Source organism: Cajanus cajan, chromosome 2 (genome assembly GCF_000230855.2).
Source record: "Cajanus cajan strain Asha chromosome 2, NIPB_CcT2T_4, whole genome shotgun sequence".
NCBI classification, from domain to species: domain Eukaryota; kingdom Viridiplantae; phylum Streptophyta; class Magnoliopsida; order Fabales; family Fabaceae; genus Cajanus; species Cajanus cajan.
In genome coordinates this window covers 25,273,215-25,417,393 of record NC_138518.1, presented here as the reverse complement: position 1 = coordinate 25,417,393, position 144,179 = coordinate 25,273,215, and positions in this window count along the sequence as shown.

The window sequence follows — 144,179 nt, the reverse complement described above, 5'->3', positions numbered from 1 at the left end:
TGCACCATTTTTCACCTCAGCATTTATTTTCAGTTTTTATTCTATTTTATTGTAGTTTGGGTCAGACTTGTATTGTTGGGGGCCCATTAGTCATTCTAGGTCAGACTTAACCTAGGGATTGCTGCCATGCAAGGGAGCAACCTCCAGTATTTTTGTTTTGTGTTTCAGCCTAGTTTTTCTCTGGTTTTTCTTCTTATTCCTTGTGAGACAGAATCAGACTGAGTAAACCCTATTCATCTATATAGTTTTGTTTCATCTTCATTGCTCTATTTTAATTTACGTTCTTGTTGTTGTTGTTCATGTTTGTTTTGCTGTTGTGAGTTGATTACTGTTCCATTCATTTTCTGTCTTCCATTTTTCATTTCTTTCCAGTTTTCCCATTTTGCTTCCATTTTCATTCTGCACTATTCCATTCGTTTTGATGTTTAGCATTATGTATTTGCTGGTGTGTTTTGATTTTATGGAGGGCTAAAACCCAGGGTTGGGCCCTTGGAAGATTGCAACCCTCTGATGGAGGTTCTCTGTACGTTGCATTTCTACTCCGCTTGATTCTCCCTTGTGAGGTCTCTGTTCTGAGGCGTTTAACATCTGAGTCATGCTTAATGACTCTGGGTTATTTGCGTTCAGTATCTCAGGTTGCTTAATCCTGAGGAAGGAGGTATGACAAGGTTCACGTTTGCTTAATTCGTGTAGTGAGGTCTGTAGACCCCTAAAATTGTCCAGGTCGGAAATAAAGCTCAAAGACTCTCGAAGACCAAAGGAAAGTCAGCCGGAAGGACTCCTGGAAGACCCTAGGATGATTCTTTGTAGGTCTAGAAGTCTTAGAGTAGCTTAGAATAAGGGTGTGCGAGGATTGGAGCTCAATACACCCTCCTAGAGGTTCAGTACGGCCGTACTGAGCCATTTGAACTGCAATACGGCCGTAGTGAACTCAATATGGCCGTACTGAAGTTTTTGAACTTCAGTACGACCGTACCAAATTCAATACGGCCGTACTGTAGTTCAAAAAAACTTCAGTACGGGCCGTAGTGAAATCAATACGGCCGTACTGAAGTTTTTGAACTTCAGTACGGCCGTACCAAATTCAATACGGCCGTACTGTAGTTCAAAAACCCAGTACGAGCCGTATTGACCTCCCAGGCCGTATTGCGCCTCAATCCTATAAATAGGACGTCATTTGCACGTCCTCCCAGACTTTTCCAGACTTCTGGACCCTCGTGCTGAGTATTCTTGGGTTTTTGAGCTATTCTCTGCCCTAGAAGTCTCTCCGAGAGCCAATCCGACGAAGTTCTTGAGTCATGAGCCATTAGCTTGAGACTCGAACAAGTCGAAGGGAAATCTCTTTGATTTCCATAGTAAAAATTATCTTTAGGGAAAGGAGCGAGCGAACGTGTAGTGGGAAGGAGCGCCAAAAAGCCTCCTAAACCTCGTTTTGAATATATAAAAGCACGCTTCAAAGGTTTATTCCCAAAATCCTTTCTTTTACCGCTTTTTGATTGTTGCATTACATGTTTAAAGCTTTCATCATGTAAATATTATACTTATAATCGTTTCTAATAAATGGGGGTAATTTAGTAACTTTACGCTATTATTTATGAAATAATCTGTCATAGGAAACCCGAAAGGGGCGTTGTGGGGTGCTAACACCTTCCTCACACGTAACCGACTCCCTTACCCGACTCTGGTTGTAATGGCCGAAGTTGATTTGCGAAAATCAATTGCCTTATATCTTTTTCCAATGTTTTGAGTAAAACATTGGTGGCGACTCCAAGAACCCCTTCTTTTTGCGAAAACCACTAATCAATGGAGGGTCGCGCTTGGGATTAACATGGATTGGTGAGAGTCATTTAAACAAAATTGTTAGTTCGATGAGGTCTCAGTTTGAGAATAAGTCATTCTAACAATCCATCATTTTTCAAAACTTAAAAAGAGTCCAACCATCGTCGCGAATGCCAACGTCCGTTTCGGCGGGTGGCGACAGATGGGGACTCCACTGGGGAAGCCTCGAGAGTCAGTCCCATTTAGTGATGGATTATTTCTAAAATGATAGTTTAAAATTACTTCATTACCCCTCGCTTGTACGATAATATGTTTTACCTAATTGGCTTTAATAACTGTTGGATGTTTAAATTTTTGCAATTGTTTGAAATATAAACTGCACACAAACCTTTGCACACAACAGTTCCCTCTATACCCGGGGGCATGAGTGGAAAGCCATAGGGAGTGGATGTTAGTACGGCCGGTTGTCGAATGGGTCTATAGGTGCCCGTAGACCGTTGTCGGAAAGCATCACTCAAGGTGAAAACCATGAACTCAAGTCCGACAGTGCGTTGGAGCTTTCCATCGACTTACGACGAGAGGAATTGGGTCCCTATAATGGGGGCACCTTGGGGGCCTTGGACCGGTGAGAACAGTTAGAACCTCCTTGAATATGCACTTGTCTACAGGATACCCCTACCTCGTGATTCGCTCGTGACTGTTCGTGGATGAGTGAATTGTTTGTGCATCGTTTATGTGACATTGTTTGAGCATACATTGCATTCTTTAAACATACAACATTCCCTTTTAAAATAAGAATAAATAGGAATAAGAATCTTCCATTACATGGTGTTAACATCTACCCTCATCACATTCATATAGGTAGTTTCCCTTTTCACCCAAAAAAATACAAAAAACAAAATACCCAAAAAATAAAAAAAAGGGGTTATTTATCCAAACCAAGCAATATCATGCATCATCTTAGGAACATCCTGAAAACATGATAATGCATATTTGAATAAACACAATGCATGCATATTCAACGCCATCATCTCATATCATGCATTCTTATCAAAGATCTTGGAGGGATCTAGGTTTGCATTTCATACATCCCTCCTAGTAATTCATTAATAATAGTAATAAAAAGAAAGGATTAATCGATGCGTATGTTCAGAATGGATCGCACGCCATTTGTTATTAAGTGTAAGCCAACAACCGCGCCAAGCGAACGCACATCAACTCCGTTGTTGGTAATCAAGACAAATAAAGGGGAAGGTCCGACACCGTTAAGGATCACTGCTCCAAGACCTTTTCCCTACGAATCGAATAAGGCTGTGCCAAGGATATACGACATCCATTCTTCTGCCGACAGTGATATCTCTAACATCGCTGGACTTGGGGGCATGACTGGGAGTGGCAGGATCTACACTCCCGAAGATCTTCATGACAAAGCTCCCAAGAATAAAGAAAAAAAAAGAAGAAAAAGAAAAAAACTGAGGAAAATAAGGAATCCGAGGAGGAGACTGACGAGCTGTTAAAATATATCCGACAGAGCGAGTACTCCATCGTGGATCAACTTCATAAGACGCCAGCAAAGATTACTCTGTTGTCGTTGATCCTATGCTCCGAACCGCATCGGCAAGCTTTGTTGAAAGTCTTGAACGAGGCATACGTGTCGCACACTATCTCCCAAGACAAGTTTGAGGGGATTGTTAGTCACATCACGGCTAATGATCACCTCACTTTCACCGATGAAGAAATCCCCGCTGAGGGACCGAACCACAACAAGCCCTTGCACATCTCTGTAAAGTGCAAGGAATATCACATCGCTAAAGTCTTGGTGGATAATGGATCTTCCTTGAATGTGATGCCAAAAAGAACGTTTGATCAAGTGGCAATCAAGGGAATCCAAATGCGCCCGAGCAACATGATCGTCCGAGCTTTTGACGGTTCTAAAAGAGAAGTGGTGGGAGAAATTAATCTTCCAATCCAAATTGGACCCACCATCTTTAATGTCGAATTTCAAGTGATGGACATTACTCCCGCATACAGCTGTCTCCTCGGCCGACCTTGGATTCATGATGCGAAAGCTGTTCCCTCTACGCTCCACCAGAAAGTCAAATTCATAGTGGGTGACAAGCTGGTGACCGTACAAGCCGAAGATGACATACTCATCAGCAAGCCATCTGCCATACCTTACGTGGATGCAGCAGAGGAAGCTCTAGAGACCCCCTTCCAAGCATTGGAGATTGCCAATGTCGAAACGTTTCCCCGAGAAATGAAGAAGGTAGCCTACATGTTCACCAAGAACGGATACTTGCCTGGACAAGGACTTGGCAAGGATTCCCAAGGAATTCCCGAGCTACCCATTATTAAGGATAATCCGGGGAAACAAGGGTTAGGATACAACCCTAATAAAGATCAAAGGACGAAGAGGAACCAAGATCCTTCTCGACGTTCTTTAAGCCAGATCTTTAGGAAGGTCGGTTCACAAGCGTCAAGGCCGGTCGTCGTCATCAAGTGCTCTTCTCCTTCCAATAGGGATGTATAGACCTGATGACTGTTAGAGATTACTCCTCGGGGACAGCCCGACCCCCGAGCCTCGATAGGGCACATGTTTCCGCTAGAATTATAATAAAATCATTCTTTATTATTTCTTATTGCTTCTTTTCTTGCTTGCAATAAATTTCTAGACCACATTATTTTAACCCTGTTTGAATAAGCATGAATGAGGTTAAAATTGTCTTAATAATAATAAACCCGCATCATTTTTATGTGGAAGTGTGTATGACAACTTGGAGCACCATTCCTTGGCCTCGACAAGTGCCATCATGGATAAAAAAAGAAATCCTTTAAAAACAAAAATCATAAAAACAAAGAAAAGCTCGGCAGGAAACCCAAAAAGGGGGCTGCGCAAAAATAAGAGCAAAGAACCCGCTAGGAATCCCACGAAAGGGTGACCTAGGCAAAAATTAGGGTTGCAAAAATGAACAAAAATAAAGGTCCGCTAAGACGCCACAAAAGGGTGTTTTAGGCAAAAATAAGGATATCAAAAAGCAAAAGAAATCCATGATGGTACCATGAGCCGAATTCAAAAAGAAAGGTTCAAGGGAAGCTATCTAAGTTGTCAAATCACAACGTCAATAACAGGACTTTCTTAACTTCATAAGTGTTTAATCAAACAAAGCCTAAACACACGAGCCTACCTTGGCCAGCCATTCTTACAAAAACCATTTTCAAAACAATAATAATCCCCTCTAAAACACAAACTTTTGAACAAAAATATCTTTCCTTTCTTTTCTCTTGTCCCAAACGATTTTAGAATAATCTAGTGGAAACATGGAGATATAGTGGTCAATAGGAAGGTTAATACATCTTCTAAAGGAAGGGAAGGATCACTGGGTTGATGACACCAATCTCGATATAACACGCATCATTCCTTGGTTACAAAAATCGGCAGCGCACAACCCGTCTAGAGGAATGGCAAAAATCCAAGCAAAGAAACGCATCGGTTAATTCTTTTGAAAAATAAATCAAATAGAATTAGGTGCATCATACCGCATACATGCATACAGATGATAGGTGTACTGGAAGATCACTTATTCTCTGTTTATTGAAAAAACAAACAAAAAAACAAAAAAACAAAAAAACAAAAAAACAAAAAACATATAAACTTCAGAAAAAACAAAGCGCCCGTACCATGTTCAGTACACTCGTACTAAAATTAGGGTTATGAACAAATTTTCAACTCAAATACGGGCGTACTGAAATGAATACGGCAGCATTGGCCATAACGTCCACACCAATACGGGCGTATTGAATTCAATACGGCCCGTATTGGCCCATTCTTTTGTACATCAACAACATCTTCATTCCTCTGCATACTTTATCTGTGAGTGTGTTTGAGATCCCTCCGTACAGAAAAAGTCGAAAAATCGACAAAAAAGGCAAAAAATTCAGAAAATCCAACAAATTGTACAGAATAACTGAGCCTGGAGAGGCTTGCCGAAATAATACTCCCCAGAGACATCTCAGCTTGCACTCTTGGGCCGAATTCCCAGTGAAAGCTATCAGAGCAAGATCAGCAAGATTCCCCAATGGAAGCATGATCGTCCAAACAAAATATCCGAGTCAAAGGACTCAGACTTCCTCAGTGGAAGATAGTTTTCCAACTCGAGCGACGAGTGAAGCTAAGCCTGAAGAGGCTTTCTAAATAATACTCTGGGATACACAAGATCCTCAATTCCCATTCGCCTACTCAGAGGCACTCCTCCAAAAAAGGAAAATCCAAAAAGATCAATACCCATTCCCCAAGCGGAATTCGGTATTCAACCAAACACCGAACGTCAAGATAATCCGGCTAACAGAAGAGGCCAATCAAGATCATCACAATAGAATCCCCCAGCGGATAATAGCCTACGCAGAGGCAATAAAACCAGAAAATCAAAAAGAGTCACCCGAATAAGGATAATCGGGATACTCCACCAACGTCGAAAGGACATAAGCCAATCATAAGGCATCGCTCACCTCAGAAAGAGCATCTTTGTGTCTGCATCCCCAAGGAATCAGAATTTCCCCAGTGGGCACCAACTACGCAATGGAGAGTTGGGACACAAGAACCTATGAGTAACTGCACATCCCCTAGACGGATCCCTGTGTTATCCAGCCCTCAGTGGCATCAAAATCAAAAACAACTGTCGAAGCAGCATCGTGGACTGTGGAGACAAAGTCATCACAATAGAATCCCCCAGCGGATAACAGCCTACGCAGAGGCAATAAAACCAGAAAATCAAAAAGAGTCACCCGAATAAGGATAACCGGGATACTCCACCACCGTCGAAAGGACGTCAGCCAACCATAAGGCACCGCTCACATCAGAAAGAGCATCTTTGTGTCTGCATCCCCAAGGAATCAGAATTTCCCCAGTGGGCACCAACTACGCAATGGAAAGTTGGGACACAAGAACCTATGAGTAACTGCACATCCCCTAGACGGATCCCTGCGCTATCCAGCCCTCAGCGGCACCAAAATCAAAAACAACCGTCGAAGCAGCATCGTGGACTGTGGAGACAAAATCATCACAAATCCCTGGAGAGGGCAAACTCACGCTACCAAAGTGACCAGAAGCACGGAGGTATGCAACCCTGGGGAGGGCAAACCGCAGACCCTGGAGAGGGCAAACTCACGCTACCGAGGTTGTCAGAAACACCGAGGTATGCACGAGCCTGGAGAGGCGACGACTAATACTCAGCTACCCCGTCGTCAGAAACACGGAGGTATGCAGCTACCGAGGTTGTTAGAAACACCGAGGTATGCACGATCCTGGAGAGGTGGTACTCAGCTACCCCGTCCTCAGAAACACGGAGGTATGCAGCTACCGAGGTTGTCAGAAACACCGAGGTATGCACGAGCCTGGAGAGGCGGTACTCAGCTACCCCGTCGTCAGAAACACGGAGGTATGCAGCTGCCAACATCGTCAGAAACATGGAGGCATGCAGACCCTGGAGAGGGCAAACTCACGCTACCGAGGTTGTCAGAAACACCGAGGTATGCAACGAGCCTGGAGAGGCGACGACTAATACTCAACCTGGAGAGGCCACTCAACAATTTTCCCACCGGAAGACACTACAAGTCGGAAGGATGGCTTACTCCCCGGACAATTGGGTCAACTCCTTTACTTGTCAACCGGTACACCAAAAAGCCGTTCGACTAAGTAAAGGGGGGGCAGCTGTAGACCCCTAAAATTGTCCGGGTCGGAAATAAAGCTCAAAGACTCTCGAAGACCGAAGGAAAGTCAGCCGGAAGGACTCCTGGAAGACCCTAGGATGATTCTTTGTAGGTCTAGAAGTCTTAGAGTAGCTTAGAATAAGGGTGTGCGAGGATTGGAGCTCAATACACACTCCCAGAGGTTCAGTACGGCCGTACTGAGCCATTTGAACTACAATACGGCCGTAGTGAACTCAATACGGCCGTACTGTAGTTCAAAAACCCAGTACGAGCCGTATTGACCTCCCAGGCCGTATTGCGCCTCAATCCTATAAATAGGACGTCATTTGCACGTCCTCCCAGACTTTTCCAGACTTCTGGACCCTCGTGCTGAGTATTCTTGGGTTTTTGAGCTATTCTCTGCCCTAGAAGTCTCTCCGAGAGCCAATCCGACGAAGTTCTTGAGTCATGAGCCATTAGCTTGAGACTCGAACAAGTCGAAGGGAAATCTTTTTGATTTCCATAGTAAAAATTATCTTTAGGGAAAGGAGCGAGCGAACGTGTAGTGGGAAGGAGCGCCAAAAAGCCTCCTAAACCTCGTTTTGAATATATAAAAGCACGCTTCAAAGGTTTATTCCCAAAATCCTTTCTTTTACCGCTTTTTGATTGTTGCATTACATGTTTAAAGCTTTCATCATGTAAATATTATACTTATAATCGTTTCTAATAAATGGGGGTAATTTAGTAACTTTACGCTATTATTTATGAAATAATCTGTCATAGGGAACCCGAAAGGGGCGTTGTAGGGTGCTAACACCTTCCTCACACGTAACCGACTCCCTTACCCGACTCTGGTTGTAATGGCTGAAGTTGATTTGCGAAAATCAATTGCCTTATATCTTTTTCCAATGTTTTGAGTAAAACATTGGTGGCGACTCCAAGAACCCCTTCTTTTTGCGAAAACCACTAATCCATGGAGGGTCCCGCTTGGGATTAACATGGATTGGTGAGAGTCATTTAAACAAAATTGTTAGTTCGATGAGGTCTCAGTTTGAGAATAAGTCGTTCTAATAATCCATCATTTTTCAAAACTTAAAAAGAGTCCAACCATCGTCGCGAATGCCAACGTCCGTTTCGGCGGGTGGCGACAAGGTCTCAGGTTAATCTCCGCTTAGTTGGTTAATTTGGACTGAACAAGATTAAGTTCGGACAGATTATCTATCGTGAACCGAGGATATCAGAGGTGGTGCATTATGTTCAAGGGTCTGACCTATTTTAATTACTACAATTAATTCATATCTCTGTATCTCTGCTATGTTTTATTTAATTTTGATAATCTGCTCAAAACCGCCCCAGCTACGTGTTTTATCCTTTGACAGAAAGAACTGGTCCTTGGGAGAAGACCTAGGTGTCACTTCCTAGTACTGCACTTTAATTGCATTTATTTGATCGAGTACGGCATCGATCAAATTTGGCACTATTGCCAGGGACCATCAGTTTCTATAAAAGGTTGTGTGGCTGTGTGTTATTTGTTTTTGTTGTGTTTTGTTGTGTGTTTTGTGTTTTAGAGTCTCTATTAAGTTTTGTGTGTTTTGAGTATACCAGTTTCAGTGTATTAGTGATGCTTGCATTTTCGTGTGATACCGCATGTTATGTTGTGTAATTGTGTTTGTTATTAGTCCCTATAGGTCTAGCAAGCAAGTTTTTTCAGTTGAAGAATTCATGTTGTTAAGTCTGATGCAATTAGAGAGAACCAATGAACAGTAAACCAATGGAACAGTAACTCGAATTTGGTTTTTTTGGTGCATTTGCTGTCATATGTTTGTCATAACTAATCTTTATTGCATTCCATAGCTCATTGACCAATGATATTGATTCCATTTGGTGTGCTAAATCATTTTTGTGCTGTGTTGAGTTTCAATTCTTGCAAGGTCCATAAGTGTAGAATCAGAAAAATCAGTTGAAAAGAATTTCTGGTGCGTTTTGGTGAGTTTTTTTGGTGCATTTTCTGCTCTAGTTTGGTGCGTGTTTGGTGCGTGTTCTGTTTCGGTGTAGGCATACTCTATTTTGGCTATCTACTACTCCTCTATTCGGGTTCTAAAATTGTGGGAAATGGTGTGAAAATGTTGCAAATCTGGTGCATTTCATGTGCGCATGAGTAATGCTGAATAGTAGCTAAATTTTCCAATTAATTGTGATTTTTGGTTTTGATAGCTAGACTTGTTATTTTTTCCTCAAATTTTTTGTGGTAACTGTAGACCCCTAAAATTGTCCGGGTCGGAAATAAAGCTTGAAGACTCTCGAAGACTGAAGGAAGATCAGCCAGAAGGACTCCTGGAAGGCCCTAGGAGGGTTCTCTGTAGGTCTAGAGGTCTTAGAATAGCTTAAAATAAGGGAGTGGAGGGAATGAAGCCCAATACGGCCGTACTAAACTTAATACGGTCGTATTGAAGCTTCAACACGGCCGCAGTGAACTCAATACGGCGTATTGAAGTTTCTGAAACTTCAATACGGCCGTACTGAAATCAATACGGCCGTATTGAAGCTTCAATACAGCCGCAGTGAACCCAATACGGGCGCATTGAAATTTCTGAATTTCAATACGGCCGTATTGAACTCAATACGACCGTATTGAAGTTCAAAAATTTCAATACGGCCGTATTGATTCCATAGCCCGTATTGGGCCTGTTCCCTATAAATATGACGTCAATTGGACGTCATTACACACTTTTCACACTGAGTTTTAACCCTCTCCTTGAGTATTCTGGGGTTTTTGAGCAGTGTTCTGCCCTAGAAATCACTCGGAGAGTTGATCCGACGAAGTTCTTGAGCCCCGAGCCATTTTGCTTGAGGATCGAACCTAGTCGAAGGGAAATCCTCCGGATTTCCATAGTTAAAATTTTATAGGAGGGAGCGAGCGGGCTTGTAGAGCAAGGGAACGCCAAAAAGCTTCCCAGTTTTACTCGAAATATATAAAAGCACGCTTCAAAGGTTTCTTCTTAAATCCTTCCTTTTACTGCTTTCTGTGTGTATATTAAACTGTCATCATGTAGATAGTTAATTTATAATTTCTTAGAATAAATAGGGGTAATTTAGTAATTTCACACTATTAATTTTAGAAATAATCTGTCATAGGGAACCCGAAAGGGGCGTTGTGGGGTGCTAACACCTTCCCCACGCGTAACCGACTCCCTTACCCAACTCTGGTTGTAATGGCCGAAGTTGATTTATAAAATCAATTGCCTTATCCCTTTTTCCAATGTTTTGAGTAAAACATTGGTGGCGACTCCACGAACCCTTCCTTTTTATGAAAACCGCTAATCCATGGAGGGTCCCGCTTGGGATTAACATGGATTGGTGAGCCTTTTAATAAAATTGCTCGTTTGACAAGGTCTCAGTTTGAGAATAAGTCATTCTGGCAATCCATATTTTTAAACAAATAAAAGAGTCCAACCATCCTTCGCGAATGCCGAAAGCCCGTTTTGGGCCGGTGGCGACAGATGGCGACTCCGCTGGGGAAGCCTCGAGAGTCAGTCCCATTTAGTGACAGATTGTTTTTAACAAATAATAGTTAAAAATTACTTCATTACCCCTTACTTGTATGATAACATGTTTATCTATTTGGCTTTAATAAATTGTTGTATTTTTAAATTTACGCAATTGTTTGAAATACAAACTGTACACAAACCTTTGCACACAACAGTTCCCTCTATACCCGGGGGCATGAGTGGTAATCCATAGGGAGTGGATGTTAGTACGGCCGGTTGTCAAATGGGTCTATAGGTGCCCGCAGACCGTTGTCGGAAAACATCACTCAAGGTGATAACCATGAACTCAAGTCCGACAGTGCGTTGGAACTTTCCATCGACTTACGACGAGAGGAATTGGGTCCCTATAATGGGGGTACCTTGGGGGCCTTTGACCAAGTGAGAACAGTTAGAACCTCCTTGAATATGCACTTTTCTGCAGGAGACCCCTACCTCGTGATTCGCTCGTGACTGTTCGTGGATGAGTGAATTGTTTGTGCATTGTTTATGTGACATTGTTTGAGCATACATTGCATTCTTTAAACATACAACATTCCTTTTTAAAATAAGAATAAATAGGAATAAGAATCTTCCGTTACATGGTGTTAACATCTACCTTCATCACATTCATATAGGTAGTTTCCGTTTTCACCCAAAAAAAATATAAAAATAAAAATATATACAAAACAAAATACCCGAAAAAAAGAAGAAAAGGGTTATTTATCCAAACTAAGCAATATCATGCATCATCTTAGGGACATCCCGAAAACATGATAATGCTTAGTTGAATAAACACAATGCATGCATATTCATCGCCATCATCTCATATCATGCATTCTTATCAAAGATCATGGAGGGATCTAGGTTTTCATTTCATACATCCCTCCTAATAAATCATTAATAAACATTAATAAAAAGAAAGAATTAAATCGATGCGTATGTTCAAAGAATGGATCGCACGCCGTTCGTTATCACGTGTAAGCCAACAACCGCGCCAAGCGAACGCACATCAAATCCGTTGTTGGTAATCAAGACGAATAAAGGGGAAGGTCCAACACCATTGAGGATCATTGCTCCAAGGCCTTTCCCTTACAAATCAAATAAGGCTGTGCCATGGATATACGACATCCATTCTTCTGCCGACAGCGATATCTCCAACATCGCTGGACTTGGGGGCATGACTAGGAGTGGCAGGATCTACACTCCCGAAGATCTTCATGATAAAGCCCCCAAGAATAAAGAAAAAGAAGAAAAGAAAACCGAGGAAAAAGAATCCGAGGAGGAGACAGACGAGCTGTTAAAGTTTATCTGACAGAGCGAGTACTCCATCGTGGATCAACTTTATAGGACGCCAGCAAAGATTACGCTGTTGTCGTTGATCCTATGCTTCGAACCGCATCGGCAAGCTCTGTTGAAAGTCTTGAACGAGGCATACGTGTCGCACACTATCTCCCAAGACAAGTTTGAGGGGATTGTTAGTCACATCACGGCTAATAATCACCTCACTTTCACCGATGAAGAAATCCCCGCTGAGGGACCAAACCACAATAAGCCCTTGCACATCTCTGTAAAGTGCAAGGAATATCACATCGCTAAAGTCTTGGTGGATAATGGATCTTCCTTGGATGTGATGCCAAAAAGAACGCTCGATCAAGTGGCAATCAAGGGAATCCAAATGCGCCCGAGCAACATGATCGTTCGAGCTTTCGACGGTTCTAAAAGAGAAGTGGTGGGAGAAGTCAATCTTCCAATCCAAATTGGACCCACCATCTTCAACGTCGAATTTCAAGTGATGGACATTACTCCCGCATACAGCTGTCTCCTCAGCCGACCTTGGATTCATGATGCAAGAGCTGTTCCTTCTACGCTCCACCAGAAAGTCAAATTCATTGTGGATGACAAACTGGTGACCGTACAAGCTGAAGATGACATACTCATCAGTAAGCCATCCACCATACCTTACGTGGATGCAACAGAGGAAGCTCTAGAAACCGCCTTCCAAGCATTGGAAATTGCCAATGTTGAAACGTTTCCCCGAGAAATGAAGAAGGTAGCCCATATGCTCACCAAGAACGGATACTTGCCTGGACAAGGGCTTGGCAAGGATTCCCAAGGAATTCCCGAACTACCCATCATTAAGGAGAATTCGGGGAAACAAGGGTTAGGATACAACCCTAACAAAGATCAAAGAACGAAGAGGAATCAAGATCCTTCTCGACGTTCTTTAAGCCAGATCTTTAGGAAGGCTGGTTCACAAACGTCAAGGCCAGCTGTCGTCATCAAGTGTCCTTTTCCTTCTAATAGGGATGTGTAAATTCAGTGACTATTAGAGATCATTCCTCGGGGACAGCCCGACCCCCGAGCCTCGATAGGGCACATGTTTTCCACTATGATTATAATAAAATCATTCTTCATTATTTCTTATTGCTTCTTTTCTTGCTTGCAATAAAATTCTAAACCACATTATTTAACCCTGTTTGAATGAACATAAGTGAGGTTAAAATCGTCTTAATAATCAATAAACCCACATCATTTTGTGTGGAAATGTGCACGACAACTTGGAGCACCTTTTCTTGGCCTCAATAAGTGCCGTCATGGATAAAAAGAAATCCATTCAGGACAAAAATCCTAAATATAAAAAAGCTCGGCAGGAAACCCAAAAAGGGGACTGCGCAAAAATAAGAGCAAAAGACCCGTTAGGGATCCCACAAAAGGGTGACCTAGGCAAAAGTTAGGGTTACAAAATAAGAGCAAAAGACCCGCTAAAACTCCACAAATGGGTGTTTTAGGCAAAAGTTAGGGCCGTCAAAAAAAAAAAAAAAAAAAAAAAAAAAAAAAAAAAAACAAAATACATCCATGATGGTACCATCAATTGAATTCAACAAGGGGCTCAAGAAAAGCTATCCAAGTTGTCAAAGCACAATCATTAATAACAAAGATGTGCTTAATCTCATAAGTGTTTAATCGAACAAACCTAAACACAATAAGCCTACCATGGCCAGCCATTCTTACAAAATCCATTTTTCAAAAATAAAATAATCCCCTCTAAAACACAAACTTTTGAAAATATATCCTTTCCTTCTTTTCTCTCTTGTCCCAACGATTTTTGAATAATCTAGTGGAAACATGGAGATATAGTGGTCAATAGGAGGGTTGACACATCTTCTAAAGGAAGGGAAGGATCATTTGGTTGATGACACCAAATCTTAATGTAATATGCATCGTTCCTCGGTTATAGAAGTCGGCAGCGCACAGTCCGTCTTGAGGAATGGCAGAATCCACACAGAAACGCATCGGTTAATTCTTTTGAAAAAATAAATCAAATAGAATTAGGTGCATCATACCGCATACATGCATACAGATGATAGGTGTACTGGAAGATCACTTATTTTCTGTTTATTGAAAAAACAAACAAAAAAACAAAAATAAAAAATAAAAATAAAAAAAATAAACTTCAGAAAAAACAATGCGCCCGTACCACGTTCAGTACACCCGTGCTAAAATCAGGGTTATGAACAAAATTTTCAATTCAAAACAGGCGTACTGAAATGGATATGGCCGTATTGGCCACAAAGAAATTTTCAAAGACCTCTTCATGAGGCAATTACATAAAATAGAACAATAGAAAAATTGCTTGTGTATGACAGCAGCAAACAAAATGAAGAAATTCAGAAAATCAACAGCATCATACAGAATAATTGAGCCTGGAGAGGCTCGCCGAAATAATACTCTCAGAATAATTGAGCCTGGAGAGGCTCGCCGAAATAATACTCTCTCAGAATAATTGAGCCTAGAGAGGCTCGCCGAAATAATACTCTCTCAGAATAATTGAGCCTGGAGAGGCTCGCCAAAATAATACTCCTCAGAGACATTTCTGTACAGAAAAAGCCAAAACCAACAAAAAAGGCAAAAATACAGAAAAAGCCAAAATCAACAAAAAAAGGCGAAATACAGAAAAAGCCAAAATCAACAAAAAGGCGAAATACAGAAAAAGCCAAAATCAATAAAAAGGCAAAATATGGAAAAAGCCCAAAAATCGATAAAAGGCAAACATAGAAAATCCACAAAATTGTACAGAATAATTGAGCCTGGAGAGGCTTGCTGAAATAATACTCCCACAGAATAATTGAGCCTGGAGAGGCTTGTCGAAATAATACTCCCCAAGGGACATCTCCGCTTGCACTCTTGGGCTGAACAAAAAATCAATAAAACGTACAAGAATAACCGAGCCTGGAGAGGCTTGCCGAAATAATACTCCCACAGAATAATTGAGCCTGGAGAGGCTTGCCGAAATAATACTCTCTCAGAATAATTGAGCCTGGAGAGGCTTGCCGAAATAATACTCTCTCAGAATAATTGAGCCTGGAGAGGCTTGCCGAAATAATACTCTCTCAGAATAATTGAGCCTGGAGAGGCTTGCCGAAATAATACTCTCTCAGAATAATTGAGCCTGGAGAGGCTCGCCGAAATAATACTCCTACAGAATAACTGAGCCTGGAGAGGCTCGCCGAAATAATACTCCTACAGAATAATAAAGCCTGGAGAGGCTCGCCGAAAGAATACTCTCCCAGAATAATTGAGCCTGGAGAGGCTTGCTGAAATAATACTCCCCAACTGTACAGAATAATTGAGCCTGGAGAGGCTTGCAGAAATAATACTCCCCAGAGAAACCTCAGCTTAAGCTCATGGAACAAATCCCCAGCGAGAGCTATCAAAGCAAGATCGACAAAATTCCCAATGGAAGTACGATCTCCCAAGCAGAATATCCAAGTCAAAGGACTTAAACTTCCTCAGTGAAGATAGCTCTCCAACTCAAGTGTTGAGTGAGGCTAAGCCTGCAGAGGCTTCCTAAATAATACTCTGGGATACATAAGATCCCTCATTCCCCAATCGCCTACTCAGAGGCATCCCTGCAAAAAGAGAAAAATCAAAAATATCAATAAGTATTCCCCAAGCGGAATCTGGCACTCAGCCGAACACTGAACTTCAAATCCCCAGTCGCCTACACAAGAGGCACTCCTTCAAAAAGGAAAACCCAAAAAAAAGAAAAAATCAATAACAATTCCCCAAGCGGAATTTGGCTTTTTAGCCAATCATTGAACGTCAAGCTGATACGCCTAACAGAAGAGGCTAATCAAAATCAACGACAGAATCCCCAGCGGATAACAGCCTACACAGAGGCGACAAAAATCAGAAAACCCAAAAGAGATACCCGAATAAAGATAACCGGGATACTCCACCAACGTCAAAGGACGTCAGCCAAACATAAGGCATCGCTCAATTCAAGAAGAGCATCTGTGTCTACACCCCAAGGAAACAGAAATTCCTCAATGGGTACCAACAATGCAATGCAAGTTGGGGCACAGGAACCTATGAATGACTGCACATCCCCTAGACGGATCCCTGCGTTATCCAGCCCTCAGCGGCACAAAATCAGAAAAACCGTCGAAGCAGCATCGTGGACTGTGGAGACAAAATCATCTCAAAGCCTAAAAGGCAATACTCAGCTACCCAGTTGTCGAGAGCACCGAGGTATGCACAAGCCTGGAGAGGCAGTACTCAGCTACCCAGTTGTCGAGAGCACCGAGGTATGCACAAGTCTGGAGAGACAGTACTCAGAGTCTGGAGAGACGATACTCAAAGTCTGGAGAGACAGTACTCGAAGTCTGGAGAGACAGTACTCAGAGTCTGGAGAGACGATACTCAAAGTCTGGAGAGACAGTACTCGAAGTCTGGAGAGACAGTACTCAGAGTCTGGAGAGACAGTACTCAGAGTCTGGAGAGACGATACTCAAAGTCTGGAGAGACAGTACTCAAAGTCTGGAGAGACAGTACTTAGAGTCTGGAGAGACGATACTCAGAGTCTGGAGAGACGATACTCAGAGTCTGGAGAGACGATACTCAGAGTCTGGAGAGACGATACTCAGAGTCTGGAGAGACGATACTCAGAGTCTGGAGAGACGATACTCAGAGTCTGGAGAGACGATACTCAGAGTCTGGAGAGACGATACTCAGAGTCTGGAGAGACAGTACTCAAAGTCTGGAGAGACAGTACTCAGAGTCTGGAGAGACGATACTCAAAGTCTGGAGAGACAGTACTCGAAGTCTGGAGAGACAGTACTCAGAGTCTGGAGAGACGATACTCAGAGTCTGGAGAGACAGTACTCAAAGTCTGGAGAGACAGTACTCAGAGTCTGGAGAGACGATACTCAAACAAAGTCTGGAGAGACGGTACTCAAACAAAGTCTGGAGAGACGGTACTCAAACAAAGTCTGGAGAGACGGTACTCAAACAAAGTCTGGAGAGACGATACTCAAACAAAGTCTGGAGAGACGATACTCAAACAAAGTCTGGAGAGACGATACTCAAACAAAGTCTGGAGAGACGATACTCAAACAAAGTCTGGAGAGACGGTACTCAGACAAAGTCTGGAGAGACAATACTCAAACAAAGTCTGGAGAGACAGTACTCAAGGTCTGGAGAGACAATACTCAAGGTCTGGAGAGACAATACTCAGCCATCAGCGTCGTCAGAGGCACGTTGGTGTTAAACTTAGCTACCGAGGTTGTCAGAAGCGCCGAGGTATGCAACAACCTGGAGAGGCTACTCAACAATTTTCCACCGGAAGACACTACAAGTCAGAAGGTTGGTGTATTACCCGGACAATTGGGTCAACTCCTTTACTTGTCAATCGGTACACCAAAAGGCCGTTTGACTAAGTAAAGGGGGGGCAACTGTAGACCCCTAAAATTGTCCGGGTCGGAAATAAAGCTTGAAGACTCTCGAAGACTGAAGGAAGATCAGCCAGAAGGACTCCTGGAAGGCCCTAGGAGGGTTCTCTGTAGGTCTAGAGGTCTTAGAATAGCTTAAAATAAGGGAGTGGAGGGAATGAAGCCCAATACGGCCGTACTAAACTTAATACGGCCGTATTGAAGCTTCAACACGGCCGCAGTGAACTCAATACGGCGTATTGAAGTTTCTGAAACTTCAATACGGCCGTACTGAAATCAATACGGCCGTATTGAAGCTTCAATACAGCCGCAGTGAACCCAATACGGGCGCATTGAAATTTCTGAATTTCAATACGGCCGTATTGAACTCAATACGACCGTATTGAAGTTCAAAAATTTCAATACGGCCGTATTGATTCCATAGCCCATATTGGGCCTGTTCCCTATAAATATGACGTCAATTGGACGTCATTACACACTTTTCACACTGAGTTTTAACCCTCTCCTTGAGTATTCTGGGGTTTTTGAGCAGTGTTCTGCCCTAGAAATCACTCGGAGAGTTGATCCGACGAAGTTCTTGAGCCCCGAGCCATTTTGCTTGAGGATCGAACCTAGTCGAAGGGAAATCCTCCGGATTTCCATAGTTAAAATTTTATAGGAGGGAGCGAGCGGGCTTGTAGAGCGAGGGAACGCCAAAAAGCTTCCCAGTTTTACTCGAAATATATAAAAGCACGCTTCAAAGGTTTCTTCTTAAATCCTTCCTTTTACTGCTTTCTGTGTGTATATTAAACTGTCATCATGTAGATAGTTAATTTATAATTGCTTAGAATAAATAGGGGTAATTTAGTAATTTCACACTATTAATTTTAGAAATAATCTGTCATAGGGAACCCGAAAGGGGCGTTGTGGGGTGCTAACACCTTCCCCACGCGTAACCGACTCCCTTACCCAACTCTGGTTGTAATGGCCGAAGTTGATTTATAAAATCAATTGCCTTATCCCTTTTTCCAATGTTTTGAGTAAAACATTGGTGGCGACTCCACGAACCCTTCCTTTTTATGAAAACCGCTAATCCATGGAGGGTCCCGCTTGGGATTAACATGGATTGGTGAGCCTTTTAATAAAATTGCTCGTTTGACAAGGTCTCAGTTTGAGAATAAGTCATTCTGGCAATCCATATTTTTAAACAAATAAAAGAGTCCAACCATCCTTCGCGAATGTCGAAAGCCCGTTTTGGGCCGGTGGCGACAGTAACTTCTTTCAATCTAAATTTTGGGTAAAAAATAGCTAGGGCACATAGTTTGGTCAAGATTTGGAGATACCAAAAGTTTTGAAAATAGTTTTCAGCAAAACTTGAAAGGGTCATAACTTTGGCTCTGGTTATCGGAATTAGGCAAACTTTTTTTTCATTTTATGTGAAAAAAAAAGATCTATCAAAAAAAGGTCGTTTACTATTTTTTTTCTAATTTTGAAGTTTTATTTCCCTATTTTTTCAAACTTTTCTTAGGTAGTTCATATAGTTAGGATTTGAATTTTGCTCTCAAATTTTTTGTGGTAGTTTATAATGATTTTAGGATGATGTTGGTGCATTAGTTTTGATATTTTCTGAGTTTTCATGGAAATTCCCATTTTACCCCTACTGTTCACGTGTCCTGATGCATGTGTTGCATGTAGTGCATGACTAGGAGAAACCCAAGTTTTTTTCATCCATTTGATCCTAAGATTGATAGGACACTCCATAGACTAATTAAAGAGTATATCATTCCATCTTTAGATAGTGATAGTCATAGTCATAGTCATAGTGATAGCCATAGTGATAGTCTTAGTGTAACTGTTGCATCTGAGCTTGATTCAATTCAAACAGAAAACATGGGTGAACAACCTTATAATGTACCTTGTGAGAGGACTCTTAGGGAGATGGTTGCACCTGATTTCACATATGAGATTCTATGAATTCAATATCCTGAAGAGGATGTTCCTTTTGTGCTTAAAACTGGACTAATCCATTTGTTGCCCAAGTTTCATGGCATGTAGGTGAGGATCCACATAAACATCTGAAGGAGTTCTATATTTTTTGTTCTACCATGAAGCCCCCTGATGTTCAAGAGGATCACATTTACCTGAAGGCATTTCCACACTCATTGGAGGGAGTTGCTAAAGATTGGTTGTATTATTTGGCTCCCAGGTCCATCACTAGCTGGAATGATCTGAAAAGAATGTTTCTGGAGAAATTCTTCCCTGCCTCCAGGACCACTGTAATCAAAAACGATATATCAGGAATTAGGTAACTTGGTGGAGAGAGCTTATATGAGTGCTAGGAGAGATTTAAGAAGTTTTGTGCAAGCTGTCCTCACCACCAGATTTCTGAGCAGTTGTTGCTGCGATATTTCTATCAGGGGCTGAATAACATGGAGAGGAGTATGATAGATGCTGCAAGTGGTGGAGCACTTGGTGACATGAACCTAGCTGAAGCCAGACACTTGATAGAAAAAATGGCCTCCAATGCAATTTAGTACCAGAAATGACAATGCCATTGTCATCAGAGGAGTTCATGATGTGGCCACTAATGTAGATAAAAAGCTGGAGAGTAAACTTGATGCATTGGTTAACCTGGTGACTCAACTTGCTGCACTCAAAAATCTGCATCTATAGCAAGGGTCTACGGCCTTTGTTCTTCAATTGATCATCACACAAAAGTATGCCCTTCTCTGCAACAGTCAGGAGTAAATGAGCATCCAGAGGCATATGCTGCAAATATTTACAATAGACCTCCTATCCAGCAACAATAATAGCAGCAAAGTTATGACCTCTCCAGCAATAGGTACAATCCAGGTTGGAAAAATCATCCCAATCTCAGATGGTCTAACCAGCAGTAGTAACAACAACCATCCCCTCCCTTCCAAAACAATGTTGGTCCTAGCAGATATGTGCCTCCCCCTATCCAACAACAGTAGTAGAGACAACATGAAGCTCCACCACCAGCTCCTCAACCTTCTACTTCTAAGACTTCATTGGAGGAGTTGGTGAGGCAGATGACCATTCAAAACATGCAATTTTAGCAAGAGACCAGAGCCTCCATTCAGAGTTTGACCAATCAGATGGGGCAGATGGATACTCAACTCAATCAGGAACAGTCTCAAAATTTAGATAAGTTGCCTTCATAGACTGTGCAGAATCAGAAAAATGTTAGTGCCATCACATTGAGGTTGGGGAAATAGATTGACACCTATAAATAGACATCTTGGGCACACTTCTCAAGACCAAAAAAATTTCTTCCAAGACTCCTTAAAGCTCAAAATTTCTCTCTCTCTCCCTCCTATTGTATTTCTTGAGATTTGTGAGGCATATTGTAGTGTGAAAGGTTGCCATAAAGCACCTTTTCTATATTTGAAGATTCAATAGAGTTCGTTCAAGAGGTATTTCAACCAATCTTCTTCTATATCTTTTATTTCTCATCTTTATCTTTATTTTTTATTTATAACAAACGCAATCATGTAGATATTTTAGGATTAGTCATATAATTTAAATTTTCAATATGTAAACAAATATTAATAAAGGGGATTCAATATTTAATTTATTAATTCTTATCATGTTAACTTCATTATAGGGTACTGATTGAGGGCAATGTAGGGGCGCTTAATACCTTACTTACACGTAACCGACCCCCGAACCTAATTCTAGTTATCAAGGCCATTATTGGATCTTTAAAAACCTTTTCTTTTTCCAATTTTTTGAGTAAAATATTGGTTGCGACTCCATGAACCTATTTTTAAAACCATTAATTAAGGATTAGTCTGGTGTCCAGGAATTCCTTAATTAATGAGACTTTAAAAGGATGTTTAAACCATAGGTCGCAAGCTTGGAAATTTTCGGGTTGCGGCAAGAACCTACGAACCCAAATCCTCCACAAACACCTCCATAAAAGTATGAAAACTGGGGTGTTACAAAGAAGATTATCAACGTTAGAATATGATGGAAGAGGATGGACCAAGGGTCCAACCACTAGAGCTATGGCTAGAAGACTACTTGAAGATTTGACTGCTTCAGAGCTTAGTGGGCCTAATGGGCTTGGTGGGCCTAGGGTTTTATTCACTTGGGCTTTACATGAATGACCACCTCTTTATTACATGATAGTAGTGTAGGAATTATTTTTGTTTTGGTCTTTTATTATGGACCTTAGTTTAGGATTTTTGGGCTTTTAGGCTTATTGGGCCTAGTTTTGAGATTCATGGGCCTTTGGGCTTTTGATACCCAATATTGGGATCATTTTCATTCTTGTAATTTTTCCTTTCCATTGTATTTGATTGACCATTGTATTTAGGTCATTAGAATAGGAATATTGGAAGATTACTTAACTAGGGTAATTAGGCTAAACTAGATTTAATTTGGAATGCATTTAAGTTGCATTTGAGTCACATGGATGGCGCCACTTGTGGCTGAACATGTGTTACTTCAAATCAACCCTAAATGCTTCTTAAATTAAATTTAGATGCATGTTAGCACCTAGGTTCACGGCAATGCACATGGGAGTGAAGATTTGAATTCAAATTTTGAATTTGAATTGAAATCTAGGCGCCAAATGTGATGCTTGACCTAGGCGCCAATTTGCTTGCTAGTCGAGCTTATATATACTTGTTTCCTCCATTCTTGTAGACACTTTTGTATATATGAGAATTCCTGAAATTTTCTTCATCTATATTCTCTTCCAAAAGTCACCAAAGGCCATAGTCTTAGTTCTAGGAAACTCTCCTTTCCTTGCCTTGACCTTAGGCTTTCTTTTGGTTCCTTTAGCTTGGATGCTTCCATCCTTAGCCTAGGAGTTCCTTGATCTTGATTGACGTTCATCTTCCTTAAGGTGTTTTCTGGATTCCAACTCAAAGGGGTGATCCTTGGCATTCGGTGTTGGCTAAAGAAGCAAGACTCATCACTTCTCCAACCTACACCATCATTTTTGGTATCAAGAGCATGGCTACTTCTTTGAGTTAAGTAGATCATTCTTACCGATTGGAATTCTGTTTTGTGTAATTCAAATTGTCATTTGAGTTTCCTTGTTTGGATCTAAATTTTTGGAAAATTATTTTGATGGATCCAAATGGTGAGGTTGCACTTTGATTCAATCTACAACCTCACTAGTGTCTAGGAACCTACTTGTGCCAATTTATTTTGAATTGTTTGAGTCATTGATATTTTGATTGTTTGTTCGGTCAATTTTGAGTCATATGCATGTGTTGATTTTAATTTTTGAATCTTAAATTTTTGTCAAGTCATGTGAAGTCCTTTAAAATGTGAAAACAATTCAAGATGTGCTTGTAAGTTGTTGCTGAAATTTTTTTGAATCAATTTTGTTGAGTTTGGCTGAGACTCATCTTTGCTATATGTGCCTTATTTGTGTGCTTTTTGTTTGAAAAATTTGAGTTCATTTTCATCACTAGATCATTGATGAATTCCTAGAATTAGGTTTCCATTGTGTTAAAAAGAGTTTTCAAATTTTACATTCCAAATTCAATCTTGATTCACTCCTTGATATTTTGAGTTTTAAGTGTTATATTCAATTCTAGTGCATTACTTGTTTTGGATTCAAATTCTGTAAAAATTGATTGTTGAAAACAGAGAAAATACAGAACAATTGCATCAAAAGAGTTAGAAAAAGAAAAGAAAAGAAAACTACAAAAGGATCCAAAACACATTCCAAATACTAGTGCATTAGAACTTGATTTTCACTTGAAAATTGTCATTCTAGTAGATCCGATTTATGATCATTTGATTTAAGAAATTTTTGAAGTAAAAGGCATTTTATCTTCTCTGGAAATACTTTTTGAATTCAGAAAAACAAAAGATAAAAAAAAAAACAAGACACAAAAAGGAAAAAGCCAAGAAGGAAAAAGTGAAAGAAAATTCAAGTTTCATCAAGTGATTGATCTACTAGTTTTGATTCAAATTCTTTGGTGATTGTTCCAATTTTTTATGGTTTTCTTAATCCATTCTAGAGCCTTTATAAGACTTTTATTTTGAGTTCTAGCTTATAATTGGAGTCTTAATTTTCATTTTTTAATTCCTTGGCTATCTTTGAGTCTTGTCATAAACACTTGATTCTTCAAATTTTGGTATAAGCTTTACAAATTGTGCTTCTGTTGCTTGTCTAAGTTTTCTTTGAAATTTTTCTGTGCTGGAAGTTGCCTTAAATCCTTGCTAAAGAATCAAACATTGACTCAACAAGAGTAGGAGAGGAGTATTGCTAGACCTAAGGCCAAAGGACTTAAAATTTGACCTAAACTAGTGACCTAAACTCCTAAATTTTTCTTCCCAAGAGTGATCATTCCTATCATCATTGTGAGCAGCCTACTTTCACTAATTTGTTGTGTTGCAGGTTCTAAGAGCATCAAGGGATCAAGGGAAGTGACGAATTGAAGTAATAAAACTATTGCTGGAAAATTGGTTGCCAAATCCGTCACTAAGGTGGCCTCCAAATCCGTCACAAAATTATGTTTTAGGCTAGTTTAATTTTCTTGCGTTTTCTTTAAATTCAATGAATTTGTAAAAGCTTGGAGGGAGTATTAAGAAGCTTGTCAGGTATATCTAACTCCTTTTAGATCTCTCACGTGTAGATCTAGTGGAAGTGGCTTGAAAATTTCATATGATTTCAAGCTTCCACTTAGGAAAATCCGACTAGTTACTTGATATTTACTTCTTTGATTTGTTTCAAGTTGTTTGCTTACTTTAATTTGATAATTCGACTAGAATATGTCATTGTTAATTGCCTACAGTTAGATTGGATTCAAGAACAATTGTGAAAATGATAAATCATTAAACATTTTTGTGAAACGTTTTATGGAATAGAGATTACCATAAGGAGGTTTTGTGATTTCCACTTGAAAAGGCTTGGTTATTAAGTGGCTCTTAGTAGCTCACCACCCTTGATAGTGCAATTTGTACACTTAGAACTCCAAGTGCTAGTCTTATTCCTAGAAAAGACCAAAAATATTTTCTTTTTGCATAGCATATAAAATCTCTTTGCTTAATCATGAGTAATCCATCTCAAAGTGGTAGTGATTTAGAATCTCCTAAAAGTTTTTCTCAAATTGTTAAGGAGGTTGAATCACTAAAACTTTGGAGGAAACAAGAGGTACTTCTTAAAGAAAAAGAAAAGATTGAAAGAGAAGTACAACTTGTTGCCCTTGAGGAGGAAGTACAAAAGATCAAGCAACAAGAGGCAAAACTTTTGGAAAAGATTAAAAAAAAGAAAAGTCATAAAAGTTCCCATGGCTCCACAAGCCAAGAGGATGTAGGAAGTTTGAATGTGGATGAATATTATCAACCTACTCCTAGGAGAATAATTAGAGAGCCAAAGGTTAGGGAATCACCAGTTGATCTCCCTCTTTTTCATGGGAAAGAGGATGTTGATGCCTACTTGGATTGGGAAATGAAAGTGGAGCAAATATTCACTTGTCATCAAGTAGGGGAAGAAAGAAAAGTTCCCTTGGCCACCTTAGCTTTCCAAGGACAAGCTATGTATTGGTAGACAACCTTGGTTAGGGAAAGGTGACTCCATAATGATCCGCTTATAGAATATTGGAATGATTTGAAGAGTGCTATGAGAAGAAGTGATGGAAAACTTGTTGGAAACCCGAATTGATGTGAGTTCCCTTCAAGCTCCTCCCTAGACCTTGAACTCCTTGATTCTTCCTATGCTTGGTTAGGGCTTCCTATGGAAGAGGAAGCCTTAAGGCCACCACGGTTGGTGGAGGAACACTCCCAAGAGGCGTCACTCCTTGGAGAAGAGATAAGCCCCTTCAATTCTAACCACACTCTTCTATGAAGGGATAAGAGAATTGGATGCACTCAAAGAGGTTTAGGGACTTTTGGAAGAGAGAAATCTGAACTCTATTCAGAAAATAAAATCTCAATTATCTCAAAAGTGTTTTACAATGAAGGAAAAACAAAAATATAGGAGTAGGAAGCTTGGAGAGCAAGCTAGTCTTAACCATGGTTCACTAGGAACCATGGTTCACTAGGAACCATGGTAAGGTCTAGCTAACCATCCATGGTCTAGAGGCTTGGAGAGCAAGCTACTCACTTAGCTTGCTTAGTAAGCAAGCTAAGGAGAAGCTTGTGCTTCAAGCTTCTAAGCTTGAGAAGAACCAAGCAATTTGGCCAAGTGTGAACACAAGTGTGAACACATCTAGGTGGGTGGCTCTTTGGAATTAATTTACTCCAACCGGTTTTGAAATTGTTAATTTGGTTTAGTTAGGTTCATCCAATGTGAATGGAACCTAGCTAAATCAAATCTATGAAAAATTAGGAGTAAAATGAGTCCAATATGTAAATTTTAGCCTAGGACCACCTTTTGGCTAAATTGCTAGTAACACTCTCTAGCTTGCTAATGACACTCTCTAGCTTGCTAATGCCACTCCTAATCCTACTACTAGAAAACTAAGAAAAGAATGTATTTCTAGGTTAGGTTAAATGGAGTCCAAGTGTCCAAGTAACCTACCCTAGAAACAATATACAATAGCTACTAAAAAGGAAATAAAGTGCCTCACAAATACAAAGGCAAAAATACACCTATACAAGTATCTACTATATACAAGGTACAAGAAAACAACTATACAAGTATGTACAATGGAAACTTAAGAGACTAATAAGAGGAACTATAATCAATGCTCATGATGAGCAAAGGTCTTTGAGCACCTCCTCTTTAGAAGTCTCCTCTAGCTTCCTAACCATGGACCTAATTAAAGGCCCAATGGTCTTCATGGGTGAGCCTTCTTGGATCATCCTTCACCTTTCTTGGTCTTACCTCTTCCAAATGGATCCTTGGGGATTAGATTTCCATCATACCCTCCCCCTTCGAAAGGATTTGTCCTCAAATCCCGTGGTCCTTCCACAAGGATAGCATCACCTACAAAAATAAGAAGCAAAGCATTAGTAATAAAATATGCATATAATACATGTGGAAAGTGCACCCTATGAGGAATCCCTTCTATAGTCCTACCAAGGGTTCTTAGACTTGGATGGATGGGTTCTCTAAGCATAAGAATAGGATCCTCACTATAGTGTAGTCTAAGTGTAAAACTAAATCCTAAAAATGTTAAAGTACTAAAACTATAAGAAACTAGTGAAGTACTCCTACATACTAAGGTATCTTGCCTAAAGTACCCTATGTAGTAACCTAGGCTTCTATAAGAAAACAAAGTGAATATAATAAGGAAACTACCTAGACAACCCTTGATCATATTATATGTTAGATACATCATGGAAGAGTGTGTAAAGAGTTTAGAAAAGTCATAGAATCTAATTTGGTCTTGAAGGGAAGTAGTAAAATTAAGTTCAAAGAAGTTTGAACTCCCCTTAAGATCAAAAGTAGAAAATAAGACACCATGATATGTATCTAATAAACAATATAAACCAAAGGTTGGGTGCTTTATTAGAACAACTAAAGTAAGAGAAGTCCTAAATAGACAATGGTTGTCTACTTTGGGCACCACCAAAGTAGTAGCATAAGAAGTAGAACTAGGTGAAGTCCACTTCTTCTTCACAAGACTAAGAACTTGAAATCCATTATTTTCAAAAATATTTAGGTGGTGGATCTTAAGCTCTAAGGTTGTGGCAGTAGTAGAAAAAGAGCTAAAATCTTTATGAAGAAGAAAAGTCTTTTTGCAATCATTTTGAATTTAAAAGTGACTTTCCTTTTGCATAAGATTTTTGGAGGAGACACTATCCTCCTTACTCTTTTCCAAGAGTAGTGTCTTTTTAATATTAAGAAGGAAAAGAGGTTGTTCAGCTAGAAGACATTGTTTTATTGAATGATTTATTGAAAATTGACTTCTAGGAACAACTTCCTTGGAGGGGACACTTCCTTCCAACTCTATAAACTTCTCTTCCTCCTTTTCAAGACTTAGGAGGTTTTCTTTTTCTAATTTTTCCTTTTCCTTTTTTTTTTCTTCCTCAATTTTCTTGTCCATGAATATTTGATCCTCCAACACTTGGGAAGGTGTAAGAGGAGTCAAAGTATGTTTCTTGCCCAGATGGACTAGGCGGATTTTATTGGTGACACCATCATGAATGGCTTTTCTATCATGTTGCCATGATCTCCCAAGTAAAATGTGGCTTGCTTTCATTGGAATGATATCACATAAAACTTCATCTTTGTATTTTCCAATGGAAAAAGGCACATTTACTTGATCCTTAACTTCTATAGGTCCATCCTCATTAAGCCATTGAAGTTGATAAGATTTAGGATGGGCTATAGTAGTTAAGTGAAGTTTATCAACCAACCTTTGACTTACAAAATTATTACAAGAGCCACTATCAACAATGAGAGAACATGTTTTCTTGAAAATTTTGCATCTAGAATGAAAAAGGTTCTCTCCTTATGATTGATCTTGTTCTTTTAATTGGTTGGTTAATAACCTTTGGGAAATTAATAGATCACCATCACATGGTGTTTCCTCATTTTTATGTCTATGGGACCTAGAAGGCCCTTCACCATCATGTCTTTTGGGCCTAGAAGGCCCATGACCTTTATTGGCATGGGGTTTGCTAGTCTCACCCCCCACCATAAGCTTATTCAACAATTCTTTTATCGTTTCATTGTTTTTTTCTTTTTCTATTTCTTTTCTCCTAATATATCTCCTAAGTTCTCTAAGTTCTTCTTTAGTGCTCTTATGAATTCTAGGAGAATGATGACCATGCACACTATTCTCATGAGAATGATCACTCATTTTGCAAGAGTAAAAGGTTTTCAAAAATCTTTAAGAATTTTGCAAATGAGTGATAAGGATTTTCACAAAAGAGTTTTTCTTTTTGGTGTAAGACTAAGTATTTGGAGGTCTAAGTACACAAGTTGCACTATCAAGGGAGGTGAGCTACAAAGATCCACTTAATAACCAAGCCTTTTCAAGTGGAAATTACTAAACCCCCTTATACCTTTCTTACAAAACAAAATTTTCACACAAATAAGCAAGATAGTTGTGTGTGTGTGCACGAAACCCCTAGTAGGCAAATGAAGCCTTCTAAACGAACTTAGAAGCTAAGCAATTAAAAGGAAAGCAAGTAAAACATATACTAGTCGTAGGGTCCTAATGTGGAAGTCCAAGTGGCACTTGAAGCTTTTTTTGGGACACTCCCACAAGTCTAAACGAAGTATGAAAGCAATAAAGCTAGGCGTGTCCTAATGGAAGCCCAAATGGCACTTAAAGCCTTTGGGGACCCTTCCACATGTACTAACCGAGTCTAATAGTCTTTATTTAGAACTATTTAGGAAGTGGTGGGACTTAAACAATGTCCCAAACAACCACTCCTAAAAGTAGGTTTGTATACAATAGCAAAATTAAACAAAACTAACCCAAGGTAGGGTTAATGAGTTACAAGACAAGGAAACTAAACAAAACAAAATCTTCTTGAAGAATTTCCTACAAGGGTAGTTAGGACAGGTCTGGAACAGCCTTGAAGTCAAGAGAAAACGTCCCAAATTGGCCTCCACCAAGCCTTCACCAAGCCCTCCAAATCCGTCACTAATTTCCTCAAATTCCATCACTAGTTTGTCTCCAAATCCGTCTCTATTGTTAACCTAAAAATCAAACAATTCTTGGCTGCAAAATAACAAACAAGTGAGCCTATCCAAAGGTGTTTCACTCAATTTATGTGTACCTCAATCTCCTTCAAGTATAGACTCCTTTGAGATTAGCCAATATGTCTCAATTATTCCTTCCTTCCAAGTGTGATGGCTTGAAAAAGGATTATGTCTCACCAAGGCTTAACAACCATACAAGAAAGAGTAGAGGCCAAGGAATGAAAACTGAAAAGCACAATTTAGAAAGGCTACACTCTAATAGGAATTTGATATGACAAAACAAAAGAGAGCCAAGAAGACACAAAGCAACAATTAAGGCAAATTTTAAAAAGCTAGCACACAAAAGATTATACCTAGGAATGGTACTAGAATGGATTACAAAAACCAAAATAAAATTTGTGCTAATGTTTTGAAGGTTTTGAAGTCTTTTTCCAACCACTGGACAGCAAGCAAACCTCACACAAATTCACACAAAAATTCAAGGCCAAGTGCTACAAAATTTGTTTTGTTTTCACTTTGATTTTTCTAGGTTTTCTCTTTTGTTTTCTTTTCTTTTTCTTTTCTTTTTGTATATTTTCTTTCTTTCTTTTCTTTCAATACAGAGTGTAAGCACTTAAAACAGAGGCCAAACAATTAATAAAGAGGTTTTCCAAGTGGTGGAGAAAATAAGAACAAGAAGAGTAGAAGTGTAAGTGTACTAGTCAAAAATTTCAACACAAATTGTTACTAGTTTTAGTACTAGTTTGTTCACTTCTTTTGTACACTTTAATTTTCGTTTTCAATACACTTCTACCTCTGTTTTCTTTTGTCAAAACAAGCACAAGACACACAAGGAATTTATGGTCACAAATTGCTAAGAAACTATTAGCAAAAGAAGTTCACAAAAATTGACTCTAGAACGTGTTAGGTCTAATAACATGCATTGGAATCTTTATGAGCACACTAAGATTTATTTAATGTTCAACCAGAAATGACACAATATAGGAACAGAGATTAACACATTAAGATTCAAAAAGAAAAAGGCACAACAAGGATTTAATGACAAGAAAAACAACTACACATGACTCTAAGACAAAACTTGTAGATTAAGAAATGTAAAAAGCTTGTATTCTTGTTTCTTTTTGGAGTTTCATTTTTAGTCCGAATTTATAAGAGTCCAAAGGAAGATAAAAGAAATCCTAAAACAATTAAAAAGACATACAAAGAATACCTAAAGGCACATACAAAGATTGATTCACAAGAAATTATAAAATGAATCAAGAAAAGCAAGACAAAGTGAGTGTGTTCTATAGATTTATGGTTGTGACACAAGAACCACTCAAGGCACACAAACTCAAGACACAAAAAGGAAATACATGGAGGAACAGTATAGACACATATTAAGATGATTTGAACCAAACAAAACAAGACAAAGAAGCATAGGAACGAATTTACCAAGGAGACCTAGCTCTTGATACCAAATGATGGAAAACTTGTTGGAAACCCGGATTGATGTGAGTTCCCTTCAAGCTCCTCCCTAGACCTTGAACTCCTTGATTCTTCCTATGCTTGGTTAAGGCTTCCTATGGAGGAGGAAGCCTTAAGGCCACCACGGTTGGTGGAGGAACACTCCCAAGAGGCTTCACTCCTTGGAGAAGAGATAAGCCCTTTCAATTCTCACCACACTCTTCTATGAAGGGATAAGAGAATTGGATGCACTCAAAGAGGTTTAGGGACTTTTGGAAGAGATAAATCTGAACTCTATTCAGAAAATACAATCTCAATTATCTCAAAAGTGTTTTACAATGAAGGAAAAACGAAAATATAGGAGTAGGAAGCTTGGAGAGCAAGCTAGTCTTAACCATGGTTCACTAGGAACCATGGTAAGGTCTAGCTAACCATCCATGGTCTAGAGGCTTGGAGAGCAAGCTACTCACTTAGCTTGCTTAGTAAGCAAGCTAAGGAGAAGCTTGTGCTTCAAGCTTCTAAGCTTAAGAAGAACCAAGCAATTTGGCCAAGTGTGAACACAAGTGTGAACACATCTAGGTGGGTGGCTCTTTGGAATTAATTTACTCCAACCGGTTTTGAAATTGTTAATTTGGTTTAGTTAGGTTCATCCAATGTGAATGGAACCTAGCTAAATCAAATCTATGAAAAATTAGGATTAAAATGAGTCCAATATGTAAATTTTAGCCTAGGACCACCTTTTGGCTAAATTGCTAGTAACACTCTCTAGCTTGCTAATGGCACTCTCTAGCTTGCTAATGCCACTCCTAATCCTACTACTAGAAAACTAAGAAAAGAATGTATTTCTAGGTTAGTTTAAATGGAGTTCAAGTGTCCAAGTAACCTACCCTAGAAACAATATACAATAGCTACTAAAAAGGAAATAAAGTGCCTCACAAATACAAAGGCAAAAATACACCTATACAAGTATCTACTATATACAAGGTACAAGAAACCAACTATACAAGTATGTACAATGGAAACTTAAAAGACTAATAAGAGGAACTATAATCAATGCTCATGATGAGCAAAGGTCTTTGAGCACCTCCTCTTTAGAAGTCTCCTCTAGCTTCCTAACCATGGACCTAATTAAAGGCCCAATGGTCTTCATGGGTGAGCCTTCTTGGATCATCCTTCACCTTTCTTGGTCTTACCTCTTCCAAATGGATCCTTGGGGATTAGATTTCCATCAAGAAGGCATATACCTTCCTATTATAATAGGAAGCTTATGGATAAGCTCCAAAGACTCCAACAAAAGAACTTAAGTGTGGAGGAGTATAGGCAAGAAATGGAGTTGTATTTGATGAGGGCTGGAATAAGGGAGGAAGAAAGGTTGACCATTGCAATATTTTTAAGTGGGCTTAATTTTGACATAAGAGATATAGTTGAGTTACTCCCTTATAGGGACCTTGATGACTTGGTCCAACTTTGTATAAGGGTGGAACAACAACATTTGAGAAAGAACTCTTTTAAAAAAGATAAATCTCACTCTGGTTCTTATGTCAAGAAAGACTACAAGAGGGAGGGTCAATTCTCTAAATATGACTCTTCTAAAAATTTTAACAAAGGTCAAGAAAAAGAGAAAGAAAAAGAAAAAGAGAAACATAAGAATGCTATCACTTCTAGTAGTAAATCTAGTGATATCAAATGCTTTAAATGTCTTGGGAGAGGTCATATATCTTTTAATATCCAAATAAGAAAATTATGATTTTAACATGACAAGACATTTATAGTAATCATGATGAACCTAGTTCTACTACTACAAGTGACAATGAGTCTAGTGATGAAGACCATCAAGTTGAAAGACCTTATCCTTATGATGGTCAATTGTTGATGATTAGAAGGCTTCTAGGAAGCCAACCTAATGAATCTCATATCTCACAAAGAGAGAACATTTTTCACACAAGGTGTAAAATTTCAGATAAAGCTTGTTCTCTCATTGTTGATAGTGGTTCATGTTACAACTGTTGTAGCACAAGGCTGGTTGAGAAGCTAGATCTCACTCGAATTCCCCATCCCAAACCTTATCAACTTCATTATCTAAATGAAGATGGGGATATTATTGTGGATAAACAAGTGAAAGTTAAGTTTTTTATTGGTAACTATGAAGATCATGTGGTATGTGACATAGTTCCAATGGAGGCTTGCCATATTTTGTTGGGAAGGCCATGGAAATTTGACAAGAAAACCATGCATAATGGCCTCACCAATGAAATAACTTTCACTCATAAAGAAAAGAAGTTTGTACTTCATCCTTTATCTCCTTCACAAGTGATAAAGGATCAAGTTAAAATGAAATTGAAAAGAGAGGAAGAAAAAAAAGTTGAGAAAAAAAGAAAAGAAGCATAAGTCCTCAAAGAAGAAGAAGGAAGAGAAATCTCTTCTATTAGAAGGAATTCAACAAGAAGGTAATTTAAAACAAACATTACTTGTTGAAAAACCTTCTTATATTCTTCTTTGTAGAAGTATGCTTAAGTTTCCTAATTTAAATCTTGAACCTAGTTCTTTACCACTTGGTGTTTCTCAATTGTTAAAGGAATTTGATGATGTATTCCCTAGTGAGGGTCCAAAAGGCATTCCACCTTTTAGGGGTATAGAACATCAAATTGATTTTGTGCCTGGGGCAAGTTTACCCAATAGACCTACCTATAGGACAAATCCAAAAGAAACCAAGGAAATAGAGAACCAAGTTCAATAATTATTGGACAAGGGTTGGGTAAAAAAGAGTTTGAGTCTTTGTGTTGTGCCTGTGTTGTTAGTCCCTAAGAAAGATGGAAAATGAAGAATGTGTTGTGATTGTAGGGCTATTAACAACATCATAATCAAGTACAGGCACCCAATCCCTAGACTTGATGATATGCTTAATGAGTTACATGGTGCTAACATATTTTCAAAGATAGATCTTAAAAGTGGATATCACCAAATAAGGATCAAAGAGGGTGATGAGTGGAAAACTGCTTTCAAGACTAAATTTGGATTACATGAGTGGCTTGTTATGCCTTTTGTCTTAACCAATGCACCAGTTAGCTTGTTACATCACTTGGTGACACAAGGTACACATGGTTAACTTGTTACATCACTTGGTGACCGAAGGTACACTTGATTAGCTTGTTACATCACTTGGTGATGACCAAAAAGGTACACCTGATTAGCTGGTTACATCACTTGGTGACCAAAAGGTATAGCTGATTAGCTGGTTACATCACTTGGTGACCAAAAGGAACATCTGATTAGCTGGTTACATCACTTGGTGACCAAAAGGTACACATGGTTAGCTCATAAATGCAAATGATGCATGTCACACATTCACAATTTCATTAACTCAACATTTCACATTTCACATCTCATCATGTCTCATGTCACATTATTTCACAATGTCATATCACAGATCATACGATCACCTTTCACATTCTCACATCATATTCACATAGTCTCATACAAGAAACTTCTCGTCATCATATACGTCAAAATAGTACATAAATCATACCAAGAAGTTATCCAAAATATGAAACCATCATCAACTTTACATATAATGCCTCAAATCATTCATAGATCATATTCCAAATTTTAGTTTATAGGGTTTCCCAAAAGAACCCATAGAGCACTCTAATTCATATCAAAACTTATCTGTTTTCAAAATTAATCACATATTCATACATCTCATTCAACAAGGAGTACAACGAAAGAATCAGAAATCAAAACAGAAAACATTTATATTTTTCCTATTTCTCATATAGGGTTCTCTCAGGAATCCCAGAGCACTCTAATTCATATCAAAACATATTAAATTTTGAAATCAAATACATATTCACACTTTCATCACATAAGGAACGTAACAGAACATTCAGAAAGCAAAACATAAAATATTCATATTTTGCCTGTTCCTAGAAGCATGCATCATGCAGGGGATTGAGGGCCAATCCTACTACCCAACAATTATTCCCACACCCCCGAGCAAGGTTTCTCACTCCCTCCTTACCCGGATAAGCAGAAGATGACGCTAAAACTGGATCTTGCTGGTCTGTTCCTCTGGGCTTCCTTACTCTTTAGAGAGTGTGGAAGAAAAAAGAAGTCAGAAATGAAAAGTTTGGCAGTGCCAGAATGTGTTATTTATAGACTTTAGAAGTGACCAGAACGACCCATTTCAAATCCGAAACGGCCCGTTCTGGACTAATTCGTCATACTCAAAATTTACATCCAGAACGGCTCGTTCTTAAACCAAAACAACGCGTTCTAGGATCGCATTCTAACCCACAACGACCATATTTGGAACGGCCCGTTCCCAACTTTGGAACAGCCCGTTCCCAACTAGGGTTATAGGGCATTTTAGTACTTTGGAACGGCCCGTTCCAATTCAGGAATGGCCCGTTCTAGGCTACTAAAATTCAAAATATTAAAAAATAATTTTTGTAAATATTTATTATTAAAAATCTCTAAAATATTATATAAAACCCATTTAATTAATTAAAATAACTATAAGAAAATAATCTCCATAAATATAAAAATAAATAATAATTAACCATTGTATTAGTAGAAAATTTGGGATGTTACAATTCTCCCCTCCTTTTAAAAATTTCGTCCCTGAAATTTACCTGAAAACAGAAAAGGGTAGGCTCTTCGCATCTTGCTTTCTAATTCCCATGTAGCACTTTCTTCAATATTTCCTCCCCAAATGACCTTAACCAAAGGGATTTTCTTTCGTCTCAGCTGTTTTACCCTTCTGTCATCAATCCTCAAAGGGACCGTTTCATAGGTGAGATTATCTTTCAACTGAATATTGTCAGACTCAATGATGTGGGAAGGATCATGAAAATACTTGCTAAGTTGGGAAACATGGAAGACACTATGGAGATTTGAAAGCGATGGAGGTAAAGAAATTTGATAGGCCACTTCACCAATGCTTTTAAGAATTTGGTAAGGACCAATGAAACGTGGAGTAAGCTTACGAGATTTCAGTGCTCTACCTACTCCAGTCCAAGGAGTGACTTTAAGGAATACATGATCACCTTCTTTAAACTCAAGGTCTTTCCTTCTCTTGTCACTATAGCTCTTTTGTCTACTTTGGGTTGCTCTCATCCTCTCTTGGATCATCTTGACCTATTCGATAGTCTGTTGAACGATCTCAGGTCCTAATATGGCATTCTCTCTGGGCTCTACCCAACATAAGGGTGTCCTACATCTTCTACCATACAAAGCCTCATAGGGGGCCATCCCAATACTAGAATGGTAGCTATTATTGTAGGTAAACTCTATCAAAGGTAGGAAACTATCACAACTATCCCCATGCTCTAAGATGCAAGCCCTCATGATGGAATAACACTAAGGCCAAGAAGTCCAAGAGGTGATGTATTGAAGGAAGCAAAAGGAATGGGTTAGTGTTGAAAAAAAAAAACATAGGAGGAGTGAGGCCACTTTTGGACCTTAGCTCCTAAGTTCTTATTAGCATAGCATTTATTTTTATTCCTATTTTTTCCCTTATCTTTGATTCCAAAATTACCCTTGTACTTTGGGGTATTTTAGTCATTGAATTTATTTTACTTGTATTTCCAATTTTACCCTTGTATTTTGGGGTGTTTAGGACTTAGAATTTATTTTCCCTTGTATTTCCCATTTTACCCTTGTATTATGGGGTGCTCTAGATGATTAGGGTTTTTAATTTTGGGCTAGGGTGTTAATTAGAGGGTGACACATATTTTTGGTGCCTATTGGGTCTATTTTTGGTGTTAGAAAGGCTTAGGCCCAAGTGGAGGGCAAAGGTTGCATGGTCTTATCATGCACCTAGATATAGCCAATCTAAACCCAAAGATTCCATCCTTGGCCACCAAGTTGCATCTAGGGTTCATTTGCATTTCATTTGGATTGCATTTGCCTACTCCAAATGCAACCCTAGATGCCTCCCCTCCTATAAATACCCAATGCACCACACCTTGTAAATACTTTGGATATTGAATATAAAGAGAGCCTTTTGTGCCTTTATATCTTTCCTTAGTCACCCTTGCCTAATCCGGCCACCTCCCTCGCATCTCCACCTTGAGAGAAACAACCCTAGAAGTTGCCTTCATCATCATGAAGTGAGCCAACCCTAGAGTACCCTTCTCAAGCATTTCCTCAAACACCTTCTACCCAACCTCCATTTTCATCCATTCTATCATCATCCACCCTAAAACCTTGTGCCACCTTTGAAGAACTTGATCCTTGGAGTGAGGCATCATCTTCCTTGTCCATCATCTCATGTCCATGCAAGTGAGGATGCCATCATGTGGTATCTAGAGCCTTGGTTCTTCAAGGGTAACAATCTCTTTATCTCTAAAAAAAATTCGGTCATGTCATGTCTTCCTTACATGTCTCCTAAATGTGCCTAAATGAATCATCATCATTGTCATATTTTGATGATCCATAAATCTTTTCTCATGTGTTGATTTATACCATATGTTCTTTGTGAATCATCTTGGCATTTTAGGCTTTCTTATTTAGGTTCTTGCCTTTTTCTTTAAATTTTTGAGTTGCTGGAAATTTTGGGTTGCATGATATATTAATGCTTTTTATTTTTTTAATCCATCCAGTTTTGTCATAAGCTTGTCTCTTTGAACTACCTTGAAAGAAATTCCAAGTTTTTTATGCTTAGCCTTTGAAATGAACAAAAAATGACATGCATGCCACTTGTTTGATGAAATGGCCGTGAGTGTTTGATGTGCTTTAGAGAGTCAATCATGCATGCTAATTAGTTCTAGCATGTTCTACATTCCTAAAATATCATGTGTGATTAATTTCTTTGCACATACTTGCTTTAAAATTTTCGGCCACTTTGTGTAATCCTTGGTGCACTTGATATGCCTATGTTTTGTTTGATGTTTTGAGTATGAAAATAACTTTTATGTGCATATATTTTGCTGCTGGAAATTGCACATTAAACCTTAAGAAAACACTCAAAACTTGTCTCATTAAGCCATCATAAGTCACTAAAAAGGGTACTCCAAAAATTTGCTAACCAAACCAACAAACACAAGTGTAAAACCCAAGCAAAGGAAAGGTATAAACATTCAAAAAAAAAGAAGAAAAAAAAAGAGAGTGGCTAGACTTTTGGGACAATAAAACCGCACCTTAGCCAAGTATAAAAAGAAACAAAATCAAAAGAATCAAAGACAAAAGAAAAAGGGAACCTTTGCTAGACTTGTGGAGTTTTGGACCAAATTTTCATACCTTGGCACTTGGAGTTATTCTTGAACTTTTGGACAATGCTTATTGACTTTATGAGACATTTAATCAAACACATTAAGTGCATTACTTTCTTTTAAGCCTATTTGATAAATTCTATTCTAGTGCCATTCTAGGACTTACTCTTTTGTGTGCTTGCCTTTTGTTAATGTGCCTTAATTTTAGTTTTTGAGTCTTTCTTTCTACTCTTAAGTTTGTCTCAACAAATCCACTTGAGTTTAGCCTTTTTAATTGTGCCTTTTTAGTTTTCTTCCTTGGCCTCTTGTACTCTTGGGTTGTGTTTTCTTCTTGACCTAGCTGAGGAAAGCTTTTAAGCACCACACACTTTCTTGGTGGATTGAGTGGAGGGGCTGTCCGATTTAAGTTCAAGGAACTTTGGAGGATCACACCAAATCAAAGAGTGCAAACACCATTGAAAGGCTAACCTTGGGTGTTCATTGTGAAGGGGTGGAGATTTGAAGACTTGGAGATTTAACAATTTCTTTTTCTTACTTGTTTCGTTCTTGTTTTATTTTTGGCCTTCTTGTATTTGGCCTTTGCATTCTTCCATTTTGGGTTGTAATTGGCTATTTTAAACCTCTTCATTTTTTTTTGTAGTAATTTCGTGTAGTTTGAAGGTGATTTGAAAACCTTCACCTAGGAAACCGACTAGCATATGCTTTAAGTCTTTCCTTTGCATGCTTTAAAGCTTTGGTAGTATATTTGCCTAGGACTTTACTTTGTTTATTTGTTTCGTTTAGAAGGCTTCATTTGCCTACTAGGGGGGCGTGCACAACACACACACTTAACTTTTATGCAAAAAAAAAATTGTTTTGTGAGAAAAGTGTGAAAAGGCTTAGTAATTTTTACTTGAAAAGGGTTGGTTTTTAAGTGATTCTTAGTAGTCCACCTCCCTTGATAGTTCAATTTGTATACTTAGGCCTTTTCATACCAATCTTGCATCTTGAAAACCTTTTGTGAAAACCCTTTTATCACTCATTCTTTGTGAAAACATTTTTCAAACATTTTTGAAAACAACTTTGTGAAAACCTTTTTGATCAAAGATGAGTGATCATTCTAGTGTGCATGGTCATAACTCTTGTAGTACTAGGTCTAGTGTTAGGGATGAGCTTAGGCAACTCAAAGAGTACCTAAGAAAAAAAGAAGAGGAAAATATAAAAAGAGAGGAAGAATTGAGAAGAAAAGAAAAAGAGTTTGGAAGAAATAATGAGGAAATAAAACAACTACTTGCAAAATTAGTTGAGAGGAGAGAAACTAGTGGATCCCAACCTAGGATTGTTCCAACTAGATCTCAAAAAGGCAAAGAAGTTAGAGTTCCTAGGAGTATGCATGAGCAAGAAAATACAACAAGAGAGGAGGAACTTAGAAGGAAAGAAAAAGAAAAGAACATAGAAAAGAAAGAAAAAATTAAGAAAAGTATAGAGAAGGTTAAAGAGTGGTTAGAAAAAGAAAAACAACCAACACTCTTAGAGAAGAGTAAGGAGGATAATATTTCTTCCAAAGGGCTTATGCTTAAAAAAAGTCATTTTACTATTGAAAATGATTTAAAAAAGACTTTCTTTATTCATCAAGACCTTAACTCTTTCTCTCACGTTGCCACTAGTCATGAAGTGGAGATTCAAAAACAAGTCCTTTTTAAAGAAAAAGAATCTCAACTTCAAGATTTAGTGAAGAAGAAGTGGACTTCACTTAGTACCACCTCTTGTACTACTTCCTTGGTGGTGCCCAAGGTAGATGAGCCTTCTTTCTTTAAGACTCTTTCTACTTTAGTTTTCTTCATAAAGCACCCAACTTTTGGCTTGTATGGTTTGTTGGATACATCTCATGGTGTTGTATCTTCTATTTTTGATCTTGAAGGAAGTTCAAACTTATTTGAACTTAACTTGGATACTTCCTTACAAGACAAACTTAGATTATATGAGTTTCCCAGACTCCTCTTAACACTTTTTTCTCATATGTATCTAACGAATAATGCAATACAAAGTTGTTTAGGTAATTTTTTAGTTAAGTTTTCTTTATTTTCCAATACATACCTAGGTCACTACATTGGGTACCTTCAACAAGATATTTTAGTTCTTAGGACTAGTGCTTTAATGTGCTATAGTTTTAGTCTTTTTAAATTTTTAGGTTTTAGTTATACACCTAGACTTCACCATGGGGAGGATCCTATCCTTAACATTAGAGAGTCTAGTCCTTTTAATTTAGACAATCTTTTTAGCATTTTTAGTAGAACTCCTCTTAGGATACACTTTCCATTTCTATCATATACTATTACCTCTAATGCTTATTTTTATGTTTTTGTTGGTCATGATGCCCACCATGAGGAGCCTCTTGATTTGAGGTCAAATCCATTTCAAGAGGGAGGGAATGATGGAATAACACTAAGGCCAAGAAGTCCAAGAGGTGATGTATTGAAGGAAGCAAAAGGAATGGGTTAGTGTTGAAAAAAAAAACATAGGAGGAGTGAGGCCACTTTTGGACCTTAGCTCCTAAGTTCTTATTAGCATATCATTTATTTTTATTCCTATTTTTTCCCTTATCTTTGATTCCAAAATTACCCTTGTACTTTGGGGTATTTTAGTCATTGAATTTATTTTACTTGTATTTCCAATTTTACCCTTGTATTTTGGGGTGTTTAGGACTTAGAATTTATTTTCCCTTGTATTTCCCATTTTACCCTTGTATTATGGGGTGCTCTAGATGATTAGGGTTTTTAATTTTGGGCTAGGGTGTTAATTAGAGGGTGACACATATTTTTGGTGCCTATTGGGTCTATTTTTGGTGTTAGAAAGGCTTAGGCCCAAGTGGAGGGCAAAGGTTGCATGGTCTTATCATGCACCTAGATATAGCCAATCTAAACCCAAAGATTCCATCCTTGGCCACCAAGTTGCATCTAGGGTTCATTTGCATTTCATTTGGAATGCATTTGCCTACTCCAAATGCAACCCTAGATGCCTCCCCTCCTATAAATACCCAATGCACCACACCTTGTAAATACTTTGGATATTGAATATAAAGAGAGCCTTTTGTGCCTTTATATCTTTCCTTAGTCACCCTTGCCTAATCCGGCCACCTCCCTCCCATCTCCACCTTGAGAGAAACAACCCTAGAAGTGGCCTTCATCATCATGAAGTGAGCCAACCCTAGAGTACCCTTCTCAAGCATTTCCTCAAACACCTTCTACCCAACCTCCATTTTCATCCATTCTATCATCATCCACCCTAAAACCTTGTGCCACCTTTGAAGAACTTGATCCTTGGAGTGAGGCATCATCTTCCTTGTCCATCATCTCATGTCCATGCAAGTGAGGATGCCATCACCTCAACAAATCTTCCAAGGACTGTATGGTTCTCTCAGTTTGGCCATCTGTTTGGGGATGGTAGATTGAACTCAATCTAAGCTTAGTGCCTAAAGCTATATGCAAGCTCTGCCAAAATCTAAAGGTGAACCTAGGATCTCTATCAGACACTATACTAGTAGGGACATCATGAAATCTCACAATCTCCTCTATGTACAACTTAGTTAATCTCTCCAAAGGGTACCTAATATTAATAGGAATAAAATGGGCAGATTTAGTCAATCTATCCACAATGACCCATATAGCATCCAAGTTCTTCACTGTCCTAGGTAATCCAACTACAAAATCCATTGAAATGTTATCCCATTTCCACACAGGCACATCTAAAGGTTGCAACAAATCGGAAGGTTTTTAGTGTTCAACCTTAGCTTTCTGACATACTAGGCAAGCATACAAAAATTCCTCTACTTCCCTCTTCATCCTAGGCCACCAAAACATCTTCTTAAGGTCTTGGTACATCTTAGTAGCTCATGGATGGATACTAAGGCTACTCCTATGACCTTCTTCTAGGATTGCTCTCTTAAGCTCAAGTACACTAGGAATGCACAACCTATCCTTAAATCTCAACACTCCATCCACTCCAACTCTAAACTCACTCTCCACACCTTGATTCAACCTCCCTACTTGACTCAATAAGAAAGGATCTACCGTTTGACCTTCTCTAATTTCATCTATCAAGCTATTAGTCACTCTTAAGGCTCCCAACCGAATACTCTTAGGGGTCAATTCACACACTAAGCTCATATCTCTAAACTCTTCAATCATATGCAACTCCCTAATCATCAAAGAAGAAACTCTCAAAGATTTTTTACTTAAAGCATCATCTACTACATTAGCCTTACCAGGATAGTAACTCAACTAAAAATCATAATGTTTAAGGAATTCTAACTATTGCCTTTGCCTCATATTCAATTCCTTTTGGTCAAACAAGTACTTGAGACTTTTATGGTCACTGAAAACCTCAAATCTAGACTCAAACAAGTAATGTCTCCACAACTTAAGAACAAATACTACTACAGCTAACTCAAGGTCATGGGTAGGGTAGTTTTGCAAATGGGTTTTAAGTTGTCTAGAAGCATAGGCTACTACTTTACCTTCATGCATAAGCACTCCTCCTAAACCCAATTTAGAGGCATTTAAAAATACCTTAAAGGTCTTACTAGAGTCAAGTAACATTAACACAGGGGCACAAGTTAATCTCCTCTTAAGCTCTTGAAAACTTTTCTCACACCTGGAATCCCACACAAAGGGTTGGTCCTTCTTAGTAAACCTAGTCAATGGAAGGGCTAGCCTAGAGAAATTCTCTATGAACCTTCTGTAATAACCAGCTAGTCCTAGAAAACTCCTAATCTCAAATACTGATCTAGGTGCACCCTATTCTAACACAACTTCTACCTTAACAGGATCTACAACTATCCCACCCTCAGATATTACATGTCCTATAAAGTTTACATTATCCAACCAAAACTCACATTTTTACAATTTAGCATACAACTTCTTATCCTTAAGGGTTTGAAGGACAATACTAAGGTGCTCAACATGCTCCTCTCTGGTCTTAGAATACACTAGGATATCATCTATGAAGACCACTATGAATCCTATTCATATAGTCCATAAAAACTCCAGGCACATTAGTCACACCAAAAGGAATAACTAAATACTCATAGTGTCCATAGCGGGTCCTAAAAGAAGTCTTAGGAACATCCTCAGCTCTCACTCTAATCTGATGGTATCCTGACCTTAAATCTATCTTACTAAACACACAAGCCCCAACTAGTTGATCCATAAGGTCATCTATCCTAGGTAAGGGATAACTATTCTTAATGGTCACTTTATTCAATTGCCTATAGTCTACGCACAACCTCCTGCTCCCATCTTTCTTCTTAAACAATAAAATAGGTGCTCTCCAAGGTGAAACACTAGGCCTAATGAACTGTTTCTCTTGCAACTCCTCTATTGTTTCTTAAGCTCAGCTAACTCCTTAGGAGAAATCCTATAGGGTGCTATAAATATAGGTGAGGTACCTGGCATGAAGTCTATGCTAAACTCAGTCTCTCTCTCAGGTGGTAAACTACACATATCCTTAGGGAATACTTCTGGGAATTCTCTCACTAAGGGAATCTCATCTAGCTTACTATCAGTCTCAAGTGTTAAGGAAGCTAAGATCATGTACACCCTTTCATTTTCTTTTACACAAGTTTTAATGTTGGCAGCACTAAGAAATTTCATCCGCTTACATTCACCAAAAGAAATAGATTTGTCAAAGCAGTTTAAGAGGACATGGTTGGACGATAACCAGTCCATACCAAGGATAACATCTAATTGAATAAGAGGTAAACAAATCAAGTCAACTAGAAATTTCTTGTTAGAAATAACTAAAGGACACTTTAAACATACTTAGGATGTAATTATAGGGCCATCAGTAGGGGTTTCAACAATCAAATCAAAATCTAAACAAGACACGGGAAAATTCAACTTTTGGATACAAGAGACAAAAATAAAGGAATAAGTTGCACCAGAATCAAATAGTACAACAAAAGGAGTCTCAACTATGAAACAAGTACCTTGTATCAAATTTTTTGACCAAGCAGCTTCAGCGCCGCTAAGAGCAAATACTCTCTTAGTAGCCTTCGGACGCCCAGCTTGAGAACTTGATTCAGTAACACGTGGTCTTGGCGACCATGGACACTGGGTGCTAATATGACCCTTTCCATTACAATTGAAGCACGTGACATCCTTGTCAGGACATTCATAACTAATGTGGCCTCGCCATCCACACTTCTTGCATCGATCCGCTAGAGTAGAAACGGAGCCTCCAACACTCCTTATGCCACTCCCAACAGACCCCCCTACATAAGGCTTGCTCCCACTAGCAGCAGATCGACTTCCTTGGAACTTAGTAGAAGCGGAGTAAGGTTTACTCCTATCTAGAGCACCATAATTTCCAGCATGCATAGTGTAACACCCCGAATTTTTATACTAATACTACGAATAATTATTTTTATTTTTGTATTTATGAAAATTATTTCCTTATAATTATTTTGATTAATTAAATGGGTTTGATTGAATTTTTTAAAGGTTTTTAATAATAATCATTTACGAAAATTATTTTGTATAATATTATTAATTATGATATTTTGTTATAATTATTATTTGAAGAAAATCATGTTTTAAATTGTATGATATTTTATTTTAATTTGATATATATATATATATATGTTATTTATTTATTTATTAATTAGTAATTCTGGATTTTCATAGCCCCGGAATGGGCCGTTCCACTTTGGGAACAGGCCGTTCCAACTCGAGCATGCACAAGTAAAATTTTAACCCAGAACGGGCCGTTCCAATTTGGGAACGGGCCGTTCCGGATGTGGTTTTAAAGAAAAAAGAATTGACTCAGAATGGATCGTTCTGATTTTGGAACGGACCGTTCTTAGAGAGGCTTTTGTACATGTTTTATGGGTCCAGAACGGCCCGTTCCACATTCGGAACAGGCCGTTTTGGCCAAATCCTGATGCCTATAAATGTGTTCTGGCACTCCAGAAAAACTCATTTTTCACTTTTGACCTTTTTCTTCTACACTTTCTGGAGACCAAGGGGAACCCGGAGGAGGAGATCCTGCTTCAGTTTCAACCCCTGTTTATCGAGGTAAGGGGGGAGTGAGAAACCTCGCTCTGGGTGTGGGATTGTATGCTGGGTAGTGGAATTGGCCCCCAATCCTGTGTTTGTTGTATGTCATATTTTTCTTGTATGCTCCAATTACTTAATTAATACGAGTATATGAATAGAATCTTTGTTTAGGCTATGATTGTGGAATTTGGTGCTCCTATGGGTTCCTACGGGAAACCCTAAGGGAGTGCATTGGTGCTTGTATGAGTAAATTAATTGTGATAATAATTATATACATGAATTGTCTTATTTTAAATGTTTATTGCATAAATTGGAACGCTTTATGGGTTCTTGAGAGAACTCTATAAGCAGCAGGCAAAATAGGAATATTTCTATTTTGCCTTTTGTCTATTTCGTTATATTCCCTATTAAAAGAGATGTGTGAATATGTGTTTAATTTTGAAAATAAACAAGTTTTGATATGAATTAGAGTACTTTGTGGGTTCCTGTGGGAACCCTATGAGAAACAGACATATTTCTAATATTTTCTGTTTTACCTTCTGATTGTTTTGTTGTATTCCTTGTTATATGAGATGTATGAATATATGTTTACTTTCGCAAATAGATGAGTTCTGATATGAATAAAAGTGCTCTGTGAAAATTGTGAATATGATGTGATAATGCGAATGTGATGATGAAATGTAATGAGGAGATGTGATGATGAGTTGTGTTGAGACATGATAATGTGATATGGGAATGAGACATGAAAATATGATATGAGAAAAGCATGGAGTCTTGATTGACATGCATCATATGCATAAATGTTTTTAAGGGTACGATATGGAATACACTGCCAAAGAAGGCCCCCTAGTATAAAAGCTTTGGGGATTAGTCCTTGGGGATAGCTCAGTTTGGAAGTCCCAGTCTCGCCCATTGTGTGCATGGGATGTATCTTGCACGACTTAGCTATCCCGATGAGACTCTGGTAGTATATCCTTCTAGTGAGAGTGCGTAGAGGGTGTGACCCGGCATGTACTCCTAGACTACTCTTCGTGTATTGCTAGCGGAAATATTCCATGTGATGTTTTACTGGCGCCACATGCATGATAATATGTAGTCTGTGTCCATACTTATGCATTTTTAATGTTATATGATAAAGTGATGGTTTATGTCTTGGATGAGTGTGATGTTATTATTAATTTATCTATGTTATACCTGTTTTGTTTGTGTTTAGCTATCTGGCATATATTTCTACACTATGAGCCAGAGTGAGATGTTTCTCACTCTCTTTGCTCATGTTGTTTTACTTTGACTATTATACAGGTGATCATCAGCGTGAGGCTGAGGATGTGGACGATGGAGCTTAGGCTTCTATGTGAGATTTTGCTCTGATAGGACATGTGACATCGGGACATAAATAGAATTAGAATATGATGTTGTTTATGTTTTATTAAAGTATATATTTTGGAAAATTCAATTTTATTCTTTGTAATTTTATTTGCTATTTGGATTAAGTACATGAATGTGAATTCTCTACTCACACGATTATTGGAATTGTCGTTTCAATTTTTAAATATTTTTTTTGTCCAATAAGATATTTCTTTTTACTATTATATATATATATATATATATATATATATATATATATATATATATATTTGTTGGGCTAGAGGGTGTCACACATAGGACCTCCAACCCCCTTGTAGAAAGCGGCACGTGCACGGTTATCACGATCATAGATTCTACACTTGTTAACAAGCGTCGGGTATTGATAAATCTCTTGATAATTGACTGTTGTCTTTACCTCAGGATGAAGGCCATTCATGAACTTAATGCACTTAGCCCTTTCACCACCCTCACCATGGTAGTGAGTACAATAGCGAACCAAAGCATCAAATTTTGCAGCATACTCTACCACTATATCATTCCCTTGCTTTAGCTCAAGGAATTCCTGATGGAAATCTAATCCCCAAGGATCCTTTTGGAAGAGGTAAGACCAAGAAGGGTGAAGGTTGATCTAAGGAGTCTCTATTGTAAATACATTGTATAGTTTGATTTCTTGTACCTTGTATATAATAGATATTTGTATAGGTGTATTTTTGCCTTTGTATTTGAGAGGCACTTTATTTCCTTTTAGTAGCTATTGTATATTGTTTCTAGGGTAGGTTACTTGGGCACTTTGACTCCATTTAACCTAATCTAGAAATAATTTTTTCTTATTTTTCTAGTAGTAGGATTAGGAGTGGCTTTAGCAAGCTAGAGAGTGTGACTAGAAAGCTAGAGAGTGTTACTAGCAGTTGGACCAAGAGATGGACATAGGCTAAATTTTACATATTAGACTCATTTTACTCCTAATTTTTCATAGATTTGATTTAGCTAGGTTCCATTCACATTGGATGAACCTAACTAAACAAAATCAACATTTTCAAAACCGGATGGAGTAAAATGAAGTCCATGAGCCGCCCACCTTGTCTTGTGTTCACATGATCGGTTTTCTCTCAAGCTTAGAAGCTTGAAGCACAAGCTTTTCCTTAGCTTGCTTACTAAGAAAGCTAAGTGAGTAGCTTTCTCTCCAAGCCTTTAGACCATGGACGGTTAGCTATACCTTACCATGGTTCCTAGTGAACCATGGTTAAGGCTAGCTTGCTCTCCAAGCTTCCTACTCCTATATACTTGTTTTCCTTTCATTGTAAGACACTTTTGGATGATATTTTTGAGTGAGATCAGAATTTGCACGAAAATTCTCTCTTCCAAAAGTCTTGAACCTCTTTGATATTCATCAAATTCTCTTGTCCCTTCCATAGAAGAGTGTGGTGAGAATTGAAGAGACTTATCTCTTCCCTAAGGAGTGGCGTCTTTTGAGAGGGTTCTACACCAAACTATGGTGCTTCCAAGGTCTTTTCCTCCTTTGGAGACCTTGGAGAAGCTTAAGAAGAATCAAGGAGCCAAAGGTCTAGGGAGGAACTTGAAGAGGAATCAATATCAATTCGGTTTCTCCAACAAGTTTCCATCATTTGGTATCAAGAGCTAGGTCTCCTTGGTAAATTCGTTCTTAAGCTTTCTTGTCTTGTTTTGTTTGGTTCAAATCATGTAAAAGTGTGTCTAAACTGTTCCTACATGTATTGTTTTTTATTGTCTTGCGTTTGCGTGCCTTGAGTTGTTCTTGTGTCACATCTATAAATCTATAGAACATACTCACCTTGTCTTGTTTGTTCTTGATTCATGTTCTAAATTCTTGTGAATCAATCTTTGTGTGTGCCTTAGGTATTCTTTGTATGTATTTTTAAATGTTTTAGGATTGCTTTTATCTTCCATTGGACTCCTTAATATTCGATCTAAAAAGAAATTCCCAAAAAGAAACAAGAATACAAGCATTTTACATTTCTTAATCTACTAGTTTTGTCTTAGAGTCATGTGTAGTTGTTTTGCTTGTCATTAAATACTTGTTGTGCCTTCTTATTTTTGAATCTATATGAATTGATATCTGTTCTTGTATGGTGTCATTGCTGGCTGAACATTAAAAAAATCTTAGAGTGCTCATAAAATGTTTCCAATGCATGTTATTAGACCTAACATATTCTAGAGTCAATTTTTGTGAACTTCAATTGATATTAGTTTCTTAGTAATTTGTGGCCAGCAATTCCTTGTGTGTCTTGTGATTGTTTTGAAAAAATAAAACAGAGTTATAAGTGTATTAAAAACGAAAATCAAAGTGTACAAAAAAATAAGAACAAACTAGTACTAAAACTAGTAACATTTTGTGGTTGAAATTTTTGACTAGTACACTTACACTTCTTACTCTTCTTGTCGCCACCGGCCCGAAACGGGCTTTCGGCATTCGCGAAGGATGGTTAGACTCTTTTATTTGTTTAAAAATATGGATTGCCAGAGTGACTTATTCTCAAACTGAGACCTTGTCAAACGAGCAATTTTATTAAATGATTCACCAATCCATATTAATCCCAAGCGGGACCCTCCATGGATTAGCGGTTTTCGTAAAAGGAGGGTTCGTGGAGTCGCCACCAATGTTTTACTCAAAACATTGGAAAAAGGGATAAGGCAATTGATTTTATAAATCAACTTTGGCCATTACAACCAGAGTTGGGTAAGGGAGTCGGTTACGCGTGGGGAAGGTGTTAGCACCCCACAGCGCCCCTTTCGGGTTCCCTATGACAGATTATTTCTAAAATAACAGTGTAAAATTACTAAATTACCCCTATTTATTATAAGCGATTATAAATTAACTATCTACATGATGACAGTTAAATATGCACACAGAAAGCAGTAAAAGAAGGGATTTTTAGAAAAGAAACCTCTTGAAGCGTGCTTTTTATATATCAAGTAAAACTGGGAAGCTTTTTGGCGTTCCCTCGCTCTACAAGCCCGCTCACTCCTTCCTAAAAATAATTTTTGACTTGGAAATCCGGAGGATTTCCCTTCGACTAGGTTCGATCCTCAAGCAAAATGGCTCGGGGCTCAAGAACTTCGTCGGATCAACTCTCCAAGTGATTTCTAGGGAGAGCACTGCTCAAAAAACCCCAGAATACTCAAGGAGAGGGTTAAAACTGTGTGTGAAAGTGTCAAATGACGTCCAATTGACGTCATATTTATAGGGAATAGGCGCAATACGGGCCCTGGAGCCAATACGGCCGTATTGAAATTTTTGAACTTCAATACGGCCGTATTGAGTTCAATACGGCCCGTATTGAAGTTTTTGAACTTCAATACGGCCGTATTGAGTTCAATACGGCCCGTATTGAAGTTTTTGAACTTCAATACGGCCGTATTGAGTTCGCTGCGGCCGTATTGAAGTTTCAAGACTTCAATACGGCCGTATTGAGTTCGCTGCGGCCGTATTGTAGTTCAAAATACTCAATACGACCGTAGTGAACCCCTGAGAGGCCGTATTGGCTTCATTCCTCCCACTTTTCTTATTTTTGGCTATCCTAAGACCTCTAGACCTATAGAGAACCCTCCTTGGGCCTTCTAGGAGTCCTTCTGGATGATCTTCCTTCAGTCTTCGAGGGTCTTCAAGCTTTATTTCCGACCCGGACAATTTTAGGGGTCTACAGCTGCCCCCCTTTACTTGGTCAAACGGCCTTTTAGTTTACCGATTGACCAGTAGAGGAGTTGACCTAATTGTCCGGGGAATGCCATCCTTCCGACTTGTAGCGTCTTCCGGTGGAAAAATCGTTGAGTAGCCTCTCCAGGTTGATGCATACCTTGGCGCTTCTAACATCCTCGGTAGCTGAGTTTACCCTCTCCAGGGTCAACTTCACTCGACGCCCGAGCCGGAAGTTGAACACCAACGCACCTCTGATGACGCTGATGGTTGAGTACCGTCTCTCCAGACTTTGCCACTTAACATGCGGCAGGTGAGTACCGTCTCTCCAGACTTTGCCACTCAACATGTGGCTGGTGAGTACCGTCTCTCCAGACTTTGCCACTTAACATGCGGCAGGTGAGTACCGTCTCTCCAGACTTTGCCACTTAACATGCGGCAGGTGAGTATCGTCTCTCCAGACTTTGCCACTTAACATGCGGCAGGTGAGTATCGTCTCTCCAGACTTTGCCACTTAACATGCGGCAGGTGAGTACCGTCTCTCCAGACTTTGCCACTCAACATGCGGCAGGTGAGTACCGTCTCTCCAGACTTTGCCACTTAACATGCGGCAGGTGAGTATCGTCTCTCCAGACTTTGCCACTTAACATGCGGCAGGTGAGTATCGTCTCTCCAGACTTTGCCACTTAACATGCGGCAGGTGAGTACCGTCTCTCCAGACTTTGCCACTCAACATGTGGCTGGTGAGTACCGTCTCTCCAGACTTTGCCACTTAACATGCGGCAGGTGAGTACCGTCTCTCCAGACTTTGCCACTCAACATGTGGCTGCCTCTCAACATGAGGCGGTTGAGTTTACCCTCTCCAGGGTTTGCCACTCAATCATGTGGCTGCCTCTTAACATGAAGCGGTTGAATTGAGTTTGTCTCCACAGTCCACGATGCTGCTTCGACGGTTTGCTTTTCTGATTTTGTGCCACTGAGGGCTGGATAACGCAGGGATCCGTCTAGGGGATGTGCAGTCATTCATAGGTTCTTGTGCCCCAACTTGCTTTGCTTAGTTGGTACCCATGGGGAATTTCTGACTCCTTGGGGTGTAGACACAGATGCTCTCTCTTTGAATTGAGCGATGCCTTATGCTTGGCTGTCGTCCTTTCGACGTAAGTGGAGTATCCCGGTTGTCCTTATTCGGGTGTCTCTTTTGATTTTCTGATCTTTGTAGCCTCTGTGTAGGCTGTTATCCACTAGGGGATCCTGTCATTCATTTCTTGACTGGCCTCTTCTGTTAGGCAGATAATCTTGATGTTAGATGTTTGGCTGGGCGCCAAATTCCGCTTGGGGAATTTTATTAATCTTTTTGATTTTCTTCTCCTTTTGTAGGGATGCCTCTTGAGTAGGCGATCGTCCACTGGGGATTGATTTTGATTGGCCTCTTCTGTTAGGCGGATTTTCTCAATGTTCATTGTCTGGCTGATAGCCGAATTCCACTTGGGGAATAGTTTATTGATCTTTTGATTTTTTTGCTTTTTGAAGGGGTGCCTCTTGAGTAGGCAATTGGGAATTTGGGGATCTTATTTATCCCAGAGTATTATTTAGGAAGCCTCTGCAGGCTTAGCCTCACTCAACGCCTGAGTCGGAGAGCTATTTTCCACTGAGGAAGTTTGAAGTCCTTTGACTTGGATATACTGCTTAAATGATCGTACTTCCATTGGAGATTTTGACGATCTTTGCCTTGGTAGCTCTCGTTGGGGATTGGTTCCATGAGCTGAGGTTTTCTTTGGGGAGTATTATTTCTGCGAGCCTCTCCAGGCTCAATTATTCTGAGGGAGTATTATTTCGACAAGCCTCTCCAGGCTCAGTTATTCAGTTATTCTGAAGGAGTATTATTTCGGCGAGCCTCTCCAGGCTCAATTATTCTGTGCGATGCTTTTTGTTGGATTTTCTATATCCTTGCCTTTTTCATTTTCGGCTTTTTCTGTATTTTGCCTTTTCTTCTGATTTGGCTTTTTCTGTATTTTGCCTTTTTATGTTTTTGGCTTTTGCTGTACAGAAATTAAAAGTGCTAAAGAAATTAAATTCAGTTATTATGAGAGAGTATTATTTCGGCGAGCCTCTCCAGGCTCAGTTATTTTGAGAGAGTATTATTTCGACAAGCCTCTCCAGGCTCAGTTATTCTGAAGGAGTATTATTTCGACAAGCCTCTCCAGGCTCAGTTATTCTGAGAGTATTCTTTCGGCAAGCCTCTCCAGGCTCAGTTATTCTGAGAGTATTCTTTCGGCAAGCCTCTCCAGGCTCAGTTGTTCTGAGAGTATTCTTTCGGCAAGCCTCTCCAGGCTCAGTTATTCTGTATGACGCTGTTGATTTTCTGAATCTTTGCATTTTGTTTGCTGCTGTCATACACAAGCAATTTTCTATTTTTCTATTTTATGCGGTTGCCTCATGATAAGGTCTTTGAATGTGCAACTAATGTGTGTGTGATGCACAAATGCAATACAATTTTTTATTTTTGTTCATTTATTTAGAAAAGTGAGTGGCTCTCCCTATCCTCTTCTTCTTGGAGGACTTTCCGTCATTGACGCGAGGGAGTATTTTTATGAGCCTTTATGCAGGAGATTTATGGATTTTATAGGAACCCCTCCAATTTTCTTTATTTGACCGATTATTAAGAGAGTTTCGTACAATTTTTGAAACATCAATTTAGAGGCATAATCACATGGTCAAGAGAGAAAAGAAATGAATAGATATATTTTTATTGATATTCACAAGTGTTTTTACAGAAAGATATACAGAAGGAAATTTCTGAAGAATGGCTGGCCAAGGTAGGCTATACATTTTTGGCTTAAACAATTATATCTGTAATTGTCGCTCTTCCCGTTCCCTTAATCGCTTCGGGTGAGATGCCTGGGCCAGGAGTGTAGATGCTGCAAGACGCTCGCTTCTAGAAGATAATCACTTGAACCGCCTTTTGGTTTTCGATTCAAGTGACCGTTGCTTGCTTTGCTTTTACATCTTATTCTTTTGCCCCTAACTTTTGCCTAGGACGTATCCTAGCGGGGATAATTTTGCCTTTGTTTTGCCTAGTACCCTTGTACTGGCGGGCTTTTTGTTTTGCCCTAACTTTTGCCTAGGATGTCCTTTTTCGGGTTTTCATCCTAGCGGGCTTATGCAAGCAACGTCTTCAAGCATAATACTTCTTTACCACGTCAGCGTTGACTGGGTATCGAAGTTCTTCTCCGTCCATGTCTGTGAGAATCAATGCTCCTCCGGAGAAGGCTCGCTTCACGACGTATGGTCCTTCGTAATTTGGGGCCCACTTTCCGATTTTGTCCTTTTGAGCTGGTAGCAATTTCTTCATCACCAGCTCTCCCTCATGGTAGATTCGAGGATGGACTTTCTTGTCGAAAGCCTTTTTGATCTTCCTTTGGTAGGCTTGACCATGGCATATGGCGTTCAGTCGTTTTTCTTCGATAAGGTTCAATTGGTCGTATCGACTTTGAACCCATTCTGCCTCGGAAAGTTTTGCTTCCATGATTACTCTCAGAGAAAGTATCTCGACTTCAACCGGCAGAACTGCCTCCATTCCATAAACAAGGGAGAATGGAGTAGCTCCTGTGGATGTACGTACTGAAGTCCTATAACCATGGAGAGCAAAGGGTAGCATCTCATGCCAGTCTTTGAATGAGACAACCATCTTTTGTACTATCTTCTTGATATTCTTATTGGCTGCCTCGACTGCCCCATTCATCTTTGGTCGATATGGGGAAGAGTTGTGATGCTGAATTTTGAACTCTTTGCACAGTTCTTCCACCATCTTATTGTTCAAATTGGATCCATTATCAGTGATGATTTTGTCGGGAATACCGTATCTGCATATGATATTCTTTCTGATGAAGGATGTTACCACCTTTCGGGTCACATGAGCATACGATGCCGCTTCTACCCATTTGGTGAAATAGTCAATGGCCACAAGGATGAACCTATGTCCATTGGATGCCTTTGGCTCGATGGGTCCAATAACATCCATGCCCCACATTGCGAATGGCCATGGTGAAGCCAACACATTGAGTGGCGTTGGTGGGACATGAATGTTGTCGGCGTATGCTTGACACTTGTGGCATTTCCGGACGTATTGGTAACAATCCCTTTCAATGGTCGACCAATAATATCCTGCTCTGAGGATTTTCTTAGCCATTGCAGGCCCGGGAATATGGGTACCGAAAACCCCCTCATGTATTTCTTTGATTACATTTTGAGCTTCGACTTGGTCTATGCACCTCAACAAGACCGAGTCATAATTCTTTTTGTAGAGGGTTTCTCCAATCAACAGAAATCCCATGGCCCTTCTTCGAATATGCTTTTTGTCATTATCGCTAGCCATATCAGGATATTCCCCTTTCGACAGATATTGTTTGATGTCATGGAACCATGGATGATCGTCAACAGCTTCATCTATCAGTAGGCAGAACGCTTGCTTATCGTGCCGCCGGACATTGATGATGGGCATTTCATGCTCCTTATCCAAGGCGAACATCGATGATAGTGTAGCAAGGGCGTCAGCGAACTGATTTTCCTCCCTTGGGATATATTCAAAGACAACATTTTGAAAGAATTGTGTCAGGTCTTTGATATGCTCAACATATGGTATCAGCTTAGGATTTCGGACTTCCCATTCACCTCGCAGTTGGTGGATGACTAAAGCCGAATCTCCAAATACTTTGAGCTTTAGGATACCATTGTTGATTGCTGCTTGGATTCCTAACGCGCAAGCCTCGTATTCGGCCATGTTATTTGTACAGTCGAAGTTGAGTCTTGCCGTTAAGGGGATATGCTTTCCTTGTGGGGAGATTAATACTGTTCCAATCCCCTGTCCAAGCATGTTGGAGGCTCCATCAAAATACATGGTCCACGTATCATCCTTAGGATCTTCATGTTGTAAATGCATTATATCCTCATCGGGGAAATCATCCTGAAGGGATTGATAGTCATTGGTCGGCCCGTGTGCTAGGTAATCAGCTAGAGTACTACCCTTGATGGCCTTTTGTGTGACATGTATGATGTCAAATTCTGATAATTGCACTTGCCATCGGGCAATCTTCCCAGTGATTATCGGTTTGTCGAACACGTACTTAATTGGGTCCATTTTGGAGACCAACCAAGTAGTATGCCTAATCATATACTGCCTGAGCCGTTGTGTTGCCCATGCTAACGCACAGCACGTCTTTTCTAGTGGCGTGTAGCGGGTTTCATAATCAAGGAACTTTTTGCTCAGGTAGTAGATGGCTTGTTCTTTCTTCTTTGTTTCATCTTGTTGTCCTAGCACAGCTCCCATGGACTCATCAAGTACCGTTAGATAGAGGATTAATGGTCTTCCCTCGACAGGTGGCACCAACACTGGTGGATTGGTCAAGCACTGTTTGATCTTATCGAAAGCTTGTTGACAATTCTCATCCCAAGATTCGGAATGATTTTTGCGCAACAGCTTGAATATTGGCTTGCACGTGTCAGTCAACTGTGCGATGAACCTTGCGACATAGTTCACCCTGCCAAGGAATCCTCTTATTTCTTTCTCAGTTTTAGGAGGAGGCATTTCCATTATTGCCTTTATTTTATCGGGGTCCACCTCTATGCCTTTTTTGCTGACAATGAACCCAAGAAGCTTACCCGACCGAACTCCGAAAGTACATTTAGCCGGATTTAGCTTAAGCTGATACTTGCGAAGCCGATTGAATAATTTTCTCAAATATTGGATGTGGTCCATCTCGTCTTTTGACTTTGCGATCATGTCATCCACGTATACTTCAATTTCTTTGTGGATCATATCGTGGAATAGCGTCACCATCGCTCGTTGGTAGGTGGCACCCGCATTTTTAAGTCCAAAAGGCATCACCCTGTAGCAGAAAGTGCCCCAGGGTGTAATGAAAGAAGTTTTCTCGCGGTCTTCTATATTCATCTTGATTTGATTATACCCCGAGTATCCATCCATAAAGGAATAGAGTGTGTTTGTGGCGGTGTGATCCACAAGTGTATCGATGTGGGGCAAGGGAAAATCGTCTTTTGGACTGGCACGATTCAAATCCCTATAATCAACACACACTCTAACCTTCCCATTCTTTTTGATGACTGGCACAATGTTAGCCAGCCATTCGGGATACTGGGATACAACCAAGAATCCCGCGTCCAATTGTTTTTCTACCTCCTCCTTAATCTTTAAGGACCATTCGGGCTTGATTCGTCGAAGCTTTTGCTTAATGGGTCGAAACCCCTCTTTTAATGGCAACTTGTGTTCGACGATGTTGGAGTCCAAACCGGGCATATCATGGTACGACCATGCAAATACGTCCTTGTATTCCCTCAATAGTTGGATCAATTGTGCTTTTATTTCATCACTGATATGGGTCCCAATGTTGACCTCTTTCAATTCTTGACCCTGCCCCAAATTCACGGTCTCCAATTCTTCTTGATACGGTTGGAGTAAACGAGCTTCTTGATCTAGCAGTCTTTGCAGATCCGGAGAGATGGTCTCCTCATCACTGTCCAACTCAACCCATTCACCTTCGGCTTTCGGATCCCGATCGGAGCGAACAATCACAGACATAATTATTTATTGGTTCTGTTTAGGTTTAGAGTTTATTAATATTAATGAGAGAGAGAGAATAGAACAAAATGAGAGAACAATGTGTGAAAGATGCCTCTTTATTGATATATGTACGAATGTACAAAACCCTTATTTACATGAAAGGTCCTCATGATCTCGGGTACTGATCATGAGTCCCAAAAAGAAAATTAAGAAAACTAAGGAGAGGCCCTATTGTGGCTTGCCCTTCTCTCTACTCCTGCTTCGGCAGAGGGTTCTTGCTCACGTCGGGCGCTGTCGAATCGAAAGTGACCCACCCAGCATCAATAAGGCCTTGGACCTTGTGTTTGAGAGCTAGACAGTTCTCTGTTGAATGCCCTGGTGCTCCTGAATGGTATAGACATTTGTCTTGTGGTTTGTACCAATCGGGGTAAGGTGGGTCGACCTTTCTCGGTGGAATATAAGCTAGAAGTTGGGCTTCTACTAGCTTCGGCAAGAGATCGCTATAAGTGGTCGGAAGTTTATCAAACTTCTTCACAGAGTTGTTTTGCGATTTGCCTGACTTCGAAGCGGAAGAAGATGGAGAAATGGTTACAGCGTTGACTCCTCCTTCTTTCTTCTTCCCGAAGGCCTTCTTAGCTTCATATGGTTGGGAAGGCTTAGCCAGCTTCCCACTTTTAAGTCCTTGTTCCACCCTTTCTCCAATGGTGATGATGTCCGAGAAGAGTGTCGTTGTGTTCCCTATCATTTTATCGTAATAGGGACCAGTCAACGAGTTGATGAATAAGGACACCGTCTCCTTATCCGACAGCGGGGGCTCTATCTGTGCCGCCAACTCCCTCCAACGTTGGGCGTACGCCTTGAAGGATTCATCGTTCTTTTTACTCAAGGCTTGAAGATCAGACCTATCGGGTGTTAGGTCGATGTTGTATTTATAGCGCTTGAGAAAGGCGTCGGCCAACTGCCTCCATGTATGTACTAGATTTCCATCTAGCTGCATATACCAGTTGAGTGCAGTTTCAGCCAAGCTCTCTTGAAAGCAGTGGATCAAGAGCTTTTCATTTGTGGCATATGCAGCCATCTTGCGACAGTACATGGTGAGATGACTCTTGGGGCAAGTCGATCCCACATATTTTGGGAAATCCGGCACTTTAAATTTAGGAGGGAATTGAATGTCCCTCACCAAGCACATGTCGGCGGCATCTTTGATGTCAAAATCATGCCCCTCCATAGCCCTTAACCGATCCTCTAGGGCGTGGAATTGTTCTTTTGAAACCTCGGGCTCTTTGATTACAATTCCAGCCCCTATAGGTATAGCGTGTGGAGGATCTTCTTCATGCCCTTCCTCCTCTCCCTCATGATGGGACCCATGGTCACTGTGGCTTGATCCATGGACGTTATGTTGACGCATGAGTTCCATCATTTGCGCCATCTGCTCTTTAAGCTGTGAAAGCTCGGTTGTGAGCTTCTTATTTTGCTCCTCCAATGCTTCCATTTTCTTGATTTTTTGTGCGCGTGTGAGGACAGAGAGACGACCAGCCACTTTCTAAAAATGAATATTTAATCTAATTAATTTATGGAATGAATACGCTCTTGACATGAGCTTGATAACCCTCCATTTTTAAGGCGCTGCCTTTTTAAAACGGAATTTTACCACCCTTCTTTGCCTATGATCTCTCCTCAACGGAGAATCTCAATAGTCATGGGTCTCTTTCACTCATGACAAGAGGTATTTGGTGAACCTAAAATGCATGGTTTTATGAGGATGCATGAGGTCTTATTGATAATGATGCACATGCTCCTCACTTTTATTATATTTTCACACATGGTCTTTCCTCTCATGTCATGGTTTTTTCATGCATGGGGATTATTCTTTAGACCTTATCACGAGGTTATTTATTAATGCACAAACAATTGCACATAAACATTTACACAAACAATTCACTCATCCACGAACAGTCACGAGCGAATCACGAGGTAGGGGTATCCTGCAGAAAGGTGCATATTCAAGGTAGGTTCTAACTGTTCTCACCAGTCCAAGGCCCCCAAGGTGCCCCCATTATAGGGACCCAATTCCTCTCATCGTAGGTCGATGGAAAGTTCCAACGCACCGTCGGACTCAAGTTCATGGTTATCACCTTGAGTGATGTTTTCCGACAACGGTCTACGGGCACCTATAGACCCATTCGACAACCGGCCGTACTAACATCCACTCCCTATGGTTAATCACTCATGCCCCCGGGTATAGAGGGAACTGTTGTGTGCAAAGGTTTGTGTGCAGTTTTTATTTCAAACAATTGCGTAAATTTAAAAATACAACAGTTATTAAAGCCAAATAGATAAACATGTTATCATACAAGTGAGGGGTAATAAAGTAATTTTAACTATTATTTGTTAAAAATAATCTGTCACTAAATGGGACTGACTCTCGAAGCTTCCCCAGTGGAGTCGCCATCTGTCGCCACCCGGCCCGAAACGGGCTTTCGGCATTCGCGAAGGATGGTTAGACTCTTTTATTTGTTTAAAAATATGGATTGCCAGAGTGACTTATTCTCAAACTGAGACCTTGTCAAACGAGCAATTTTATTAAATGATTCACCAATCCATATTAATCCCAAGCGGGACCCTCCATGGATTAGCGGTTTTCGTAAAAGGAGGGTTCGTGGAGTCGCCACCAATGTTTTACTCAAAACATTGGAAAAAGGGATAAGGCAATTGATTTTATAAATCAACTTTGGCCATTACAACCAGAGTTGGGTAAGGGAGTCGGTTACGCGTGGGGAAGGTGTTAGCACCCCACAGCGCCCCTTTCGGGTTCCCTATGACAGATTATTTCTAAAATAACAGTGTAAAATTACTAAATTACCCCTATTTATTATAAGCGATTATAAATTAACTATCTACATGATGACAGTTAAATATGCACACAGAAAGCAGTAAAAGAAGGGATTTTTAGAAAAGAAACCTCTTGAAGCGTGCTTTTTATATATCAAGTAAAACTGGGAAGCTTTTTGGCGTTCCCTCGCTCTACAAGCCCGCTCACTCCTTCCTAAAAATAATTTTTGACTTGGAAATCCGGAGGATTTCCCTTCGACTAGGTTCGATCCTCAAGCAAAATGGCTCGGGGCTCAAGAACTTCGTCGGATCAACTCTCCAAGTGATTTCTAGGGAGAGCACTGCTCAAAAAACCCCAGAATACTCAAGGAGAGGGTTAAAACTGTGTGTGAAAGTGTCAAATGACGTCCAATTGACGTCATATTTATAGGGAATAGGCGCAATACGGGCCCTGGAGCCAATACGGCCGTATTGAAATTTTTGAACTTCAATACGGCCGTATTGAGTTCAATACGGCCCGTATTGAAGTTTTTGAACTTCAATACGGCCGTATTGAGTTCAATACGGCCCGTATTGAAGTTTTTGAACTTCAATACGGCCGTATTGAGTTCGCTGCGGCCGTATTGAAGTTTCAAGACTTCAATACGGCCGTATTGAGTTCGCTGCGGCCGTATTGTAGTTCAAAATACTCAATACGACCGTAGTGAACCCCTGAGAGGCCGTATTGGCTTCATTCCTCCCACTTTTCTTATTTTTGGCTATCCTAAGACCTCTAGACCTATAGAGAACCCTCCTTGGGCCTTCTAGGAGTCCTTCTGGATGATCTTCCTTCAGTCTTCGAGGGTCTTCAAGCTTTATTTCCGACCCGGACAATTTTAGGGGTCTACACTTCTTACTTCTCTTTTCTCCACCACTTGGAAACCTCTTTATTAATTGTTTGGCCTCTGTTTTAAGTGCTAATATTCTGTATTCAAAAGAAAAAGAAAAGAAAGAGACAAAAAGATAAGAAAAAGAAAAGAAAACAAAAGAGAAAAACCTAGAAAAAGCAAAGTGAAAACAAAACATTAATAGTAGCATTTGGCCTTGAATTTTTGTGTAAATTTTCTTGAGGTTTGCTTGCTGTCCAGTGGTTGGAAAAAGACTTTCAAATACTCAAAATCATAGCACAATTTTTTTTTTGTTTTTATAATCCATTCTAGAGTTATTCCTAGGGTTATTCTTTTGTGTGCTAGCTTTGAAATAAACCCTTAATTGTTGCTTTGTGTCTTCTTAGCTCTCTTTGTTTTCTCACATTAATTCCTATAAGAGTGTAGCCTATTCTAATTGTTCATTTTCAGTTTTAATTTCTTGGCCTCTACTCTCTCTTGTTGATTGTTAAGCCTTGGTGGGATATAACTCTTTTTCAAGCCATTACACTTGGAATGAAGAGTTAATTGAGACACATTGGATTAATCTCAAAGGGGTCAACACTTGAAGAAGATTGAGGTACAGATTACTTGAGTGAAACACCTTGGAAAGGCTCACTTATTTTTTCCTTTTTGCAGCCAAGAGTTGTTTTTAATTCTAGGTCAAATTTGGAGACGGATTTTGGAAGGAATTTAGAGATGGATTTGAAGAACTAGGGACGGATTTGGAGGCTTAGAGATGGATTGGTGGAGACCAATTTTCCACCTTCAAGTTATCCATTCAACTTGACTCCAAGGCTGTTCCAAGCTTGTTACAAACCTCCCTTGGTGGAAGTTCTTCAAGAATTTTTTATTTGTGTTGCCTTCCTTGTTTGTAACTTTTAACCTTACCTTGGGTTACTTTTTAATTTCCTTTTGTTAAGTCAAAATTACATTTAGGAGTGTTTGTTTGGGAAAAATCTTTGATTAAGTCCCACCACTTCCTAAATAGTTCTAAATAAAGATTCCTAGACACGTTTAGTACTTGTGAAAGGGTCCCCGAAAGGCTTCAAGTGTCATTTGGGCTTCCACTACGAGACGCCTAGTTTACTTGCTTTCATAAACCATTTAGTACTTTTGGAAGTGTTCCAAGGGATTCTAAGTGTCATTTGGACTTCCACCCTAGGACATATGACTAGTGTATGCTTTACTTTCTTTCCTTTAACTTGTTTTAATTCTAAGCTCGTTTAGAAGACTTCCTTTGCCTAATAGGGGTTGCGTGCACACACACACAACTATTTGACTTGCTTGTTTGAAAAATTTGTTTTGTGAGACAGGTATAAGGGGGTTTACTAATTTCCACTTGAAAAGACATGGTTATTAAGTGGCTCCTTGTAGCTCACCTCCCTTGATAGTGCAACTTGTGTACTTAGACCTCCAAGTACTTAGTCTTACACCTAAAAGAGAAAACCTTTTGTAAAAACCTTTATCACTCAATTTGCAAAATTTCTTAAGATTTGTGAAAACTTTTCTCTTGCAAAAATGAGTGATCATTCTCATGAAATTAGTGTGCATGGTCATAATTCTCCTAGAAGTCATAGGAGTACTAAAAATGAGCTTAGAGAAATAGGAACTATATTAGGAACAAAAAGATAGAAAATGACAAAAACAATGCAACAATAAGAGAGTTGTTGAGTAAGCTTGTGGTGGGGGGTGAGACTAGCAAACCCCATGCCAATGAGGGTCATGGGCCAACTAGGCCCAAAAGACATGATGGTGAAGGGCCTTCTCGGCCTCATAGAAACAAACATGATGAAGAACCATCACGGCCCAAGAGCCAATATTCACACACTCACTCATCAAGTGAAGGGTTTTATAGTAGTCACTATGATGATGGCTACTATCGAAGACCCCCTAGGCAACATAGGCGTAGGCATGAAACAACCACTCTTAGAGAACCTAGGTTTGACCTTCCTCCCTTACATGGAAAAGATAATGTTGATGATTATCTAGATTGGGAGATGAAGGTTGAACAACTCTTCACTTGCCACAATGTAAGTGAAGAAAGAAAGGTTCCCATGGCTACCCTAAGCTTTCAAGGGTATGCCATGTATTGGTGGACTTCTCTTGAAAGGGAAAGAAGAACTCATCATGAGCCTCCAATTCAATATTGGAATAAGCTTAGAAGTGCCTTAAGGAGAAGGCACATTCCTCCTTATTTTGAGAGGGAGTTGATGGACAAGCTCCAAAGACTCCAACAAAGAAGCCTTAGTATGGAGGAATATAGACAACAAATGGAGTTGCTTATGATGAGGGCTAGAATTAGGGAAGAGGAGAGAACCACCATTGCTAGGTTTCAAAGTGGGCTAAACCTAGAGATTAGGGACAAGGTTGAACTAGTACCCTATAGAGACCTTAATGAGTTAGTTCAACTTTGTGTGAGAGTAGAACAACAACTTAGGAGAAAGCATACCCTTAGGAAGGAATCTACCTCATACCCTAGAAAGGACTTCAAGAAGGATGGTCAGCCCTCCTATTCAAAAGAAAGGCCACTAAAAGAAAAACCAAAAGAAAAACCTTCCAATGATACTAGGACTAGTTCTATTAAGTGCTTTAAGTGCTTAGGGAGGGGACACATAGCTTCCCAATGCCCCACAAAAAAAGACCATGAACATTAGGGGCAATGGGATCCTAAGTGAGGAAAACACTTCATCTTCTTCATCATCCTCAAGTGAAGAAGATGCTAGTCTTAGTTCTAGTGAGGAAGCACCATGTGAAGGTGTCCTATTCATTGCTCAAAGGTTACTTACCAACCAACCCTATGATCAAGACCAATAACAAAAAGAGAACCTTTTCCATTCTAGATGCAAAATTTTTAAGAAAACTTTTTCTCTCATTGTTGATAGTGGATCTTGTAATAATTTTGTAAGCCAAAGGTTGGTTGATAAGCTTAACCTAACTACTATAGCCTATCCTAAATCTTATAAACTTCAATGGCTTAATGAGGATGGACCTATAGAAGTTAAGGATCAAGTAAATGTTCCTTTCTCCATTGGAAAATATAAAGATGAAATTTTATGTGATATAATTCCAATGGATGCAAGCCACATTTTACTTGGAAGGCCTTGACAACATGATAGGAAGGCCATTCATGATGGTGTTACAAACAAAATTCGCATAGTCCACCTAGGCAAGAAACACACCTTGACTCCTCTTTCACCTTCACAAGTGTTGGAGGATCAAGTATTTATGAAATAAAAAAAATAAAAAAAGAGGATAAAAAGAAGGTTCTAGAGTTGGAGGGTAGTGTCTCCTCCAAGGAAGTTGTTCCTAGAAGTCAATTTTTAATAAAACATTCTATTAAAAAATGTCTTCTAGTTGAACAACCTTTTTACCTTCTTAATACTAAAAAGACACTACTCTTGGAAAAGAGTAAGGAGGATAGTGTCTCCTCCAAAAGTCTTGTGAAAAAGGAAAGTCACTTTTTAATTCAAAATGATTGCAAAAAAACTTTTCTTCTTCACAAAGATTTTAACTCTTTTTCTACTGCTGCCACAAACTTAGAGCTTAAGATCCACAACCTAAATATTTTTGAAAAGAAAGGATCTCAAGTTCTTAGTCTTGTGAAGAAGAAGTGGACTTCACCTAGTTCTACTTCTTATGCTACTACTTTGGTGGTGCCCAAAGTAGACAGCCATTGTCTATTTAGGACTTCTTCTACTTTAGTTATTCTAATAAAGCACCTAACCTTTGGTTTATATTGTTTATTAGATACATCTCATGATGTCTTATTTTCTATTTTTGATCTTAAGGGAAGTTCAAACTTCTTTGAACTTAACTTGAATACTTCCCTTCAAGACCAAATTAGATTCTATGACTTTTCTAAACACTTTACACCCTCTTCCATGATGTATCTAACATATAATATGATCAAGGGTTGTCTAGGTAGTTTCCTTATTATATTCACTTTGTTTTCTTGTAGAACCCTAGGTTACTACATAGGGTACTTTAGGTAAGATATCTTAGTATGTAGGACTACTTCATTAGTTTCTTATAGTTTTAGCACTTTCACATTTTTAGGATTTAGTTTTACACTTAGAATACACTATAGTGAGGATCCTATTCTTATGCTTAGAGAACCCATCCTTCCTAGTCTAAGGACCCTTGCTAGGACTATAGAAGGAACTCCTCATAGGGTGCACATTCCACATATGTTATATCAATATATCATCCCTAATGCTTTGTTTCTTATTTTCATTGTAGGTGATGCTATCTTTGTGGAAGGACCACTGGATTTGAGGACAAACCTTTCGAAGGGGGAGGGTATGATAGAAATCTAATCCCCAAGGATCCTTTTGGAAGAGGTAAGACCAAGAAGGGTGAAGGTTGATCTAAGGAGTCTCTATTGTAAATACATTATATAGTTTGATTTCTTGTACCTTGTATATAGTAGATATTTGTATAGGTGTACTTTTGCCTTTGTATTTGAGAGGCACTTTATTTCCTTTTAGTAGCTATTGTATATTGTTTCTAGGGTAGGTTACTTGAGCACTTTGACTCCATTTAACCTAATCTAGAAATACACTCTTTTCTTATTTTTCTAGTAGCAGGATTGGAAGTGGCTTTAGCAAGCTAGAGAGTGTGACTAGAAAGCTAGAGAGTGTTACTAGCAATTGGACCAAGAGATGGACCTAGGATAAATTTTACATATTAGACTCATTTCACTCCTAATTTTTCATAGATTTGATTTAGCTAGGTTCCATTCACATTGGATGAACCTAACTAAACGAAATCAACATTTTCAAAACCGGATGGAGTAAAATGAAGTCCATGAGCCGCCCACCTTGTCTTGTGTTCACATGGCCGGTTTTCTCTCAAGCTTAGAAGCTTGAAGCACAAGCTTCCCCTTAGCTTGCTTACTAAGCAATCTAAGTGAGTAGCTTGCTCTCCAAGCCTTTAGACCATGGACGGTTAGTTATACCTTACCATGGTTCCTAGTGAACCATGGTTAAGGCTAGCTTGCTCTCCAAGCTTCCTACTCCTATATACTTGTTTTCCTTTCATTGTAAGTCACTTTTAGATGATATTTTTGAGTGAGATCAGAATTTGCACGAAAATTCTCTCTTCCATAAGTCTTTAACCTCTTTGATATTCATCCAATTCTTTTATCCCTTCCATAGAAGAGTGTGGTGAGAATTGAAGAGACTTATATCTTCCCCAAGGAGTGGCGTCTTTTGAGAGGGTTCTACACCAAACCGTGGTGCTTCCAAGGTCTTTTCCTCCATTGGAGACCTTGGAGAAGCTTAAGAAGAATCAAGGAGCCAAAGGTCTAGGGAGGAACTTGAAGAGGAATCAACATCAATTCGGTTTCTCCAACAAGTTTCCATCAATTCCACTTCCTTCTAACTCCTCGCATCATCCGAAAAATACTTCTTAAGGAAGACCCTCTTGAACTTATCCCAATTTAAGTGCACTCCTCCATCAATCATCCTCTGAAGTGCTCCTTCCCACCAAAAATGGGCATCAGCAGTCAAGATAAAGGTAGCCAACCTCACCTTCTGAGTAAGGGGACACTCCATCGCATTGAAGATCTTCTCGATCTCCAATATCCAATTCATCGCAACATCTAGGTCATATCCTCCTTTGAAGGTAGGTGGGTGATTTTGCTGAAATTTCTCCTACCAGTTAGGAGCGACTTTAGCCCTATTTTTGTTACTCATAGCTTGTGTTAACACTTGAAGGGCATCAGCAATCGCACGATCGTTTCTACCAGCCATAATCTAAGAAAAGAAACACACAATTAAGTAATCAATCATCACACTAGCATATCAAATAAGTTCCAAAATCAATTCATTCCATCATTCATCTACCAAACAAGCATAGTAGACTCATAACTCACGGCCGAATGGATCGACCAGCTCTGATACCACTAAATGTGACACCTTCTACCCCAACAATTATATATAATAATTAAAAGAAATATCTTATTGGGTTAAAAAAGATCTTTAGAATTAAAACAACAACTCCAATAATATGAGAGTAGAGAATTTACATTCGTCAACTTAAAACATGATCAAATGCGAAAAAAATGAAACATGAATTCTTCCAAAACAAAATACAATAATGAAGTTCTAATTACGCCTAGCTATGCCCCGATGTCACATATCCTATCAGAGCATGCCAACTGAAGCCTAAGCCTCATCACCAAAATCCTCATCCTAATTATCACCTGCAATAGAATTTTAAACACATACAAAGGACAACAAGGGAGTGAGAAACATCTCACTTGGTTCTAAGTGTAGAAATAACAGTTAGGCAACACACACAAAAAATCATACAAGCACAGTCATAGCTACACATTATTTAGGTAAAAATTCAAATTATCCATACAACAGTAACACATGCACAATCATTCATCATGCAATGATCCCATGGACTCAACTCATAAATGCATGTGGCGCCAGTCACATGTCTCATAATCACATTTCTCATCATTTCATCACTGGTGACCCAAGGTACTCCTTGTTAGCTTGTTACATCACTTGGTGACACAAGGTACACCTAGTTAGCTTGTTACATCACTTGGTGACACAAGGTACACCTGATTAGCTTGTTACATCACTTGGTGACCAAAAAATGTACAAATGATTAGCTGGTTACATCACTTGGTGACCAAAAGGTACACCTGATTAGCTGGTTACATCACTTGGTGACTAAAAGGAACACCTGATTAGCTGGTTACATCACTTGGTGACCAAAAGGTACACCTGGTTAGGTCATAAATGAAAATGATGCATGTCACACATTCACGATTTCATTGACTCAACATTTCACATTTCACATCTCATCATGTCTCATGTCACATTATTTCACAATGTCATATCATAGATCATACGTTCACCTTTCACATTCTCACATCATATTCACATAGTCTCATACAAGAAACTTCTCGCCTGTCGCCACCCGCCGAAACGGACCTTGGCATTCGCGACGATGGTCGGACTCTTTTTAAAGTTTTGAAAAATGATGGATTGTTAGAACGACTTATTCTCAAACTGAGACCTCATCGAACTAACAATTTTATTAAATGATTCACCAATCCATGTTAATCCCAAGCGGGACCCTCAATACGGGCGTACCCAGTTCAATACGGGCGTACTGAACGGAATACGCCCGTATTGACCTCAACAGACACACCAATACGGGCGTATTGAATCCAATACGGCCCGTATTGGTCCCCCGTTTTGCACACTAACGGCCAAGTCAGTACGGCCGTACTGAATTCAGTACGGGACGTACTGACGTAAAATTTTCTATAAATAGGCCTCTTCCCCTCTCATTTCTGCACAGCATTCTTCACTCCTTTGCATACCTTCTTTGTGAGTGTGTCTAAGATCTTCCCAAAATCTGAGAAATGGCCGAATCATCGAGAAAGAGGCACAGGGTCCCCGCACAAATCGAGATGACTGCCCGACATCAAGAACGGCTGGAGCTCCTTGAGTCGTTCATATTCCAACCGTCGAGGGTGCTCGACCTCAACATCCTTCGAGCGATGGAATGGGAGGATGAGGTCGTTGGCTACATCAACGCCATAGGATGGGGGTTCCTCCTTGACCCCCATTCTATGATCTATCCGACGGCAACGAAGGAGTTCCTAGCTACCGTCGGCATGACAGAGTCGACGAACAGTTATGGTGCGACGGTCTACTCAGTGGACTTTTGGATGATGGGAGGATACCGCTCCCTAACGCTGGACGAATTCAACGTCCAGGCTGGTTTCTTCCAGCGAGCCGATCAGTTGGAATATCGGGACGCTATCTGCGAGTGCCCCGATAATCTGACCACGAACGAGATGTGGAGAGAGCTTACGGGTCAGTTGGACTACCACGCCAGAGTGAAGGGTACTCGGCTCCCGACAGCGCTCCGCATCTGTCACAAGTTGGTCACCGGCTCCATCCATGCCAGACCAAAGAGCCCAGAGTCAGTGACACGACAGGATCTACTGGCTCTCTATTGCATGGTCACTGGACAGAAGGCCAACCCCGGATTCTTTTTCCTCGAGCACATAAAGAATCTGGGGGCAAGGGAGGGAAGCGACGCTCGGCGAGGGTACATCATGGTCTCCACGCTACTTTCGCGACTCGCCGAGACTTGGGGGTGCCCCGATGGCATAGACGCAGGGGAGTTGGCGCCCAAGCCCATTAATGCCGCCACCCTGATCAACATGAAGATCATTGCCAGGGAAGGGAGGCAATTCGTACGGGCGACCACACACGACACATTTAGCGAGCTCTTCGAGAACATCGAGCTCCCGGGTGACGTGGACCCGCAGCCAGAGGCCAGCACCTCACAGCAGGACAGGGCCTACTTCGATGCCCGTTTCGACGCGCTGCAGCAGAGCATCGACACTCGATTTAACACCGCACAGTACGGCATCGACGCCCTCAGACAGGATTTCGATAGCCTGTCGGTCTGGCTGCACAATCGCTTCCCAGACCCTCCACAGGACCCGCCGGCAGAGGAGTGAAGACCGGCTATTTTTCTTGCTTTTTGTGTATTTATTTGATTGGGCTGTGTCCCACTTTCTTCATTTCCATTGTACAAATTTCATTCTACTTAATAAATGAAAATTTTCACTTTTGAATCCAAATTCTTTAGCATTTTAATCTCTGTACAGAAAAAGCCAAGATCAGCAAAAATTTTCACTTTTGAATCCATATATAGGAGTGAGGCGCAGAAAAAGCCAAGGTTGTCAGCGGCATTGAGCCAATCATTGTACGTCAAGATGATCCGCCTAACAGAAGAGGCTAATCAAAATCATCACAACAGAATCCCCCAGCAGATAACAGCCTACGCAGAGGCAACAAAACCAGAAAATCAAAAGAGTCACCCGAATAAGGATAACCGGGATACTCCACCAACGTCGAAAGGACGTCAGCCAATCATAAGGCATCGCTCACCTCAGGAAGAGCATCTTTGTGTCTGCATCCCCACGGAATCAGAATTTCCCAGTGGGCACCAACTACGCAATGGAAAGTTGGGACACAAGAACTTATGAAATAACTGCACATCCCCTAGACGGATCCCTGCGTTATCCAGCCCTCAGCGGCATCAAAATCAAAAACAATCGTCGAAGCAGCATCGTGGACTGTGGAGACAAAATCATCACAAATCCCTGGAGAGGGCAAACTCACACTGCCAACGTCGTCAGAAACACGGAGGCAGACCCTGGAGAGGGCAAACTCACGCTACCAAAGTGACCAGAAGCACGGAGGTACGCAACCCTGGAGAGGGCAAACTCACGCTACCGAGGTTGTCAGAAACACCAAGGTAGAGCCTGGAGAGGCGGTACTCACACTACCCCCGTCGTCAGAAACACGGAGGTATGCAACTTCCAGCTCGGGCGTCGACTGAAGTTGACCCTGGAGAGGGCAAACTCACGCTACCGAGGTCGTCAGAAACACCAAGGTAGAGCCTGAAGAGGCGGTACTCACACTACCCCGTCGTCAGAAACACGGAGGTATGCAACTTCCAGCTCGGGCGTCGAGTGAAGTTGAGCCTGGAGAGGCGGGTACTCACGCTACCAAGGTTGTCAGAAACACCAAGGTATGCAACGAGCCTGGAGAGGCGACGACTAATACTCAGCTACCCCGTCGTCAGAAACAACGGAGGTATGCAACTGTCAAGGTTGTCAGAAACACCGAGACAGAGCCTGGAGAGGCGGTACTCAGCTACCGAGGTTGTCAGAAACACTGAGGTATGCACGAGCCTGGAGAGGCGACGACTAATACTCAACCTGGAGAGGCTACTCAACAATTTTCCACCGGAAGACACTACAAGTCGGAAGGATGGCTTATTCCCCGGACAATTGGGTCAACTCCTTTACTTGTCAAACGATACACCAAAAAGTCGTTTGACTAAGTAAAGGGGGGGCAGCTGTAGACCCCTAAAATTGTCCGGGTCGGAAATAAGACTCGAAGACTCTCGAAGACCAAAGGAAAGTCAGCCGGAAGGACTCCTAGAAGACCCTAGGATGATTATTCGTAGGTTTAGAAGTCTTAGAGTAGCTTAAAATAAGGCTGTGGAAGGATTGAAGCTCAATATGGCCTCCTAGAAGTTCAGTACGGCCGTACTGAACAATTTGAACTACAATACGGCCGTACTGAAGCCAATATGGCCATACTGAAGTTTTTGAACTTAAGTACGGCCGTACTGAGACCAATACGGCCGTACTGTAGTTCAAAACTTCAGTACGGGCCGTATTGATGTCAGAGGCCGTACTGCGCCTCACTCCTATATATGGATTCAAAAGTGAAAATTTTCGCTGATCTTGGCTTTTTCTGTACAGAAATTAAAATGCTAAAGAATTTGGATTCAAAAGTGAAAATTTTCATTTATTAAGTAGAATGAAATTTGTACAATGGAAATGAAGAAAGTGGGACACAGCCCAATCAAATAAATACACAAAAAGCAAGAAAAATAGCCGGTCTTCACTCCTCTGCCGGCGGGTCCTATGGAGGGTCTGGGAAGCGATTGTGCAGCCAGACCGACAGGCTATCGAAATCCTGTCTGAGGGCGTCGATGCCGTACTGTGCGGTGTTAAATCGAGTGTCGATGCTCTGCTGCAGCGCGTCGAAACGGGCATCGAAGTAGGCCCTGTCCTGCTGTGAGGTGCTGGCCTCTGGCTGCGGGTCCACGTCACCCGGGAGCTCGATGTTCTCGAAGAGCTCGCTAAAGGTGTCGTGTGTGGTCGCCCGTACGAATTGCCTCCCTGCCCTGGCAATGATCTTCATGTTGATCAGGGTGGCGGCATTAATGGGCTTGGGCGCCAACTCCCCTGCGTCTATGCCATCGGGGCACCCCCAAGTCTCGGCGAGTCGCGAAAGTAGCGTGGAGACCATGATGTACCCTCGCCGAGCATCGCTTCCCTCCCTTGCCCCCAGATTCTTTATGTGCTCGAGGAAAAAGAATCCGGGGTTGGCCTTCTGTCCAGTGACCATGCAATAGAGAGCCAGTAGATCCTGTCGTGTCACTGACTCTGGGCTCTTTGGTCTGGCATGGATGGAGCCGGTGACCAACTTGTGACAGATGCGGAGCGCTGTCGGGAGCCGAGTACCCTTCACTCCGGCGTGGTAGTCCAACTGACCCGTAAGCTCTCTCCACATCTCGTTCGTGGTCAGATTATCGGGGCACTCGCAGATAGCGTCCCGATATTCCAACTGATCGGCTCGCTGGAAGAAACCAGCCTGGACGTTGAATTCGTCCAGCGTTAGGGAGCGGTATCCTCCCATCATCCAAAAGTCCACTGAGTAGACCATCGCACCATAACTGTTCGTCGACTCTGTCATGCCGACGGTAGCTAGGAACTCCTTCGTTGCCGTCGGATAGATCATAGAATGGGGGTCAAGGAGGAACCCCCATCCTATGGCGTTGATGTAGCCAACGACCTCATCCTCCCATTCCATCGCTCGAAGGATGTTGAGGTCGAGCACCCTCGACGGTTGGAATATGAACGACTCAAGGAGCTCCAGCCGTTCTTGATGTCGGGCAGTCATCTCGATTTGTGCGGGGACCCTGTGCCTCTTTCTCGATGATTCGGCCATTTCTCAGATTTTGGGAAGATCTTAGACACACTCACAAAGAAGGTATGCAAAGGAGTGAAGAATGCTGTGCAGAAATGAGAGGGGAAGAGGCCTATTTATAGAAAATTTTACGTCAGTACGTCCCGTACTGAATTCAGTACGGCCGTACTGACTTGGCCGTTAGTGTGCAAAACGGGGGACCAATACGGGCCGTATTGGATTCAATACGCCCGTATTGGTGTGTCTGTTGAGGTCAATACGGGCGTATTCCGTTCAGTACGCCCGTACTGAACTGGGTACGGGCGTATTGAGCCTTTGTTTTTTTTTTTTTTTTTTTTTTTTTTGGATAAACAAAGAATAAGTGATCTTCCATTACACCTATCATCTGTATGCATGTATGCGGTATGATGCACCTAATTCTATTTGATTCATTTTTCAAAAGAATTAACCGATGCGTTTCTCTGTTTGGATTTTTGCCATTCCTCTAGACGGGCTGTGCGTTGCCGATTTCTGTAACCGAGGAATGATGCGTGTTATATTGAGATGGGCGTCATCAACCCAGTGATCCTCCCCTTCCTTTAGAAGACGTGTCAACCCTCCTATTGACCACTATATCTCCATGTTTCCACTAGATTATCCTAAAATCGTTTGGGACAAGAGAGAAAAGAAAGGAAAGATATTTTTTGTTCTGAAGTTTGTGTTTTAGAGGGGATTTATTTTTCAAAAATGGTTTTTGTAAGAATGGTTGGCCAAGGTAGGCTTATGTGTTTAGGCTTGTTTGATTAAACACTTATGAAGTTAAGAAAATCTTGTTATTGACGTTGTGATTTTGACAACTTAGATAGCTTCCCTTGAACCTTTTTTGAATTCGGCTCATGGTACCATCATGGATTTCTTTTGTTTTTTGATTGTCCTTATTTTTGCCTAAAACACCCTTTTGTGGTGTTTTAGCGGACTTTTGTTTTTGTTCATTTTTGCAACCCTAACTTTTGCCTAGGTCACCCTTTCGTGGGATTCCTAGCGGGTCTTTTGCTCTTATTTTTGCGCAGCCCCCTTTTTGGGTTTCCTGCCGAGCTTCTTTTATTTTAATGATTTTTGTTTTTTTAAAGGATTTCTTTTTTATCCATGATGGCACTTGTCGAGGCCAAGGAAAGGTGCTCCAAGTTGTCACGCACACTTCCACATAAAAATGATGCGGGTTTATTGTTATTAAGACAATTTTAACCTCATTCATGTTTATTCAAACAGGGTTAAAAATAATGTGGTCTAGAGATTTATTGTAAGCAAGAAAAGAAGCAATAAGAAATAATAAAGAATGATTTTATTATAATTCTAGAGGAAACATGTGCCCTATCGAGGCTCGGGGGTCGGGCTGTCCCCGAGGAGTAATCTCTAATAGTCATCAGGTCTATACATCCCTATCGGAAGGAGAAGAGCACTTGATGACGACGACCGGCGTTGACGCTTGTGAACCGGCTTTCCTAAAGATCTGGCTTAAAGAACGTCGAGAAGGATCTTGGTTCCTCTTCGTCCTTTGATCTTTATCCTCGGATTCTTTATTTTCCTCGGTTTTTTCTTTTTCTTTTTCTTTTCCTTTATTCTTGGGAGCTTTATCATGAAGATCTTCGGGAGTGTAGATCCTGCCACTCCTAGTCATGCCCCCAAGTCCAGCGATGTTAGAGATATCACTGTCGGCAGAAGAATGGATGTCGTATATCCATGGCACAGCCTTATTTGATTCGTAGGGAAAAGGCCTTGGAGTAGTGATCCTTAACGGTGTTGGACCTTCCCCTTTGTTTGTCTTGATTACCAACAACGGAGTTGACGTGTGTTCGCTTGGCGCGGTTGTTGGCTTGCATTTAATAACAAATGGCATGCGATCCATACGCATCGCTTAATCCTTTCTTTTTATTACTATTATTAATGAATTACTAGGAGGGATGTATGAAATGCAAACCTAGATCCCTCCATGATCTTTGATAAGAATGCATGATATGAGATGATGGCGATGAATATGCATGCATTGTGTTTATTCAACTAAGCATTATCATGTTTTCGGGATGTCCCTAAGATGATGCATGATATTGCTTGGTTTGGATAAATAACCCTTTTTTCTTTTTTTTTGGGTATTTTGTTTTTTGTATTTTTTTGGGTGAAAAGGGAAACTACCTATATGAATGTGATGAAGGTAGATGTTAACACCATGTAATGGAAGATTTTTATTCCCATTTATTCTTATTTTAAAAGGGGAATGTTGTATGTTTAAAGAATGCAATGTATGCTCAAACAATGTCACATAAACAATGCACAAACAATTCACTCATCCACGAACAGTCACGAGCGAATCACGAGGTAGGGGTATCCTCCAGAAAAGTGCATATTCAAGGAGGTTCTAACTGTTCTCACTGGTCTGAGGCCCCCAAGGTGCCCCCATTATAAGGACCCAATCCCTCTCGTCGTAAGTCGATGGAAAGTTCCAACGCACTGTCGGACTTGAGTTCATGGTTATCACCTTGAGTGATGCTTTCCGACAACGGTCTACGGGCACCTATAGACCCATTCGACAACCGGCCGTACTAACATCCACTCCCTATGGCTTTCCACTCATGCCCCCGGGTATAGAGGGAACTGTTGTGTGCAAAGGTTTGTGTGCAGTTTATATTTCAAACAATTGCGGAAATTTAAACATACAACAGTTATTAAAGCCAAATAGATAAAACATGTTATCATACAAGTAAGGGGTAATGAAGTAATTTTAAACTATTATTTTTAGAAACAATCCATCACTAAATGGGACTGACTCTCAAGGCTTCCCCAGTGGAGTCGCCATCTGTCGCCACCCGCCGAAACGGACCTTGGCATTCGCGACGATGGTCGGACTCTTTTTAAAGTTTTGAAAAATGATGGATTGTTAGAACGACTTATTCTCAAACTGAGACCTCATCGAACTAACAATTTTATTAAATGATTCACCAATCCATGTTAATCCCAAGCGGGACCCTCCATGGATTAGTGGTTTTCGCAAAAAGAAGGGTTCTTGGAGTCGCCACCAATGTTTTACTCAAAACATTGGAAAAAGGGATAAGGCAATTGATTTTCGCAAATCAACCTTGGCCATTACAACCAGAGTTGGGTAAGGGAGTCGGTTACGTGCGGGGAAGGTGTTAGCACCCCACAACGCCCCTTTCGAGTTCCCTATGACGGATTATTTCATAAATAACAGTGTAAAATTAATAAATTACCCCTATTTATTAGAAACGATTATAAGCGGAATATTTACATGATGAATAATTTAAACATGCGATGCAACAATCAGAAAGCAGTAAAAGGAAGGATTTTGAAGAAGAAACCTTTGAAGCGTGCTTTTATATATTCAAATAATAGGAGGCTTTTTGGCACTCCTTCCCACTACACGCTTGCTCGCTCCTTCCCTAAAAATTAATTTTTACTATGGAAATCAGAAAGATTTCCCTTCGACTAGTTCGAATCCTCAAGCAAAATGCTCGTGACTCAAGAACTTCGTCGGATCGACTCTCAGAGCGATTTCTAGGGCAGAACACTGCTCAAAAACCCCAGAATACTCAAGGAGAGAGTCCAAGAAGTGTGGAAAAGTGTGGAATGACGTCCAAATGACGTCCTATATATAGGAGTGAGGCGCAGTACGGCCTCTGACATCAATACGGCGCGTACTGAAGTTTTGAACTACAGTACGGCCGTATTGAATTCAGTACGGCCATCCTGAAGTTCAAAAACTTCAGTACAGCCGTATTGGTCTCAGTACGGCCGTACTGAAGTTCAAAAACTTCAGTATGGCCGTATTGGCTTCAGTACGGCCGTATTGTAGTTCAAATTGTTTAGTACGGCCGTACTGAACTTCTAGGAGGCCATATTGAGCTTCAATCCTTCCACAGCCTTATTTTAAGCTACTCTAAGACTTCTAAACCTACGAATAATCATCCTAGGGTCTTCTAGGGTCTTCCAGGAGTCCTTCCGGCTGACTTTCCTTTGGTCTTCGAGAGTCTTCGAGTCTTATTTCCGACCCGGACAATTTTAGGGGTCTACATCGCCATCATATACGTCAAAATAGTACATAAATCATACCAAGAATTTATCCAAAACATGAAACCATCATCAACTTTACATATAATGCCTGAAATCATTCATAGATCATGTTCCTAATTTTACTTCATAGGGTTTCCCAAAAGAACCCACAGAGCACTCTAATTCATATCAAAACTTATCTGTTTTCAAAGTTAATCACATATTCATACATCTCATTCAACAAGGAGTACAACAGAAGTATCATAAATCAAAAAAGAAAATGTTCATATTTTGCTTGTTTCTCATATAGGGTTCTCTCAGGAACCCATAGAGCACTCTAATTCATATCAAAACATATTAAATTTTGAAATCAAATACATATTCCCACACCCCCGAGCGAGGTTTCTCACTCCCCTCTTACCAGGATAAGCAGAAGATGACGCTAAAACTAGATTTTGTTGGTCTCTTCATCTGGGCTCCCCTTGCTCTTCAGAGAGTGTAGAAGAAAAAAGAAGTCAAAAGTGAAAAGTGTACTTTTGGGAGTGCCAGAATGTCGTATTTATAGACTTCAAAAGTGGCTAGAACGACCCATTTCAAATCCGAAACGGCTCGTTCTGAACTCATTCGTCATACTCAAAATTCACATCTAGAACGACCCTTTCCTAAACCAGAATGGCTCGTTCTGGGATTGCATTCTAACCCACAATGACCATATTCGAAACAGCCCGTTCCCAAGTTTGGGACGGCCCGTTCCCATCTAGGGTTATAGGGCATTTTAGTAGTTTGGAACGACCCGTTCCAATGCCGGAACGGCCCGTTCCAATGCCGGAATGGCCCGTTCTAGGCTGCTAAAATTCAAAATATTAAAAAATATTTTTCATAAATATTTATTATTAAAAATATCTAAAATATTCTATAAAACCCATTTAATTAATTAAAATAACTATAAGAAAATAATCTCCATAAATATAAAAATAAATAATAATTAACCATTGTATTAGTAGAAAATTTGGGATGTTACATTTAAAGTAGGTATTCTAATATAATTTGATATGCATGTATGTTGATATGTGGATAAATGAACTTAGGGATCAATTAGGGAATGTTTGTGTGTTTAGCAAGATTGACCTTAGGATGTGATATTATCATATTGGAGTTGAGGGTGAAAATATATCTAAGACAACTTTACGCTAAGTTATCTAAGTATGATTTTTTATTGAATGAGACGAGTTTTCTAGGTCTTGTAATTTATAGTAGAGGTATAACGTAGATCTATCTAAGGTAGAAATTGTGCTTAAGTGGGAGATACCAAATTCAATTAGTGAGGATAGGAGTTTTTTTTTAGATTAGCTTATTCTTATTGGAGATTTATTGAGGAAATTTCTAAGATAGCATTACCTTTAACTAGATTGACTAGGAAGGAGTTGTCTTTGTGTAGGATGGCAAATATGAGAGTAGATTCCAAATTCTTAAGGAAAGATGGGCTAGTGTTAATATTACCGAATTTTAGTAAGTCTTATGTGGTATATAGTGATGCTTCTAAGATGGGTTTGGATGGAGTGTTGATGCAAGAAGGAAAGGTAGTAGCTTATGTTTCTAGGAAATTGAAAATTCATTAGAGGAATTACCTTACCCATGACCTTAAGTTAGCGGTTGTAGTATTTATACTAAGATTTGGAGACACTACCTATATGATTCTAAGCTTGAGGTATTTAGTGATCATAAGAACCTTAAATATTCGTTTAACCCGTAGGAGTTAAATATGAGACAAAAGGTATAGTTGGAATTTTTAAAGACTAGGATTTTAATCTTAGTTGTTATCTGGGTAAAGCCAATATGGTGACCAATGTTTTGAGTAGGAAACCTTTATATTTGCCTTTCGTTATGATTAGAGACATGGACCTTTTGGCTCAGTCTATGGATTTGAGTTTGACTTGTGAGATTACTCCTAGTAATGTGAAACTAGGTATGACTCGAGTAACGAATGGATTTTTTTGAAGGATAATTGAGAAGCATAATTAGTTGATTCGTTTTGGCGACAAGACATTAGGCTATAGGACAAGGTAGTGGATAAGAGTTTTTCTTGGGTATAGATGGAGTGGTAAGACTTGGAGTCCAAGTATGTATACCTAGTGAACTTATGCTTAGACGCATGATCTTTGGGGAAAGTCTTAGAAGTAAAACTAAGATTGTGGTAGATGCCTTGATTAGGATGACCATTCACTTATCATCTTTCATGATTTAAAGGTTGGATTTGGTCGAAAAGTTTAGAGACTTAAGCTTGGTGTGTGAGCTTACCCTTAGGAGCATTGAATTGAGTATGTTGAAAGTGACTAGTGAGTTAATGGATGAGATTAGATAAGCCCAGGAGTTAGATCCTTTCTTGGAGAACCAAGTGGAGAGGATTGGTAGGGGTATAAATAGCCCTTTACGAGTGGAAGTTGATGGTGTTTTGGGGTTCAAGGGATAAAATCTATGCGCCTAGTAATCCTGAATTTAGGAAGATGATTTTAGAGGAAGGACATAAGAGTACTCTTAGCATTAATTTAAGAGCTACTAAGATGTATCAGAATGACTAACCTAAGAATAAGCCTAACTTCTCAATAAACCTCCTATAATAATAAGCTAACCTAAGAATACTCCTAACTTCACTAATTGACTTTGGTATCTCCCACTCAAGCACCACTTCTACCTTAAATAGATCTATATTATATCTCTGCTAGAAATTATAGGACCTAGAAGACTCACCTCATACAATCAAAAATCACACTAAGATAACTTAGCATAAAACTATCTTGGATATATTTTCTCCCTCAACTCCAATATGATGATATCACACCTTAAGGTCAATCTGATGGAATAGCACTAAGGCCAAGAAGTCCAAGAGGTGATGTATTGAAGGAAGCAAAAGGAATGGGTTAGTGTTGAAAAATCATAGGAGGAGTGAGGACTCTTTTGGACCTTAGCTTCTAAGTTTTTATTAGCATAGCATTTATTTTTCTTCCTATTTTGCCCTTGTCTTTGATTTTCCATTTTTACCCTTGTATTTTGGGGTATCTTAGACATAGGATCTATTTTACTTGTATTTCCAACTTTACCCTTGTATTTTGGGGTATTTTAGTCATAGGATTTATTTTCTTTTGTATTTCCCATTTTACCCTTGTATTATGGGGTGTTTTAGATCATAGGATTTTATTTTTGGGCTAAGGTATTTGATTAGGGTAGGAACAAAACCTAGACATATTTTTTGTGGCTCTTGGACCTATTTTTGGTGTTAGAAAGGCTTAGGCCCAAGTGGAGGGCAAAGGTTGCATGGTATTATCATGCACCTAGATATAGCCTAACTAATCCCAAAGATTCCATCCTTGGCCACCAAGTTGCATCTAGGATTCATTTGCATTTCATTTGGTGTGCATTTGGCTTATGAATTTCGTCCATGTACTCTCCAAATGCAACCCTAGATGCCTCCCACTCCTATAAATACCCCAGGCTATGCATCATGTAAATACTTTAGAATATATGAATTTGAGTGAGCATTTTTGCCTCAAATCCTCTCCTTAGTCACTAGGTCTATTCGGCCTACCTCTCTTATCTCCTCCTTAGAGTGAGTTTAGGGATACCTTGAATGGCCTTCACCTCCACTTAGTGAAGAGAGCCAACTAGAACACCCAAAACACCATCCTCCCTTCATTTCTCATATTCGCCCAAGCCATCACCATCTACGCCCACCTTCCTTTTTGCCTCACCCTTGAAGGACATCCACCCCCTAAGGTCACTAACTTGGCCTTGGCAAGGAGCTCCTCTTCACCATTGACGTTTGTTCATCCCCTTGGTGGAAGGAGTCCATCATTTGGTATCTAGAGCTTAGGTTATCTTCGAGGGTAACTAGCTTCCTTTCCATTTTCTTTGAGTCTTTATTTCTTGAGTCTTAATTTGCATCATCTTTGTGTCTCCTTGTCATCCATGAAAGTTTTTCCATAAGGTCTCATCATATTATTCTATGGTTCACTCGTTGTTCATGAGCCTTCTTTTGTGCTTTAGGGTTTTTCTTGAGTTTTAGGTTCTTGTGTGCCATTTTTGTTTTTACTCTTGTTGCTGGAAAAATATTTCAAGAACATGAAGAACATGCATTACATCTCTTTTTGATCTTTTTACCTTTCAAGTTTTGTCAAAAGTTTTGTTTCTCTCACCCATCTCAAAAAGACAAATATCTTGATGTATGATGCACCCATTTGATGTATGAAACCATGAAAATATGAAATGTATGTGTTTTTCTATGAGGTGGCCTAAATTTTGCTGCACCATTTAGAGGTCATTCATGCATGTTAACTAGTCCTTAGCATGCTCCAAATTTGTGTTGAAATCTATGTGTTATTTACTTCCTACACATACATGATTGGCCACCTTTCCATGCACATCATTACATGATTATTCTTTTGTCCTTTTATGCACATGTGTCAGTGATAAGTTTTGTGTGTGAGTGCTGGAATCTTTGAAAAAAATCTGCACCAAAAAGAAAATAGTACAAGACACACTTCATCACAAAATGCTTCTATACCCACTCATGTGTTGCCACTTGTCTCTCTATTTTTGATTCCTTATATGTGTTGAATTTTTAATCATCGAAAAGTGTAAAAACCAAGCAACATTTAAAAAGAAAATAGAAGAAAAATCTGGACAGAAAAATTAAAAAAAATAAGTGACCAAAAGAGACTAAAAGAAAAGAAAGAAAAACAAAAAGGACTTGTTGCTAGACTTGTGGACATTGACCTAATTACCCTTGCACATTGGAGTTGGACTTGGACTGAATTTTTGGACCTTATTGGACCCTCTTTGAGACACAAAACCGTGGCTGGACCTTTACCAAAAAGGACTTAAGTTTACAATTGCAAAACCTTTAAAGACTTATTCCATTCTAGTGCCATTCTAGGATTTTCTCTTTTGAGTGCTAGCCTTTTTAATGTGTCTTAATTTTTTCTTGTCTTCCTTGAAATTCTTATCTTTGTCTCATTAATCTCTCTTTCAGTTTAGCTTTTTAATTGAGCTTTTTCAGTTTCTATTCCTTTGGCCTCCTTCTTGTTCTTGGTTGGTTTGTTGTCTTTGAGTGTAGGTGAATTACTATCTCCAAGATACCCTTAGCAAAATTTCTTTGGGGGATTGAGTGGAGACTAAATCCGTGAGGTCCCAAGTGCTTTGGAGAAGGATATCATATCTCAAAGAGTGCAAACACCAAAGGAGAGGACTAACTTTGTTTGTTCCTTGTGAATGGGAGCCAAATTGGAGGAGTTGAAGACTTGAAAATTTTGTTTTCCTAATTATTTCTTTCTTGTGAATTTTCGGCCTTTTGTATTTTGGCCTTTGCTTTCTTTTATCTTGGTTTGTAATTGGCCATTTTTAAACCTCTTCATTTTGGTTTTAGTTCGTGTAGTTGAAGGTGAGTTGAAAACCTTTACCTAGGACTTCGACTAGTATATGCTTTAAGTATTTTTCTTTTGCATGTTTTAAAGCTTTTAGTAGTATAATTGCTTAGGACTTTATTTTTGTCTCAATTTCCGTTTAGAAGGCTTGCTTTTGCCTACTAGGGGGAACGTGCACACACACACTCTATTTTTGTGCCAAATTGTTTTGTGATAAAAGTAGAAAAGGCTTAGTGATTTTTACTTGATAAGGCTTGGTTATTAAGTGATTCCTAGTAGTTCACCTCCCTTTGATAGTTCACTTTGTACACTTAGGCCTTTTTCTACCTATCTTGCACCTTGAAAACCATTTGTGAAAACCTTTTTATCACTCATTCTTTGTGAAAACCTTTTTCAAACCTTTTTGAAAACAATTTTGTGAAAACCTTTTTGATCAAAGATGAGTCATCATTCTAGTGTACATGGTCATAACTCTTGTAGTTCTAGGTCTAGTGTTAGAGATGAGATTAGAGATTTAAAAGAGTACATAAGAAAAAAAGAAGAGGAACACATAAAAAGAGAGGAAGAAATTAGAAAAAGGGAGAAAGAAAATGCTAGGAATAAGGAGGAAATAAAACAATTAGTTGAGGGGAGAGAAACTAGTGGATCCAAACCTAGGATTGTTCCAACTAGAACTCAAATAGGCAAAAAAGTTGGAGTCCCTAGGAGTATGCATGAGGAAGAAAATACAACAAGAGAGGTAGAACTTAAAAGAAAAGAAAAATAAAAGAAAATAGAAAAGAAAGAAAAAATAAAGAAAAGTATAGAAAAAGTTCAAGAGTGGTTAGAAAATGAAAAACAACAACCAACACTCTTAGAGAAGAGTAAGGAGGATAATGTTTCTTCCAAAGGGCTTATGCTTGAAGAGAGTCACTTTCCCATTGAAAATGATTTAAAAAAGACTCTCTTCATTCATCAAGACCTTAACTCTTTCTCTCACGTTGCCACTAGTCATGAAGTGGAGATTCAAAAACAAATCCTTTTTAAAGAAAAAGAATCTCAACTTCAAGATTTAGTGAAGAAGAAGTGGACTTCACTTAGTCCCACTTCTTGTGCTACTTCCTTGGTGTTGCCTAAGGAAGATAAGCCTTCTGTCTTTAAAACTCTTTCTACTTTACTTGTCCTCATAAAGCACCCAACTTTTGATTTGTATGATTTGTTGGATACATCTCATGGTGTCCTATTTTCTATTTTTGATCTTGAGGGAAGTTCAAACTTATTTGAACTTAACTTGGTTACTTCCCTACAAGACAAACTTAGATTATATGAGTTTTCTAGACTTCTCTTAACACCTTTTTCTCATATGTATCTAACAAATAATGCAATACAAAGTTGTTTAGGTAATTGTTTAGTTAAGTTTTCTTTATTTTCTAGTACATACCTAGGTCACTACATTAGGTACCTCCAACAAGATATTTTAGTTTTTAGGACTAATGCATTAGGGTGCTATAGTTTTAGTCTTTTTACCTTTTTAGGTTTTGGTTATACATCTAGACTTCACCATGGGGAGGATCCTATCTTTCGCGTTAGAGAGTCTAGTCCTTTTAATTTAGACAATCGTTTTAGCATTTTTAGTAGAACTCCTCTTAGGATACACTTTCCATTTCTACCATATACTATTACCTCTAATGCTTATTTTTATGTTTTTGTTGGTCATGATACCCACCACGAGGAACCTCTTGATTTGAGGTCAAATCCTTTTCAAGAGGGAGGGAATGATGGAATAGCACTAAGGCCAAGAAGTCCAAGAGGTGATGTATTGAAGGAAGCAAAAGGAATGGGTTAGTGTTGAAAAACCATAGGAGGAGTGAGGCCTCTTTTGGACCTTAGCTCCTAAGTTTTTATTAGCATATCATTTATTTTTATTCCTATTTTGCCCTTGTCTTTGATTTTCCATTTTTACCCTTGTATTTTGGGATATCTTAGACATAGGATCTATTTTACTTGTATTTCCAATTTTACCCTTGTATTTTGGGGTATTTTAGTCATAGGATTTATTTTCTTTTGTATTTCCCATTTTACCCTTGTATTATGGGGTGCTTTAGATCATAGAATTTTATTTTTGGGCTAAGGTATTTGATTAGGGTAGGAACAAAACCTAGACATATTTTTTGTGGCTCTTGGACCTATATTTGGTGTTAGAAAGGCTTAGGCCCAAGTGGAGGGCAAAGGTTGCATGGTCTTATCATGCACCTAGATATAGCCTAACTAATCCCAAAGATTCCATCCTTGGCCACCAAGTTGCATCTAGGGTTCATTTGCATTTCATTTGGTGTGCATTTGGCTTATGAATTTCGTCCATGTACTCTCCAAATGCAACCCTAGATGCCTCCCACTCCTATAAATACCCTAGGCTATGCATCATGTAAATACTTTGGAATATATGAATTTGAGTGAGCATTTTTGCCTCAAATCCTATCCTTAGTCACTAGGTCTATTCGGCCTACCTCTCTTATCTCCTCCTTAGAGTGAGTTTAGGGATACCTTGAATGGCCTTCACCTCCACTTAGTGAAGAGAGCCAACTAGAACACCCAAAATACCATCCTCCCTTCATTTCTCATATTTGCCCAGGCCATCACCATCTACGCCCACCTTCCTTTTTGCCTCACCCTTGAAGGACATCCACCCCCTAAGGTCACTATCTTGGCCTTGGCAAGGAGCTCCTCTTCATCATTGACATTTATTCATCCCCTTGGTGGAAGGAGTCCATCACAATCTTACTAAACACATAAACATTCACTAATTGATCCATAAGGTCATCTATCCTCATATCAACATACATGTGTATCAAATCATATTAAAATACTTACTTTAAACCTTCATATAGATCATCCCTGAGCATGTTCGAATCAATCACGATTTACTCCATATAGCATGTACATGAACTAATTTTTCCACATAGCATCATACAACCTTAAACAACCTTTCAATCCACATGATAACATCTCAAGACATCATAACAAAATCATTTTTTATCATTGCATTGCCTAATCAACCCACACTAGTACAAAAGGGGTCTTTTACGTCGACTATTTTTAGGCTTTTAGGTCGGAAAAGGCTCCGACGTTAATACGGGAGACGTAAATTTACGTCGCCTCTGAGAGACGACGTAAATTTACGTCGGATATGCCTATGCCCGACGTAAAAAAAGGGCCTGAGATTTTACGTCGGACATTTTTTTATTTTTATATACCCAATATAAAACCTGCATATATAAACCAGGGAGTCCAGAATACAAATTCAAATTATATTTCAAAATATTTCAAAATTGAATGACAAAAAGAAAATAATATATAAATCTTAAAAAACATAAATTATGAAAATGTAAATCCTATTATCCTAAAAAAGATATAAAACATATGTTTGTCAATCCTATCAAACTAGAAACATAATATCTAACTAACTAAACTTAGAAATCTAACTATTGTATACTTTGAAGAAAAAAAGTTGCCCATTGTTCTCTTATCTTGATGATCTCATCTTCGGGCAATGGAGATGGATCTTGAAAGACCTGAAACATTAATTTAAGTGTCATTAATATGCAATGTTAATTATCGTAAAGGTAAATATACTTAAATAAATTTTGATATGAATTACCTGCACCCAAGAATCAGTAATACCCGCAGAAATTATGGCTCTCATCCAATACATGATGTAATAGCCACATTCAAACGAGTCTTGTTGCTTATTACACTAAAATGAGAAACAAATAACTATTATTTCCAAAATCAATAAATTTAAATATTATTGCCTGTATTAATTAATTTGCCAACCTTAGGGTATATGAAGTGCAATGTCTTTGATGATCTGCTTATTCCACTTAAATTATTAGCTCCAGACACGATTCTAATTAATTGAAATAAAAATAGATGTTAACTAATATATATAATTACAGTTTTAAAACATAATGAAAAATTTTAGTTACCCTTGTAATTGGCATTTAATTTCGTGGCTTGGTTTTCGATGTAGTGAACAAAACCACACCACGGTGTATTCCTTAGGAATGATTACCATTAACTACCAATGGGACCTACATTGTATGACAAACAAATTAGTTATCAAATTACCATGATTAAAAAACCAATTAAAAAACTAACCCGTCAATGTATGGAGCCATGTATATATCTCTTCCTGATTCACTCATCCATGTTTGCATATATTGTTGGATGTGGACCTGAGTGTTTCCTGATTTTTGGATGGATTGAGGCTCAATAAATCCATATACTTGTGCTTGTGCTTGCTCCACACTCAATTTGTCCATGTTCCTAACACAAATAATTATTATAAGTTAAATGTAATTATTGTAAATTTAGACTCATAAAAGAAAATATAACTTACATGGCCCACGGCTGTATGATAGATATATTTAACATGGAGTTTCCACCAACAATCTCTAATGCATCAGGCAGGGATATGTATAGTGGAACATCAGAGCTATCAACTCCAAAAACTCTAATGTCCCACTGCAATTGAATTGGATTCTTCTTTAATCATGGTAATATGGTTAGAAGCTTAGATATGGGATCATCCTCAGCTTCTGCGATATTAGCATGATCAACATGAGGTTCTCTCATGACCTCCTTACCACGAGTGATAAAATCCTAAAGAAATAATCAAAATTACTTAAATAATAATAGAATTATAAAAATATGAAAGAGAAATAATAGAATTACCTTTGACGCGGCATGACCAAACGTTTTGGCCAAGCTAAGAATGTGTCGGTTGCCTGCCCCACTAGTTGAACCTCTGTATTGGGCAAAGGCACTAGAGCAGCAGCATCTTGAACTTGGTCAACCACAACCCGTGTCCAGTCTAGCTGTATAGGGATACCATGGATGGTTGAGCCACCCTCAAATACTCGGCCAATAGCCACTAACTGTGGGGGGTCATCCTCAACATATAACTTACACTAGTTTGGTACATCAATGTGAGTCTGTTCCCATGAGGGCTCTAGAGCAGCACAACTCCCTTTAGTGCTGACTCGAACACTGTAGACCCCTAAAATTGCCCGGGTCGGAAATAAAGCTTGAAGACTCTCGAAGACTGAAGAAAGATCAGCCAGAAGGACTCCTGGAAGGCCCTAGGAGGGTTCTCTGTAGGTCTAGAGGTCTTAGAATAGCTCAAAATAAGAAAGTGGAGGGAATGAAGCCCAATACGGCCGTACTGAACTTAATACAGCCGTATTGAAGCTTCAATACGGCCGCAGTGAACTCAATACGGCCGTATTGAAGTTTCTGAAACTTCAATACGGCCGTACTGAAATCAATACGGCCGTATTGAAGCTTCAATACAGCCGCAGTGAACTCAATACGGCCGTATTGAAATTTCTGAATTTCAATACGGCCGTATTGAACTCAATACGGCCGTATTGAAGTTCAAAAATTTCAATACGGCCGTATTGGCTCCAAGGCCCGTATTGGGCCTGTTCCCTATAAATATGACGTCAATTGGACGTCATTTGACACTTTTACACACAGTTTTAACCCTCTCCTTGAGTATTCTGGGGTTTTTTGAGCAGTGCTCTCCCTAGAAATCACTCGGAGAGTTGATCCGACGAAGTTCTTGAGCCCCGAGCCATTTTTGCTTGAGGATCGAACCTAGTCGAAGGGAAATCCTCCGGATTTCCATAGTTAAAATTTTATAGGAGGGAGCGAGCGGGCTTGTAGAGCGAGGGAACGCCAAAAAGCTTCCCAGTTTTACGAAATATATAAAAAGCACGCTTCAAAGGTTTCTTCTTAAATCCTTCCTTTTACTGCTTTCTGTGTGCATATTTAAACTGTCATCATGTAGATAGTTAATTTATAATTGCTTAGAATAAATAGGGGTAATTTAGTAATTTTACGCTGTTATTTTATAAATAATCTGTCATAGGGAACCCGAAAGGGGCGCTGTGGGGTGCTAACACCTTCCCCACGCGTAACCGACTCCCTTACCCGACTCTGGTTGTAATGGCCGAAGTCGATTCTTGAATCGATTGCCTTATCCCTTTTTCCAATGTTTTGAGTAAAACATTGGTGGCGACTCCACGAACCCTCCTTTTGCGAAAACCACTAATCCATGAAGGGTCCCGCTTGGGATTAATATGGATTGGTGAGACTTTTAATAAATAAATTGGATAAGATCGACAAGGTCTCAGTTTGAGAATAAATCGTTCTAATAATCCAATACATTTTCAAAACTAAAATAAAAGCGAGCTCGACCGTCTTCGCGACCAGCCGAGGCCCGTTTGGGCCGGTGGCGACAGATGGCGACTCCACTGGGGAAGCCTCGAGAGTCAGTCCCATTTAGTGACAGATTGTTTTTAACAAATAATAGTTAAAAATTACTTCGTTACCCCTTGCTTGTATGATAACATGATTTATTATATGGCTTTAAATAACTGTTGTATGTTTAAATTTACGCAATTGTTTGAAATAAAAACTGCACACAAACCTTTGCACACAACAGTTCCCTCTATACCCGGGGGCATGAGTGATTGACCATAGGGAGTGGATGTTAGTACGGCCGATTGTCGAATGGGTCTATAGGTGCCCGTAGACCGTTGTCGGAAAACATCACTCAAGGTGATAACCATGAACTTGAGTCTGACGGTGCGTTGGAGCTTTCCATCGACCTACGATGAGAGGAATTGGGTCCCTATAATGGGGGCACCTTGGGGGCCTTGGACTGGTGAGAACAGTTAGAACCTACCTTGAATATGCACCTTTCTGCAGGATACCCCTACCTCGTGATTCGCTCGTGACTGTTCGTGGATGAGTGAATTGTTTGTGTAAATGTTTATGTGCAATTGTTTGTGCATTAATAAATAACCTCGTGATAAGGTCTAAAGAATAATCCCCATGCATGAAAAAACCATGACATGAGAGGAAAGACCATGTGTGAAAATATAATAAAAGTGAGGAGCATGTGCATCATTACCAATAAAGATATCATGCATCCTCATAAACCATGCATTCTAGGTTCACCAATACCTCTTGACATGAGTAAAAGAGACCCATAATTATCGAGATTCTCCGTTGAGGAGAGATCATAAGTCAAGGAGGGTAGTAACACTCTGTTTTAAAAAGGCAGCGCCTTAAAAATGGAGGGTTATCAAGCTCATGTCAAGAGCGTATTCATGAATAAACTAATTAGATTAAAAAATTCATTTTTAGAAAGTGGCTGGTCATCTCTCTGTCCTCACACGCGCAAAGAAGATCAAGAAAATGGAAGCATTGGAGGAGCAAAATAAGAAGCTCACAACCGAGCTTTCACAGCTTAAAGAGCAGATGGCGCAAATGATGGAACTCATGCGTCAACATAACGTCCATGGATCAAGCCACAGTGACCATGGGTCCCATCATGAGGAAGAGGAGGAACACGAGGAAGAGCCTCCACACGCTATACCTATAGGGGCTGGAATTGTAATCAAAGAGCCCGAGGTTTCAAAGGAACAATTCCACGCCCTAGAGGATCGGCTAAGGGCTATGGAGGGGCATGATTTTGACATTAAAGATGCCGCCGACATGTGTTTGGTGAGGGACATCCAATTCCCTCCCAAATTTAAAGTGCCAGATTTCCCAAAATATGTGGGATCGACTTGCCCCAAGAGTCATCTCACCATGTACTGCCGAAAGATGGCTGCATATACTACCAATGAAAAGCTCTTAATTCATTGCTTTCAAGAGAGCTTGGCTGAAACTGCACTCAATTGGTATATGCAGCTGGATGGAAATCAAGTGTGCACATGGAGGCAGTTAGCCGACGCCTTTCTCAAGCGCTATAAGTATAACATCGACCTAACACCCGATAGGTCCGATCTTCAAGCCTTGAGTAAAACAAATGATGAATCTTTCAAGGCGTACGCCCAACGTTGGAGGGAGTTGGCGGCACAGATAGAGCCCCCGCTGTCGGATAAGGAGACGGTGTCCATATTCATCAATTCGTTGACTAGTCCCTATTATGACAAAATGATAGGGAACACAACGACACTCTTCTCGGACATCATCACCATCGGAGAAAGGGTGGAACAAGGGCTGAAAAGTGGGAAGCTAGCTAAGCCCTCCCAATCATTCGAAGCTAAGAAGGCCTTTGGGAAGAAGAAAGAAGGAGGAGTCAACGCTGTAACCATTTCTCCATCTTCTTCCACTTCGAAGTCGGGAAAGTCGCAATACAAGCCTGTGAGGAAGTTTGATAAACTTCCGACCACATATAGCGATCTCCTGCCGAAGCTAGTGGATGCGTGTCTTCTAGCTTATGTTCCACCGAGGAAATTTGATCCACCATACCCCGATTGGTACAAACCACAAGACAATTGTCTATACCATTCGGGGGCATCGGGGCATTCAACGGAGGACTGTAAAGTTCTCAAATATAAGGTCCAAGACCTTATTGATGCTGGGTGGGTCACTTTCGATTCGACAGCACCCGACGTGAGCAAGAATCCTCTACCAAAGCAGGAGTAGAGAATGGCAAGCCACAATAGGGCCCCTCCATATTTTTCTTTTCTCTTAGGGACTCGTGATCAGTACCCTAGATCATGAGGACCTTTTCATGTAAATAAGGGTTTTGTACAGTTTTACATACATATATCAATAAAGAGGCATTTTTCACATATCACTCTCTTTTTTGTTCTTTTCTCTCTTTCCTCATTAACATTAATAATTCTAAACCTAAACAGAACCAATAAAATAATTATGTCTGTAATTGTTCGCTCTGACCGGGATCCGAAGGTGAAAGGGTTGAGTTGGACAGTGATGAGGAGACCATCTCTCCGGATCTGCAAAGACTGCTAAAACGAGAAGTTCGCTTACTCCAACTCGTCAAGAGAAATTGGAGATTGTGAATTTGGGGCATGGCCGAGAGATAAAAGAGGTCAACATTAGGACCCATACCAGTGATGAAATAAGGACACATGTTTCCGCTATGATTATAATAAAATCATTCTTCATTGCTTCTTTTCTTGCTTATAATAAAATTCTAAACCACATTTTTTAACCCTGTTTGAATAAACATGAATGAGGTTAAAATCATCTTAAAAATAATAAACCCACATCATTTTCATGTGGAGGTGTGTGTGACGACTTGGAGCACCTTCCCTTGGCCTCGACAAGTGCCATCATGGATAAAAAGAAATCCTAAAAACAAAAAAGCTCGACAGGAAACCCAAAAAAGGGGACTGCGCAAAAATAAGAGCAAAGAACCCGCTAGGAATCCCACGAAAGGGTGACTAGGCAAAAATTAGGGTTGCAAAATAAACAAAAACAAAAGTCCGCTAAGACACCACAAAAAGGTGTTTTAAGCAAAAATAAGGGCAATCAAAAAACAAAATAAATTCATGATGGTACCACGAACCGAATTCAAGAAAGGTTCAAGGGAAGCTATCCAAGTTGTCGAATCACAACACGACTTTTTAACTTCATAAGTGTTTAATCAAACAAGCCTAAACACATTGGCCATCCATTCTTACAAAAACCATTTTTGAAAAAATAAATCCCCTCTAAAATACAAACTTTAGAACAAAAATATCTTTCCTTTCTCTTCTCTCTTGTCCCAAAAGATTTTAGAATAATCTAGTGGAAGCATGGAGAAATAAACCATCACTGAAAATGGATCAAATCTGAATAATAAAATGGTGGAAGAACTGTGCCAAGAATTCAAGATCCAACACCATAATTCTTCCCCATATCGGCCAAAGATGAATGGGGCAGTCGAGGCAACCAATAAGAACATCAAGAAAATAGTGCAAAGATGGTTGTCTCATTTAAAGACTGCCACGAGATGTTACCCTTCGCTCTTCATGGTTATAGGACTTCAGTACGCACATCTACAGGAGCTACTCCATTCTCCCTCGTCTATGGGATGGAGGCAGTTCTACCCGTCGAAGTCAAGATACCTTCTCTAAGGGTAATTATGGAAGCAAAACTTTCCGAGGTAGAATGGGTTCAAAGCCGGTATGACCAATTGAACCTCATTGAAGAAAATGGCTGAACACCATATGCCGTGGTCAAGCCTATCAGAGGAAGACCAAAAAGGCTTTTGACAAGAAAGTCCACCCTCGAGTCTACCATGAGGGAAAGTTGGTAATGAAGAAATTGCTACCAACTCAAAAGGACAAAATCGGAAAGTATGCCCCAAATCACGGAGGACCATACGAGGAAAAACGAGCCTTCTCAGGAGGAGCATTGATCCTCACAGACATGGATGGAAAAGAACTTCGATACCCAGTCAACGCTGACGAGGTAAAGAAGTACTATGCTTGAAGACGTTGCTTGCATAGGCCCGCTAGGATGAAAACCCAAAAAGGGCGTCCTAGGCAAAAGTTAGGGCAAAATAAAAAGCCCGCCAGTACAAGGGTACTAGGCAAAACAAAGGCGAAATTATCCCCGCTAGGATACGTCCTAGGCAAAAGTTAGGGGCAAAAGAATAAGATGTAAAAGCAAAGCAAACAACGATCGCTTGAATCGAAAACCAAAAGGCGATTCAAGTGATTATCTTCTAGAAGCAAGCATCTTGCAGCATCTACACTCCTGGCTCAGGCCGAAGCAATTAGGGGAACGTAAAGAGCAACAATTACAGATATAATTGTTAAGCCCAATGTATATAGCCTACCCTGGCCACCCATTCTTCAGAAATTCCTTCTGTATATCTTTCTGTAAAAACACCTGTGAATATCAATAAAATATCTATTCATTTTCTCTTCTCTCTTGACCATGTGATTATGCCTCTAAATTGGTATTTCATAAAATTGTACGAAATTCCTTTAATAATCGGTCAATAAAGAAAATTGGAGGGGTTCCTGTAAAATCCATAATCTCCTGCATAAAAGGCTCACAAAAATATTCCCTCACGTCAACGACAGAAATTCCTCCAAGAAGAGGAGGATAGGGAGAGCCATTCATTTTTCTAAAAAGCATTAACAAAATAATCAAACTTGCATTTGTGCATCACACACACATTAGTTGCACATTCAAAGACCTTATCATGAGGCAATTACATAAAATAGAAAAATAGAAAAATTGCTTGTGTATGACAACAGCGAACAAAATGCAAAGATTCAGAAAATCAACAGCGTCATACAGAATAACTGAGCCTGGAGAGGCTTGCCGAAACAATACTCTCCCAAATAATTGAGCCTGGAGAGGCTCGCCGAAACAATACTCCCCCATAATAATTGAGCCTGGAGAGGCTCGCCGAAACAATACTCCCTCAGAATAATTGAGCCTGAAGAGGCTCGCCGAAACAATACTCCCCCAGAATAATTGAGCCTGGAGAGGCTCGCCGAAAGAATACTCTCCCAGAATAATTGAGCCTGGAGAGGCTCGCCGAAAGAATACTCTCCCAGAATAATTGAGCCTGGAGAGGCTCGCCGAAAGAATACTCCCTCAGAATAATTGAGCCTGGAGAGGCTCGCCGAAATAATACTCCACAGCACACAGAATAACTGAGCCTGGAGAGGCTTGTCGAAATAATACTCTTACAGAATAATTGAGCCTGGAGAGGCTCGCAGAAATAATACTCCCCAGAGAAACCTCAGCTCGCGCTCATGGAACAAATCCCCAGCGAGAGCTATCAAAGCAAGATCGTCAAAACCCCCAATGGAAGCGCGACCATCCAAGCAAAATATTCAGTCAAAGGACTTGAAACTTCCTCAGTGGAAGATAGCTCTCTGACTCAAGCGTTGAGTGAGGCTAAGCCTGCAAAGGCTTCCTAAAAAATACTCTGGGATACATAAGATCCCCAAATCCCCAGTCGCCTACTCAGAGGCACCCTTTCAAAAAGAGAAAAAATCAAAAATATCAATAACCATTCCCCAAGCGGAATCCGGCACTCAGCCGAACACTGAACATCAAGATCATTCGCCTACTCAGAGGCACTCCTTCAAAAAAGAGAAAATCAAAAAAAAAAAAAAAAAATCAAATAATCATTCCCCAAGTGGAATCCGGCTCTTAGCCAATCATTGAACGTCAAGCTGATACGCCTAACAGAAGAGGCCAATCACAACCAATGATAAAATCCCCTAGCGGATAACAGCCTACACAGAGGCAACAAAATCCAAAAAATCAAAAAGAGTCACCCGAATAAGGATAACCGGGATACTCCACCAACGTCAAAGGACGTCAGCCAAACATAAGGCATCACTCAATTCAAGAAGAGCATCTGTGTCTACACCTCAAGGAAACAGAAATTCCCCATGGGTACCAACTAAGCAATGCAAGTTGGGGCACAAAAAACCTATGAATGATTGCACATCCCCTAGACGGATCCCTGCGTAATCCAGCCCTCAGTGGCACCAAAATCAAAATCAAACCGTCGAAGCAGCATCGTGGACTGTGGAGACAAAATCATCCCAGAGCCTGGAGAGGCAGTACTCAGCTACCCAGTTGTCGAGAGCACCGAGGTATGCACAAGTCTGGAGAGACAGTACTCAGAGTCTGGAGAGACGATACTCAAAGTCTGGAGAGACAGTACTCGAAGTCTGGAGAGACAGTACTCATAGTCTGGAGAGACGATACTCAAAGTCTGGAGAGACAGTACTCGAAGTCTGGAGAGGCGACGACTAATACTCACCCTGGAGAGGGCAAACTCAGCTGCCTAGGTCGTCAGAAACAACCGAAGCAGAGCCTGGAGAGGCGGTACTCAATCATCAGTGATGTTAAAACACTGGTGTCTAGCTTCCGGCTCGGGCGTCGAGTGAGGCTAGGCCTGGAGAGGCGGTACTCAACCATCAGCGTCGTCAGAGACACGTCGGTGTACAACTTCCGGCTCGGGCATCGAGTGAAGTTGACCCTGGAGAGGGCAAACTCAGCTGCCTAGGTCGTCAGAAACAACCGAAGCAGAGCCTGGAGAGGCGGGTACTCAATCATCAGTGATGTTAAAACACTGGTGTCTAGCTTCCGGCTCGGGCGTCGAGTGAGGCTAGGCCTGGAGAGGCGGTACTCAACCATCAGCATCGTCAGAGACACGTCGGTGTACAACTTCCGGCTCGGGCATCGAGTGAAGTTGACCCTGGAGAGGGCAAACTCAGCTGCCTAGGTCGTCAGAAACAACCGAAGCAGAGCCTGGAGAGGCGGTACTCAATCATCAGTGATGTTAAAACACTGGTGTCTAGCCTCCGGCTCGGGCGTCGAGTGAGGCTAGGCCTGGAGAGGCGGTACTCAACCATCAGCGTCGTCAGAGACACGTCGGTGTGCAACTTCCGGCTCGGGCATCGAGTGAAGTTCACCCTGGAGAGGGCAAGACTCACGCTACCAAAGTGACTAGAAGCGCGGAGGTATGCACCAACCTGGAGAGGCTACTCAACAATTTTCCCACCTGAAAACACTACAAGTCGGAAGGATGGCACATTACCCGGACAATTGGGTCAACTCCTTTACTTGTCAATCGGTGCACCAAAAGACCGTTTGACTAAGTAAAGGGGGGGCAGCTGTAGACCCCTAAAATTGCCCGGGTCGGAAATAAAGCTTGAAGACTCTCGAAGACTGAAGAAAGATCAGCCAGAAGGACTCCTGGAAGGCCCTAGGAGGGTTCTCTGTAGGTCTAGAGGTCTTAGAATAGCTCAAAATAAGAAAGTGGAGGGAATGAAGCCCAATACGGCCGTACTGAACTTAATACGGCCGTATTGAAGCTTCAATACGGCCGCAGTGAACTCAATACGGCCGTATTGAAGTTTCTGAAACTTCAATACGGCCGTACTGAAATCAATACGGCCGTATTGAAGCTTCAATACAGCGGCAGTGAACTCAATACGGCCGTATTGAAATTTCTGAATTTCAATACGGCTGTATTGAACTCAATACGGCCGTATTGAAGTTCAAAAATTTCAATACGGCCGTATTGGCTCCAGGGCCCGTATTGGGCCTGTTCCCTATAAATATGACGTCAATTGGACGTCATTTGACACTTTTACACACAGTTTTAACCCTCTCCTTGAGTATTCTGGGGTTTTTTGAGCAGTGCTCTCCCTAGAAATCACTCGGAGAGTTGATCCGACGAAGTTCTTGAGCCCCGAGCCATTTTTGCTTGAGGATCGAACCTAGTCGAAGGGAAATCCTCCGGATTTCCATAGTTAAAATTTTATAGGAGGGAGCGAGCGGGCTTGTAGAGCGAGGGAACGCCAAAAAGCTTCCCAGTTTTACGAAATATATAAAAAGCACGCTTCAAAGGTTTCTTCTTAAATCCTTCCTTTTACTGCTTTCTGTGTGCATATTTAAACTGTCATCATGTAGATAGTTAATTTATAATTGCTTAGAATAAATAGGGGTAATTTAGTAATTTTACGCTGTTATTTTATAAATAATCTGTCATAGGGAACCCGAAAGGGGCGCTGTGGGGTGCTAACACCTTCCCCACGCGTAACCGACTCCCTTACCCGACTCTGGTTGTAATGGCCGAAGTCGATTCTTGAATCGATTGCCTTATCCCTTTTTCCAATGTTTTGAGTAAAACATTGGTGGCGACTCCACGAACCCTCCTTTTGCGAAAACCACTAATCCATGAAGGGTCCCGCTTGGGATTAATATGGATTGGTGAGACTTTTAATAAATAAATTGGATAAGATCGACAAGGTCTCAGTTTGAGAATAAATCGTTCTAATAATCCAATACATTTTCAAAACTAAAATAAAAGCGAGCTCGACCGTCTTCGCGACCAGCCGAGGCCCGTTTGGGCCGGTGGCGACAAACACCATCATGAGCAACTATAGTCTGTTGCTAAGAACGAGCCAAAAGTTCAAACTTCTGTTCAAACTCTTCTCGAATGTTCCTCAATTTCTTTTCAAACTGCATCTCCATTCTCTGTAGTGCCTCTTTACTACAAGAGTAAACAGTACTACTCCTCGATGATCGTGCACCAAAGAAATCTCGGTGGCTCCAAGAACCACCAATACCACGCACACGGCCTGCGTGCTCTAGCCTTCCTATGGCCGTTGTGAGGATATCATCCCGACCATGGGAAACAAATGAGCCCTGGGTGGTCTGCTCAACTAAACCCTCCTGCAACATATTAACAATAAGTATACCCTAAACTACACTTATGAATTAAATGAGTTGAAATGAAGAGTCTTAGTTTGTATATTTTTACTTACTATTTTATCAGCAACGACCCTTGCAGACTCAGAAGTCATTTGCCCATCTGATTTTGTCCGGGCTGCTATCCACATCTCATGGCGGGGAGGTGACTCCACATGGTCAGCAGACTCAACCCCTGCTGCCTCTACCCTAGCTTTCATCATTTTCTTTTTTTTTTAATTCATATCCCCTTCTTGACAATAGATGGGGTGCATCATTCCTGCTCTATCCTTCTTGGGCAGCTATTCTTTTGGCCTACAATAATACAAAAAAGAAAATGAGATTAATTAAAATAATGATTAAGTATTTGTGTCAATATAAGAGTTATCAATAACTAACCTGCCAAGAAGGGTCCAACCGAGTGGCACGAAATTGCATCCACTCCTCATCAGTGATCTGGTACTTTAGACAGGGAGTCTCATTTTGTCGCTCTCCAAATACATACTCCCGTGTCAAGAAAGTCTTGAAGTCTCTCCACCTGGTGGCAAGGGCAGATAACATCTTCCTCCTCATGACCTTAGTTTTGGGAATGTCAAAATTTTGCTATGAAAATAACAACAAATAATAAATAATGTATTTAAGTTATATAATATTGAAGGGATGTCAAAGTATATACCTGAATATCCTACCACATGAGGTTCTTGTCAGCCTCCTAAACGTCATCCCATGATGGAATGATGATAGAAACATGACATCGAGCTAGGACTCCCAAATAGCTCTTAAACTTGGAAGCATTTGGGCCTGACGCCTTGCCAGAACGAGGATCCACCTCAACCGGTGTCCTCTCCTTGGCAATGTGTCCAGCTATCAACCCAGAAAATTGGGTGACAGATCTATCTTCCCTTCTTCCACTGCCAGAACCCGAATCCTCCATAATCCTGAAAAAATTAAACTCTCATTATTAAAACAACAAATTAACTGAATAGACAAATAAAGTAAAAAAGATAATAACAATATAGCAAACCAAGTAATGAAAAAACAAATAATACAAAAACAGAAACCTATTGACTCAGTTATTCATAATTTTTCTAACCTAAACTACATCACTAAAAAATTGATAATAATTTTGGATAAAATCGATAAATATTTCTACTAATACGATGGTAAACTAAAGGTCAATGCCTAAAAAGTCCTTCTTTAATGCATCTGGAACAGGCCGTTCCGAAACCAGAACGGGTCGTTCAAGATAAACAATTAACAAAAAATTATTGCAACTGGAACGGGCCGTTCTGAAATCTGAACGGCCCGTTCCAGTTGCAATAATTTTGTGTTAATTGTTTATCTAGAACGACCCGTTCTGCTTGCAGAACGGGCCGTTCCAGATGAACATCTAACAAAAAATTTAAAAAATAATTGCGTACAAGAAACTTACCTCAAAGGTTGAATGTGCAGTTCTTAGAGACTCAGAGAAACGTCCAATGTGCAAGCAAAACGAACGAGAGAACGAGAGAACGAGAGAAGTTAGAAAGTTTTTGCAAACAAGGTGCGCGCGGGAAGAGAATCAAACTTTGGCATATAATCACTAATTTACGTCGGACATGGGGGGGTCCGACATAAATTATACAATCTACGTCGGCTACATACACTGTCCGACGTAGATTGTATAATTTACGTCAGACCCCCCATGTCCAACGTAAATTATTCACTCTTTATTTACGAAACTGCCACCGCATTTTTTTAACGTCGTATTTACGTGTCTCCGACATAAATTAGGTGACGTAGTAGCCCCTTTTTCCACTAGTGCCAAAACATTATTACAACATACATCTCCCTTCAACAACTGTCAAGAAATGATACATAAATAATTATACTCATCCAAATGATCTCAAACCTATCACAAAAGTAAGCTAAGAGAATAAGTTACAACCCTTATGAAGACATGAGATTCTAGAAAGATCATCTTCTTAGCTAAACATTCAAAAATCACAATAGATATATGCAAATCTTACAGCTAGACCTTTGATCACCAAAAGCAGCTATAACTGGAGTTTTAGACCTCTATTTTACCTGATTCTAGTTCCATTGGAAAGATAACGTCCAAGGCTACAACTTTTGTGAAGACCATAAAATCTAAATCTGTCAATAAGGTATCCATATTGGCATAACAAAACACCATCGAACACTACTACAAAAGTAAATTTTTATGACACCATTTCTACATCGGTTAGCATAAAAACGATGTAGAAATGAAAAATGGTGGCATTTTTGTAATTAAATCAAAAAGCATACCTTTTGGTTGGTGGATAAAATCAAGAATGCTTAAAAATGACTTACTGGCTTGTGGGAGCACTGCTATTTGATAGCATGTTTTCCCTTTTTATTAATTGTATTTATTTCTATTGGCTTCACAATTTGCAAACTGATTTCAATATTCAAGTATTTGATTTTTTTTTATTCTTTCCTTTTCTTTTCTCATTTGCCTTGATAATTGGATAGGGGATAAGGTGAATAATTGAATATGTGGAGTTTATTTATTTGGTGTTAGGTTAGCTTTTACGTAACTTTACCTTATTTTAGTGTTGTATTGTAATAACTACAAGGGGAACTCCGGGAAGATATTTTGTTATAACTGCTGTTATAGATCAATTTTCTGTTCCTTATCATTCTAAATCCTTCAATATATAGGAGTCCTTGCCACGGAGTAGAGCCATCCTTCTGTTTCATTTCTAATTTCTAATCAAAATGAGTAATAAAAGCTAATACAGAAAAAAAAACCTAAAGTTTTAATAAAAGTAAACCCACTAGACTAGTAGGAGAGGAGAAAATGGTTCACTCAATAGATAAACTAAGGGAATTTTGCTATCATTTCACATAAATATTTAAAATTTTAGTTTTTCTTTTTTAAAACATAATTCCTAGATCCGTCCCTTGATATATTGAGTACATTTTTTCTTTGGAAATATTTAAATTTCAGTATTTTAAATGATTTTTTTTTTGTTTTACTAATTATTTGTAAAATTCGCCAGTATTCTAATTGAATTGTCTACTTCCAAGGTATTTATTATCAGTATTCACGAAATTTCTACAGATAATATTTAGAGGAGCAATGAAGGGAAAGCTTATTGTGAAATGTCCTTTCCCGCCTGAACGTGTACCAAAATACCAGATACTGTACAAGGATGTTTATGTATAAATTTATGTATAATCTACTTCGGTTCTAAAGAACAGATGTAAATTTATGTATTAATCTGCAATGGTTTTCCTGATAATTGATGTAAATTTATGCATAAATCTACATCGATTTTCAAGATAACTGATGTAAATTTATGTATAATCTACATCGGTTCTAAAAATGATGTAGAAGGACATGTCGCAACCCAGATTTTTCCGATCTTGCGACTAATGGTTTAGACATCTTTTTAAAGATCTCATTAATTAAGGAATGCCCGAACACCAGACTAATCCTTAATTAATGGTTTTGAAAATAGGTTCTATGGAGTCGCCACCAATGTTTTACTCAAAACATTGGAAAAATAAAAGGTTTTTTAAAAGTCCAATAATGGCCTTGATAACCAGAATTGGGTTCGGGGGTCGGTTACGTGTAGGGAAGTTATTAAGCACCCCTACAACGCCCTCAATCGGTACCCTATGATGAAGTTAATGAGATAAGAAATAATAAATTAAATATTAGATCTCCTTTATGAATTACTATTTACATGCTTGAAATTTAAATTACACGGTAAACCCCTAAAATATCTACATAATTACGTTTATTATAGTAATATGTAAAATAAAAGAAGAGAAAGATAAAACAAGAGATTGATGAGTAATACCTCGTAACAAGCTTTATTGGATCTTCAACTATGGAGGTTTTAGGTTCTTTATGGCAACCTTTCACACTACAATAAGCCTCACAAAACTCAAGAAGTACAATAGGAGAGAGAGAGAGAGAAAAAAAGGAGAAATTTCGAGCTCTATGGAGCTTTGGACGAAATTTTGGAGGTCCTTTGAACTGTGCCCGAGATTTCTTATTTATAGGCATCAGACGTGGGCCGGAACGGCCTGTTCTGGATTCGAAACGGCCCGTTCCGAATCCGAACATTATGTGGCTTTTTCGTACCCTAGAACGGCCCGTTCTGAAATCAGAACGGCCCGTTCTGAAATCAGAACGGCCCATTCCGGGGAACCAGAATGGCCCGTTTTGAAGTGAGAACGGCCCGTTCTGGGGTAAAAAATTTAGCCCCTTTGATTGCTTCGTAACGGCCTGTTCTGGTCTAGAACGGTCCGTTCCAACCTATATTTTTTAGGCCTTTTAGAAGCCTTGGAACGGCCTATTCCAATTCGAGAACGGCCCGTTCCGGACTTGGGAACGGCCCGTTCCGATTTTGGAACGGCCCGTTCTGGGCCACTAAAAAAAGTTGATTTGGGCCTTTGGGCCCTCTGATGTCCTATCTTATTATTTGTATGCCCCCCGGACGAAATTGGGTGTCTACAGCTACCCCTCTTTACTTGTCCTTTAGAATAGCTGTGTTGCTTTTCCAAAGGCAAGTAAAGACGTAGACATTTCGTCCGGGTCTTCTTACCGTCTCTGTGTTGGTGCTTCTGCGTTACTTCCCTTGGACAGGTGTATTTGCTCGTATCCTTACCCTTTAGAGTAGTTGAGCATTGATTGCATACTCTATTAGGTAACAAGGTTGATAAACTGTACACCTGATCTTCAGTCTTCGAGTAGAAGCTCCATTGTTTCTCTTGTGATAATGTGTCCCTTTATTTGTAGCTTGTTTAAGAGGGAGTATTATTATGCCTAGCCTCTCCAGGCTGCCTGTTGATATTGTGAGTATTATTATGTCGGCCTCTCTAGGTTGCCTACTGATATTGTGAGTATTATTATGCCGGCCTCTCCAGGCCGCCTGCTGATATTGTGAGTATTATTGTATCGGCCTCTCAAGGCCGCCTGCTGACATTGTGAGTATTATTGTGCCGGCCTCTTCAGGCCGCCTGCTGACATTGTGAGTATTATTGTGTCGGCCTCTCCAGGCCGCCTGCTGATGATGATGATGTGATTGCCCCTTTTCTTTGGGAGGACGTCTGATGAAGACGAGGATTGCTGGTAGGTGGTGCCCTTGTGATGGTGGGCGAAGGAGTAAATGTTGAGTATTTGATTCATTGATGATTGATTGTTTGATTGTTGATGGATGGTTGTGGAATGAAAGACTACCCCTAGGTGGAGGGGCAGAAGATGTTTGTTGTGCCCCTATGTTGGTGGACAGAGAAGTGGATGGCTGGTAGGGATTCCAGTGTTGCCCCTGCCACGTGAGTAATGTTATGCCTCTCCAGGCGTTTACTTGTGGTAGATTTTTTTGAATTTCATTTTTTGTTTAGCTTCGGCTCTTTCATGTTTGAAGCTTTCCTTTTTTGCTATTTTTCTAAATTCTTCGGCTTTTTCAACATTTACGAAGCTTGTCTTTTTCTCATGTTGTTTTTGTTTTTTTATCTTCATCATTGGTGGAGGGATCTATTCTAATGATGATGTTATTTGCTGAATCTTTATTGAAGAGTATTGTTTTGGAAGCCACTTCTGGCTTTGGTTAAGAAGTCATTCCTGGTCTTGACATTTTTTGAATTATCCTTCATTTGGTGAAGAGCAAGGCGCGATGGCCTCTTCATGCTTATAGGATTTCTTGTTTGATTGTTGAGCTCTTACGAATGCTTTGTCATGACGACTCCCTTTGACCATGGCAAGTATAATGCATGGATGCATGGATGCAATGAAAATGCAAGACAGGAATGATTCTTTTATTTTTTGTGTAACGCCCTTCCATATGCCCCTAACTCATATGCATGTGATGCAGTTTATGCTCATGTGTTTGTTCCTAAAGATGCAATTCATTTTTTTTTGTCGGGAAATTAACTTGTACGCATTAAGGTTAATGTTGACGATTTCTTTCTATTCATGCCAATCTTGATTACTGTCGGGATATGTTCTTTTGAGCCTAAGCTTCAGTGGCTCCTTGACTATCTAGTTGATGTGTGGTCAAGCGTCTCTAACCTGTATTTGAGGACATCTCGGCCTTCCCTCTGTGAGTATTCACTGTGCATTTTCCGTGTATCTTTTTGGTACCATTTTAATGTCATAAGGGTTAAGAGAAAAGAAAGAAGGGATGTTTATATTTTTTTTTTCTTTCAAAAGGGGTGTTAGAAGGGGTTTTCTCAAAAGGGGTTTTTAGAAGAATGGCTAGCCAAGGTAGGCTTTGGTGTTTAGGGTTATCAAACAAAATGTATTTGCTACAAGGAAGTTATCATTGTGTTTTAGCCTTTTTGGAAAGTGGAGTGATGACTTGGGGTTGTGCCTTGTTTAGATGATCCCTTGAGCGCCTTTCGATTTTCAACTCAGGTCGCTGCTTTGACGTCCTGACTTTTGCCTAGGTTACTTGAGAACGGCCTATTTTGAAGTGAGAACGGCCGTTCTGGTGTAAAAAATTTAGCCCCTTTGATTGGTTCGGAACGGCCCGTTCTGGTCTAGAACGGTCCGTTCCAACCTATATTTTTGAGGCCTTTTAGAAGCCTCGGAACGGCCTGTTCCAATTCGAGAATGGCCCGTTCCAATTTTGGAACGGCCCGTTCCGGGCCACTAAAAAAGGTTGATTAGGGCCTTTGGGCCCTCTGATGTCCTATCTTATTAATTGAATGCCCCCCGGACGAAATTGGGTGTCTATGTAGACCCCTAAAATTGTCCGGGTCAGAAATAAGACTCAAAGACTCTCGAAGACCGAAGGAAAGTCAGCCGGAAGGACTCCTGGAAGACCCTAGGATGATTCTTTGTAGGTCTAGAAGTCTTAGAGTAGCTTAGAATAAGGGTGTGCGAGGATTGGAGATCAATACACCCTCCCAGAGGTTCAGTACGGCCGTATTGAGCCATTTGAACTGCAATACGGCCGTAGTGAACTCAATACGGCCGTACTGAAGTTTTTGAACTTCAGTACGGCCGTACCAAATTCAATACGGCCGTACTGTAGTTTAAAAACCCAGTACGGGCCGTATTGACCTCCCAGGCCGTATTGCGCCTCAATCCTATAAATAGGACGTCATTGGCACGTCCTCCCACACTTTTTCCAGACTTCTGGACTCTCGTGCTGAGTATTCTTGGGTTTTTGAGCTATTCTCTGCCCTAGAAGTCTCTCCGAGAGCCAATCCGATGAAGTTCTTGAGTCATGAGCCATTAGCTTGAGACTCGAACAAGTCGAAGGGAAATCTCTTTGATTTCCATAGTAAAAATTATCTTTAGGTAAAGGAGCGAGCGGACGTGTAGTGGGAAGGAGCGCCAAAAAGCCTCCTAAACTTCGTTTTGAATATATAAAAGCACGCTTCAAAGGTTTATTCCCAAAATCCTTTCTTTTACCGTTTTTTGATTGTTGCATTACACGTTTAAAGCTTTCATCATGTAAATATTATACTTATAATCGTTTCTAATAAATAGGGGTAATTTAGTAACTTTACACTATTATTTATGAAATAATCCATCATAGGGAACCCGAAAGGGGCGTTGTGGGGTGCTAACACCTTCCTCGCACGTAACCGACTCCCTTACCCGACTCTGGTTGTAATGGCCGAAGTTGATTTGCGAAAATCAATTGCCTTATATCTTTTTCCAATGTTTTGAGTAAAACATTGGTGGCGACTCCAAGAACCCCTTCTTTTTGCGAAAACCACTAATCCATGGAGGGTCCCGCTTGGGATTAACATGGATTGGTGAGAGTCATTTAAATAAAATTGTTAGCTCGATGAGGTCTCAGTTTGAGAATAAGTCGTTCTAACAAACCATCATTTTTCAAAACGAAAAAGAGTCCAACCATCGTCGCGAATGCCAAGGTCCGTTTCGGCGGTGGCGAAAGTCTACAGGACATAAATTTTCTAAGTCGCTCTATTCTACATCGATTTTAGACCTGATGTAAATGACGTCGTATAACTGATGTAGAATATGCATCCTATAGTAGTGGAAAACATCCTCTTCACCAGACAGTAATAATGTATCAACATATCTAAAGCCACGAAAATACCTCTACCCTTCCAAACTCATTCCTTTCTACCTGAAACTCATATCCAAGCTTCCTACTAGAATCCTAAACCAAAACAATTCACATGCTACCTAAACCATAAAAGGTTAACATGTAAGCATCAAAACTTAAGGAAATCACCAACACTTCGACCTTTCATCAAGAACACTCAAAGCTTCAATGCTTAACACATAACCTCTTGGATTTAATAACTACAACTATAGATTTCAGAAACTCCATCAACCATAAACTTTTAATACACTCGACAAATCAATGTCTCATCCACATCCGAGGTTCCAATAGTTTCTAGTTGATTTGCACGATGCTTTGTCCACTACTACTTGCACATATGCTCGCAACACGAGCGATACCACTCAACCACAACTTCTTACGTAAGAAAGAAGTATCAAAACAAACAAGCAATCATGAGAATGAAGAAAATAAATTATTAATAGTATCATCTAAGCAATATCATGCCTATCATCCAAATTCTAAGAAAACAATACACATAATTAAATAAACAACAAGTATAATCAATCATCACAACTAGCATATCAATAAGTTTCACAATCAATTCATTCCATCATTCATCTACAAAACAAGCATAGTAGAGAATTCACATTCGTAAACATGGTCAAATGTGGAATTTATTGCAAAATGAATCTTTTCCAAAATAGAACATCAATAAGGAAATCCTAAACTAAATCTAGCTATGCCCCGATGTCACATATCCTATCAGAGCATGCTCAACTGAAGCCTAAGCCTCGTCACCAACATCCTCGTGTTGATGATAATCTATAACAAAATTTAAACATGTATAAGAACAATAAGGGAGTGAGAAACATCTCATACAATTCTGGGTGTAGAAATAATAGTTAGGCAACATACACAAATCATAACAATCATAGCCATAGCTACACATTCTTTAGGTGCAAATTCAAATTATACATACATCAGTAACACATGCACTGTCATTCATCATGCAATGATTTCATGGACTTAACTCATAAATTCATGTGGCGCCATTCACGTGTCTCATAATCATATTTCTCATTATTTCATCACTGGTGACCCAAGGTAGACCTTGTTAGCTTGTTATATCACTTGGTGACACAAGGTACACCTAGTTAGCTTGTTACATCGCTTGGTGACCCAAGGTACACCTGTTACATCACTCGATGACACAAGGTACACCTGATTAGCTTGTTACATCACTTGGTGACACAAGGTACACCTGGTTAGCTTGTTACATCACTTGGTGAGCAAAGGTACACCTAATTAGCTTGTTACATCACGTTGTGACCTAAGGTACACCTGATTAGCTCATAAATGCAAATGATTCATGTCACACATTCACGATTTCATTAACTCAACATTTCACTTTTCATGTCTCATCATATCTCATGTCACATTATTTCATGATATCATATTAAAAATTATATGTTCACCTTGCATATTCTCATGTCATATTCACATAGTCTCATACAAGAAACTTCTTGTAATTATATACATCAAAATAGTACATAAATCATACCAAGTAATTATCCATAGATCATATTCCTAATTTTACTACTTAGGGTTTCTAACAAGAACCCACAGAGTACTCTAATTCATATCAAAACTTGTCTATTTTCAAAATTAATCACATATTCATACATCTCATTCAACAAGGAATACAATAGAGCAATCAGAAAGAAAAATAGAAAACATTCATATTTTGCCTGTTCCTAGAAGCATGCATCACGCAAGGGATTGGGGGTCAATCGTACTATCCAACAATTATTCCCACACCCTCGACCGAGGTTTCTCACTCCCCCTTACCTGGATAAGTAGAAAACAAAGTTAGAGAGTGAAATTTTGTTGACCTCCTTCTCTTGGTTCTCATTGGTCTTTAGCGAGTGTGTTTAGAAGCAGTGCCAATGCTGTTATTTATAAAAGTTCAAAGTTTCCAGAATGGCTCATTTCGAATCTGGAATGGGTTGTTCTAGATTCATTCATTATGTGTAAAATTCACATCCAGAATGGCCCGTTCACAAACCAAAACAACCCATTCTAAGATTGCATGTTAACCCACAACGGCCATGTTTGGAACGACCCATTCTTAAACTAGAATGACTGTAGACCCCTAAAATTGTCCGGGTCGGAAATAAAGCTCGAAGACTCTCAAAGACTGAAGGAAAGTCAGCCAAAAGGACTCCTGGAAGACCCTAGGATGATTCTCTGTAGGTCTAGGAGTCTTAGAGTAGCTCAAAATAAGGGTGTGTGAGGATTGGAGCTCAATACGCCCTCCCTGGAGTTCAGTACGGCCGTATTGGACATTTTGAACTACAATACGGCCACACTGAAACCAATACGGCCGTATTGAAGTTTTTGAACTTCAATACGGCCGTATTGAATTCAATACGGCCGTATTGTAGTTCAAAACTTCAATACGGGCCGTATTGACCCCCCAGGCCGTATTGCGCCTCAATCCTATATATAGGACGTCATTTGGACGTCATTCCACACTTTTTCCAGACTTTTGGACCCTCTTGTTGAGTATTCTGGGGTTTTTGAGCAGTGTTCTGCCCTAGAAGTCTCTCCGAGAGCCGATCCGACAAAGTTCTTGAGTTCTGAGCATTTAGCTTGAGGATTCGAACTAGTCGAAGGGAAATCTTTTTGATTTCCATAGTAAAAATTAATCTTTAGGGAGGGAGCGAGCAAGCGTGTAGTGGGAAGGAGCGCCAAAAAGCCTCCTAACGTCTGTTTGAATATATAAAAGCACGCTTCAAAGGTTTCTTTTTCAAATCCTTCCTTTTATTGCTTTCTGATTGTTGCATTGCATTTTTCATCATGTAGATATCTCGTTTATAGTCGTTTCTAATAAATAGGGGTAATTTAGTAATTTTACACTGTTATTTATAAAATAATCCGTCATAGGGAACCCGAAAGGGGCGTTGTGGGGTGCTAACACCTTCCTCGCACGTAACCGAATCCCTTACCCGACTCTGGTTGTAATGGCCAAAGTTGATTTATGAAATCAATTGCCTTATATCTTTTTCCAATGTTTTGAGTAAAACATTGGTGGCGACTCCAAGAACCCTTCTTTTGCGAAAACCACTAATCCATGGAGGGTCCCGCTTGGGATTAACATGGGTTGGTGAGAATCATTTAAACAAAATTGTTAGCTCGATGAGGTCTCAGTTTGAGAATAAGTCGTTCTAACAATCCATCATTTTTCAAAACTTAAAAAGAGTCCAACCATCGTCGCGAATGCCAAGGTCCGTTTCGGCGGGTGGCGACAGATGGCGACTCCACTAGGGAAGCCTCGAGAGTCAGTCCCATTTAGTGATGGATTATTTCTAAAATAATAGTTTAAAATTACTTCATTACCCCTTGCTTGTATGATAATATGTTTTATCTATGTGGCTTTTAATAACTGTTGAATGTTTAAATTTTTGCAATTGTTTGAAATAAAAACTGCACATAAACCTTTGCACACAACAGTTCCCTCTATACCCGGGGGCATGAGTGGAAAGCCATAGGGAGTGGATGTTAGTACGGACGGTTGTCGAATGGGTCTATAGGTGCCCGTAGACCGTTGTCGGAAAGCATCACTCAAGGTGATAACCATGAACTCAAGTCCGACAGTGCGTTGGAACTTTCCATCGACTTACGACGAGAGGGATTGGGTCCCTATAATGGGGGCACCTTGGGGGCCTCAGACCAGTGAGAACAGTTAGAACCTCCTTGAATATGCACTTTTCTGCAGGATACCCCTACCTCGTGATTCGCTCGTGACTGTTCGTGGATGAGTGAATTGTTTGTGTATAGGTCTATGTGACATTGTTTGTGCATTAATAATAAACCTCGTGATAAGGTCTAAGAATAACCCCCATGCATGAAAAATGTCATGACATGAGAGGAAAGACCATGTGTGAAAATATAATAAAAGTAAGGAGCATGTGCATCATTACCAATAAGATATCATGCATCCTCATAATCATTCATTTTAGGCTCACCAATACCCCTTGACATGAGTGAAAGAGACCCACGACTATTGAGATTCTCCGTTGGGGAGAGGTCATAAGTCAAGGAGGGTGATAAACCTCCGTCTTAAAAAGGCAGCGCCTTAAAGATGGAGGGTTACCAAGCTCATGTCAAGTGTGTATTCATTCCATAAATAAACTAATTAGATTAAGCATTCATTTTAGAAAGTGGCTGGTCATCTCTCTGTCCTCACGCGCGCGCAGAAACTCAAGAAGATGGACGCGTTGGAGGAACAAAATAAGAAGCTTACAGCCGAGCTCTCACAGCTCAAGGAGCAGATGGCGCAAATGATGGAACTCATGCGTCACCAAAACATGCACGGGGCTCACCACAGTGACCATGAGTCCCATCATGAGGAGGATCATGAGGAAGAGCAAGACCCTCCGCGAGCTGTACCCCTTGGGGCGGGGATTACAATTAGAGAGCCCGAGATTTCAAAGGAGCAATTCCACGCTCTCGAGGACCGGCTGAGGGCTATGGAGGGGCATGATTTTGATATCAAAGATGCCGCCGACATGTGCTTAGTGAGGGACATCCAATTCCCTCCCAAATTTAAAGTGCCCGATTTCCCAAAGTATGTGGGATCGACTTGCCCCAAAAGTCATCTCACTATGTATTGCCGAAAAATGGCTGCATATGCCACTAATGAAAAGCTCTTAATCCATTGCTTCCAAGAGAGCTTGGCTGACACCGCACTCAACTGGTATATGCAGCTGGATGGGAATCAGGTGCGTACATGGAGGCAGTTGGCCGACGCATTTCTCAAGCGCTACAAGTATAACATCGACCTAACACCCGATAGGTCCGATCTTCAAGCCTTGAGTAAGAAAAGTGATGAATCCTTTAAGGCGTACGCCCAACGATGGAGGGAGTTGGCGGCACAAATAGAGCCCCCGCTGTCGGATAAGGAGACGGTGTCCCTGTTTATAAACTCGTTGACCAGTCCCTATTATGACAAGATGATAGGGAACACGACAACGCTCTTCTCGGACATCATCACCATTGGAGAAAAAGTGGAAAAAGGGCTGAAAAGCGGGAAGCTAGCTAAGCCTTCCCAATCATTTGAAGCTAAGAAGACCTATGGGAAGAACAAGGAGGGAGGAGTCAATGCCGTAACTATTTCTTCATCTTCTTCCACTTCGAAGTCGGGAAAGTCGCAATACAACCCTGTGAAGAAGTTTGATAAACTTCCGACCACGTATAGCGACCTCCTGCCGAAGCTAGTGGAAGCTCATCTTCTAGCTTACATTCCACCAAGGAAAATTGATCCACCTTACCCCGATTGGTACAATCCGCAAGACAAATGTCTATACCATTCGGGGGCACCGGGGCATTCAACGGAGAACTGTAGAGCTCTCAAATATAAGGTCCAAGACCTTATCGATGCTGGGTGGATCACTTTTGATTCGACAGCGCCCGATGTGAGCAAGAATCCTCTGCCGAAGCAGGAGTAGAGAGAAGAGCAAGCCACGATAGGGCCCCTCCACATTTTTCTTTTCTTTCTGGGACTCATGATCAGTACCCGAGATGATGAGATCCTTTTCATGTAAATAAGGGTTTTTTGTACAGTTTTTTATACATATCAATAAAGAGGCATTTTTCACACATCATTCTCTCATTTGTTCTTTTCTCTTTCTCTCATTAACATTAATAATTCTAAACCAAAAACAGAACCAATAAAACAATTATGTCTGTGATTGTTCGCTCCGACCGGGATCCGAAAGTTGAGGGTGAATGGGTTGAGTTGGACAGTGATGAGGAGACCATCTCTCCGGATCTGCAAAGACTGTTAAATCAAGAAAGCTCGTCTACTCCAACCGTATCAAGAGAAATTGGAGGCCGTGAATTTGGGGCAGGGCCAAGAGATAAAAGAGGTCAACATTGGGACCCATATCAGTGATGAAATAAGGGCACAATTGATCCAATTGTTAAGGGAATATAAGGACGTATTTGCATGGTCGTACCGTGATATGCCCGATTTGGACACTAACATCGTCGAGCACAAGTTACCATTGAAAGAAGGGTTTCGACCCGTCAAACAAAAGCTCCGACGAATCAAGCCCGAGTGGTCTTTAAAGATCAAGGAGGAGGTCGAAAAGCAATTAGACGCGGGATTCTTGGTTGTATCTCAGTATCCCGAATGGCTGGCTAATATCGTGCCAGTCATTAAAAAGAATGGAAAGGTTAGAGTTTGTGTTGACTACAGGGATCTGAATCGTGCCAGTCCAAAGGACGATTTTCCTTTACCACACATCGATACACTAGTGGATCATACAGCCACGAACACACTCTATTCCTTTATGGATGGGTACTCTGGGTACAACCAAATCAAGATGAATGTGGAAGACCGCGAGAAAACTTCCTTCATTACACCCTGGGGCACTTTCTGCTACAGGGTGATGCCTTTTGGACTCAAAAATGCGGGTGCCACCTACCAACGAGCGATGGTGACGTTATTCCACGACATGATCCACAAAGAAATCGAGGTATACGTGGACGACATGATCGCGAAGTCAAAGAACGAAATGGACCATATCCAATATTTGAGAAAATTATTCAACCGACTTCACAAGTATCAGCTTAAGCTAAATCCGGCTAAGTGTACTTTCGGAGTTCGGTCGGGTAAGCTTCTCGGGTTCATCGTCAGTAAAAAAGGCATAGAGGTGGACCCCGATAAAGTGAAGGCAATAATGGAAATGCCTCCTCCTAAGACCGAGAAAGAGATAAGAGGATTCCTCAGCAGGGTGAACTATGTCGCAAGGTTCATCGCACAGTTGACTGACACGTGTAGACCAATATTCAGGCTGTTGCGCAAGAATCATTCCGAATCTTGGAATGAGGATTGTCAACAAGGTTTCGACAAGATCAAACAGTGCTTGGCCAATCCACCAGTATTGGTGCCACCTGTCGAGGGAAGACCATTAATCCTCTATTTAACCGTGCTTGATGAGTCCATGGGATGTGTGCTAGGACAACAAGATGAAACGGGAAAGAAAGAACGAGCCATCTACTACCTGAGCAAGAAATTTCTTGACTATGAAACCCGCTACACGCCGTTAGAAAAGACATGTTGTGCGTTAGCATGGGCAACACAACGGCTCAGGCAGTATATGATTAGGCATACTACTTGGTTGGTTTCCAAAATGGATCCAATTAAGTACGTGTTCGACAAACCAATAATCACTGGGAAGATTGCCCGATGGCAAGTACAGTTATCAGAATTCGACATCATACATGTCACACAAAAGGCCATCAAGGGTAGTACCCTAGCTGATTACCTAGCACACGGGCCGACCAACGACTACCAATCCCTTCAGGATGATTTCCCCGATGAGGATATAATGAATCTACAACATGAGGAGCCTAAAGATGATGCGTGGACCATGTATTTTGATGGAGCCTCCAACATGCTTGGACGAGGGATTGGCACAGTGCTAATCTCTCCACAAGGAAAATACATTCCCATAACGGCAAGACTCAACTTCGATTGTACAAACAACATGGCTGAATACGAGGCTTGCGCGTTAGGAATCCAAGCAGCCATCAACAATGGTATCCTAAAGCTCAAAGTGTTTGGTGATTCGGCCCTAGTCATCTACCAACTACGAGGTGATTGGGAAGTCCGAAATCCTAAACTGATACCATATGTTGAGCACATCAAAGATTTGACACATCTCTTCCAAAGTGTCATCTTTGAATACATTCCAAGGGAGGAGAATCAGTGAGCATGAAATGCCCATCATCAATATCTGGCGGCACGATAAGCAAGCGTTCTGCCTTCTGATAGATGAAGCTGTCGATGATCGTCCATGGTTCCATGACATCAAGCAATATTTAACAAAAGGGGAATATCCTGATGCGGCCAGCGATAATGACAAGAAGCATATCCGAAGAAGGGCCATGGGATTTCTGCTAGTTGGTGAAACCCTCTACAAAAAAAATTATGACTCGGTCTTGTTGAGATGTATAGACCAAGTCGAAGCTCAAAATATGATCAAAGAAGTACATGAGGGGGTTTTCGGTACCCATATCCCCGGGCCTGCAATGGCTAAAAAGATCCTCAGGGCGGGATACTATTGGTCGACCATGGAAAGGGATTGTTACCAATACGTGCGAAAATGCCATAAGTGTCAAGCATACGCCGACAACATTCATGTCCCACCGACTCCACTAAATGTATTGGCTTCACCTTGGCCATTCGCAATGTGGGGCATGGATGTTATTGGACCCATCGAGCCAAAAGCTTCCAATGGACATAGATTCATCCTTGTGGCCATTGACTATTTCACCAAATGGGTAGAAGCGGCATCGTATGCTCATGTGACCCGAAAGGTGGTAACATCCTTCATCAGGAAGAACATTATATGCAGATACGGTATTCCCGATAAAATCATCACTGATAATGGATCTAATTTGAACAACAAAATGGTGGAAGAACTGTGCCAAGAATTCAAGATCCAACACCACAACTCTTCCCCATATCGGCCAAAGATGAATGGGGCAGTCGAGGCAGCCAATAAAAACATCAAGAAAATAGTGCAAAAGATGGTTGTCTCATTTAAAGACTGGCATGAGATGTTACCCTTCGCTCTTCATGGTTATAGGACTTCAGTACGCACATCTACAGGAGCTACTCCATTCTCCCTCGTCTATGGGATGGAGGCAGTTCTACCTATTGAAGTCGAGATACCTTCGCTAAGGGTAATCATGGAAGCAAAACTTTCCGAGGCAGAATGGGTTCAAAGCCGATACGACCAATTGAATCTTATCGAAGAGAAACGGCTGAACGCCATATGCCATGGTCAAGCCTATCAGAGGAAGATCAAAAAGGCTTTTGACAAGAAAGTCCACCCTCAAGTCTACGATGAGGGAGAGCTGGTAATGAAGAAATTGCTACCAGCTCAAAAGGACAAAATCGGAAAGTGGGCCCCGAATTACGAAGGACCATACGTGGTAAAGCGAGCCTTCTCAGGAGGAGCATTGATCCTCACGGACATGGATGGAGAAGAACTTCGATACCCAGTCAACGCTGACGTGGTAAAAAAGTACTATGCTTGAAGATGTTGCTTGCATAGGCCCGCTAGGATGAAAACCCGAAAAGGGCGTCCTAGGCAAAAGTTAGGGCAAAATAAAAAGCCCGCCAGTACAAGGGTACTAGGCAAAACAAAGACGAATTTATCCCCGCTAGGATATGTCCTAGGCAAAAATTAGGGGCAAAAGAATAAGATACAAAAACAAAGCAAGCAACGATCACTTGAATCGAAAACCGAAAGGCGGTTCAGGTGATTATCTTCTAGAAGCAAGCGTCTTGTAGTATCTACACTCCTGGCTCAGGCATCTCACCCGAAGCAATTAGGGGAACGTAAGAGCAACGATTACAGATATAATTGTTAAGCCTGATGTATATAAGCCTACCCTGGCCAGCCATTCTTCAGAAATTCCTTTTGTATATCTTTCTGTAAAACCATTTGTGAATATCAATAAAATATCTATTCATTTCTCTTCTCTCTTGACCATGTGATTATGCCTCTAAATTGGTGTTTCTAAAAAATTGTACGAAATTCCTTTAATAATCGGTCAATAAAGAAAGTTGGAGGGGTTCCTATAAAATCCGTAATCTCCTGCGTAAAAGGCTCACAAAAATATTCCCTCGCGTCGACGACAGAAATTCCTCCAAGAAGAGGAGGATAGGGAGAGCCATTCATTTTTCTAAAAAAAAAAAAAAAAAAAAAAAAAAAAAAAAAAAAACATTAACAAAATGATTAAACTTGCATTTGTGCATCACACACACATTAGTTGCACATTCAAAGACCTTATCATGAGGCAGTCGCATAAAATAGAAAAGTAGGAAAAATTGCTTGTGTATGACAGCAGTCAACAGAAAAAGCCGCAAATTGACAGAAAAGGCAAAAAATCAGAAAATCAACCGCATCGGACAGAATAACTGAGCCTGGAGAGGCTTGCCGAAATAATACTCCCCAAGAGACATCTCAGCTTGCACTCTTGGGCTGAACAGAAAATCAATAAATCATACAGAATAACTGAGCCTGGAGAGGCTTGCTGAAATAATACTCCCCAGAGACTTCTCAGCTCACACTCTTGGACCAAATCCCCAGTAAGAGCTATCAAAGCAAGATCAGTAAGATCCCCCAATGGAAGCAATGATCATCCAAACGAAATATCCGAGTCAAAGGACTCAGACTTCCTCAGTGGAAGATAGCTTTCCAACTCGAGCGACGAGTGAAGCTAAGCCTGAAGAGGCTTTCTAAATAATACTCTGGGATACATAAGATCCTCAATCCCCATTCGCCTACTCAGAGGCACTCCTTCAAAAAGAGAAAAATCAAAAAGATCAATAACCATTCCCCAAGCGGAATCCGGCACTCAGCCGAACACCGAACATCAAGATCATTCGCCTACTCAGAGGCACTCCTTCAAAAAGAGAAAAATCAAAAACATCAATAACCATTCCCCAAACGGAATTCGGCATTCAGCCAAACACCGAACGTCAAGATAATCCGCCTAACAGAAGAGGCCAATCAAGATCAAAACGACAGAATCCCCCAGCGGATAACAGCCTACGCAGAGGCAACAAAACCAGAAAATCAAAAGAGTCACCCGAATAAGGATAACCGGGATACTCCACCAACGTCGAAAGGACGTCAGCCAATCATAAGGCATCGCTCACTTCGGAAAGAGCATCTTTGTGTCTGCATCCCTAAGGAATCAGAAATTCCCCAGTGGGTACCAACTACGCAATGGAAAGTTGGGACACAAGAACCTATGAGTAACTGCACATCCCCTAGACGGATCCCTGCGTTATCCAGCCCTCAGCGGCATCAAAATCAAAAACAACCGTCGAAGCAGCATCGTGGACTGTGGAGACAAAATCATCACAAATCCCTGGAGAGGGCAAACTCACGCTACCAAAGTGACCAGAAGCACGGAGGTATGCAACCCTGGGGAGGGCAAACCGCAGACCCTGGAGAGGGCAAACTCAAGCTGCCAAAGTGATCAAAAACACTGAGGTATGTAACGAGCCTGGAGAGGCGACGACTAATACTCAGCTACCCCGTCGTCAGAAACACGGAGGTATGCAGCGGCCAACGTCGTCAGAAACACGGTAACCGCAGACCTTGGAGAGGGCAAACTCATGCTACCGAGGTTGTCAGAAACACCGAGGTATGCGACGAGCCTGGAGAGGCGACGACTAATACTCAGCTACCCCGTCGTCAGAAACACGGAGGTATGCAGCTGCCAACATCATCAGAAACATGGAGGCATGCAGACCCTGGAGAGGGCAAACTCATGCTACCGAGGTTGTCAGAAACACCGAGGTATGCGACGAGCCTGGAGAGGCGACGACTAATACTCAGCTACCCCGTCGTCAGAAACACGGAGGTATGCAGCGGCCAACGTCGTCAGAAACACGGTAACCGCAGACCTTGGAGAGGGCAAACTCACGCTACCAAGGTTGTCAGAAACACCGAGGCACGCGACGAGCCTAGAGAGGCGACGACTAATACTCAACCTGGAGAGGCTACTCAACAGTTTTCCCACCTGAAGACGCTACAAGTCGGAAGGGTGGCTTGCTCCCCGAACAATTGGGTCAACTCCTTTACTTGTCAATGTCGCCACCCGCCGAAACGGACCTTGGCATTCGCGACGATGGTCGGACTCGTTTTAATGGTTTTGGAAAGTGGTGGATTGTTAGAACGACTTATTCTCAAACTGAGACCTTATCGAACTAACAATTTTATTAAATGATTCACCAATCCATATTAATCCCAAGCGGGACCCTCCATGGATTAGTGGTTTTCACAAAAAGAAGGGTTCTTGGAGTCGCCACCAATGTTTTACTCAAAACATTGGAAAAAGGGATAAGGCAATTGATTTTCGCAAATCAACCTTGGCCATTACAACCAGAGTTGGGTAAGGGAGTCGGTTACGTGCGGGGAAGGTGTTAGCACCCCACAACGCCCCTTTCGGGTTCCCTATGACGGATTATTTCATAAATAACAGTGTAAAATTACTAAATTACCCCTATTTATTATAAGCGATTATAAATTAAATATCTACATGATGACGAATTTAAATATGCAAAAATCAGAAAGCAGTAAAAGAAGGGATTTTAAGAAAGAAACCTTTGAAGCGTGCTTTTATATATTTCAATGAAGTTTAGGAGGCTTTTTGGCGCTCCCTCCCTCTACAAGCTCGCTCGCTCCTTCCTAAAAATTAATCTTTACTATGGAAATCAAAAAGATTTCCCTTCGACTAGTCCGAATTCTCAAGCTAAATGCTCAGAACTCAAGAACTTCGTCGGATCGACTCTCGGAGAGAATTCTAGGGCAGAACACTGCTCAAAAACCCCAGAATACTCAGCAAGAGGGTCCAGAAGTCTGGAAAAAGTGTGGAATGACGTTCAAATGACGTCTTATTTATAGGGGTGAGGCGCAGTACGGCCTCTGACATCAATACGGCCCGTACTGAAGATTTGAACTACAGTACGGCCGTATTGAATTCGGTACACCAAAGAAGCCGTTCGACTAAGTAAAGGGGGGGCAGCTGTAGACCCCTAAAATTGTCCGGGTCGGAAATAAAGCTCGAAGACTCTCAAAGACTGAAGGAAAGTCAGCCAGAAGGACTCCTGGAAGACCCTAGGATGATTCTCTGTAGGTCTAGGAGTCTTAGAGTAGCTCAAAATAAGGGTGTGTGAGGATTGGAGCTCAATACGCCCTCCCTGGAGTTCAGTACGGCCGTATTGGACATTTTGAACTACAATACGGCCACACTGAAACCAATACGGCCGTATTGAAGTTTTTGAACATCAATACGGCCGTATTGTAGTTCAAAACTTCAATACAGGCCGTATTGACCCCCCAGGCCGTATTGCGCCTCAATCCTATATATAGGACGTCATTTGGACGTCATTCCACACTTTTTCCAGACTTTTGGACCCTCTTGTTGAGTATTCTGGGGTTTTTGAGCAGTGTTCTGCCCTAGAAGTCTCTCCGAGAGCCGATCCGACAAAGTTCTTGAGTTCTGAGCATTTAGCTTGAGGATTCAAACTAGTCGAAGGGAAATCTTTTTGATTTCCATAGTAAAAATTAATCTTTAGGGAAGGAGCGAGCAAGCGTGTAGTGGGAAGGAGCGCCAAAAAGCCTCCTAACGTCTGTTTGAATATATAAAAGCACGCTTCAAAGGTTTCTTTTTCAAATCCTTCCTTTTATTGCTTTCTGATTGTTGCATTGCATTTTTCATCATGTAGATATCTCGTTTATAGTCGTTTCTAATAAATAGGGGTAATTTAGTAATTTTACACTGTTATTTATAAAATAATCCGTCATAGGGAACCCGAAAGGGGCGTTGTGGGGTGCTAACACCTTCCTCGCACGTAACCGACTCCCTTACCCGACTCTGGTTGTAATGGCCAGAGTTGATTTATGAAATCAATTGCCTTATATCTTTTTCCAATGTTTTGAGTAAAACATTGGTGGCGACTCCAAGAACCCTTCTTTTGCGAAAACCACTAATCCATGGAGGGTCCCGCTTGGGATTAACATGGGTTGGTGAGAATCATTTAAACAAAATTGTTAGCTCGATGAGGTCTCAGTTTGAGAATAAGTCGTTCTAACAATCCATCATTTTTCAAAACTTAAAAAGAGTCCAACCATCGTCGCGAATGCCAAGGTCCGTTTCAGCGGGGTGGCGACAATGACCCGTTCTCGACTAGGGTTACAAGCCTTTTTAGTAGTTTAGAATGACCCGTTCTAGGCTCATCCTTGTTTTAGTAGTTTGGAACAACCCGTTCCAATTTAGGAACGACCTGTTCTAGGCAACTAAATCACCCTCAATGAATCTTATGAAAATTACCTAATTACCCTCCATAAAAGTATGAAAACTGGGGTGTTACAAGAATGGCCCAGTGGAAGCTTGGTGGCCTATGGTGAAGAGTGGAGTAGAGGAATTTGTGTACTCGTGTGTAGTACGTCTGAAGTCTAAGGTAGAATACTAGAAGTCTTTAGGATTTTTACAGCCTTTAGACATCCCATTTTGGAAGCAAGATGGTGTGTAGATAGACCTTGGTTGTAGGTTTGCCTAAAGATGCTTAATAAATTTGATTTTTTTTGGGTTATAGTGGATAAACTCACCAAGGTGGCTCACTGATGAGTCATTATTTTCCCTTCATTTCTTACCTTTCTGTACTTATTTTAATCTCTGATATGTGCTTAATTGTTGATATTATGCACTATTTTCTATTTGGGCTTTAATTGGACCGGTAATTCATATTTTAAATAATTTGAATTTTCTGAATCTAATTATTCCAATTTTTATTTTTAGGGCAGTTTAATAATTAACTAGGCTTGGAATTAATTTCTGGACTTCAAGAGGAGCTACCATGTCATCTGCCACGTCAGCGCCACATCAACATTTTGTTTTATTTTATTTTTCATTTATTTTATGTATTTTCGGGTCAAGCCTGACTTGGGGGCCCATGTTGACTCTTCTAGGGTTTTTTAGGGTCCTAGGGTAGCTACTAAGGGAGGCATCTGATGTGACCACGTTGGCTTGCTACCTTCTCTTTGTTTTTTACGTTTTTCTCTCTTGTAGCTGTAGTTTACGTTTTGGTCTTCTCTCCTTTTGTATGCATTTTCGTTTTGTATCTGAACCCTTGCATTGAAGAATAAATATTATCCATTGTCGTTCTGCTCTCCTCTCTTTCCCTTTCATTTTCATTTCTGTATCTGCTTTTGTTTTAATGGAAGGCTAAAACCCCAAGGTTGGGCCCTTGGCAGATTGCAACCCTCTAATGGAGGTTCTCTGTGCGTTGCATTTTTGTTCCGCTTGATTCTCCCTTGTGAGGTTTCTGTTCTGAGGCTTTCAACATTTGAGTCATGCTTAATGACTCTGGGTTGTTTGCGTTCAGTATCTCCGGTTGCTTAATCCTATGGAAGGAGGTGACAAGGTTCACATTTGCTTAATTCGTGTAGTAAGGTCTCAGGTTAATCTTCGCTTAGTTGGTTAATCTTGACTAAACAGGATTAAGTTCGGAAAGATTATCTATTGTGAATCGAGGAAATCATAGGTGCATTATGTTCAAGGGTCTGACCTATTTTAATTACTGCAATTAATTCATATCTGCTCTGTGTTTTATTTAATTTCGATAATCTGCTCAAACCCCCTCTTCGTGTTTAAGCCTTTGACAGAAAAAGACGGTCCTTGGGAGACGACCTAGGAGTCACTTCCTAGTACTGCATTTTAATTGCATTTATTTGATCGAGTACAACTTCGATCAAATTTGGCGCCGTTGTCAAGGACCATCGGTTCCTGTTAAAGGGTGTGTGTTCTTTGTTTTTGTTGTTTACCGTGTTCTATTGTGTGTTTTTTGTTTTTGTTAGTAGTGTAGTGTTTTAGAGTCTCTGTTATGTTATGTTTGTTTTTGGTTTAGTGTCTTAGTGTATGAGTTGTGTGTATCAGTTTCAGTTTTGTGTATCAGTTTTATAAACCAGTTGGTGTATCAGTTGTGTGTTCATGTTTTTGTGTCCCGCTACATGTTATGTTGTGTGTTTATGTTTTTTATTAGTCTCCTCTGGTGTAGCAAGTAAGCCATTTGAAGAATTCGTGTTATTCATGCAACTAAGAGAAGCAATGGAACAGTAATCCAATGGAACAGTAAATTTGAATTCTGAGTTGTATATTGTATGGTATACTGTTTTCAATTCGTGCATACTCTGTTTCAATTAGGCATGCTCTATTTTCTCTCCCTACTAGTCCTCTGTTTGGGTTCTAAAATGGTGGGAAATGGTGTGAAAATGTTGCAAATCTGGTGCATTTCATGTTCGGGTGAATAGTGCTAAATAGTGCTAGAATTTTCCAATTAATTGTGATTTTTGGTTTTGATAGCTAGACTTGTTATGTTTGCCTCAAATTTTGTGTGGTAACTTATTTCAACCTATATTTTGTGTAAAAAACAGCTAGGGCACATAGTTTGGACAACATTTGGAGATACCAAAATTTTTGAAAATTGTTTTCAACAAAACTTCAAAGGGCCATAACTTTGGCTCTGGTTATCGGAATTAGGCAAGCTTTTTTTTTTCATTTTGTGTAGAAAAAATAGATCTATAAAACCCAAACCACTATGTCGTGTGGCCCCAGCTAGATTTTCAAAAAAATGGCATTTACTATTTTTTTCTTTCTATTTTTGAAGTTTTATTTCCCTATTTTTCCAAACTTTTCTTAGGTAGTTCATATAGCTAGGCTTTGAATTTTGTTCTCAAATTTTTTGTGGTAGTTTCTAATGATTTTAGTATGATATTGGTGCATTGGATTTGATGTTTTCTGAGTTTTCATGGAAATTCCCATTTTACCCCTACTGTTCACGTGTCCTGATGCATGTGTTGCATGTAGTGCATGACTAGGAGCAACCCAAGTTTTTTGCATCCATTTGATCCTGAGATTGATAGGAAATTCCATAAAATAATTAGAGAACATATTATTCCATCTCTAGATAGTGATACTGATAGTCATAGTCATAGTGTAAGTGTTGCATCTAAGATTGATTCAAGTCAACTAGAAAACATGGGTGAACAACCTTATAATGGACCCCGTGAGAGGACTCTTAGGGAGATGGTTGCACCTGATTTTACTTATGAGAGTTTGTGCATTCAATATCCTGAAGAAGATGTTCCTTTTGTGCTTAAAACTGGACTAATCCATTTGTTGCCCAAGTTTCATGGTCATGCAGGTGAGGATCCACATAACATCTGAAGGAGTTCCATATTGTTTGTTCTACCATGAAGCCTTCTGATGTTCAAGAGGATCACATTTACCTAAAGGCATTTCCACACTCATTAGAGGGAGTTGCTAAAGATTGGCTGTATTATTTGGCTCCCAGGTCCATCACTAGCTGGGATGATCTAAAAAGAATGTTTCTGGAGAAATTCTTCCCTGCCTCGAGGACCACTGCAATCAGAAAAGATATATCAGAGATCAAGAAACTTGGTGGAGAGATCTTATATGAGTACTGGGAGAGATTTAAGAAGTTGTGTGTAAGGCTATCCTCACCACCAAATTTCTGAGCAGTTGTTGCTGCAATATTTATATGAGGGGCTGAATAACATGGAAATGAGTATGATAGATGCTGCAAGTGGTGGAGCACTTGGTGACATAACCCCAGCTGAAGCCGGGCACTTGATAGAAAAAATGGCCTCTAACTCTCAACAATTTAGTACCAAAAACGACAATGCAATTGTCATCAGAGGAGTTCATGATGTGGCCACTGATGCAGATAAAAAGCTGGAGAGTAAACTTGTTGCATTGGTTAACCTAGTGACTCAACTTGCAACAAATCAAAAATCTGCATCTGTAGCAAGGGTCTACGACCTTTGTTCTTCAATTGATCATCACACAAATGTATTCCCTTCTCTGCAACAGTCAGGAGTAAATGAGCATCCAGAGGCATATGCTGCAAATATTTACAACAGACCTCCTGTCCAACAACAACAATAGCAGAGTTATGACCTCTCCAGCAATAGGTACAATCCAGGTTGGAGAAATCATCCCAATCTCAGATGGTCTAACCAGTAGCAGCAACAACAGCCATCCCCTCCCTTCCAAAACAATGCTGGTCCTAGCAGATATGTGCCTCCCCCTATCCAACAACAGTAGCAGAGACAACATGAAGCTCCTGCACCACCAGCTCCTCAACCTTCTACTTCTGAACCTTCATTGGAGGAGTTAGTGAGGCAGATGACTCTTCAAAATATGCAATTCCAGTAAGAGACCAAAGCTTCCATTCAGAGCTTGACTAATCAGATGGGGTAGATGGCTACTCAACTCAATCAGGCACAGTCTCAAAATTTAGATAAGTTGCCTTCACAAACTGTGCAGAATCCGAAAAATGTGAGTGCCATCACATTGAGGTCGGGGAAACAGATTGACATACCCATTGTAGTACCTCCACCTCCATCAGCATCTGCATCAGTACCAATTCCAGCATCTGCACCTGAACAAAATGATGAACCAGTTGGTGCCCAAAATTTTCATGCAGGTGGACCTTCTTCCAGCACCAATTCTGATTTGCAGCAGCCTCCTATCCCTCTTCCATTTCCTCCTAAATTGATTCCAAGCAAAAAGATGGAAGAGGTGGATAAGGAGATATTGGAGACCTTTAGAAAGGTGGAGGTGAACATACCTCTACTAGATGCCATCAAGCAAATTCCCAGATATGCTAAGTTTATGAAGGAGTTGTGTACTCATAAGAGGAAAATGAAGGGCAATGAGTGAATCAGCATGGGCAGAAATGTCTCAGCACTCATAGGTAAATTTGTTCCGCACATTCCTGAAAAATGTAAGGACCCAGGTACATTATGTATACCTTGCATTATTGGTAATAGTAAATTTGAAAATGCCATGCTTGATTTGGGTGCTTCTATAAATGTCATGCCTCTGTCCTTTTTTAAATCTCTATCTCTTGGTCCGATGCAACCTACGGGTGTGGTGATACAGTTGGCAAATAGAAGTGTCGCCCACCCTATAGGTTTCATTGAGGATATCTTAGTTCAGGTCGGTGAACTAATTTTTCCTGCTAATTTTTATGTGCTTGATATGGAGGAGGGATTCTCCCATGGTTCCGCCCCAATCATTTTGAGTAGACCATTTTTGAAAATAGCCCGAACTAATATTGATGTGTATATTGGTACATTGTCCATGGAATTTGGTGATAGTATTGTCCATTTTAATATTCTTGATGCCATGAGACATCCATCTGGAGACCATTCTATTTTTCGTGCTGAGATACTTGATGATGTTGTTGATGAGTATGCTTCTGATTTTCATTCTTTGTGTAACAGCCCAAATTTTTACTAGGCCGTGGGCCCAATTCGTTGCCTGGAACGGGCCGTTTTGAAAGTGAAACGGGTCGTTCCAGAATAAAGAATTTGCCTAAAAAACGTAGTTGAGAACGGGCTGTTCCGGTTGGAGAACGGGCCGTTCCAGTTGGAGAACGGGCCGTTCTGGTTTGGAGAACGGGCCGTTCTGAAGGTAGAACGGGCCGTTCTGCTGGGTTTTGGAACGGGCCGTTCCAGTTGAGATTTTTGCTTGGTTCTGGAGGGTCCAGAACGGCCGTTCCACTTTTGGAACGGGCTGTTCCGGATTAGCTGAGGCAGATTCCTATAAATAGGAGGCCTTACCTCTCATTTTCTCACATCTCTCATTCTCTCTTCCTATTCTCTTCTGTTCTTTTTGTTGAGCTTAGGAGAGCTTGAAGCTTAAGGAGTTTTGATGATCACAATATGCAACAACTTGGAGAACACAAAAACAAAGTTAAAGAAGAGTCAAGAGAATGCTATGATCTAAGACTATGTAATAGAACTTAGGAGATGAATTTTTATATTTGTGTATACTTGTGTGTGTGCTTTGTGCATTGAGCAAATCTTGTCTAAAATCAAGTAGGGAGTAGGTGATGATGATGAGTTGAGAACATTGGAAAATTATTTTGAGACTTAAAATGAAGTTTTAAGAACTGACTCAAAATAATCGATTATTGTTAAATATAATCGATTATTTCAGCAAATGGGCTAAGTGGAATGCCTTGCTGTAATAATCGATTATTTGTCAAAATAATCGATTAATTCAGAAACAACTCTCTGGAATAATCGATTATCCAGCTAAATAATCGATTAAGTTGTTCTTGGTTGATTTCCAGAAATCTGAAGAACAAAATAATCGATTATTCTTTAAAATAATCGATTATCTGGGTTTGAACTTTTATAAATAGACTTGAACTATTTTGAAACAGAAGACAATTGAGTAAGAACTGATAATAAACTTCTAAAAACACTTTAGAGAGTCTGTGTGACGTCTTGGAAAGGTTTCTTTGTGAAAATCCAAGAAGAAAAACATTTGTGAAAGAACTTGTGAAAATCATCATCATCATCATACCCTTGAAAGAGAAAGACAAAGAATTGTTCAAGAATTCCAGGTGAATTCGTTTCATGTTTGTTTCTTTGTGAATCTTTGTGGAAAATCTTGAGAAGGGTTTCTCAAGTGATTAAGGTTCTTGTAGTGGGATCTACAAGGGGTGCTTTCTTGGGGTCAAGAAAGTGATTATCTTTTAGTAGTGAAGTATATGCATGTGTGTTTGCTTGTAAACCTTCTTGCTTAAAGATAGTGGAAAAATCTTAATTAGGTGGTGATTAAGGACTGGATGTAGGTCACATGTGGAGTGGTTGAACCAGTATAAAAGACTTGTGCAATCTTCTTCAACCTTATCTCTTGTTTTACAATTTCTTGGTTGAGCTTTAAAGAAGATAAAACTTGATTAACAAGTGTATGTAATTCTTGATGGTTTAAATCTGTAATTGAACATTATTAGTGAACCTCATAATGTTGTAATCAAGTTAGCATATTGCATTCATATTATCATAACAAGTCTTGAGAAGTGCTTCATTTTGAAAATTCAGTCATAGAAAAGTTTTAATTGAATGTGAAGATCCAGAAACTCTGATAAAATTTTTAAAGGGTCATTGAATCCAATTCACCCCCCCTCTTGGATTTGGCCATTCTTTTCTAACAATTGGTATCTAGAGCAAGGTTCTTGAGAGTTGTTCAAGACTTAAAAATGGCCAACAACAACCTACCCTATGGTGAGGGTGTCTCTATACATAGACCTCCTGTTTTCAATGGTGAAAATTATGTCTATTGGAAAATTAGGATGAGAATTTTCATTGAAGCTATTGATATAGCTGTATGGGATGCTATAGAAAATGGACCCTATGTTCCAATGAAAAAGAATGATGATGGTGAGCCTAAGGAAAAACATTGGAGTGAGTGGAGTGATGAGGAAAGGAGAAGAGCCCAACATGATAAGAGAGCTAAAAATATAATAGCATCTGCATTGTCTATTGATGAATTTTTCAGGATTTCACAATGCTCATCAGCTAAAGAAATGTGGGACACCTTGCAAGTCACTCATGAAGGAACAAGTGATGTAAAAAGATCAAGAAAGCATACTCTCATTAGAGAATATGAATTGTTTAGAATGCAAAATGGTGAATCCATCTCTGATTTTCAAAAAAGATTCACACACTTGATAAATCACCTTGTTGATCTTGGCAGGAAATTTGAAAAGGAAGAGTTGAATCTAAAAGTGCTGCAATGCTTGGATAGAACATGGCAAGCAAAGGTGACAACCATTGAAGAATCAAAGGACTTGACCTCCTTAACATTAGCTACTCTCTTTGGAAAATTAAGGGAGCATGAACAAAAGCTGCACATATTTGATGAACATGAGCAGCAAGACAAGAAAGGCAAAGGAGTGTCATTGAAGGCCTTAAAATCTGCCAAAGGAAAAGAGGTATATGAAGAAACAAGCTCCGATGACTCCGAACCGAAAATTTCAACCTGCTAGTGAAGAAATTCAGAAAGTTTATAAGAAGAAAGAGAAACTCTCCCTATAAGTTCAACAAAAAGCCAAACAAGAAAGAGGAAGCAACCACCTCCTCCTTCAATTGCTTTGAATGCGGAAAGCCGGGACACATGAAAGTTGAGTGTCCAAATATCTTAAAGAAGCAACAAGAGGAGAAGAAGTTTAAGAAAAATGCAAAAGGAAAAAGAGCCTATATTGCTTGGGAAGACAATGACTCAAGCACAACAAGTGGAGAATCTGAAAGTGAGGAAAACAATTTGTGTTTGATGGCTGGAACTGCACAAGACACAATAGTAAGTGACTCAGACCTTGAATCAAATCCTGATTATGACCAACTTCAAGAAGCTTTCATTCAAATTCATGAAGAGGCTGTCAAATTAGGTGCCTCAAATTTAAAATTGAAAAACAAGCTGAAATGGTATGAAAATGCTTTAATTAAAGCTGAACAAAAATTTGAAGATTTGAAGCATGAGCATGAAGATCTTCAAACTATGTTTAACTTTAGTGAAGCTCATCCCTCAAAAGATGTTTAAGAACATTGCAAAGTTTTTGAAAAAGAAAATGCTGATTTAAAATCCACACTTGCAAGGTTCACAAAGGGAAATGCAAATTTGAACATTCTTTTGGGAAAACAAAGGAACACTTTTGATAGGAGTGGACTTGGCTTTAATCCAAGCACAAGTATACCATTTGTGTCAAAGAAAGTAGCTTTTGTGAAAAGTCAAAATTTTAGAAAACTCAAAAGCAACTTTTCTAAACAAGAAACTTGTTTTTATTGTTGTAAAAAGGGTCATACAATTAGGAACTGCTACTTAAGAAAATTTGGAGTTCCAAGTGGAAAAATGATTTGGGTTGAGAAGAGTCAAAGGCTGAGAACTAACCAAAAAGGACCCTCCACATGGGTACCTAAATTTTTCCTCTGAATTTATTTTGTAGGAATGCTTGAGGGCCAAAAATTTGCTGTGGTATCTTGATAGCGGCTGCTCAAGGCACATGACCGGGGATCCCTCCAAATTCTCAAGTCTGAAATTGAAGAATGAAGGGTATGTTACCTATGGTGACAACAATAAAGGCAAAATTCTTGGTCATGGAAATATTGGTAATTCCTCCTCTCAAACATTGATTGAAAATGTATTGCTTGTTGAAGGTTTGAAGCACAATTTGCTGAGTATAAGTCAATTAAGTGACAAAGGCTTTAAAATTGAATTTGACAATACATGTTGCTTAATTTGTGATAAAAGGAGTAAAGAAATCAGATTTATAGGAAAAAGGATTGACAACGTATACATGCTAGACTTAGAGCATTCTATATCAATGTCAAACACTAAATGTCTAATAACTCAAGAAGAAAGCACATGGCTTTGGCATAGGAGAGCTGCACACATTCACATGGATCACTTGAATAAATTGAGTAGGAAAGAATTGGTGGTTGGTCTACCTAAACTCAAGTTTGGAAAAGACAAATTATGTGATGCTTGTCAAAAGGGCAAGCAAGTGAAGGCTAGTTTTAAAAGCAAAAATCAGATTTCAACATCTAGACCTTTGCAATTAATTCACATGGATTTGTTTGGTCCATCAAGAACAATGAGCTTAGGTGGAAACTACTATGGCTTAGTGATTGTAGATGACTACTCAAGATTTACATGGGTTATGTTTCTTGCAAATAAAAATGATGCTTTTACTGCCTTTAGAAAATTTGCTAAGCTTGTTCAAAATGAGAAGTGTTCAAACATCACCTCTATAAGAAGTGATCATGGAGGTGAATTCCAAAACATCATGTTTCAAAAATTCTGTGAGGAACATGGTATAAACCATAATTTCTCAGCACCTAGGACACCTCAACAAAATGGGGTTGTTGAGAGAAAGAATAGGTCCTTAGAAGAACTTGCAAGAACAATGTTAAATGAAACAAACCTACCAAAATACTTTTGGGCTGATGCTATTAACACAGCTTGTTATGTGTTAAATAAAGTTCTGATTCGGCCTATTTTAAAGAAAACACCCTATGAAATCTATAAAGGAAAGAAGCCTAACATTTCCTATTTTAGAGTGTTTGGTTGCAAGTGTTATGTGCTGAACAATGGGAAAGAACAACTTGGGAAGTTTGATGCAAAAGCTGATGAAGCAATTTTTCTAGGATACTCTACAAACAGTAAGTCTTATAGAATTTACAATAAGAGAACTCTAGTGGTAGAGGAATCTATTCATGTAGTATTTGATGAATCAAATAAGCAAGAGACAAGGCAAACTGAAATTGAAGATTTAAATGAATTGCTTGATCAACCCCTATTGGAAAATGAACCAAATGAAAAATCTAAGGAGAGTGTATCACATGAGAAAGAAAAGGTAACATGTGAACAATTGCCTAAAGAGTGGAAGACTTCTACAGAATTATCAATAGATAACATAATTGGAAATATTGGTAAAGGTGTTACAACTAGGAGTGCTATCAAAAATATTTGCAACACTATGGCATTTGTTTCACAAGTTGAACCTAAGAACATTGATGAAGCACTTAAAGATGAGCATTGGTTAATGGCTATGCAAGAGGAACTAAATCAGTTTGAAAGAAATGAAGTATGGGATTTAGTGCCATTACCAAAAGATTATCCAATTATTGGAACCAAGTGGGTTTTCAGAAATAAGCTTGATGAATCTGGAATAATTCTTAGAAATAAGGCAAGATTAGTGGCTAAGGGATATAATCAAGAAGAAGGAATTGACTATGATGAGACTTTTGCCCCTGTAGCAAGGATTGAAGCTATTAGACTGCTTCTTGCTTATTCATCAATTAAGAATTTCAAGCTTTATCAAATGGATGTAAAAAGTGCCTTCCTCAATGGGCTGATACAAGAGGAAGTGTATGTGGAACAGCCACCTGGATTTGTGGACTTCAAAAATCCTAATCATGTGTACAAGCTCAAAAAGGCACTTTATGGCTTGAAGCAAGCTCCTAGATCTTGGTATGATAGGTTGAGCAAATTTCTAATTGAGAATGATTATGAAAGAGGAAAGGTGGACAATACATTGACAATACATTGTTTGTTAGGTGGACAATACATTGTTTGTTGAATGAGTTTCTTGGTTTTCTTGCATGTTGGAAGTGCAGGAGTGTGTTATTTTGTACGAGAGACAACTTTATTCTTTATAAAGAAAAATTTTTAAAATTTAAATCTAGACACTAGATAGAATTATCTTTTGGTTAGTACTTGTACTGCGGCGTGAAAATTTTGTATATTTTATGGTTATTGAATTGATGTTGGCTAGATTTCAATTAATTAGTCTTTTCAAAAGTTAAAAAGAAAAATATTATCTTATTTTGTTTAAAATAAGACAATTTCATCATAAATTTTCTATGTTATAACTTCTTTTATATATATATATTATATATATTATTTGTAGAGTTAATCACCTATATATTACTAGTGTAAAATTTTTTAACACTGACAACCAATTATATCTTTTAATTGTACCATGTGACTATAAAGACATTTAAAAGATATAATTAGTTGTCACTGTAAAAAAACTTTACACTAGTAATGTATAGGTGATTAACTCTTATTTGTATGCAATAATTTCTCTTCCTAAAAATAAAGTTATTATATTAATTATTCATGAATTATTATAACGTCACTATAAAATAAAGTATATATTATATTATTGCGTTCATCAGAAAGTTATGTGACTATTCTAGAGCGTACTCACAATTTGTGTCATATTTTATCCACGCATGATACTTCCAAATTTTTATAAATTCTCAAATTAAGTATTATACTTTCGTCCATAGATAGAAGATCCTTTCCACTTTTTCTTGTTCGAATTGCCACTTACATTAATTATATATTTAAAAATAATCTTATTTAATTAACAATTTTTTTAGACAAAAGACAATAAAATTTTAAAATTAATTGGATAAAACATTATCTCTATTATTTGGATTGGATATGTCTCTCCCAAACATTAATTAATTAGGTGTGAAATAGTGGATATTAAGTGGAAAAAGTGGATGTTTAACAATGTGCAAATGAGTGACAAAGGGTTCATCCCTCTGCAAAAGACAAAAAAAATGATTCAGTAACAAAGGAGAGGGAGAGGGTTTAGAAAGAAAAAAATGAAAAGTGAGGAAGAGTGAATGCGCGCAATGTGCCTCGCGCTCTCTTATTCAAATTTGCGTCCTTTTTTACGTCAGACCCTACCAGGTCCGACGTAAAAAAGTTCGCAAAAATTACAAAAATGTCACCGCGTTTTTTTTACGTCGGATTTAAGTATTTCTGACGTAAAAGAGGTGACATAATATGTTAATTTTCCACTAATGATAGATATTAAGCATATATTTTTTTTTAAAAAGTGGCTTAAATCATTGACCAATTTAATGGTTTAAACTAAATTAACTAACTTTCTTAAAGTGTATAATTTAGTTGAAAGAGTCATATAATTAGGGATGGATGTAACATTATATAAATACCTTAAAATGATCATTACGGTAATAAATGTGACTTTAAATTTCAGAAACATAAAAATCAAATACAAATATTTCATAGGGTCCAAAATCTAAATTTATTCATTTTAAACATTATTTACAAGTTTTATAATGATTAAATATAAAGAAAATCAATTTTACGGGGACCGAACTCAAAATCCATTATATTTAAGTCATGCTTTTATTTATATAATTAAAATTTATAATAAATAAATAATTTTTAATATATAAATTACATTATATTTAAATTTTGTAGTATATAATCAATTTGGGATATAAAAAATGAATTTAAAATTTTTAATAAAAACTTTACAATATTATTTTTAGTTATTAATAATTATTATTTGAATATTAAACTTTAACTCAAAAGTAAAATCAAACTAGATAAATTATAAGATATAAAAGATTAGGAAAGTTTCCTAAAATATCTTTGTTGAAGAAAAAATCCCAAAAATATTATTATTTAATAACAACTCCTAAAAATACTTTCATTTAATATTATCATAAATTAATATTTAATCTTTATAATTGAATATATTTTATTTTGGTCCTTATAAAATTATTTTTTGAAATAATCTTTGTAAAATTACTCTTTCCTATTTTAGTCTTTTTTATTTTTATTTTAGTTTTTGTATTATACTAATTATTTTATTTCTTTAACAATAGAAATTGAGAATATTTCCAAATCAAGAATAACAACTCAAACCACAGCCATGTTTACGATTAAAACCTGTTAACAAATTTAAAAAGATCCAATAAAAGAAAGATACCTTTAAATTTTTAACAATCTTCAAAACAATAAAGAGAAAGTAAATAAAAATAACAATATTTCAAAAGAGAAATAAGCAAAATACTAGATTTTCTCATGAATAACAAACCTATCACATTAAAAGAAGAACCACACTCACACATCATAGATCAAACCCCAAAAGAACATGAAGAAAACGTTTCAAAATCAAAGATAACAACTCAAGTCATGACCAAGTTCACAATTAAAAATGTTAACAAATTTAAAACTTTTCAATAAAAGAAATATGTCTTTAAATCTTTAACAATCTTAAAAACAACGAAGAAATAATAAATAAAGAACAACAACATTTGCTACACAATGCAAAAGACAAGCAGACAAGCACAAAAGTAAAGGCTAAGGGAGAATACCGTCGGAGTTGAGAAAGGAAGAAAGAAAAATTGCTCACTCTCACCACCGATGGAATTATGTGTAACCTATTATTTTTCATCTTCTTGCTATTATTCAATGAGTTTCTTGGTTTTCTTACATTTTAAAAGTGCAAGAGTGTGTTATTTTGAATGAGTGAGAACTTCATTCTTTATATAGCAAAATATTTGGAATTTCAAACTAGATGCTAGATAGAATATTATCTTTATGGTTAGAGCTTGTATTGAGGTGTGGAAAATTTATATATTTTGTCATATATTTTTATTTAACTAATTTTTGCTAGACTTAATTTAATTAGTGTTTTCAAAAGTTAGAAAGAAAAATATTCTCTACCTTTATTTATAATAAGAAAATTCCTTCATAAATTCTCTGTGTAATAATTTTTTTTTTTATATTATATGTATGCAATAATCAGTCTTCTTGAAAATAATGTCATTATAATAATTATTGAATTTTAATAATATCACTTTTAAAAAAATATATTTTATCTTTTGCGTTTATAAAATATATATTATTAAATATATTTTAATTACCCTGTTAAATAAATATAATAAAATATATTAATATTTTTTTTTTTTTTGAATTACCTTGTTTTGTATATTGAATTATTCTAGATTTCATTGTTTGTGAATTTCATTTAAACAATCTAATATGTTTGTGTATGAATTCATGGGATGCATAAAAGCCTTGCACTAGGATCGATTCTTCAAGAATGGAAGTTGCATGCTTAGAGACAATGGTGAAATTAATGTGAGTCATTAAACTATAGCTCATTTTAATAATTGGAATGTAGAGTAATTTTTTAGACAATATTTTTTTGAAACATAGTGAGAGTACTAAATATAAAAAAGAAGATTATCAAGGTTACAATAATAAGAGAGGTCATAACTATAGATGTGATAAACATTTTTCTCACTTAGTAAGTTTCATCATATCTATGGTTCTAACCATTCTTATTATTGTAACTGTAACACCCCGATTTTCAACAATTATATGAAGGCTTAAAGCTCATAAGGGTGATTTAGTAGCCCAGAACGGGTCGTTCCCAAATTGGAACGAGTCGTTCCAAACTACTAAATTAAGGGTGATTTAGTAGCCCAGAACGAGCCGTTCTCAAACTGGAATGGATCGTTTCCAAACTACTAAAATGGCCTATAACCCTAGTTGGGAACGAGCTATTCTAGTTTAAGAACGGGTCATTCCAAACATAGTTGTTGTGTGTTAAAACTCAACCCCAGAACGGGCCATTCTAGTTTAAGCACGGGCTATTCCAGATGTGAATTTTACACTTGACAAATGAGTTCAAAATGGGCCATTATGGATTCAGAACTAGTTGTTCTGGCCACTCTTGATGTCTGTAAATAACACACTTTAGCACTCCCAAAAGGAAATATTTTCACTTATGGCTCCTTTTTCTTCTACATTCTTTGAAGACCAAGGGGAACCTAGAGGAGGAGACCAACCAAATCTTGCGTTAGTTTCAACTATTGCTTATCTAGGCATGAGGGAAAAGGAAATTATTTGTATGCAAAGTTACATGAGGGAATTATGTAAAGAAGGAATTTCGTAGGATATTGGATAATTTTATAATTATTTCTGTTTGAGGAATCGATGATCCCATTAGATTTGCATGTATTGGGAATTAGGAATATGCAAATAATGTATAAAAATGATAATCTGGGAGAGAGAACGAAATCGTAGAAAGGTGCCTTTGAGTTAGGTTTTGGAAAATTTTGGGGTTTTACTATTTAAGTTAATATTCTATTAAATTGGCGATTTAATCAGGTTTTATATTAATTTATAAATGTTATTGTTATATTATTTGGTAAAAATTGATGATCTATATGTGGATTTATGGTGAATTTCTTGAGGGGTATGTGAACCACTAATTTGTGTGGACTAATCTATTTTGTGTATGTGATGTCGAATTAAGTTATGGAATGTGGTGTGATGTCTTGGCATAAATGTAATCATTATATCGACTGTTTTAGTATTGAATTGATAACATGATGTGGTGAATGGTATGTTCTAACTTAAGTGTTCAATTAATTATGATGAGAGTATGTTGACATGAAATGGGAAGTTGTGTGTAACACCCCATTTTCAAAATTTTTATGGAGGGTAATTTAATAATTTTCATAAAATTTATTGAGGGTGATTTAGTAGCTCAGAACGGGCCATTCCAATATTGGAACGGCCCGTTCAAAACTACTAAAACAAGGGTTATCTAGTAGCCTAGAACGGGTTGTTCCTAAACTAGAATAGCTCGTTCCAAACTACCAAAAATGCCTATAACCCTAGTTGGGAACGAGCTGTTCTGGTTTAAGAATGAGTCATTCCAAACATGGCCGTTATGAGTAAAACTCATCTCCAAAACTGGTCGTTTTGGTTTTAGAATGGACCGTTCCAAATGTGAATTTTACACATGATGAAAGGATTTAGAATGGGTCGTTCCAGATGCAAAATAGGTCATTCTGGCCACTTTGAACATTTATAAATAGCAGACCCTGGCACTACTTCTAGACACACTCTTTGAAGACGAAGGAGAACCAAGAGAAGGAGGTCAACCAAATTTCGCTCTAGCTTTGTCTTTTTCTTATCTAGGTAAGGGGGAGTGAGAAACCTCTCTCGGGGGTGTGGAAATAATTCTTGGGTAGTAGGATTGACCCCCAACCCTTTGCCTGATGCATGCTTCTAGGAACAAACAAATTATGAATGTTTTCTGTTTTGCTTTTTGATTGCTCTATTGTGTTCCTTGTTGGATGTTGTAACACCCAAATTTTCACAAATTTTATGAAGGCCCTAAAGCCCAATAAGAGTGATTTAGTAGCCTAGAACAAGTTGTTTCCAAACTGGAACGGGCCTTTACAAAGTACTAAAATTGCCTATAAATCTTAGTTGGGGACAGAGCGTTCCCAAATTGGAATAGGGCGTTCCAAACCAACAAAAAGGCTTGTAACCCTAGTTGGCAACGGGCCATTCTGGTTTAAGAATGGGTCGTCCCAAACATAGTTATTATGGGTTAAAATGTAAACCTAGAACAAGCCGTTCTAGTTTTAGAACGGGTCATTCTGGGTGTGAAATTTTACATATGACGAATGAGTCCAGAACGGGCCGTTCTGAATTTGAAACAGGCTGTTCTAGCCACTCCTGATGCCTATGAATAGCATGCTTTAGCACTCCCTAAAGTAAACTTTTCACTTTTGACTTCTTTTCCTTCAACACTCTCTGAAGATTGAGAGGAATCCAAAGGAGGATATCAACCAGATCCTACTTTAGTTTCAGCTACTACTTATCGAGATACGGGAAAAAAAGGAGATTTATATATAGAGTCACATGAGGGAATGGGTGGAAAAGAGTTCCTGTGGAATTTTTAATAATTTTATAATTGTTTTTGTTTGGAGACTTATTGGTATTATAAGATTCTGTATTATTTTAAGGATTATGAATATATGAAGAATTGTTAAAAATGGTGCTCTGGGAGAGAGAACGAAATTGTAGAAAAGTGCCTATGAGTTAGGTTTTGGAAAATTTGGGGGTTTTACTAATTGAGTTAAGATTCTATTCAATTGGTAATTCAATTGATTATTATAATTTATAAATGTTATTTTTATATTATACGGTAAGAATTGATGATCTAGATGTGAATTCATGGTGATTTTCTTGAGGGGTTTGTGAACCACTATTTTATGTGAACTTATCTATTTTATGTATGTGATGTGGAATTGAGTTATAGAATGTGGTATGATACCTTCACACAAATGTATACATTACATCTATCACTTTAGTATTGAATTGATAACATGATGTGGCAAATGATATATTGTGACTTAATTGTTTAGTTAATTATAATGTGAGTATGTTGACATGAAATGAGATGTTGTGTGAATGTGAATGTGATTGTGATTCCTCACACTTATGACTAGGGATGGTGCGACCCTTGGGTAAGTCATGCTATAAGGATGGCGTGACCTTGGCATAGTGTGGGATGTGTGAGGAAATTAACACATATCACTTATGTCAGATGTGGCGTGGCCTTGGCATAGTGTTAATTGTAAGATTTGTATTAAATGTGAATGTGATGTGATTGTGGTTACTCACACTTATGACCAGGGATGGAACGACCCTTGGGTAAGGGATGCTACAGGGATGGCGTGACCTTGGCATATTGTGGGATGTGTGAGGCAATTAACACGTATCACTTATGTTAGATGTGGTGTGGCCTTGACATAGTGTTAATTGTAAGATTTGTTTTGAATGTGAATGTGATGTGATTGTAGTCCTCACACTTTTGACCAAGGATGGCACGACCCTTGGGTAAGTGACGCTATAGGGATGGCGTGACCTTGGCATAGTGTGGGATGTGTGAGGCAATTAACACGTATCACTTATGTCAGATGTGGCGCAGCCTTAGCATAGTGTTAATTGCAAGAATTGTGATGGATTGGTGTGATTGTGAATTGAGATGTGAGGATGATGACTGATTGATAAAATTATGATATATAGAAATGCTTGTGAATATTTCATTAAGTAATGAGTTATGGTGAGATTATGTTGTGTTTTTCCTTGTGTGCTGTACATAGAGATGTTTTCTTTTCTCACTGTACAATTTGTGGATGATTTAGTTGAGGAAGATCCGGCTATGAGTGGCATCTAGAATGCCAACAGTTGAATTATTTGTATGCTCTGATATTGTGACATCGGGGCAGAGGATTTCTAGAATATGGATTTTTATATGGATTTGGAGTTGTATTTATTATTTTGAAAACAAGTTTTAAACTCTTAGGTTTTATTTTCCAATTTTTATTTTCAATCATTTTGGATATTGAAGAACATTTGTGAAGGTTTTTATGTGAACCATTTTACCGATGCTGAAAAAATTTATTCGTTAGTTTTATTATTACAATATATGTGTTGGGGTAGTAAGGGTGTCACATTTAGTGGTATTAGAGCAGGTCGATCCATTCGGCCGTGAGTTATGAGTCTGCTATGCTTGTTTGGTAGATGAATGATGGAATGAATTGATTATGGAACATATTGATCTATTAGTGTGATGATTCATTATGTTTGTTGTTTATTTAGTTATGTGTATTGTTTTCTTAGAATTTGGCTAATAGACATGATATAGCTTAGGTGATGTTATTCATGATTTCTTTTCTTCATTCTCATGAATGTTTTTTTAATTTGATACTTTTTGCTTACGTAAGAAGTAATGGTTGGGTGGTATCGCTTGTGTTGCAAGCATATGTGCAAGTAGTAGAGAACAAAGCATCATCCCAATAAACTAGAAACTATTAGAACTTTGGGTGTGGGTGATACATTGAATTGTCGAGTGTATTGAGTGTTTTGGATTGATAGAGTTTTTGAAATGTATAATTGTAGTGATTGAATCCAAGGAGATTGTATGTTGAGAACTAGATTTTTCGTATTCTTGATGAGAGATTGAAATGTTGGTGAATTCCTTTAGGGTTGGTGCTTGCACGTTAACCTTTTATGGTTTATGTAGCATGTAAGTTTTATTTCAGTTTCTAAATCTTTTGTGTTGAATATGTGAGTTTTTTTGGTTTAGGATTGTAGTGGGAATCTTGGATATGACTTTGAGGTGGAAAAGAGTGGGTTTGGAAGGGTTGAGGTATTTTCGTGGCTTTAGAAGTCGATACACTATTACTGTTTAGTGTAGGGGATGTTTACATTGTAGTTTTGTTGTACTTGTACGAGTTCTTTATCCACAGGTTTAGATTTTATGGTCTTCACAAAAGTTGTAGCCTTGGACGTTATTGTTCCAAATGGAATTGGAATCAAGTAAAACGCAGGTCTAGAATTTTAGTTATAGCTGCTTTGGTGATCAGAGGCCTAGCAGTAAGTGCTGAATATAACTATTGTGGTTTTTGAATTTTTAGCTAAGAAGATGATCTTTATGGAATCTCATGTCTTCATAAGAGTTGTGGCTTATTCTCTTAGCTTTCTTTTGAGATAGGTTTGAGATCAATTGGATGAGTATAACTGTATGTGCATCATTTTCTTTCATAGTTGTTGAAGAGAGATGTATGCTGTCATAATGTTTTTGAACTGTTAGGCAATGCAAGGATAAGAACTGATTTTGTTATGATGTTCTGGGTGTTTTAATGTAGATTGAGAGATTATTTAGGGTTGAATGATGCTATGTCGTAAAGTTGGTTCATGTACATGCTGTATGGAGTAAATGGTGATTGATTCGTACATGCTTAGGGATGGTATATATGAATGTTTAAAGTAGGTGTTCTAATATGATTTGATATGCATGTATGTTGATATGAGGATAGATGACCTTATATATCAATTAGTGGGTGTTTATGTGTTTAGTAAGATTGACCTTAGGATGTGATATCATCAAATTAGAGTTGAAGATGAGGATATATACTAGACAGTTTTATGCTAGTTATCTAAGTCTGATTTTTGATTGTATGAGGTAAGTGTTCTAGGCCCTGTAATTTTTAGCGGAGGTATAATGTAGATCTACCTAAGGTAGAAGTTGTGCTTAAGTGGGAGATACCAAAAGTCAATTAGTGAGGATAGGTGTTTTCTTGGGATAGTTTATAGGAGATTTATTGAAGAAATTTCTAAGATAGAATTACCTTTGACTAGATCGACTAGGAAGAGTGTTGTCTTTGTGTGGGATAGTACGTGTGAGAGTAGTTTCCAATCTCTTAAGGATAGATTGACTAGTGTTAATATTACCAGATTTTAGTAAGTTTTATGTGGTATATAGTGATGCTTCTAAGATGGGTTTGGATGGAGTGTTGATTGTCGCCACCGGCCCGAAACGGGCTTTCGGCATTCGCGAAGGATGGTTGGACTCGTTTATTTGTTTAAAAATGTGGATTGCCAGAATGACTTATTCTCAAACTGAGACCTTGTCAAACGAGCAATTTTATTAAAATGGTTCACCAATCCATATTAATCCCAAGCGGGACCCTCCATGGATTAGTGGTTTTCGCAAAGTAGGGTTCATGGAGTCGCCACCAATGTTTTACTTAAAACATTGGAAAAAGAAGTTTAAGGCAATCGATTCAAAAATCGACTTCGGCCATTACAACCAGAGTCGGGTAAGGGAGTCGGTTACGCGTGGGGAAGGTGTTAGCACCCCACAGCGCCCCTTTCGGGTTCCCTATGACAGATTATTTCTAAGAATAATAGTGCGAAATTACTAAATTACCCCTTATTTATTTATTTTAAACAATTATAACTTAACTATCTACATGATGACAGTTAAATATACACACAGAAAGCAGTAAAAGGAAGGACTTAAGAAGAAACCTTTGAAGCGTGCTTTTATATTCAAGTAAAACTGGGAAGCTTTTTGGCGTTCCCTCGCTCTACAAGCCCGCTCGCTCCCTCCTAGAAAATTTTAACTATGGAAATCCGGAGGATTTCCCTTCGACTCAGTTCGAGACTCAAGCAAAAAGCTCAGAACTCGAGAACTTTGTCGGATCAACTCTCCGAGTGATTTCTAGGCAGAGCACTGCTCAAAAAAACCCAGAATACTCAAGAAGAGGGTTAAAACTCAGTGTAAAAGTGTCAAATGACGTCCAATTGACGTCATATTTATAGGGAACAGGCCCAATACGGGCTATGGAATCAATACGGCCGTATTGAAATTTTTGAACTTCAATACGGTCGTATTGAGTTCAATACGGCCGTATTGAAATTCAGAAATTTCAATGCGCCCGTATTGAGTTCACTGCGGCTGTATTGAAGCTTCAATACGGCCGTATTGATTTCAGTACGGCCGTATTGAAGTTTCAGAAACTTCAATATGCCGTATTGAGTTCACTGCGGCCGTGTTGAAGCTTCAATACGGCCGTATTAAGTTTAGTACGGCCGTATTGGGCTTCATTCCCTCCACTTCCTTATTTTAAGCTACTCTAAGACCTCTAAACCTACAGATAGCCATCCTATGGTCTTCTAGGAGTCCTTCTGGCTGACTTTCCTTCGATCTTTGAGGGTCTTCGAGTTTTATTTCCGACCCGGACAATTTTAGGGGTCTACAGCTGCCCCCCCTTTACTTAGTCAAACGGTCTTTTGGTGTACCGGCTGACAAGTAAAGGAGTTGACCCAATTGTCCGGGTGATGTGCCAACCTTCTGACTTGTAGCGTCTTCCGGTGGAAAATTGTCGAGTAGCCTCTCCAGGTTTTGCTTTGCTTGCTGCCCAAGCTGGAAGCTGTGAGTACCCGCCTCTCCAGGCTTAGCTTCACTCTTTGTTCGAGCCGGAAGCTAAGTACCCTTGTGACAACGGTAGCAGTGTGAGTTTCGCCTCTCCAGGCTTAGTCTCGCTCTTTGTTCGAGCCGGAAACTAAGCACCTTTGTGACGACGGTGAGCAGTGTGAGTTTCGCCTCTCCAGGCTTTGTTTGAGTATCGTCTCTCCAGACTTTGTTTGAGTATCGTCTCTCCAGACTTTGTTTGAGTATCGTCTCTCCAGACTTTGTTTGAGTATCGTCTCTCCAGACTTTGTTTGAGTACCGTCTCTCCAGACTTTGTTTGAGTACCGTCTCTCCAGACTTTGTTTGAGTACCGTCTCTCCAGACTTTGTTTGAGTATCGTCTCTCCAGACTCTGAGTACTGTCTCTCCAGACTTTGAGTACTGTCTCTCCAGACTCTGAGTACTGTCTCTCCAGACTTCGAGTACTGTCTCTCCAGACTTTGAGTACTGTCTCTCCAGACTTTGAGTATCGTCTCTCCAGACTTTGAGTACTGTCTCTCCAGACTTTGAGTATCGTCTCTCCAGACTCTGAGTATCGTCTCTCCAGACTCTGAGTATCGTCTCTCCAGACTCTGAGTATCGTCTCTCCAGACTCTGAGTATCGTCTCTCCAGACTCTGAGTATCGTCTCTCCAGACTCTGAGTATCGTCTCTCCAGACTCTGAGTATCGTCTCTCCAGACTCTGAGTATCGTCTCTCCAGACTCTGAGTACTGTCTCTCCAGACTTTGAGTACTGTCTCTCCAGACTTTGAGTATCGTCTCTCCAGACTCTGAGTACTGTCTCTCCAGACTCTGAGTACTGTCTCTCCAGACTTCGAGTACTGTCTCTCCAGACTTCGAGTACTGTCTCTCCAGACTTCGAGTACTGTCTCTCCAGACTTTGAGTATCGTCTCTCCAGACTCTGAGTACTGTCTCTCCAGACTTTGAGTACTGTCTCTCCAGACTCTGAGTACTGTCTCTCCAGACTTCGAGTACTGTCTCTCCAGACTTTGAGTATCGTCTCTCCAGACTCTGAGTACTGTCTCTCCAGACTTCGAGTACTGTCTCTCCAGACTTTGAGTATCGTCTCTCCAGACTCTGAGTACTGTCTCTCCAGACTTGTGCATACCTCGGTGCTCTCGACAACTGGGTAGCTGAGTACTGCCTCTCCAGGCTTGTGCATACCTCGGTGCTCTCGACAACTGGGTAGCTGAGTATTGCCTTTTAGGCTTTGAGATGATTTTGTCTCCACAGTCCACGATGCTGCTTCGACGGTTTTTCTGATTTTGTGCCGCTGAGGGCTGGATAACGCAGGGATCCGTCTAGGGGATGTGCAGTCATTCATAGGTTCCTGTGCCCCAACTTGCATTGCATTGTTGGTACCCATTGAGGAATTTCTGTTTCCTTGGGGTGTAGACACAGATGCTCTTCTTGAATTGAGCGATGCCTTATGTTTGGCTGACGTCCTTTGACGTTGGTGGAGTATCCCGGTTATCTTTATTCGGGTATCTCTTTTGGGTTTTCTGATTTTTGTCGCCTCTGTGTAGGCTGTTATCCGCTGGGGATTCTGTCGTTGATTTTGATTAGCCTCTTCTGTTAGGCGTATCAGCTTGACGTTCAATGATTGGCTAAAAAGCCAAATTCCGCTTGGGGAATTGTTATTGATTTTTTCTTTTTTTTTGGGTTTTCCTTTTTGAAGGAGTGCCTCTTGTGTAGGCGACTGGGGATTTGAAGTTCAGTGTTCGGCTGAGTGCCAGATTCCGCTTGGGGAATACTTATTGATATTTTTGATTTTTCTCTTTTTGCAGGGATGCCTCTGAGTAGGCGATTGGGGAATGAGGGATCTTATGTATCCCAGAGTATTATTTAGGAAGCCTCTGCAGGCTTAGCCTCACTCAACACTTGAGTTGGAGAGCTATCTTCACTGAGGAAGTTTAAGTCCTTTGACTTGGATATTCTGCTTGGGAGATCGTACTTCCATTGGGAATTTTGTCGATCTTGCTTTGATAGCTCTCGCTGGGGATTTGTTCCATGAGCTTAAGCTGAGGTTTCTCTGGGGAGTATTATTTCTGCGAGCCTCTCCAGGCTCATTTATTCTGAGAGAGTATTATTTCGGCGAGCCTCTCCAGGCTCAGTTATCTTGAAAGAGTATTATTTCGGCGAGCCTCTCCAGGCTCAGTTATTCTGAAAGATGTGAAATCTTTGTCTTTTTTTTGTCGATTTTTGACTTTTTCTGTATTTTTGCCTTTTTTGTCATTTTTTGGCTTTTTCTGTATTTTTGCCTTTTTTGTTGTTTTTCGGCTTTTTTTGTACAGAAATGTCTCAGTTATTCTGAGAGAGTATTATTTCGGCGAGCCTCTCCAGGCTCAGTTATTTTGAGAGTATTATTTCGGCGAGCCTCTCCAGGCTCAGTTATTCTGAAAGAGTATTATTTCGGCAAGCCTCTCCAGGCTCAGTTATTTTGAGAGAGTATTATTTCGACAAGCCTCTCCAGGCTCAGTTATTCTGTGGGAGTATTGTTTCGGCAAGCCTCTCCAGGCTCAGTTATTCTGAGAGTATTCTTTCGGCAAGCCTCTCCAGGCTCAGTTATTCTGAGAGTATTCTTTCGGCAAGCCTCTCCAGGCTCAGTTATTCTGTATGACGCTGTTGATTTTCTGAATCTTTGCATTTTGTTTGCTGCTGTCATACACAAGCAATTTTTCTATTTTTTCTATTTTATGCAATTGCCTCATGATAAGGTCTTTAAATGTGCAATTAATATGTGTGATGCATGCAATACAATTTTTTATTTTTGTTCATTTATTTAGAAAAGTGAGTGGCTCTCCCTATCCTCTTCTTCTTGGAGGACTTTCTGTCATTGACGCGAGGGAGTATTTTTATGAGCCTTTATGCAGGAGATTTATGGATTTTATAGGAACCCCTCCAATTTTCTTTATTTGACCGATTATTAAGAGAGTTTCGTACAATTTTTGAAACATCAATTTAGAGGCATAATCACATGGTCAAGAGAGAAAAGAAATGAATAGATATTTTATTGATATTCGCAAGTGTTTTTACAGAAAGATATACAGAAGGAAATTTCTGAAGAATGGCTGGCCAGGGTAGGCTATATACATTGGGCTTAACAATTATATCTATAATTGTTGCTCTTTACGTTCCCCTAATTGCTTCGGCCTGAGCCAGGAGTGTAGATGCTGCAAGATGCTTGCTTCTAGAAGATAATCACTTGAATCGCCTTTTGGTTTTCGATTCAAGCGATCGTTGCTTGCTTTGCTTTTACATCTTATTCTTTTGCCCCTAACTTTTGCCTAGGACGTATCCTAGCGGGGATGATTTTGCCGTTGTTTTGCCTAGTACCTTTGTACTGGCGGGCTTTTTATTTTGCCCTAACTTTTGCCTAGGACGCCCTTTTTGGGTTTTCATCCTAGCGGGCCTATGCAAGCAACGTCTTCAAGCATAGTACTTCTTTACCACGTCAGTGTTGACTAAGTATCGAAGTTCTTCTCCATCCATGTTTGTGAGGATCAATGCTCCTCCTGAGAAAGCTCGTTTTACCATGTACGGTCCTTCGTGATTTAGGGCCCACTTTCCGATTTTGTCCTTTTGAGTTGGTAGTAATTTCTTCATTGCCAACTCTCCCTCATGGTAGACTCGAGGGTGGACTTTCTTGTCAAAAGCCTTCTTGATCTTCCTCTGATAGGCTTGACCATGGCATATGGCGTTCAGCCGTTTCTCTGGGATAAGGTTCAACCGGTCGTGTCGGCTTTGAACCCTTTCTGCCTCGGAAAGTTTTGCTTCCATGATTACCCTTATATAAGGTTTTTCGACTTCGACGTGTAGAATTGCCTCCTGAAGTCCTATAATCATGAAGAGCAAAGGGTAACATCTCGTGTCAGTCTTTAAATGAGACAACCATCTTTTGCACTATTTTCTTGATGTTCTTTTTGGTTGCCTCGACTGCCCCATTCATCTTTGGCCGATATGGGGAAGAGTTGTGGTGTTGGATCTTGAATTCTTGGCTCAGTTCTTCCACCATTTTATTATTCAGATTAGATCCATTTTCAGTGATGATTTATTTCTCCATGCTTCCACTAGATTATTCTAAAATCTTTTGGGACAAGAGAGAAAAGAAGGGAAAGATATTTTTGTTTTGAAGTTTGTGTTTTAGAGGGGATTTATTTTTCAAAAATGGTTTTTGTAAGAATGTTTGGCCAAGGTAGGCTTATGTGTTTAGGCTTGTTTGATTAAACACTTATGAAGTTAAGAAAATCTGTTTATTGACGTTGTGATTTTGACAACTTGGATAGCTGCTCTTGAACCTTTCTTTTTGAATTCGGTTCATGGTACCATCATGGATTTCTTTTGTTTTTTGATTGTCCTTATTTTTGCCTAAAACACCCTTTTGTG